Source organism: Phoenix dactylifera, unplaced genomic scaffold (assembly GCF_009389715.1).
Source record: "Phoenix dactylifera cultivar Barhee BC4 unplaced genomic scaffold, palm_55x_up_171113_PBpolish2nd_filt_p 000026F, whole genome shotgun sequence".
Classification (NCBI taxonomy): Eukaryota; Viridiplantae; Streptophyta; class Magnoliopsida; order Arecales; family Arecaceae; genus Phoenix; species Phoenix dactylifera.
In genome coordinates, this window is record NW_024067667.1 from 70,239 (window position 1) to 207,419 (window position 137,181).

The window sequence follows — 137,181 nt, forward strand, 5'->3', positions numbered from 1 at the left end:
TAGAAATTCATCCTTCATTGCATTGGCCATACTTTATTATGAAAACAATCCACATAATTAGATTTGATGTAATATGGATCATATACTTCTAATTAGTTTGGCTGTATATAAATAGGATGTTATAGCGAACTTCACACCTTAATGGTAGGATTGTGACACCAAGCAGGGCCAGACAATAGCCTATAAGAGCAATTAAACTTTCCCTATCATAAGAATAAATTTGTCATTTACACCAACACTAGGAGCAATTAAGGACATTACAATGCAGAAGAAATATAGTTATAAAAATAGAAACGAAATGTCAGATGAAGCAAAAAAGTAAATACAAAAAATGTCAGATAAAGCTCGAGTTGTCGGCTCTTATGAAAACTAAATACCAAAATGCTTCGCATCTCAATTGATCGTGTGTAAGATGAACATGATAGATTTTACCTAGCCTAGCTTTTAAGGATATAAGTCCCTGGTTAGATTACCCCTTACATTTGTTTCTTTCCCTTTTTTGATTTTATTTTTATCTAGTTCTATTTCTTCTTCATCGGGTTTGTATGATGGGCTCCTATCTTTTCTTTTCTTTGAGGCAAGACAAGCTCGGGAGGCAGAGAAAATAGGATGCTTTGATACCAAATTGATGTAAAATAGATGAAGGAGAGAGAAATAAAAGAGGGGGAGGAAAGAAAAGAAAAAGTAAAAGAAGAAAAGATAAAAAAAAAAGAGCAAGAGAGCAAATCAATTGATGCAGCACCAGTGCGGGGAAGAGAAGAAGAAGGAAGAACAAGAGAGGAAGAAGGAAGAAGAGGTTCTAGAGACACAGGAAGAAGAGAAGGGGAGGAGGAGGAGGAAGAATAAGATCTGGGGGAAAAGAAATTCTTAATCATTCATTAAACCCTAATCATGAAAATAGTTCCCTATATATAGGGCCCAAATACACAACTTGCATAAACCCCCTTACACAACAATAAATCCTAATAAGCCCACAAATAACACAAATAAACCACAAATAAGCCCTAAAATGCAAATAAACTCAGAAATAAAATAAACCACAAATAAATCCCTAAATGCAAATAAATGCGTCTGGCTCAATCCGGAGGCTCAGGATCATCTGGATGAAGGGCTCTGATGTCCCCATCAACTCCTCCCGGGTGAGAAAAACTCGACCCCGTCGAGTACAAGTCTGGCCGGCTGTCGTACTGCTCCAGAAGATCGGGGTCAAAGCGCTGCAACTGTGCTCTGGAAATCCACGTCACATCAGACTTTGGTCGACCTTTCCACCGAACAAGGTAACGTTGGTAACTACCATTCCTGGTTGAAATAACCTGCTCATCCAATATATGTTCTATTTGTTCTCTGCGTGCATGAGATTTGGAAGGTGGTGGCTCAACAGCAGGTAAGAGGTCAGGGTGTCCAACATGGGTAGGTATATCAATAAAGGGGTCAGAAGGCATGAATATTAACTTTTTGTATGGGATTAAATCTTCAATATTAAATGTCGCACTAATCCCATAGTCATCAGGAAGATCCACAACATATGCATTCGAACTGGTTTTCTTTAAGATTTTGAACTGTTTTGCACTACAAATTTGCAATTTCTTAAACGTTTCCGAAGAAAGTCGTTCAAACCTAATTCTTATCATGACGTAATCTCTTTCACTTAACTCATTATAACGTCTAGTTAAATCAGCAAGGGATTTATATTTTAAGTTATTAAAGTGACTACAGTTGCTAATTTCTCGATGCAATGAATGTGGATGTGATACAATTGATTGTGCAGACTCAAAGACTCTATACTGATGAGACATGAAAAACAGGTCTATGGGTTGCCTAAGTTTGTAATCATGCACTACTTCGAATGGACTCATACCTATGGACTTGTTAACCGAACTATTACATGCAAACTCAACTGTCGGTAACATTAAATTCCAGGTCCTAGCATATGCATTCGGTCTGAGCCTATGATGTAGAAGGTTGGGCAGAGATGCTCCGAAAACTAGATCGATTGCGCGTTGGATATCATGCATTGGAGAAAGTGCATCCGGAAGATCATCAGGGAGTGCATCATGAAACTCCTCTAGAAGGGAAACTACTACCGGGGAATGTTCAAGGTTGGACTCCGCATGGGTAACTTTAGCTACAAGTGCCAATTCAGATGATTGGCTCTCAATATCTGTCACTACCTCTTCCACAGTTGTGATGTGAAGTGGCTTGGTTGTACTTAGATCACTAGTCTCCCTTTGGGAATCATTTTGGACAAAGTCTAATTCTGTAGGTTCGTCTTCAAAGTCTTCTTCATAGTCTTCTATATTTGGTTCATAGACTTCTTCGACATATTCGGCCTCTTGGTTCCTAACTTCTGGTTCAGTAATCGGGTAGGTCTTAGTGGAACATTGGGGCGCTATATAGCCGAAATGTTGACACCTAGAGTATTGGGTTTGGTGCCTAGGAGAGTAGGGAAGGACTACAGGTGGTGCGACCAAACCGATTTTAGGTTGGGCTGTAACAGGGGTTGGCGATTTAGGGGTCCTAGAATGTTGCACGAGCTCACGGATCTCTTGTCTGAATTCTTTGTATCCAGCCCGTATGGCAACGATCTGTTCTAAGATAGACCTCAAAATGTCAGAATTCATGGTAGCTACAGGGGTTTTAGGTTGATTGAGATAGTACTCCATATCACTACAGGTTGGCATGCAATGATGACACTGGGTGATGATGTGAAATGCAGTGTCACTAATGAAACCCTAATAACTATGATGTAGGACCAAATTTGATGCAGGATAACCTACTAATGCAATCTATTATGATTTCAGAAATCAGCAAGTCTTCACAATAATAGCTTAAATTTAAATGTTGCTGATTTTTACTTCGGTTATTCAGAATTAAGGATTAAGATTATTCAATTTAAGAAATTAGATTGCAATCAAGTAGTACAGTTGTTCTGATCCTAAATCAATATGATCGAATAATGTTGAGAAACGTCCTGTTACTAGGGTGTGCTAATTTAATGTCAAGATTTAAAGGGTAATAGGACGGGTTCGGAAGTGAGAGGTTCAATGTTCTGAATTATAACAGCAATATAAGTTTTCAAAATGTGGCTATCATGCAAGAGAACTAGAACATAATTAAATGAACAAGCCAGAAAAAGTAGAAACCTATCACCTGTGGCGGATGCAGTCAACCAGAATCGTCTGCTCGTGGAGTCTCGGACACGAAGTTGGCGCCGGGCAGAGCTAGCTGGAGTTATGGACCTGCATCTACAGCACAAGGCTTCCGGGGCTGTTGAAATGGGCTGAAGAACAATCTAGTTTGGGCCTGAGATCGGACCTGCAGCCGCTTGGGCTTGGGCCGCGCTCAATTGATGGCGCACGGGCTTGGGCCAGTACAGAAGCAAGAGCGGCTGGGGCCTTGGTTCGTGCGGGAAAGATGGATGGCCAAGGGGGAGAGCAGATGAGGGAGGCGACGGTGATGGCCAAGGGGGAGAGCAGATAAGGGAGGCGACGGTTGGGATGGCGGCCGAAGTCGGGGAGGTGCTGTGGTGGTGCTCGGGGTGGCGGTGGCAAGGATGGCGTGGGTCCGGTGTCGTTCACGGGAGACGTCCTCGGGTCGCAGTGAAGGCGGACACGGCGGCGGCGGCGGACGAGGCTCGGTGGAGACGGAGCCCGGCGGAGGTGGCGCAACAGAGATGGAGCGGCAGAGAGAAGGCTGCCGCGAAAGATGAGCGGCGGCAGACTCGGCGAGGCGGCGGAAATGGGGTTGGCACGACGGCGGCGAGGAGGAAAGGCGGAGCGGCTGGTGGTGGCGCTTCAGGCGGAGCTCGGCGACGGCGGCGAAGGGGTGGCACGACGGCGGCGAGGAGGAAAGGCGGAGCGGCCAGAGGCAGCGCTGCAGGCGGAGCTCGGCGACGGCGGCGAAGGGGACGGTGGAAACCCTAGGGTTTCCTTTTCGGCAGAACAGAGGTTGGTTTTTTTTTTTTTTTTGAGACACGTGAGATCACGTGTGTTGTTATAACCTTGGATCCGGTCGGATTCGGGTTGTCGGGCATGAACCGCTCCGATAACCCGTTAGTTCCTCACGTGCAAGGCACGTGTATTTTTTTTTTTGTTTTTTTTTTTTTTTTTTTGGAATGGATCCGGGCTAGCAGAGAAACGGGTAACGGGTTTGGATCTTACCCGTTAGGTTTGTTTTCTTCAACCTCCCGATGGTTTCGGGAGAAGGCTCCGATCTTCACGGCGATGGCGGTGGCCGGGGCTCTAGGACCTATGGCGGCGGGCGGGGCCGGTCACGGGCTCCGGCCGGCGGCGCTTCCAGTGACGCGTCGGCAGTCACGGCTGCGGCTCCGTGACCTGCAGCGGGGGATGGCTGGTGTTCCCGGGTTTGCCACGGGTCGGCCGTGGGCGGCGCGGGCGAGCTGGTGGCGCTGCTGACGTTGTGCGCGGGGTGAAGGCGGCCGTGGGCGCGACGGGTGGTGGGATTTGGCTCCTCCGACGGTGGGCTCGGGCCTTCACTGGGCAGCGGCGGCGACTGATGGATCAAGTCAGAGAGACGCGAAGGAGAGTCTGGTGCAGGGGCTGTGGCTCTTTCTTCTCTCTCGGCTGCAGAACTTTTTTTTTTTTTTTTGCTCTGGTGAAGACACAGACCGAGAGAGGGGGGGGTCGGATGCGGATGGCTGTCGATCTGGGCCTTCACAGACTCGGCAGTGATCCTTTTTTTTTTTTTCTTTGGTGAGCGGACTGACAGAGGGAAGGGGTCTGTTCTTGTTGTTGATGGTAACCGAGGGAAAGAAAAACTGTTGACGGATCGGGGCTTTGGCAATAGAAGCAAAACCGGTTGCTCTGATACCAAGTTGATGCAGCACCAGTGCGGGGAAGAGAAGAAGAAGGAAGAACAAGAGAGGAAGAAGGAAGAAGAGGTTCTAGAGACACAGGAAGAAGAGAAGGGGAGGAGGAGGAGGAAGAATAAGATCTGGGGGAAAAAAAATTCTTAATCATTCATTAAACCCTAATCATGAAAATAGTTTCCTATATATAGGGCACAAATACACAACTTGCATAAACCCCCTTACACAACAATAAATCCTAATAAGCCCACAAATAACACAAATAAACCACAAATAAGCCCTAAAATGCAAATAAACTCAGAAATAAAATAAACCACAAATAAATCCCTAAATGCAAATAAATGCGTCTGGCTCAATCCGGAGGCTCAGGATCATCTGGATGAAGGGCTCTGATGTCCCCATCATCAACATTCTGTATTTTTAATTCTCAATACTCCAAACTTGTGTTCTCAATTATGTAGCAATGGATTTATATAGATCCAAAACCTTAATAAGTGTTCGCATAAAAATAAAATGCTAGAGTGCTCACAAATTTCTAGTCCTAGAGTCTATAAGAAAATAAAATTTAATAATTTACAAATAAAATAAATTTTTTTAATATTTATATTTGCATCTAACAAAAGTACGCCTGCATTTCTTATTCATTCTTATGCAGAAAAATAGGGTTGTTTTCTATTGTTGCTTGTTTTCTTTCACAGATATATTTTCTATTTCTATATGAATGGAAGAAAGTTTAAATGAATATGTATAGATTAATCTTTTTCACGAATTGGATGCCTAAAAGATTGCATTAGAGATTAGGTCAAGATTCTATTTATGTTTGGCCATTTAAATCTAATGAGACCCACTAAGGTTTCCTTTTCTAGGAAATAACTGTGCTCTAGCCTGACGATATGCACTTTCACGGGTTCAAATGAGTGGAACTATCTACCTTCTTTTTGTTTCTGGGTTTTATCTGATTAACTGATAAGTTTTTTTTTTTAAAGACTTTTTGTTTCTGAAAATTATCACTCTTGATTACCTGATGCTTAATTTCTGAAAAAAAAATGATGCTTAATCAAAATCCCTCAAGCAAAAAATTGTAAACATAAATTTCCAGAATTTTTTTAAAAATAAAAATATAAGAATTCCTTCAGTAAATTTATTAATTAAAAATATAAAAAAAATATTATATATTTTTCATATCAGACTGTGCATTGAGAAAGCGGAAAAGAAACAGGCAAGCAATGAGACCGACATCATTGGCAATTGCAAACATCCCCATAAATTTGTACCTAACAAAGATTTCTGAAAGCCAGTCATGAGTAAAGGAAAGAAAGAAGAAAAGAAGAGAAAAAAAAAAGAAAAGAAAAGAAAAAAAGAAAAAAAATAAATAAATATGTATATAAAGGAACAAATAAATAAATAAATATATTTTAATGAAATAAAATAATAACTAAATAAATAAAAATAAATATTAGTAATTATTTAACCAATTTTTTCACCTAACTAGAAAATTTGTTAGAGAGACAAATGGTCATCAAAAGAGTGAAAAATTAATTTATACTAATAATTATAATATTTTATATATTTATTATTGTATTATACTATAAATATAATATAATATAATATTATGTTACGTTAAATAATTTAATATTATATTAAATTATTGTCCTATAATATACAATGTTATAGTACTATATTATAATAATATTATATTACATTACATTAATATTATACTATATCATATATTTATGTATTAATATGTATTATATTTTATTATGTACTATTGTATAATACTAGTAATGTCCTTTATAGTTATTTTGTTATGCAAAAGTACTTCCTCAATTCGTTTATCAAACAAATGTTAAAGCGCCACAGCACTTTAGAAATATAGTTACCAAACAGCAAACAGCTTTTTATAACAGCTCTACTTCCAACAGCTCTACTTTCAATAGCTCTACTCTACTGCCAACAGCTCTCCCAAACAGGACCTAAATAACAAAGCTGTTGAATACTTCGTGAACATTTCTACAATTACAATTAATATTTAACAATAATTTTGATCTTGAGATAAATAAAAAATAATTTAAAAATTAGACAGCATGGCATCCTATCTGTTAAAACCATATCATTAATTAGGTTCATTAATTGATTAATTATATCAAATTTAATTATTTTTATTAAATTTTATTTTAATTATTTTATGATTAATTGTGCCGAATTTAGCCGTCTTTATTAAACTTCACCAGCCTTATACGCATTTGCGTTTGTAACGGAGAGGAGATAGAAAAAAATACAATTTCTTTCACTTATTCTTCCTATTTCGACACTGTCACAGTCAAATCAGCTTCACTATTAGTACCAGGCTATTCTCTGCACATAAATAGGGCACATAAGCTGAAAGTCCCACTCCCTTCTGTCATGGGGGGGAGAGCAAAGGTTCGTTGAGGGTAGATTTCCACAGCCGATCCCCTTCAGAATTCAAGAAACTGCTTCAAAAGAGGTAAATTATCAAGTTTATTCTCTTTGCTATCAGAAAAGGAAGAAGTTTAGGGAATAATTTTTTTGTGGTTGAGAAAAATTAGGGAGAGGGCTTGAGCTCTGGACATGTTGATCTTGGCATTCAAAAGATAATTTCACTGTTTTATGAATCGATTCTGAACAGGAGGGGAAAAAAAAAGAAACAAAAAGCTTCTTTTGCTCTTCTTTATTATTTTATTTTCCAAAAATGTGCTTGTGAATTATCTACCCAGAAATGGTTTAGATCCGAACTCTTTATAAGGAAAAAAATTGCTTTGCGTTGGATCCAAACAGTTTGTAAGGGTAAAAAATGCTTCATGATAAAAAAAAATAATAGTACTATTTTTCCTTAAAGATCAGCTCAAATGCCTCCCTTTTGGCTTTGGTGAAGTTCTGAAATTTTTTTGGCTCGTAGTGTTCGGAGAAGAAGCTTTTTTCGAGTAGTTTTTAGTTTGGAAAAGTTATAATTAAATATGATGGTTAGGAGGTTGCAGAGAATTGGAAAGAGGAGTAGATCGGGAGAAGAGGAAAAAGATGGCGGTGAATCGGCGGCGAGATCTCTGCCGTCCATGCTCCGTCGTCGCCGTGGGCTTCTGCCTTCTCGCGATCTGGGCCGTCGGATCCGAGTCCCGCGACATACGGCCGTCGGAGCACGGGCTGGAGGACCAGAAGGACCCGGGCCCAACGTCCCCGGCGATGGCGGCTTTCTTCCAGGGACGGCCCACGGTGGCGCTCCCCGAGGCGAGGAACGCCACCGACGAGACCTGGCGGGTGGCGCCGCCCGGGCCGGACCGGTCCGCCGGGAGGAAGCGGGCGAGGGTGGCGCTGCTGGTCGCCGGCGTGGTGTGCGGCGTCGTGGGGACCGCCCTGCTCGCCGCGGCGGCGGTGGCGTACGTGGTCCACGCCCGCCGGTCCAGACCTGGGGGCGGGCCCGGTTCGGGTTTCGGCCTGGGTTGGCGGAGAAGCGGCCTGACGGCCCGGTTGGGAGCCGCGTGAAGGAGAGGTCCGGACTCCGGAGGGAGGAGGGTGCTGCGTGGAGAGCATCACTCGAGAATGATCCGAGCCGCTCGATCATGATCTAGTGGTTAGTGGAGGAACGGTCCGACATTTCTTCAAGGGTTCCAGTTTGCTCTTGATCTTGAATGAGTGTGTATTCTTCTGATGCAATCACATTACATGTTTGGAATAATCTTAGTGTTTGGATGACTTGTTTCATTATGTGATCTTTTTGATTCTTAGGGTGGGAGGTATGGTATTTGGTGATGATCATTGAAACAGTTTCTTCTCACAATTGTGAGGACCATTTGGTGCAAAGGTCGATTGGTCAGATTGGATTTGCTTAATAATCAAGAATTAAGCTAACTAATAATAGGCCATGTAGTTCCTATCAAGAAGTTGCAGCTCGCTATCCTCTTCTTGAGCTCTCAACACAAATAGCTGCCACATTTTGTAGATATTTCGGGCAAGTATTTCTATGTAATCTATTAAAATTTGTAATCTATAAACTTTGAATTTATAATCACCAACGTTTGCACAGACAAAGTTAGAATTTTGTTGAGTACGTCGTGAGTTTATAAATTTTGGAGAGACATAAAGGAACATTTTGTTGGAGGTTTTGCATCATCTCTATCTATGGATATAGATCAATAGACCGAACTATGTAACCATCGTATGTTCTTATTTTTCTTCTGATTTTGCTGTTGTTCCTACTTATTGCCACAGATATATATCAAAATTTTTCGCATGAAACAATTAGCTGGTGTTCGGAATAATCTTTATGCGGGGAGCATTAAGAATCCATAAATTCAACACCACCAAAACTTGAAACTACTCGTTCAACAATATCCTCCTAACACATCAGTTAAGGTAAACTCTGAAGTTTAATCCAGAAATGGTATTTTAGATCAGCAGGACCATTTCAATGTGAAGATTCCAGGGCTCAACATAAAACCACTCTCACCCATGGTTAAAAAAAAAATTCCTCATGGTGCAGTATAAAGACTCTCGAGAAAATTTCCTTGCACCTTCCATCTCCACTGATTGTCAACAGCAAAGCTTCAAATGCTGCTCCAAATGCTATTTAGAGGAAATTTGGAGCACCCCAAACCAGAAGAATGCCTACATTATAGAAACCTTGTACTGATGCTTCAAGTTAGAATTAAGAGCAATGGGGACTTTGAGCTTCTCCAACCCCTATTCTCCACCACGCCTCCAGTTCCGGCTTCATGGAAGGCAAAAGCTCTCTTTATCTGCAAGTGAAGCTGCTACACCCAATCTTTTTGCACCAAAAACATTACTTAGGATTCCTGCAGTACCTTATACCAATGTGATCCACATCCTCGCACCTGAAACAACGAAACCATGAGGAATTTTAGATGCAGAACAAGGATAAAGGAGACTTTTAAATGGAGATGAAGATAAAAGGAGATATTTCCCTTCCAGCCCACGTCAAAATATGCCTTTATTCTGCACTGCCTCCTTTTTTTCATCTTTAAACTAAATTCCAATATCTATCATCATTATAATTGGTATATATACTCTCTTTTGGGGTATATATGGCTGAAGGAACCTAGCAAAAAGTTTCGTCACCTTTGTGATCACGAGGCCTTCCACCTTTTTATATATCCATTAACGTCACGTCTCTGGTGGAACCGGATGCCGAAACGCCAACCGCTTCATCTGCTTACAACTCTCTCTCTCTCTCTCTCTCTCTCTCTTCTTTTCGATCTTTTTGAGTGAATTTAGTGTAATTGGTGGAGTTTGAAGTAGGAGGAAGGGTAAGGAACGCATAAACAGTCTGACGACGGAACAGTGCTCTGGGGATAGTTTCCTGCCGGAGAACTCTCCGTCGGTGTCGACGCCGGCCTAGGCGAAGTGGTCTCCGGCGTCGCGGGAGGCCGGTCGTTCATTCGGGCGGCGGGACTAGCGACGGGACCTGCTAACAGCTCGACGGAACAGGGTCTACTTACCGTCTTCTTCCTTGCAGGGCGCCCTATGGATCGGAGGGGGAAGCAATCGACGGGGACGGCAACGGAGGGAGCGGCGAGAGGCAATGGTAAGAGTTCTGGAGCCTGGACGAGGCCGGGCCCGTGGGTGACTCAATGGCCCACGACCGCGGAGATCGAGCGGCTGAGCCGCTGCTTTCCGGAGGTGTTGCATCCTCCGGAGGAGCCGATCGCGGCGGCCCGGCTCGAGTGGGAAGGGCGGGCAGCGGTGGTCCGGAGCTTCGGCCGCCGTGTCCCAGCCGAGTGGGTGGCGAAGGAAGTCGCCGCCCAGACTAAGCTGACAGAGGTGGTGGCCGTCCCGCTTGCGGACGGCTACCTCGCCCTGAGGTTCCGGTCGACGGAGGACCGGGACCGGGCAATGAGCGAGGGCCCGTGGGTGGTGGCCGGGCAACTACTCGCCATGACCCCCTGGGTGCCGGATTTTGAACCCGATGAGCAGGCCGTGCAGACGGCAACGGTGTGGCTCCGCCTGCCTCGCCTGCCGCCGGAATATTGGTCGACGTCGACCATCTTCTACATAGCTGCTCGGGCGGGCCGGCCGGTTGCTGTGGACAGCTTCACAGAACAGCGGCAGGCGATGGGCTTCGCCCGGGTGAGGGTGGTGGTTGACACCACCAAACCTTTGCTGCCGGGAGTGCTGATCCAGGGGAAGATGAAGGTGCGATGGCAGCCCTTCGTCTTCGAAAATGCCCCGGTGTGCTCCCGGTGTGGGCGTATGGGCCACCAGGTAGCGGCTTGCCGCTCTCCGGCGACCGCTAGCGCCGAGGGGGGCTCGGGTTCGGCTTCGGCCTCGGCGGCGGCGGTGGACCCGGGGGGCGGGTCTGCCCAGCCAGCTCCGGGCGTCGGGGAGAACGCACAGGGACCGATCTACGGTCCCTGGATGGTGGCGACACGGCAACGAGTCCTGCGGGAGAATCGGCCGCCGTGGCCGGGGAAGACGACCGAGGCGCACCCGGGGCCCGGGTTGCCCTCGACTCGGCCGCTGTCTCCGGCAGCTCGACCAACTGCGCCGGTGTCCCCGGCGGACACCGATGGCTGGCAGAAGCCGGCGAAGGTGGCTCGCCGCCGGTCCCCACTAGCCGTTGGGGGGGATGGCCACCCGGATACCTCCCTCGGCCCCTTCCTGGTGGACTCGGCCGATGACCTCCTGGCCGAGTCTGGAGACTCGGGGCTGAGTCGACGACTCGGCAAGGCTCCGATCAGGGCCGATCCTGAGCCTAGCCGGGCTGCCGCGGCCCGGGCCAAAACCCAGAAGCGGCCCAGGCCGCAGGCGGGCCTTGGCCCACCTGGGGGTACCGGGCGGGGGGCCCAGCTGGCCCTTGTACCTGTGGGCCGAGGGAACCCAACCGGGCCCCCCCAGCGCTACCGGGCCCACGAGGCCGGGCGCCGGGGTCGCAGGCCGGTGGGGGCGGGCCGGGGCGTGATCCGCGACGCGGGCGCGGCCCACGCAGTCGGCGCAACACGCGTTGTTGGCGCGCTCTGCGCCAGCAGCGCGCCGGAGTCTGGGGACGCGCCGGGCGCGCTGAAAGCGCCCGGTGCTGAGGTCGTGCGGGCCCAGGATTTGCTGGGCCCGTGCGATGATGCGCGCGGCCAAGGGGCCGCGCGGTCTGCCGAGGAATCGCGGGCGCTGGGCCCTCAGGCCCAGCCCGCGGTTGGTTCTTTGGGCCACGCCTCTTTAGGCCCACAGGCCCACTCATATACGGGCCTGGGGGGTCGGTCTGGACTTGCGTGGCAGGGCCCGAGCGAGGAACTAGCCGGGCCTTTCTGGTTTAGGCGTCCTCATCAGGGAGCAGATTTGGAGCTGGGTCCCCCCGCACACAACGATCATCTCACTTTGGGTGTGACGAGTGGGGCTCAGCCTGGGGACGTGCGGGTGGGCACTGACCATGATGGAGTCTTTCGGTTTGGCCCTTGGCCTCCGGCTGGAGATGAGCAGCGGGAGGATGCACCCAGTGGGAGCGAGGCCAGGGACCACATCGTGCCGCCTTCGCAGGGGGGTCAGGCCGTACCGATGGTGACGGGAGGGGACACGGACCACACGACTGCTGTGCAGCGCATTAGGGCGGCAGTCATGCAGGTCGCATCTGCTGAGCAGCGGGAGGGCCCAGGTAGCACGCTTGAGGCTGGCCCCGCGGCCCAGGGGGAGGATGGGTCAGAGGCCGACTACGTGGACTGTGATCCATGAGGATCCTAGCCTGGAATTGTAGGGGGGCGGCCAAGCCGTCCTTCATGTCATCCTTCAAACGGTTAGTGCAAGTTCATTGTCCGGAGATCTGCTTCATCAGCGAGACCCGGCTATCTGGTGAGGGGCTTGTACGTTTGAGACGGCGCTTGGGGAGGGACTGGGAGTCATACGCAGTCGATTCTCGAGGGCTGTCGGGAGGTATCCTACTACTGTGGAGGCGAGGGGTGGCGACCTTTGATGTCTTCCACAACTGCCCCCAACAGGTAGTTATGGTTGCTTCGGCACCGGATGTTGCCCCATGGGTTTTGTGTGGGGTGTATGCGAGCACGGATTATAGGGTCAGGAGAGTCCTCTGGCAGGAGATCGCCAGCCTTACCGCCCAGGGTGTCCCGACAGTTGTAGTTGGCGACTTTAATTGCATATTGAGTTCGAGCGACAAGAGGGGTGATGCAGCCTTTATGGATAGAGCGGACAGAAGGGAGTTTCGCGATTTTGTGTCGCGTACTGGCCTGGTGGACTTAGGGTTCTCTGGACCTCAGTTTACTTGGTGCAATAATCAGCTCGGCAGTGCTAGGGTTTGGGAGCGTCTAGATAGGGCCTTTGCGTCCCCGGACTGGATCCTCCGTTTTCCTACATGCAGGGTTAGTCACCTACCTCGGATCGCCTCAGTCCATTGCCCCCTGCTGATTTCCACATCATCGGGACCTAGTCATCATAGCCCCTTCCGTTTTGAGAAGGTTTGGCTATCATACCCCCAGTCTTGGGACATTGTCCGTGAGGCATGGCGCATCCCGGTGCGTGGAGATGCTATGCACCGGGTGTCGCGCAAACTAGAACTGGCCAAGAGGCGCCTTCGGCGGTGGAACCGTGAGACTGTGGGTGACATCTTCCGGAGAGTAGAGGGGGTAGAGACTGCGATCTCTGAGTTGCAGCGAAAAGAAGATCTAGAAGGTGAGCTCTCGGTGGATGATATGGGTGATCTCCGGGGGCTTCTAGCGACCCACCACTCACTACTACGGCAGCACGAGATCTTCTGGCGACAGAAATCTCGGGTTCAGTGGGTACATGAGGGTGACCGCAATACTAGTTTCTTCCACCGGTCTACGATTATCCGTAGGCAGCGGAGCACTATCCACTCGCTGCGAGACGGGTCTGGACATCGGGTGGAAGGTGAACCTGCCATTCGCCAGGTTTTGTTGGACTTCTTCCATGACAGATGGACGGCGGATGAGGAGTCCGGCGACAGAGACCATCCCTTGAGGGTGGATGCGAGGATCGAGGATATTGAGAACGCAGCCCTGGTCCGACCAGTGTCCGCACAGGAGGTTCAGGAGGCAGTCTGGGCTTTGGCTCCAGACAAGGCTTCGGGTCCGGACGGATTCCCCCCGTTCTTTTTCCGACAGTATTGGGGTATCATTCGGACAGCAGTGGTAGAGGCTATTCAGTGCTTCTTCTCTCAGGAGAGGATGCCGGATGACTGAAAGGCTACCTTCATCACACTCATTCCGAAGCGTCAGGGGGCGGCGGAGCCTGGCCATTTCAGACCCATTAGTTTGTGCACAACCTTGTATAAGGTTGTGGCCAGAATAATGGTCCGTAGGATGAAGCCCTTACTGCCTGGCATTATCAGTCAGGAGCAGGGGGCTTTTATAGCCGGCAGAAACATCTCCCATAATGTTCTGTTGGCCCAGGAGATGATGTGGAATCTGCAGCGAGCATCGAAGCGACGTAGCTTGATGGCTATTAAGCTGGATATGGAGAGAGCTTACGACAGGATCAGATGGAGATTTCTTCAGCAGGCACTCGAGGCGTACGGCTTCCACAGACAGTGGATCGGTTGGATCATGGGGTGTGTTAGGGGTCCAAGGTTTTCTATCTTGGTCAACGGCACACCTTCCCCTTTCTTCGAGTCCACCATGGGGCTGCGTCAAGGATGTCTTCTATCACCTTATTTGTTTATTCTTTGTGCTGACATTTTGTCTCGTGATTTGCAGAGAGTGTGTGCCCGCAGAGAGCTCGAGACCTATGTTCCCGCCCCGGGGGCTAGTCCTCTTTCCCACTTACTTTTCGCTGATGATTGCCTTCTTTTGGCCAGGGCGCGGGTTTCTGATGCATGGGTCCTTCGAAGGGTAGTGGCGGACTATTGCGCGGCGTCAGGTCAGAGAGTTAACTTCCACAAGTCAGCAGTTCACTTCAGCCCGAGTACGGAGAGCAGGGTCAGACAGGAGATCCGAGGGATTCTACAGATACCTCAGCAGGAGGAGATATTGACCTACCTGGGAGTTCCTATCACAGGTCGCAGACTGCGGGTGGCAGAGTGCTCCTACCTGGTGCAGCGGGTGGAGTGCAGGTTGGAGGGATGGAGAGCGGCCTCCCTGTCTATTATGGGGAGACTGACTTTGATCATATCAGTGTTGGGGTCCATGCCAGTATACCTCATGGCCAACACCGTGGTTCCGAAGACGACCCTGCTGAGGGTCGAGCGACTGCTGCGATGTTTCCTGTGGGGGTCATACGGCGGAGGCCACGGGGTGCACTTGGTGGCCTGGGAGCATGTCTGCCGGCCTACCAGTGAGGGCGGCCTCGGGGTGCAGTCCCTACTGGAGCGGTGCGAGCTTTTCATTGCTCGGCATGCAGCTCGATTTTTGTTAGAGCCACACGGGCTGTGGAGTCAGGTGATGGCGGCCAGATATGGCCGTGGGGGCTCAGAGGCGGCACGGAGAGCGCGACGAGTTTCCTTCATGTGGCGTGAGATTGGGAGGTATTTGCCGACGGTGTCAGCAAATACCAGGTGGCTGATTGGCGATGGGCGGAGTATTGATGTGATTGCGGACCCATGGGTGGATACTGTTCCACTGAGGTGCTGGCCGACCATGATTGATGCCGAGGCAGTGGAGGGGTTGCGGGTCTTCGATCTTCTTGCCCCAGGAGAGTCAGCATGGGATGACGCTAGGTTATGTCAGCTGTTCGGAGGATACCTAGCTGAGAGGATCCGGTCCCTTCCGGTGCCAGGTTGCGGGGGGGCTGATGTCAGGGTTTGGGGCACCTCTTGCCGGTCCAGGGTCAGTCTAAGAGATCTCGCCGATGTTATCCTGCAGGAGCATGAGCCGGGGCAGGACTACACTTGGATCTGGAGGTCTGGGCTCCACCCGAGGGCGGCACTTTTCTTATGGAAGGTGGCATGGGATCGCCTCCCGACGAGAGCAGTGCTGAGCAGGCGAGGTTGGGGGATCCCTGCGGAGTGCAGAACATGTAGTGTCGAGGAGTCGATCGACCACGTGCTCTTCCAGTGTACGTGGGCGAGGTCGGCATGGCTGTGGGCAGGGTTCCCGCAGGAGGTTTGGCGTAGGAGGCCTCAGTTTGTACAGATGATGCAGCAGTGGCTGGCCCGGCCCCGGACAGGTCAGGAGGCTATTCGAGCGACCTGCACAGCACATCAGATCTGGTTGGCGAGGAACGCCCGCACCTTCGGTGAGCGCAGGGTGTCACCGAGGTTCGTTGCGGAGTTCGCGCGAGTCCAGGCATTGGAGATCAGACTTTCTTCAGATGGACCTCTGATAGCTCGGGACACCTGGGGTTCCCTCTCTGCTCCGGCAGCTCCTCAGCAGGTGTTTTTCACCTGGGAACCCCCACCCCCGAGTTTCCTCAAGGTCAACTTCGACGGATCGGTCATGGATGGAGGTGCGCGAGGAGGTGCGGGTTTTGTGATACGGGATCCGCACTCCAGAGTGGTGGCAGCAGGAGGTTGTCAGGTTTTCGGTACGTCGGTGCCCGGGGCAGAGCTACGAGCTGCCTGGGCGGGTCTTTCGTTATGCGAGGCAGGTACTACAGGCTGACGCGATTGTCTTGGAGGGCGACTCAGCCACAGTTATTAGTTGGATCCAGGAGGAGCTGAGGGGTGAGAGCTCAGACCATCCCTTGGTTCGGGATATAGGGACGATGTGTGGGGTTGGGGTGGCCATCCAGGCCAAACATGTATTCAGAGCTAATGGGGCAGCCGACTGGGTGGATGCCTTCGCGGCTCATCATTCAGGGTACACTTTTTGGGTGGGGGAGGGGGAGCTGCCACTGGCTCTTCGTGAGTTAGTCTTTTTTGACTTTATTGGGTGTATTCACACACGTACTGTATGAAAATCCGTTTTTAGCAACAAAAAAAGAAGAAGAAGAAGAAGAAGAAGAAGAAGAAGAAGAAGAAGAAGAAGAAGAAGAAGAAGAAGAAGAAGGAAGGGTTTGCCAAACTTTAACAAGTCCGAAGTTGGTGACGAGATCGGCACAGATTTTGTCATACATACAGGTCGCAGGTGAAGAGAACTTAAGAAGAACAGTACTCTTGTTGTTTATCATTAACTTGAGAAGAAAGGCAGAAAGCAACAAAACAAAGGGCTGAGGAATAGAATCTTACCAAGAGCTACAGTAGCACAATCCTCTTCTTACAAAAAAAGTGCGACCACCCTCTTGATACTTGGGTGGAATTGGATCGTTTTGATTTGTAAACCAATACGAGTATCCCATAATTCCGAAGAGGTTTACTGACTACAAGAATTGGCTGATAGAACAGGGGGCTAATTGTTGTGGTGCTGTCAATGGTTTTCTTCCTTCCTACTAATTGGATCTTGATCCTAAAAGAGCCATTGGTTTCGGTTATTCCCCTTGGTAGAAAGGTAGTGTTTCTCTTATTGTGATCGAGAGACTAATTGTGAAGTCTTCTAATTATAGTGTTAAGACGGTGCCAATTGACCAAATCAGTAAAGTCTGGCTGTTAATACCAGTAGGGTTGTCAAATGAGTAAGGTGGTGGCGGTTGAGGGTTGTGAAATTAAAAACATTAGGGTCTTCTCCGTTATTTTGGGATTTAATGACTGAGATAGAAGCTTAAGATCTTATGATGATATAAAATTGATGTTTATACAATATAACCTTAAAAAAGAGAGAGTGAACTTCGGTGCAACGGTAAGATTGCTTCACTATGATTTGAATTTCAAACATACTCTGAAATATTTCTTTAATATTATTATCATAAAGATATCAATATAAATCTACTTATAATAAACTGATAATAAATAAATAATATTTAATTATTTTTATTTTACGTCCGTATTGAGCTCATTGAAGTCGTACACAAGCAAGCAATACCATGTTTATCTCGGTTGTATTTCGAGCCTAAATTCTTTCTCAAACTTAGTTCATAACTCTCTCTCTCTCTCTCTCTCTCTCTCTCTCATTTACTGCTTCTATGCGGCCTTCCAGTGGATATACGTGTTTAAGCCCTTTCCTTTCAGTTCCATCTTTCTAACTCCATCGAAGCTCCCTTATTCTTCGTCCAACTCTCTGTGGTCGACGGTGGTGACCACCCCATTCTCTTATTCAATCCCCTTCTCATATTCATGCCCAGACCAAGTAAGTATAATCAAGCTTGGGGGTGCAAATGGATTGGGTTGTGAATAACCCTAACCTTGACCTGGCCCAATCTGAACTGGTTTTTTGTTCAAGTTCTAATATTGGACCCAAACTTAACCCAATAGAAGATCGGATCAAGTCAGATTGGATCCAGTCTATGTATAACCTAGTCCCAACCAAAAAAAATTGAATCGGCTTCGGATCAAATCCAGGTCACACATAATATTAAAAGATGGATAACAAAACATGAATACTAATACTAACATGACTTCATCTTTCTTTTTGAGAAATAAGTGCACTCCTCTTTCCTATCATTTACTTTAATAAATGAAAGCTACTCGTTTTTATGAAAGTCTGAAACATGCTCGAATATTTCTTGCATATGCCTGTACAACTTAGATTGTTTCCCCAATGATTCGATTGATACAATCCCAAATTTCTCTTTCCTAATCATTCGTAACCATAATGTCCATAATTTTTTCCAACATTTACTTCAACATAATATTCTCTTTTAAGGCCAATGTTCTAATCCATGTGGCGCTATATTCCTTAGTATGATCCTATTTTTAAGATAGGGGAAATACTAAGAATAAATTATGCATGAAATAGTTAGATGATACAAGTAATAGGCAAAAGTGTTAAAAATTGTTAATCTACAAATTATCATATTTGTAATAAATAAAGTCCAAGACCATACTTTTTAATAGATATATGGTTGTCAAAAAGAAAACAGAGCTGTATTTCATATTCTATAACCATCTAACTCCCGAAAAAGAGAAAACAACAAGACATGTCTAAAAGAATTAGAACCAGATACATAATATTTTACATACATATATCTCATACTTTCGTGAGTCATGTGAGAAGGATCTAAATATCTCTCCTACACAGACAGCAAGAACCATATCTAGTAAGCCTGCTATCAATGCATGGTAAATAGAATATGTGCGAGCACCTGGGTTAACGAGTATACTAGGCTTGGATCGGGTCGGATCGTGTCATAAGTCAAAAGACTCAAATCGGACCCAGAGAACAATTGGGTCAGGTCGGGTCTTAGTAAGCCCAGACTCGATCTAGAATATGGAATGAGTTCAAATTTGGAACCCAATCTGACCCCATAGATCTTTAAATCGGATCCAGATCAAGTCAAGTCAAGTATTTGCAGCCTTAATAAAGCCAAGCTCAAAGTTGCCTGAGTGGGAACGAGCCGACTCAATCTTAGGCTCTCAATCCAACTAGTTCATGACAAGCTTAATCTAGTCTTAGTTCATCAAGCCACACTTGAGCAGTGAATTTTGTTTGAACCACTGATGAAAAAAAGAGGATAAATAGTTAGGAAAATCCTGCCCTCACTCAATTTCGACCAACATCACCCATTCTAGCTAGTTCTCAAGAAAAGTATGGTCCATAATCATCTTCATGATATGAACTTGTAAAATTTGGAGATTTGGTAAAATTTTAAAGTATCCAAGAATCCCATCTTTACAGAGAGGATGACATGGCCTCAAACTTCTTACATGTTTTGTTACAGACTACCAAAGTGATGGAAGCTTGATAGTGGTACCACTAATTTTGTGAAGCGTGTTGAAATTGAATAAACTAGGTTGCATAACTTTGGGTGCACACGGACTAAGTTTTTTGATTCTTTTGTTATTTCTACTACACATTAATTGTTTCCTTGATCGAAATCATGGGAATTTTATGCTCGTTCTTTTATTATTTCCAGTGGACATGTAGCTTTGTTGAACTTGTTGATGGAAGCTCATAGATGCCTTTATATATATATATATATATATATATATATATATATATATATATATATATATATATATATATATATATATATATATATATATATATATATATATATATATATATCACACACACACACACATTTTGACACACACACACACATTTCGTGTGTGTGTGTGTGTGTGTGTGTGTGTGTGTAATAGAAATTCCAATAGAAATAGTCATCTCTTTGCCAATAGAAATTCCAGCGGAAGCATGAGAAAAAGCATAAATGTAATGATATAAAAATTCCACAATGCACTATATTAGTAACTAATGGAGGTACCCAAAAATAAGTTGATATTGTAAAAGAAGTTACAAGATAGGGTACAATGATCCATAAAATTAAAAATTAATTATTTTTAAAAAAGGACAGATATAATTCATGATTTGTCCAAATTCCCAATTAATTACGTGATTTATCCTTGCACCGGAGAGAACAAAAAAATCAATCACAGTTGAGTTTTTAATTGTTATAATCTATAATTCATAGGGTTTTTTTTCAATAAAAGATCAGCAAGTATCCAACATCTAGTGTACTATGAGTTGGGAAAGAAAAAAAAGAAATATCAAATTTGTAATACGTGTCACTACTATTTAATTATTTTGGTTGGCTCCAATGCATCCATTTCTGGATTGGAATGGCTTCAAAAAAAAATATCATCAGAGGAGAAAAAAGAAAAATATTTATACGATGCGGAAAACTCCAGGAGATTAGAAACTCCATGTCCTCTTTATAAATACCAAAAAAAAAGAAAGAAAAAGACATATTATTATACTTATCTGTGTTAATCTTGCATACTACAAATGGTTATATCAAATTACAACTAAAAATGGTGTCCACCGTAAAGAAACCTAACATGATATATAGACCCCTTCCAAATTATTTTGGTGTACATTATAGAGCCTCCAATACTTCTTTATCGGTTAACAAATTTAACATATAAATTATTTATCACTTATCAACTCTTGTGCAATATATAGAATATAGCAAAACAATTATTATATAGAAATTATTTTGGCTTCCTCCAATACATTAATTTTACATATAGAATATTTTCAAAAAAAATATTATAAAAGTTATTTACTAAAAAATAGAGAAAAAAATATTAATATGATATCTAAAACTCCATTTACTCTATATAACATATTGATGTACATGTTTTATTAATTATAAATTAGAAAACCACTTGTAAAATACAACAATGACATGGTTATAGCAAATTGCAACCAAAAACATTAAGACAGCAATGGTCTAGTATTAATATGCTAAGATGTTGCAAATTGCAATCAAACATAGCAACATTAAATACTTAATAATCTTAATACGGATTAACAAATGTAACATATTAGAATCCTGCATCCAAAAAGTTAATTTAAAAAAAAATAAAAAATATTACAAAATTTGCTTAATTTCTAAGACTTGCTGTTTAATTATTTTGGCTTCCTCCAATACATCGTTGCAGGCCAGCTTCATTGGGCGACTCAGCTACTATAATAGGGTGAATCCAAAAGGGTTTGAGGGTGTTGGGATGGAACCATTTCCTACTCCGAGATTTTTGGGCCATATGCAGGGATGGAAAGGCCTTCCTGACCAAGCATATTTACAGAAAGACCAACGAAGCCGTGAATTGGATGGCCTTTTATGTGGCTAGTCACTCAGGTGGTACTCTGTGGATGCAGAGTGAGAGCTGCCAAGGGCTCTCCGCGATGTTTTGTTTTTCGATTTTATTGAGTATGTCCGTACTCGTGTACTATGAGATGCCCGCCTAAAACAAATAAAAACATCAATTTCATATATAGAATAACCTTCCAAAAAATATCATAAGAGCTCTATAATATCTAAAACCTCACATCCTCCTCTATATAGATGCCAGAAAATAAGACATGACATATTTATATGTATTTTTTATTAATCATGCATTAGGCATCCACCTGGAAAATATAACAAAATAATAGGTATAGCAAATTACAACCAAAAGCACCAAGATAGCAGCATTAATTACCAGATAAAACCTATGAGTCCGAGTTTACACGCATGCATAGACTTTGAATTTATAATTATTTTTGAGTTAGACTTTTGAGTTAGGTGGAGCAATGATCTACCCAATTTAAAAGGTGTCATCTATTGTATACAACAGAAAAGCCTCTAGCTTTTTCATCAATTATCAAATTTAAAGAATAAATTAATTTAGAAATATAATTAGTCCAAACTTTTCATTAATTAATATAGTCACATTTTAATCATTTATCCAAATCTTATAAAAAAAAAAATAATTACGAAAATCTTCTTAAAAAATAATTAGTCAATAATTCTTACTACTTGATGAGTCAAAGCTAGAGCTGATTGTGGGCAAAGAATATGTCAAAATTTAAATAGACATGTAGGCTTTTGCTATCTTTGCCGCCAGCTTCCGAGATGAACCTCCTACTGCTATGTGCAAGCATGCAAATAACTCAGCTTCCAGAAATGATAAAAAATATATAATAAGACCAATTACACAATAAAAAAATTTAATATATAAAGCTCAGTAATGTAATAGCCCGCTACAGTGATACTTTGCTGCCGCACCTGTCCAACATCACATTTTATAAAAGCCACACTGCAATAAAATCTTTCAATCTATGGAATCATTGGATGCCAAGAATATAAATTTCAATTTCATAACACGTCGCCAATCTAAAATCCGTGAAACTTTGTTTTGAAAATGAATTTTTAAAAGCCTATTTACAGTGCCCAAGAGACTAAGAGCCAGAATCCAGACCCAATTGATAGAAGGATCCTCCGTCTCTGAATGCCTCAGTGCACGAAAAAAAAGACACCACAAAGAACATAGAAAGGATTTTACTAACCAAATACCATAAACATATCATTTAAGAACAAAAGTATAACGCATGATATAGCAATCTAAAAGTGACAGGACATAAAGAAGCAAGCAACTACCATCCAAAACTTCTGATCAAAACCAGTCTACTGAAGCAAAACAACATTATAAAGTGATCATTTTTTTTTCTAAATATTCCTAGTCGAACAATGAAAACCCCATGTCATCATCCGATTCCTCTTCAGGCTCCGCTTTCTTCTCTTCTTCCTTGGCTGCTGCAGCAGGTGTGGAAGCAGCTTCAGCAGCTGCAACAGGAGCTGCGACAGCAAACTTGCTAGGATCCTGCATCCAATAGATTTGATATTATAACCAACAAATTTGATACAAATAACAGCGATAGATTTGGTATTATAACCAACAAATTTGATACAAGTAACAGCTTATTAGCTTATTAACTTTCATCTGGCAGAAGAATACACAACCTACCTCCAAAAACTCCTTCACCTTCTCGGCCTGTGGGAAAGTATACTCAGTTGCGATTGCAACTGCCAGAACATTCTTGTAGGCATTGATGAACATGTGGGGTGCTGCTGCTAAAGTAGGGTAGGAAAGGGCCAAGGACAGCGAGGTGACCATAGAAAGACCAGCTGCGAACTTCTCTATCAAATCATCCTCAGTGAGGTCCAGGACCTCAGGACTGAAGACTGACCCATTCTCATACACTGACTGGATGACGAGACCGTAGGAGAATGGTCTTATGCCAAGCTTGGCAAGAAGGGCAGCCTCAGAAGAGCCGACCTTTTCCCCTTTCCTGATCAGCTCAACAGGGGTAATAATTTCAACAGTACCCTTGTTGATCTTGGTTGGGATATTGAGCACCTGAAAAATAGAGTTGCAAGAGATTAGCATCATAGGCCTCACTGAAACTAAAAGAACAAGGATAATGTTTCTATGGACCTGAAAGAAGGAGGTCTGTGATGGATCTAATCCAGTGTTGCCAGGGGGAACCACAACGTCGATCGGAGCAACAAGTCCAACACGGGCAGGAGCTCCAACCTGATTTACATAAAGAAAATAAGAAACCATACACAATCAACCAATGGCGAATCAACAGAAAGGTGGTTAGAGCTTAATATAAAAAATGACAAGATATGCAATTGTTACATATCTATATGCATGCATCTGCATATAGATTGTCATAGTTCTGATAAAAAAATCCTGCAGTTATTCAACTATAAGCACAAAATTTCATAATCCGAAAGCATTTACTGCAGTTATACTATTAAAACCACTTCACAGCAATGTTCTTTCTGAGACATAACCAAATTCCTCCGCTGCCTTTTTTTTTTCTTTGACAAAAGTCAAAGAAACCACCTTCCTTTGAGAAGGAACACAGAACCTCCACTTAGCACATGCACTGCAGAAAAGGAGCCAACTGGGACCAATTGGCCCAAGGGTTGCAAGTTCAAATTTATCTATGCTTTGGTTGGGTCCCCAGAGAGTTCGGGGGAGCGGTAGAATATCTTGGTTAAATAAGAATCTGTCACCAGTTCAAAAATCCAAGCAAAATTCCTGTTTGCTTGTTAATGTTTTCATCCAGCATCATATGTAAAAGTTAAAGGTCGGAGTGTTTTTTATATCAAGCTCATGATTTAACCAAGCACCTGGAATGCTAGATTAAGGGTTTTAACCAGCAAGAAAAGATAACAACATTTCACAAATTTCTGAATTATAATTAGGTATTTTTAATTCATATATTTGTGATAAAATTACTAATTTGGATTTGTCATAAGATTAACTCTTCTTTGTGCCAATAGGTTCAATTGGTAAAAACCTTGTCTTAAAAACCAATGCATAAAAAGAGAGAAGGCAGTGTCAGCAACAAACCTTGTATTTCGCCACTTCCTCCCTGACCTCCTTCAGATCTCCCTTTGTGAAAATTAATCCCACATTTCCCTTCATTAAATAACGGACATCACCGGATTAGATCATATCAAGGAGGAGAGGCAAAATAAAGCAACTAATACCAGCAGATCAAAAAACCTGCTCTAAACCTGATACAGGAACTCACACTTTGAACAAAACAATTAAACAACCCATGTAATGACCAATCTCCATAACCCTAAAAATATAAGGCCTGCCATTCTGCTATAAAAAAACCCTCCAGCCCATTAAAATAATAACAAAATACACCAAAATTACATCTAAATCTTAGTAAATAGCCGACCAGAATATCATAAAAACATGAATTTTAATATGATCCCAATCTGCTGAACCTTTCAAACTCCTCAATCTCACAATTATTGCTCCAAAATTACTGAAATTTAAAAATCATTAAAAAAGGAAGGATATATTAAAAAAATAATCTTGAACTAAGGAATCCTTGAATCTTACTAATCTAACAACAAAACGATCTAAAAATAGCAGTAGGGCCAAAATACAATCAAAAATCAAAACTCTTCTACCAAAATTTTAAGATTAAAGCCACCACAAGATGCGACAAGAATCCATACCACGAGCAAGGGAAGGAGATTGAGGTACTCCTTGTTGCCGGTCTTCTCTGCGTGCACCTTGATGCAGCGCCGGATCAGCGTGTTCTTGCCCATGAGGATCACCGACTCCCCCCGGAGCCCCTGCCGGATATTTTGAAGCTGATTCGACCCCACGTTGTCCGCCGCTGCTATCAGCACCTGGCTGTACTCGTCCAGGAGGCGGCATAGCTTCTTGTCGTACTCCAGCTTCCTCTCGGCCTTCGTGAGCTTGACCGTCATGTCTGATTCGTGCTAAGAAACCCTGCGAACGGAAGGAAAAAAACCCAACCCCTAACCCTAGATGAGAGGAAGAGAGCGGAGATAAACCTGTCGCCGTAATCCCTTAAAACTCCTCTTTCGCGTTTGCTTTTATACCTAGGTTTTCATCATATACCCGACAAGCCCGTATCCGGTTGAGGTATGATACGTGGAGATTGGATATCGATGGGCTTGTGTACACTTTGGATCCAGGTTTGGGTTGGATGGATACTGATCAAGTTCAGGTCTGGTTGGGTAGATCCAGATTCGTATAAATCAAATTCACACCCTAATGTTAATGGATTCGGGTTGTGTCTTTCGGATGATGTTAATCATTGGATCATGCCTCCAGATCTGAAAGCACTCTGAACTCCTTCATTCATCTATTTGCCCAGTTTTCGAAGCAACCATTATGCGATCCAATGGTGGATTCGTGCGAAGAAAGATGAATCCTTTTGTGCGAAACATAATACCCCAGTCCAACATTAATATATGATCAAGTCAGGTTGGATAAACTTTAAAAACTCATATCTGGATTGGAAAAAAAGGGTCAATATATACACCTATACCTAACCCCCAAGTCACCGAGTCTAGATCAAATTGGGTCGGGCACAAAAATATGGATAGCAAGGCTGGCTCAACCTTTAGGCGACTCGGCCCAAAGAAGGCCCACCACAAGAACAAAACGGAAAGAAAAAGGGTGGAGTTCGCCTTAGGCCGCCCACTGCAATAAAGGCCTCAAACGTAAAGCAGCCTTAGGCCTCCAAATACATTGGACCATTCCTGATGAATAGTTTGGATTGTCACTCAACAATATAAGCTTGATGACCAAAATTTTACTTCCCAAATCATTGTTTTGATGATCATTCATCTCTTGTTCTCTAGCTTTTAAAAATTGGACGGGACATTGAACTAGTTTACTGCCGGTCCCTTCACAAAATGCCAACATCAACATGATGTCATAATTTAAAATTTTATTATTCAAAATTTATATAAAAAAAAATCTTAATTAGAGGCTCATTCTAACAACATTGGCTACATCTATAGCTTCTTTAAACAAGATATGTATAAAATAAAAATTTAGAACATCTTTCGTCTTTGTATCTTCACAAACTTGAGCATATCTTAATGTGACACTTTGGATCACTTTCATTTTTTTTATTTTAAAATAAAAAATATAAAATTTTACTTTGAAAAGTTAATTTATAGAAAAATAAAAAAATGTTACAAAATTATAGATTTGCTGTTTAATTATTTTGGCTTCCTCCAATACATCAATTTCACATATAGAAAAACTTTCCAAAAAATATCATGATAGCTGGCTACTACGATATCTAAAACCCCATATCCACCTCTATATAGATGCCCGAAAATAAGAAAGATATGACATATTGATATGTATTTTATATTAATCAAGCATTAGGTGTCCACTTCGAAAGTATAGCAAAACAATAGTTATAGCAAATTACAACCAAAAGCACCAAGCTAACAGCATTAATTACTTGGTAAAACCAATGAGTCCGAGTTTACACATATATAGACTTTGAGTTTATAATTATTTTTTAGTTAGACTTTGACTTAGGTTGAGCAATGACATACCCAGTTTAAAAGGTCTGATCTATTGTATACAACATGAAAGCCTCTAGTTTTTTCATCAATTATCAAATTTAAAGAATAAATTAATTTGGAAATATAATTAGTCCAAACTTTTCATTAATTAATATAGTCACATTTTAATCATTTATCAAAATCTTATACAAAAAGAAAAATTAATTACGAAAATCTTCTTACAAAATAATTAGTCAATAATTCTTCCTACTTGATAAGTCAAAGTTATAGCTGATTATGGGTCAAACTTAGGCAAAGAAAATGTCAAAATTTAAATAAACCTGTAAGCTTGCTATCTTTGCCACCTCCTTCCCAAATAAACCTCCTGCTGATATGAGCAAGCAGGCAAATATCTCGCTTCGAGAAATGATAAAAATATATAATAAGACCAATTGCACAATAAAAAACTTTAATATATAAAGCTCCATAATGTCTTGGGCCATTGTTCGGGAGGCCGAGGGGGTGCCGATGCGAGATGATGTTATGCAGAGGGTGTTGCATAGGTTAGAGCTCACCAAGTAATAGCTTCGGGGATGTCCCGAGGGTGTTACAGAAGACTAGATGGGAGATCGGGAATGGTCAGACAGTCAGAATTCTGGAGGATAGGTGGTTAGCTAAGGGCACACTACATGATTGGCCTACCATGGTTGATCACAGATGGCTGGAGGGTCGGAGGGTATGCGAGCTCATCGTTAGAGGAGAGCGGAGGTGGGACACGGATCTCGTTGGGCGCATGTTCAAGGAGCAGCTAGCTGAGCGGGTTCTAGCTGTGCCCATCCTGAAGAGGGCTACAGCTGACAGGAGAGTGTGGAGCATGTCTGGGTTGCCGATGGTGAGGTCCCGAGACCTCTCAGGGCTGGTCCCGGGTCCCTTGACCCGATAGATGGAAAGTAGATGGATCTGGAGGTTGCGCATTCATCCTCGGGTCGCCTTATTCATCTGGAAGGTGGCCTGGGGATTCTTGCCCACTAAAGCTGTGTTGGGGAGGCGGGTATGAGAGTCCCTGTAGACTGTGTCTTGTCCGGAGGTGGAGGAGACCATTTTCCACGCCCTCATAGACTGCCTGTGGGCCAGACAGATATAGTGCTATGCTTCGGGCTAGCCAGATCAGTGGCAGAGGTGGTTGTCTATCGAGGAGTTTCTACGATTCCTGAAGGACTCGGCACAAAGATCTGTGTTTGAGGAGAGGGGGACACGTGCTGCCTATCTGGCCTACCAGTGTTAGCTGGATAGAAATGCCCGAGTCTTCGAGGGAGTCAGCCCTCACCCGAGGGTAATAGAGGCTAGAGCCCTTATGCAGGCGGCTGAGATCACCGACGTTACAGAGATATCACCTGAGTTGGCTAGGGACATCTGGGGGCCCCATTCTGCTCACACAGCGTCCAGGATAGTACTCGTCTTCTGGGTGCCCCCACTTTCTGATTTTCTTAAGGTGAACTTTGACAGCAGTGTGGATGATGAGGGGAGATGTAGTGGCGTGGGGTTCGCTATTCGAGATCATGATGCCAGATTAGTTGCGGCAGGAGGCCGGCGGACTTTTGACTCGTCAGTGGTGTGTGTTGAGCTCAGAGCAGCCTGGGAGGGTATCTTCTATGCGAGGCGGATACTGGGTGAAAACCGTATTATTCTTGAGGGCGACTCAGCCACAGTGGTTGAGTGGATCCCAAGACGGGGATGCACTGCTGAGGATCGGCCGCTGATCCTTGAGACTCGCAGGTTGATGGAGGAGTGCGACTCCCACCAAGATTCACACGTGTTTAAGGAGGCCAACGGGGCGGCCAATTAGGTGGCCTCCTATGCGGCCCACCACCACTCCAGTGGTTTTGTTTGGGTTGGAAGTGGGTCTGTTCTAAGACCATTATGTAATGTTTTATTTTCTGATTTTGTTAGCCGCATTCACATCTGCTGTGTGTGAGCCGCCGTTGCACCAAAAAAAAAAAGCAGTGGCTTTGCCTATGGAACCGGGAGGTCGTGGGCAACATCTATAGAAGATTGGAGGAGGTGGAGGCTTCAATTGTTGATCTTCAAGGGAGAGAAGACCAGGAAGAAGAGCTCTCAGAGTCCGACAAGGTGGACCTACGACAACTACTTGCCACACATCACTCCTTATTGCAGCCGCAGGTGGTCTTCTGAAAACAGAAATCTAGGATCTAGTGGGTCAAAGAGGGAGACCAGAACACTAGATCTTCCACTGGATGACCATCATCAAGAGGCAGAGAAATGTGATCCGCTCCATGAGAGTTGGAGCGGGCCAGCGGGTGGAGTCTGCAATTAGACAGGTATTATTCGATTTCTTCAGATCCAGGTGAACGGAGAGCAGTAGGCCCTGGTAGAGGACAATGCCCCAGGACCAGACGGGCTTTCCCCTTTTTTCTTTCGGAGATACTGGTGCATTATCCGAAGAGCAGTGGTGGAGGCAATCCAGTTGTTCTTCAGTAGGGCAGTGATAGCATATCATTGGAAGGTCACCTATATCACTCTAATACCGAAGAGTCAGGATGCGATGGAGCCGAGCTATTTTAGGCCCATTAACTTGTGTACCACACTGTACAAGGTCGTGGTGAAGATCGTGGTGAGTAGGATAAAGCCTCTGCTTTCAGGTATTATCTGCCAAGAGCAGGAGGTGTTCGCAGGGGCAGAAATATCTCTGACAATGTCATGCTAGCTTAGAAAATGATGTGAGATCTACAGTGGGCCCCGAAGAGGCGGAGTCTAATGGCAGTCAAGCTGGACATGGAGAGAGCTTCCTCCGGCGAGCACTGGAGAGCTTCGGCTTCCATGAGACCTGGATAGACTGGGTTCTGGGCTGTGCATAGGGGCTGAGCTTTTCCATTCTGGTCAACGGCACGTCATCACCTTTCTTCCGGCCACCATAAGGCTTCAACAGGGCTGTTCTTTGTCTACGTACTCACTCCATATTTGCTCTGATATGCTTTCCCGTGCTTTGTGGGCAACTTGTGGGAATCGGGAGCTGGAAGCCTATGTTCCAACCCCTGGTGCCTAACCTATCTCTCACCTATTATTTGCAGATGATTATCTCCTACTAGCCATGGCAAGAGCGAAGGATGCAGGAACCCTCAAGGGTGTGCTGGCGAATTATTGCGAGGCTTCGGGAAAAGAGTGAACCTGGCCATCTCCTTTCACCCAAGCACGAAGCTTAGGGTGAGGCGAGAGATCAGGGGAATCCTGGAGATGCAGGGGTAAGAGGGGTTATAGAGCTACCTAGGGGTGCCTATCACATGGAAGAGGCTGCGGGTGTCGGAGTGCTCTGGGCTGATGCAATGGCCCAAAACAAGCTGGAGGGCGTCATCTCTTTTCGTGATGGACAGATTGACGCTGGTCAGGTCGGTTTTATGCTCCATGTCTATTTACCTCATGTCCAACACTATCGTCCCAAAAGCAGTGCTGATAGAGGTTGAGCGGCTTCTTCCGAACTTTCTGTGGGGTTCGCACAGAGACGGCCACGGAATGCATTTGGTGGCCTGGGAGAGAGTCTGCACGTCGATCCGCGAGGGAGGTTTGGGGGTGCAATTCCTCCTGGAGAGGCGAGAGGCGCTCATTGCTCATCATGCGGTGAGATTTATCCTTAAGCCACAAGGCTTCTGAAGTTAGATCATGGCAGCTAAATACGGCCGAGTGGGGATTAATGGGGCAACCCAGAGTAGACGAAGATGCTCCTACATGTGGCAGAAGATTGGGAGGTATTTGCCTACTGCATTGGCGAATACTAAATGACTGATCGGCGATGGACAGAGTGTTGATGTGGTGGAGGACTCGTGGGTGGACTCTCCCTTTGAGACTCTAGCCGACTATGCTTAGTGCCGAGACGGCGGACGGACTCCAGGTTTGTGACCTCTTCAGCCCTGGGGGGGCGGAGTCAGACGGTGTCAAGCTTGGCCGGCTATTTCGAGAGCACCTAGCAGAGCGTGTTTGATCGCTCCCGGTCTGGGGTGTGTGGGCCTGGATGTTAGAGTTCGGAGAACGTCATGCAAAGCCAGTGTCAGAGTGGGAGATGTCTTCTGTGTCCTCCAGCAAGAGCACGAGTCGGGACCGGAGTATGCTTGGAATTGAAGATTCAGGGCTCGTTTGGTTCGCGGGAAGTATTTTTCCTCCTAGGAATATGATTCCTGAAAATCATATTCCTAGGAAGAGGATACCTAGGAAAGTATTTTTAGCATGTTTGGTTAACCATGGGAAAGTGACAAATTTCCAAAGTGCTTATGTTTGGTTGACCATCCACTTTCCTAGGAAAATTATGTATAATTCCTATTATGCCCTTAATAAAAATTAGTTCTTTAATGCCTCTTTAATGCTTCTTTAATGTTGAAGGGTCTTTTTGGGAAAAAATAAAAAAGGAGTGATTCCCACCTCATGGAAAAGTAACTTTCCCATGTTTCTCATGGAAAAGACTTTCCCATGAAATGTGGGAATCATATTCCCATGGGAATATAACTTTCCCATCTCTCTCCTTTGAAAACTCCAACCAAACAAGAGGCATTTCATTACTTTTCCGTTGACCACACTTTCCCCCCTCCTTTTCCTGCGAACCAAACGAGCCCTCAAACTCCACCCAATGGTCGCCTTATTCTTGTAGAAAGTGACTTGAGAGTACCTACCGACGAGATCAGTGCTGAGCAGATAAGAATTGAGCATTCCTCCTTAGTGTTCAAAATATCATATGGACGAGACGGTAGATCATGTGTTGTTTCAATGCACGTAGGCAAGTGAGGTCTGGAGGCTTACTGAGATCGCACAAGATGCTTGGAGTTGAAGGGATTTGTTCCTACAGACGATCCGTCGATGGTCCGGCATCCCTCAAATGCGTCTGGTCGCTATTGAGGTGACTTGCATAGCTCACCAGATTTAGCTGGAAAAGAACTCTCGGACATTTGGCGAGCATAGTCCATCCCTAAGATTCGTTGTGGAGCGTGCCCAAGCACATATGGCAGAGATCCTTCATGCCAATAACGTACAAAAGATGGATAGATAGGTTCAGCAAACTATGCTTTGCTTAACTTAGCAATATCACTGTAGTTTCAGAGAATCCAAAACTGAAAAACATCAAAATGACAAACATTTTAAAATTTCATAAACAGTTCATGTAGGTCAAACATCTTTTCCAGGTAGGTATACAACAACAAACAGGCAGATCAGACTCAAATACATTAGTGTATCAGATCACCAGCCAAAACCAACAATTTATCTTTCCACAAACAAATGCCGGGCTTTTGCAAAACCCAAAAGCCAGAAAATCTATCCCACACAGCACAAAATATTCCCTGGTAGCCCAAACTTCTCTGTACAAATATTAACAACGCGGAAAAAACTAGCTCTCCATATATTGTGTGTGTGAGAGAGAGATTATATCAAAAATAAAAGTTCATAACATTAGCATCACAAAAGGAATGCCTCAAGAAGAAGAGTTACTTGTTTTCTCTAATTAAGACATCAGCCGGATTAAAAACAACATAAACAGATGATGCCCAATCATTTAATTCTTAAAATTTGAAAGATACAGTAAGATAATCTGCTATCTTGTTAATGCATCAGACACAATAACAGCTCGTGTATTTATAGTAGTTCACAAAAGTTAGATTTGAACAGACCTGCATATGCACTCTGTTGATTCAACACACCATAGAATTAACATCTTAATCTGCAACTTCAGTGATCAATATGAACTACTAATGAGAATTGCTGCAACTGTATCCTGGCAAGCCTCACTCTTGTACTGTTTCTAACAAAATGCAATAATTAGTTATAATGGGATCCTCGCACACACATTGGCAAAGGTTCATCACCCAACCAGTTTCAAGGATAACCAGGAATTTCTCCAGGAACGGGTGCCAGCTCATTCTTTCCGAACCTCTCTTCATCATAGAATGTAGCGTGCACCACTCTACCACCAAAGAACCGGCCTTCTAGATCGATTAATGCCTTCGTTGTTTCCTCTGACCTCTCAAACTGCACAAAGATCCTGACAGCTTCATCTGCTGGGAAGTTTGGCTCTGTAATCTCAAATATCAGGACACGCGTCACAGTACCATACTTGGCACATTCTGAAGAAACCTCATCTTCAAGATCATCATCCACCTCTCCTGGCCCAACCTGGAAAATGGGAACAGAGAACAATTTATAGAACCTCTGTAAATTCCAGTCTATTTTTTATTATTTAATATTGGTTTTTTTACAATGTAATCAATCTTTTTTGCTTTTCTCTCTTGTTCGTATAAGTTAGAAAATAGTACCATTACTCATGATTGTTTGTCAGGTCCAAATTTTCTTCAAAGTACTCATAAACAATTGATGCATTAGATGAATGCCCGATGGTAGGCATTTTTTAAACAATAACACTTTAAACATTATAAGAAGTAGCTCTAACCATCAGCTTTAATGTGTTTATGTATGCCCAATCGTCAAACTGGGCAACCAAATGAATTTGACATCACAGAAGAAGCAAACTAGCCCTTCCATGAAATTACAGTATATGTTTCTGGTCTAAAACATTTAAACATGAAGTTACAGGTCCTACAGGCATAATATATCCATATTTATTAGTCTTTCCCCCATCCAGGTCACTGTATGCTCGATATCCTTCACGAAGTTGTTCTGGAAAAAGTGGAGAATGTATTTTAACTTATTTCTATTCATTGACCACATTCATATAAAATTGAATCATTCTGTCTGGCATAGTTTACAAATTGTCTGAGTGTCACCTATATATTGGTCGAATATTTGGGAATGAAGACCAGCAAGCTTAACAATGGATATTTCAATATTTACAAAATAGTCTATGTGATATCGAATGCCTTTGGAGCTGGACTATCACCTAACTATCAGATCAGGTGTTTTGCCTTTTATCAAACCCCTCGTAGAAACAAAAAAACTAGCTTCCTACGTTGTCAAAGCAATGAAGCAGCTTGCGGGCACTTGAACCATTACATATGCAATTAAGGGGAACTAGCCTTCAGCCCAGTGCACAATAGGAATTCTAAAAAAACAAAGAAAAGAAAAGGAAAGAAAAGCCTGATTGTTTCATAGTGAATGGAAACATTGATAGTTTGGCATCACAAGCCCATCAGATACCCTATTTAATAGGTAACTGAAAAGTCAGACAAAATATTGTAATTTGAGAAAAAGAGGTCAAGATGCAAGTTAATTAAGGTACTGGATAAATAAATTTATCAATATATAGAACAACAAAAGATACAAAGTAATTGATTTTTGACCCAAATTCTGTATTTAACTAACTCACGATGCCTAGGTCCCAGTTGCAATTCTCAGCAAACCCTGTTCTCACGTACAAAACACAGCTTGATAAAGTTATTGACCATTTTGCAAGTGCCTGGGTAGCCCAGGAAAAATACTGATGATCAGAATTAAGGCCATCATCTCCCTAGATATGCTAGCTAATTTAGATCGCAACATTCTTAATTGAGGATAAGTCGATAACAAGTTAACAACTGGCAGTGGACAATCCTTGTATGTAGCATTCAACCTCAATTTTATACATAATCTATTAATACTTTCAGCATCACATACAAACCCTTATTGTTGCATTCAGCATCAATTCGTTACAAGAGAAAAGTTTGCACATATAACCTCATACTTAAAATTCCTGAAAAATCCTCAAGTTTTAAAGTCTCCAAATAAATGTGCAGCGCGAACGGATTTCATTTTCTTGGTCATAAAGCTTAAGGATCTGAATCCCAAGGCTGCAAACAAGACGAGCGGAGCTTTGGTCTGCTTTGGCTGCTCAGGCTCAGCTCTCAGGCATTTGAGCTTGAGCTAAGCTTGCAAACAGATGTTGAAGCTTGGCTCGTTTGCTAGCTTAATGAGCTTGAACAATCTGTTTCACAAGTCAAGTGTGAACTTCTATTAGATTTTCTAAGACCAAAGTGCTCAGGCTTGGCTCATCTTTGAGTCTAGCTTTAAACGAAGTTTGATGTTGGTCTGTTTACTAATTGAACCAACTTGCTATTATCAACCCAAGCCCAAAATGCTCATGAACATCTTGGTTTATTTGCAGCCCCAGTGAAGCCTGCCTAATCCAGAAAGAAAACCATAGTGCCACTTTGATAGCCCCTATCCATACATTACATGAGCAACAACTTGTACTCTAATTGCAGACCAGCATTCCAAATGCCCAAAAGTTAGCTGTCTGCCTATACCTAAATAATTTTTAACCTGCCTCTGTGGTAACAACAATTTAAACTCGTTGTTTCACTAACTCCATTGTGCACATGTAATAACCACACCACAAAAAGGTTACAGACCTGAAGACTATGTGATGAAAATAATGGGCAGCAATTAGGATAAAATTTTGAAAGCATTCACCAAGTTGATGTGTTAAAGAGTCATTATATATAAGTGACAAAGGAGAAGTAATATTTATGACTAAAATCCACTTACATAGTTAAACAATTGGAAGCAGTACATATTAGTCAACTACATCCACATCTAACTCTTGAGAACTAGAAAAAATTTAGTATCATGGACAATAATAAATAACAAGACTGAGGCAAAAGTTACAAAGCTACAGCATGTGATCTCAAACTTAAAATCATAAGCCAGGTGTCAAGCATATGATAATAGGAGTGTGGAGTGACAGAGATTAATGACGAGTGGTTGGAAATTGCATCTCAACAGTACAAGAAACCAAAATATGCATTCTTGTTACAAATAAGACAACATAACAAAATCAAATACTGTTAATAATGAGGTTATCAAAAATTATTGCTTAAAACTTGAGAGTGGTGATTAAGGGCTTCATTTTTAATTTAACATTCCTCCATCCATGTTACCTCAGATCTTCCCCTCCTTTTTTTACCACCTTCAACACAAACCAAAATACCTCTCCTTATTGGAGCAACAGATCTCCATTCTCAATGTCTATATCATCCAGAAAGGCCATATATTAGATTTGCTGGCTAAACTGTGGGTAACATAATGATGGTTGTCTCTTTAGACCCCAATTTATCCACTCAAACATCAAATCAGCTTATTTCAGTGTTGAAAATGCACTTCAAATGGGCTATAATACTCCCGTCTGGAACTAAATTGTATGTATATTCATTTTTCCCAAATATGTCACAATGTTTTGACTTCACCATTGTTTGAGTTGATGCATCATAGGTGCCTAAAAACAAGGAACAGACTTTAATCTCATGGTAAAGCTCAATGTTTGGCTGTATCCTCCCATCGAATTGAATTGCTTCAGCGGACTCAAAGCTGCACGTGTTAATGTGGTTTCTCGCCATTCATAAACATAAAAAAGGTTCTTGTTTTGAACAAATGTCAAGACTTATATATTTCAGCTTTCTGAATCAATATTCCATTTTAATTATGATTCCTAAATCAAGAATTAAAGCATTCAGGCATTGCTAGCCTGGCATTAGCACTTTACATACTGTGACATGCCAGTGCTTAACATGCAATAGCACCAGAACATGCCAAGCAGTGATATGTAGATGATATGCAGCTGTGCCACATGCCAGTAAATCATTGGCAGAATATGTCCTGATCCATGACTATCAGAACATACAGCACTTGAATCTGTCTTAAAGTTATTCTATTATAACTTTCCAAAAGGGCAGAAATTACATGTCCTAGAATGCTTCCATATCTTAATTGTACTGTTCAACTTGTACTCTACTAAAAAGCTGACAAAGAATTTTTCCAATGTGGCTTCATGTATATACTAATTATCATCATCAATCTAGTTCCAATCATAAGAATATTTTTTTATCTCAGTTATTGTTGGAGTAAAAATAACAGAGTCCTCCCCAAAGCTTGTGCAAGATTTTCTTTTGACCAAGATATTGTTCTGCATTTGTTATTGACTATTATTACAGCATGGATCATGGTTCTTGCAGATCATTTATTTTGACTCATAACATGAATCATAAAGATTGAAGCAGTGCCCTGGGAGTGGCTTAGCTTCACGGCAGACAAACCCCAGATATAAGATTATGACTTCAACCATTCAACAGGAGTTCAGCATGACAATGTAAGAGAGTAACTCTTCCGTAAATATGATTAGAACACCAGGAACCTATGTTTCATAATCTGGTTCAGATATTGACTTTAAAATGATATTATTGGAAATGACTATGACATATTCTTTCATAGAGCCTGTGACTTACATTTGGACCTAAGTTCTAAAAATTGTGATTTTTATCGGTCGCTAACAATGAATTGGATTTCTTCAAACTGTTATTTTTCGAATGCTAATACCAAAAGAAGGTTCCGTCTATCATGATTAATATGGCTCAAATTGAGAGTAGATCATACCTAAAAACAAGATATTTCTTTCTAGTCCTTGTAGGGTTTGTGTTACAACATGTGTTACAAAAGGGAGACCCAGTGCACAAGGCTCCCCTCATTGTGGTGCCTGGAGAGGGTCAAATGTGCGTACCCTTACACCTACATGCAGAGAGACTTTCCGTGTTTCGAACCTTTTGACTCTTAAGTCACAATGGAGCAACCTTACTATCGCACCAAGTCTTACCCTCTACTCTTGAGAGCTACACAATCTAGGTTATCAAAACTAGATACAATTTTCATCTTTGATTCTAATTGGTACTTGTTAATGTAGCTCCTAATGTTCTTTTTTTTTGAAAGGCATGTGCAAGAATTTCCTTTTTTGGCCACCAAAACTAAACAGAGAGTTGTTACAGTTGGCTAGGATTATGAAACTAAGATTGTTTTCTTCAAATTATCTATTTTAACCCTCAAATAGAAGTTTGTTTTCTTCAAATTATATATTTTAACCCTCAAATAGATGTTGATTCGAGCAACTAAAATAGCTTAATAACAACAAGCTCAAGTGCAATGAGCATAATAGGATTACCTTGTTAGATGCACTAATATTGATCCTTTATTGAAGTTAACAAAAATCTGCTTAAGTTGAAGGATCTTTTAGTAAGCAGATGTGGAAAAAAAAATCAAATAGAGTTAAAATATCAATACGATGAAAGATAGCAAGAAAGTAGACTTTGTATGAGCTTCAACAGTTGTAATGGAAGAGAGTCAAAAAAAAATGCTTCTTATAAGATTGCAATATTCAGGTTAACTTTTTGGATTTTTAATTGTATAGAGCATCTTAACTTATCTATTGTTCCTGTTGTTTATGACAATCACATGAAGAATGCAGAACCAAAACAATTTTAGGTTATTTCATCCTTGACTCAAAAGGAACTTCTTAAAAAGAAATCAAACAAAAGATTCATAATTAACTGCAACAAGGAATATATTGTAAATAAAGACCAAATATGATTTAAAATAATTGTCCATATATACGGCAAATAAGAGATAAGATCAAATGGTCTAAACTATATTCATTTTCAATGGAAGGAAAGCTCAAGTACCATGTTCCGGAGTAGCAAGACTCGAGTTGGTGGGCTACTGAAATTCACACTCTTTAACTTCTTCTCAGCTTTAGTCTCACTAGCATTCACAATCACCCCAGCTCGTCTATCTGTCTTCTTGGCCATCAGAGGAGTTGTAATTCCCTGCTCTTGTTTCCCAAGCCCCTGGCCTTCTTTCCAGCCCATCTTTGCCATCATCCTTTGGGCAGCAGTCATCTGCCCACCTGCGCCAACACCTAACCCAGTTGAATCAGACTTCCCAATGATGAATCCCTCTCCATTTGGTGGTGAAGGCGACCTTGGGCCAACACCACCCAAATTCCCACTCATGGCAGCACGCCGTTTCCATGCTTCTTCGCCAGAAATATTTAATGAAGAAGACCTAGATTGATGATCTCTCTCCTCTCTCTGTGCAGCCTCCCGTTCCCTTTGTTCCCTCTCCCTTTCCCTTTCCTCCTCTTCCCGCCGCCTCCTCTCAAGTTCCCTCTTCATCTCCACTTCCATAGCCCGCCTCTTCTTCTCCCTCCTATATTCCTCATAATCATTTGGCTTAGCAGGATCATATTCATCGACCACGGTAGATGTGACCCCTACAAGAGCAGGTTGAAAAGATGGGCTTTTGGTACCATTATCAGGCAATGCTGGTGAAGGGGTAAAAGAACTTGATGTTTTTATTTGGGGTGCAGCTGAGCTTTTAGCCTTGCTTTGGGACTGCTGGCTCTTCAACACAGACTGCGGTGGAGCAAACACGGATGACGGCTTCCGCAGTGTAGGTGGTGCCATTTTGGCACTACTTGACCAAACAGCCGAAGTGCTGCTTTTCTCTTCATCAGCTGAAGGTGTTGAAGAAGGAGGAGGGAGATCCCCATAAAGACCACCCAACATTTCTTTGCTTCTCTCTCTATCCAAGAATTACTTTGTGGTTGATTTTCGAGATTGCAACTCCAAGAACTTGTCTATTCTTTCTGATTCTATGCATAGGAAATCAAGTAAATAGACGAATCGCATATATTCGTATCTTTTATTATAAAATTTAAAAAAAAAAAACCTCGCTCCAAACTTTGTTCTCCTATTTGCAAAATCTAATATTGTCAATAAAAATAGCAACCAGGTTTCCATAAGAACAACAGGAAAATGGTTTTCTTGAACTAGGGTTCGCAAAGATTGATGAAAACCAAGAAACCGAGGATCTAGCTATCAAATAGATCAGTTCCTGGTTTAGGATTTAAATAAAAACATTGATCTTTTAAAAAGAAGTGAAAGATCACAAAAAATTGAACAGCTGAAGTCTAGGACCTTAGAAGCCCAAATTATTTTTCCACGAATAGGAAATAAATCCGAACAAAACGGCAAAAAAAACCCCATAATTCCCAAAGAAAAAGAAAATTGAAAGGCAGAGAGCATGCGAGAGGCGATTTGTAGAAAATTTGGAGAACCTACCAAATCTCACCGCAACGGAGGAAAAGCGAGGAGAAATCTCCGTGTCCTCTAAAACCGCTCCCCGAGACTCACAGTGCGGAGCGTTTGAGAGGAACCGAGGGGACCCGGGTTTTAACCGAGAGGTTTGCGTCGCGGAAAGGGTATATAGCCTTGCGGTGACCGATCCACGCTTGGCACGCCCTCGACTCGCAGCCATATACGGATGGAAATAGGTCTGCAAATCGGTCCGGTCGAGCCCTGCATGATCCCGATTCGGTCCAGTTTCTTGTCCGGATTTTAATTTTGGATCCGAACCCAATTTTCATATCTATAAATTTTGACCCGACGAGTCATTCGGATCGGATCCAGAGTCGGGTCGGAATCTATACATTTTTATATTCAAAGTTTCACTATATAATAGTAAAAAACTGACAAAAAAATGGGCCGGATCGGATCTCAATCTGGGTCAAAATTGGATGGACCCGATCCGACCCGAAAAATAAAACGGATCCAAATTTAGAATCCGACCCGACCTCCAGATCCTAAAATTCGGGTCGGGTCGACCCTAAATGGGAATGGCCTGGGCCATGCCGCCTTCGAATCAAGTTTGAACCTTTCGGTTCGACAAGAACTAGATCACGCCAGGACTCGAAATTCAAGCCGAGAAAATTTTGAGCCACGTCTCTTCCATGTCTCGCTCCACATCCCCTACACGGTTCCTCATCCTAGTCATCTCAATCTCACGACAGCAAATCATAGCCGAATGCAACCTCTAAATTCTTCAACCCTGACCCAATCCGAGATTTTTCCTAATCCAACCTAACTCAACCTCATTTTAAGCTAAATTCAGGTTGGGTTGGGTTATTGCGCTTGAGGCCACCCTAACCCAATCCTGCTTTAAATCAGGTTTAAAATTTTTAGCCCAAGCCTAATCTAAATCTATAAAACCTCAAATCAATTCTACCAAATAGATGAGTTAGGCAAGTGGAATTCGGTTAGGTCCAATCCAAGTTGCATCCCTATGAAATTATGAGTACCTCATTCTAGTTCCGCAAGGATGAGGCTTCCTTCTATGAGTTCAATGCCGACCTCCACAACCACAGCGACCGTCTCCTCTATGACTTCAGCTCGTGAACATACCAAGCATCAAAGGCTCTTGTTCTCGGGACACAATTCCTTGCTGCAAAGGCTATTCTCCTTTCAAATTTTGTAAAATTCAAATAGTCACTCATATTTTAGGATTTCTAGGTTTTCACTTTGGGTGCAATTGGCATGCATTTCTATGGTTTAAACTTTGACTGTTTCTATCAGTATCGTTCTCAAGGAAAGTGCAAGATTTCAATATCCACTATTTTGCTATTAAAAAGCGAAAAAACAAAGGAATGCAGGCTTTAGATCTAGGAAGTATTTAACTTGAGATTCATCTGTAGTATGGAAATCATCATTAATCTCTTACGAGTCAATGAATCTCTTGAAGGACTGCAATAATGCTAGCAGATTATGCTTTTTTGTTGAATTTTAGATTTCTCACACTTTTGACTTTCCTCATACCTTGCAACAATACTTTGTTGTCTTTTGTCTAAACACAAATTATTGATTCCTAAATGTAAATTGTCTGTCTCAAGGAAATTGGATTTCTTTCTCCATTCATTTAGGGACTTCTTTAGTTCATTTTCTATAAATATATTTGTCGCATATCTTGATTTCTCCACAAATTCAGGGATTAAATACTTCTACGTAATATTTTACATCTGACAATTTATATTACACAAATTAATCAGTATTGCTACATTAAAGTGAGTTAGATTGGATTTTGATTGATACTATCGATCTTGATTAATTTAATTGAGTTATTTTAAGTGAGGTATTGGTTGTTACAAACGTTTTTTAGATCGATAGCATAAGAATGTGGCAAAGGGTTAATCATTACTTAACATAGTACCAAAGCTCAGGTTTGTTGGAGATGAATAGTTCCCCTACATATACCTGATTCAGCTGTATGTGAAGATGGATGTCAAGCCTGATATACATTTCTCGAGCCCCCTCCCTCTCTCTCTCACTCTTTCTCTCTCTCTCTCTCTAATGAAAACCTGATGGCCCGTATCTTCTTTTCTGAAATTAGGATGGAGGTCACTGTCAAAATTGGGAAAGGGGGAATCAACCACAGGTCACTGGTATGCTGCACCCAGTGATTAATTACCTATTCTGGCAAAGTCATATGCACGGCCTTCTTTGCAAGAAATGTAAACAACAAAAGGCATAGCTGATAATGGGTGGACTATATATTACAAAGCTATTAAGATCAAGCGCTTCATGAATATGGATATAGATATGGTAATTAATCAGATGCTTAATTCATATTCAAATTTGCTTTAAATAGATACAGATACAAATTGAGATATAATTGAATTTTTATTCTATATTTTGAGCCAAAATGGAAATTAAGTTAAAGACAACTGCATATTGCCATTTTATTTTAGAATTCATCAAAGCTATATAAAATTAGATAAAATTACAAATAGAACGGATGGTGTGATATGTATCTGCTTTTCTTTGATGGATGTGAATCTAGATACAGACTAAATTTGTATCCAAATCTAGATGGGAATAAGAAAACAGATGCAGACAGATACTACGTGATCTCTTCCACCCCCATTATTCTCCGATCAGTGGCAAATAGATAACAGCTTCTTAGCAAATAACGTACCACTGGAGAAATGTCCTCTCAGAGTCAGAAGTTACCACTAGTCAATACTTGAGGCATCAAAACAATGTTATAAAAGATAATTACGTAAGGTAACCATGCATCTCTTATGCTGTACAGAATTAAATACAAGACAAGAAAAGCCTACAAAAGGCCAAAAAATAAATTAGGATCTTTAGAAAGTAGTCGTACAGTTAATCCAACAGCAACTCCATAATTGAAACCTTCAACTTGTACTGCACTCAGACACTACATGGAGCAACAGGAACTAAATGGTGTTTACTAGACTGCAATGACTCGAGACAACAAATTCACATGCAAAATAAACGATACCACGGTAACATCAGAGACCAAAATTGATTTGTCCGAATTTGAGAACATAAAAAATACAAATGCCCTGCCTGAGAGAAACCAAGAAGCTGTCTATTTCAATAACCGAACAGGCAATTAACCATTTATGCATCACAGCGTAACAAAGACAAGAAACAGCAAAATAAGACTTAACTAGCTGCCAACGTGATTGGCACCAATCAATTTCAAAAATTTCAAAGAACAGAACATATAGAAGCAGCTTCACGAGATCTTGCCAGAACTTTTCCGAGGTTAGAGAGGGCTGTCATTTTGTACAGTGCTAGTAACGATGGATGGCAAATTAGTATATCAGCCCTTATACAACAAGCCTTTTCCCAAGATGTACAAGGCTCTAGAGTTACAGCGAGCAACCTTCGGGTCACCAACGTCCGACAGGGCCATCCACTGCCAGATTGGTCCAGAATAACATATGGCAGATACCCAGCTAAATTTTAGTTCCCCATATTCTCAACAGCTTTCTTCTCATGTTCTGCATCCTCAACTGCATCTCGACTGGTTGATAACTCTGAACTTGTATCACCATTAACAGATTTAGACGATTCAGATGAATTGGCACATAGACCAGCGTTCCCAGATTCTGGCAAACTTTCGGTGACCGCACCAGTTGACCCAGGTGATCCACCTGCATCGTCACCATGCCTTTCTACTTCTGCATCCCCTGATGATGACAAACATTTCCCTCCATCTGAGGTAACCTCGTAAATAGTGTGCTCATCTTCATCTTTTTCAAGCTCACCATTTGGAACGCCTGAAGTTCGATTGATATCAGGCAGGGTACCTGATTCCAATGTCTCTCTCCATTCAACCCACTCAGGTGGCTTGTCGCCTTCATTTAAACTCGACTTTCCAGAGTCTTCTTTGGACTCCTTGATGGGACCATTTCCCAAAAGCATACTTTCAGGCTCCCCTGGAGTGGTACATAACTCGGACACTTGTAAAGATGTTTTGTCGTCAATTATATCTTCATTTTCACCAACGACGACCTCATCAGCCTCATCTATATTACGTGCTGTCTCATCTGAATTGGGTGATGGTGAAGCAAGGGAACCAGTTGAACGCTCATGAACTGCTTTGCCGTCTTCAAAAGCAAACCAGTTTGAGTTTGTGAAGAGAGAACTGGGCCAGACATTATATTTGGTCAGCCTAGTGAAGTGTTGAATAATGATATCAGAGTTGCATACAGATAGCAAATTACCTGTCCTGGTCATCCCCCAAACGAAGAGATGAAATAACAACTTCTGCCGATTCATCATCAAAATAAACATCCTGCAGAACACCATTCTTCAGTATCGTAGTAATTTTCTCTATCGTACACAAAGTAACACTTGACAGAAGATGTGGATGTAAAGTTTAATCTTTTTGGCGAGATTTTTGTGCTGTCTAATATCCTTAGATAATACACAACAAGGCTGAATTGCTCATGCAATTAGCAAGCCAAAGAAGAAATCAGTGAATGAAAACTCATTAAAAACAATAAAATTCTGTATGACTTCTATACCGCAGAACCCAAAAGCTGTAACCAAGACACGTCTTTTGACCAAATTGATTATTGGATGGATTTCCAACAATAAATCACAAAGCAAATTGGAAGGGAATAACAGCCTTGACCATACCTCATCATCTCGTTCAAGTGTGCCTTGAGCCTGCATCCATTAAGCAAGACGCTAATTAAAAATTCGTTTTCTTTAGTAAGCATAAAAGTCTAAAAAAATAATCAGTCCAGCCAGTGAACTCTGTGGGCATGTATGATTTGAGTAAATTTAAATTTGATGTGTTTGAAAAACCTATTGAGTATTGATTTAATTCATGATGATAATGGTGAGAAAATATTTATTGGAACCAATATAAAGATTGTAACAACAGATAATCACTATACAACTCAGAGAAAATACCAACAGTTGTAGTCATTCCACTGGGGGGCAAAAGAAATCAAGTGTGTGGTACAGACCACCTGACCATCCCCCAACCCAAAAAAAACCACACATACACACAAAAAAAAGCCCAAATGCACACAAAAAGGGAAAAATGATCATGTTTACACAAGTGCATACCTAACAAAAATAAGTTCAAGTACATAATCTTTCCAAAAGAATAATTAAAAAAAACAAACAACTACATGATCTGGTAGATAATTTCTAACTGCTGAAATCCAAAGAAAAATTAATGAAGCCTCATAAGGAATCGATTTAATTTGAAAAAAAAAAAAATTGGGCAATGCACAAATAGATGAGTAGTTGTGGGTAGAAAAGTATGCAGGAATGCTTGTTTTCAAACTCGTTTACTAAAAAGAAAAAAAAATCAGTCCTCTGACTAAATTTGCCAGATACAAGTAAAAGAGCAACTACAAGGTTACTAGTAAGATCTGCAATACCATGTTGATATTACACATTGCATGCTACGACACTGTGCTATTTTAGGCTCATGTACTGATCACCCCTTATGAATTTCCAACATCACATTTAGTGCATTCACTAAATGCTAGCATAAAAGATGATCCTGGCCTTCATTTACAAGTGAAAAAAAAGTAAAATGTAAAATAACACAGAGGCTTACATTAAAGGTAAGAACCACCAAAGTTAGCATAAGGTCGCTTTTTTAACAAAAGGCAAATCCCTTACATAATTTCTCCCAAGACAACTGAATTATTTTAAAACAGCTTCTTAGGAGAAGCTGTTTTTAGTGCTTTTGCAACAGATCAGAAGAAAGAACCAATCATTTCTATGCTTTCTCAAAGCCAAAATTAAGGTAAGTTCCTCAACCATGGCATTAAGAAGCAAGCAGTGATGATTAGCATTCCTTTAAGTTATTGTTCACACTGATTTTCCAGGGATTTCAACTAATTTCACCCCATGTCAAACTTATCTTTTAAAAGCCAAGTTTGACAAAACATCCTTACTGACTCTTCAAATGCAATTCTAGTTCATGCAAAACTTAAGAACATCCAAAGTCTAACCAAAAGCACTGTCATTGATTATTTGCTCCCTAGTTACTAATTTAAATTCAACTGATCTCAGTGTAAACACTAACATCAGAATGAGTGCAAGAGAGTGAAGGTCATTTGTCAACATCCAGGCATTTACCTCTTCAATATCATCATTACTGTAAATTCCATATTTAAAGGCCTGACTCAAGTTACTAGCCAGTGCTGCCACATCATAGTCCCTATCTCGGAAGTCTTCGTCATCACTATCCCTGCCTCGGTCCTGTAGTGAAGTTGGACGCCTGCAACAAATGATGAATAAAGCAAGCTTGCTCACTTTTGAAAGTATCAAAATAAAATTCATGTTCAGAAGCATTGATGTAGCTGTTGACACAATAACCAAAGCTTAAACAAGCCAAATTAGAAAACACAACAGAAAGCATCAGATGTATGGGAAAATCATGCCACAGAGGAAGGCATCTAAACAAGGATTTATAAACATCTAACATGCATGCAAACAAGTATGGTTATAGATATTTATTTCCCAAAGCATACTTTCAGCTTGAAGAATTTTAGGCTAGACCTACATCCCCAACGTATATGACCTGAATTGGTTGTGCTGAGACAGGAACAGACACTTCTCTCCACGATTGATTCTGCTGCCAATAGGCCAAGTTCAATTTACAAAGATGTTTTATAAACATCTGCAAACAAGTCTCATTTCAGAAAGTTGTATTTCCCAATATATACTTTCAGCTTGAAGAATTTTAGGCTAGACATGCTTCCCCAATGTGTATCACTTCAATTGGTTACACTGGGACAGGAAAGGACACTTGCTCTCCATGATTGATTCTGCTGCCAATAGGCCAAGTTCAATCTAGAAACATGATTTGTGAACATCTTAACACATACAAACAAGTATGGTTTTAGAAAGTCATATTTCCTGATGTATACTTCCAGCTTGAAGAATTTTAAGCAAGACATACATCCCCAATGTACATGACTATTGGTTACACTGAGACAGGAATGACACTTGCTCTCCATGATTGATTCTGCTACCAGTAGGCCGAGTTCAGTCTGCTAGCTCTGCCTTTTGAAAACGAGGATGACAAAAAAGATAGATGGGTGGAAAACTCCACTAACAAAAAGTAGCCAGCATGGCCTTTGCTAATAAAAGAGAATACTTATACATGTGTGCCTACATATATGTATCACATGTGTATTACTTATACATGGCACATATATTTATTGCTTAATCTTTTTGCCCTGAAACTATCAAACATTATTTTATAATTGCCAAAAGAATCTTGTATCATATGCTGTTGCATGCCAAACATAATCTGCTAGTTCATATACATAATTTCTTGGCACTATTTGCTAATTTATAAAATCCTATATACTGTACGCCGATAAGCATGCACAGTGTTTGAGTAATATGGTGCAAACATAGGAACAAACCAATAAAATTAATTAAAGTTAAGAAAAAGCTTATTCAAGTGTAAATTGTTTATAGAATCAACTGTTTTACAGCCTATGAATACTAATATCTTTTAGAATTCTATTATATAGATTGTGCTTCTAAAGATACAAAACAACATGATTTAGGCGACGATAAACTACATACAAGAAAAATGCATAATCACAAATATTATGCAGTTTAGCACTTTGTATATTATAACAGAGGAAAATCCTTCAAAATGTTAAAAAAAGTTTGCTTAAATAATTATAGATAAAGGTGCACAAATAAAAGGTTAACAAAAATTAAGGGCCTGGTTGGCATCACTTTTATTTCTTATTTTTATTTTTATAAATAACATTACAAGAATTGAGGCAAAAAATACATGTTTGATACTATTGTTTTTATTTTTTACTTTTAGAAGTCATTTTCATTATTTCTAGAAAACATGTAAGTAAGAAATTCTCACTTTCCTTATTTTCAAAAACAACAAACTCACGTCTTTTACCACCACCAACGATACCACACCATCACTGCTAATGCTACCACCACCTACAGATGTTGTCTCCATTACCACCATCACCACTACTATCGTCTCCACCACCGTCGTCGCCTCTACTACCACTATAATTTGCACCATTGTTGTCACGGCCACCGCTGCCATCATTTGCACCACCATTGTCCTCGCCTCCACCACTATCACCACAACCACTACCACTATCTCTGTCTCGACCACAACATCACTGCTATCACAATATTTGCCACACCACCATCCACCAAGTTATCAATTCCGCCGCCACCACTGCCGATATCACCACATCACCAGCACCCTCATCTTTGCCCCCACTATTAGCATTATAGAATCAACTATCTCTGCCACCACTACTACTACCTCGCCCACCATCATCATGTTTATATTTTTAAAAATAATTATCTATACCAAACATGTTTCTATTTTTAAAAACTTAGAAATGAAATGGAAACCATTTCTATTTTAACTTTCAAAAATAAGAAAAATGAAAGTGATGCCAAACAACACCTCAATTATCAAAAAGACCAACAATAATTCAATTCATTCATATGCCTAAGAAACACAATTTCAAACATACAAAGAGTAGAATTAAAAGAAGATTCTTTAAATTATAATATATGCAATACCACTGCAAATTTATTTTAATCATTTCATATAAAGATTAAAAACATAAGATAATATTTATGCTTTTAAATATGAATTTTGCAATCATATGTCAATATCACCCTCGTCTTATTCCCAATGTTCAGACCAACTCAACAAGACTAAACCCCTATGGTAGTCCAGCCAAAGTTCCCTTTTAAATTGTGGGTAGATAGCGGGTTGAGTGACCAACAACCTCCCCTTTTTTAATTTTTGTCTTCCCACCAAACCCATGTATCTTATCACCCCCCAACCACCAACTTTCTTGTATGGGTGCCTCTCTCTCTCTCTCTCTCTCTCTCTCTCTCTCTGTGGGTGTGTGTGTGTGTGTGTGTCAATCTAGCCCCAAAACAATATTACAGCAGAGAAATAAGGGAAGGAGGGAAAAGCCACATTCAGCCACAAAACCATCCCCCATGAGATCCAGATTGTGTGACCTCCATCCCTAACAGATCCAGCCACAATGCATCCTTTAGATTCGGCCGTATCAGCTCCTTAACCACATCCAACTACGCCATCTCCCTCCCTAACATATCCAACAACCTTGCTTCCCAACCAGATTTGGCTGCACTGCCCTCACCTATGACCACCAAGTTAAGAGGAAGAGGACCTCCCCTCTAAGACTTTGTCACACCTCCACTCCTCAACCATCCCATTGCCTCTCTTTGAATTCACCTCTAACAACCCCACCTAATGCTGGGGACAGGCTTCACCTATTTCCTTCTTCCCAAAAGGAAGACAAGGTAGAGTACATTTTTTCCTCTTCATTCTTTCTTCAATTCAATAGGTAACCTAGACATTTCCAAATGGTTAAACCATTGGGTTCATCAGGTTGAACAGGTTTTTTCTATTTTCAAGTTTTGATCCGGTCCGATCTGCAAAGGTTGACAGGTGAGGTCAACAAGTCGAACCAAGCAGGTTCACCTAGTTTCTAAACAACTTATGCCCTTTAATAAATGAACAATAAATAAAGTCTATTTTTGTCTCTTGCTTCCATTCTTTTCCACTACCTTCATCTTATCCATTAGCAGTCAAGGAGTGTGTAGCTATGCTTAACCCTCTGACTATATCCACCTCGCCCAACAACCACTTGATCCCCTCTAGATATCGTTGCTGTCATCCATCCGACTATGACCCCTACCTCCATACATCAATCATCAGTAGCCAAAATCTTCTACCTGGAAGCACCAACTTCTAAATCTTTCAAAATCTTGAACCCACACCTACTCTCTGAGCACTTCCTCACTAAAAATAAGGTACCTGCTTTCCTGCACCCGCCCCAATTCTGGCAACTAAGCATCAATCCAGCTACCACAATATTGCCAAATCACCCGTCACACTCCGCTCTGGTTAGCATTGATCTAGCTTGTTTGACAACAAATTACCTTGCCCACAAGGTAATCCTTTTGATTTCCTTGGCTATAGCAAGTACTCATTTCTAGAAATTGATTACACAGTGTTATTCAAACAAAAACTATATTTATTCCTCAACATATATAATATTTCTAACTCTCTTTTTTCTATAGTTATCCCACCAAACAAGACTTGAGCCATGGGAGGTATAAAATGGTGTTGAAGTCATAAAGAGCCAAACACACCTCGTTTTCCTTGAAATTCTTGTGAGACCATTCTATTGAGACTATGGTTCACATGCATACTAGAGGGTTCAATTTAATCACATGCATAAGCGGAACGGACTCCAAAAAAAAAACTTCCAAGCACAAAAGCAATCTGCAACTTCCTTTGACCATGCATGATCAAAAAACCTTACCCCATCTACAATGATGTAGGATTTTTGATCATGAATACACAAGGTTTTGGAACTTGGTTTCAATTTCAGCAATTTCACTCAGAATTTTAGAGTTCGGCCAAAAAACAAGGAAAAAAACAAAAAAAATGAAAAATTGAAAAAAAAATCAAAAAATTTGTTTATTTCATATCATTTCATTGTGTTTGGAGTTACTAAGATTCATAGTTCGGGTAATTTCAAGTTGAAATAGAACTATTTTAAAGCTTAATGCATTAAATTTATCATTTTCATTGATTGATGATCATCCTACACTTTCTCTAAATTTCATAATTTCTGTACCTTACTCTTCTATTTATAATTTCCCATATTTGCTCTAATTTTTATAATGAACTATATTTTCCTCTAAGCATCCATTTTATTTTATTTTCATAACATTAGAAGCAAGAAAAAACTCATTGAGCAAATTTCATTATAATCCATTTTAACAATCTCTTTAACCAAGAATAGATCCACTTAAATCCTCAAACTATAAAAAAGTGGCTTTATTTCCCAATTTTTTGATTCCAAAAAGAAAAACCCTCATTAGATTTCTATCTTAGAAAATATAAAATATGCTAGACTTCTACCGAAGAATTGACTCTAAAATTTGTAAAAAGGATATGTGGGTACATATGGACTAACATTTTTCAAGAGAGGAGAAAGATAGATACTTCAGAAACTAGAGAGGAAAGTGAGATACATTAGATTTTAGTTAGTCTTGAACTAATTATTTTAGATATTTTAAAATTTATACTTAGTTAATTACTCAAAAATTTAGATTTAAATAAATTATCCCAAATCTAAGATCCTTAGCAGCCACTGTAGCTACACATGCATTATAACTAATAATCTTTAAAGCAGCTTTACCTCATATTTTTCAATTCCAAAAATAACTTCAATTAGATTCCGCTTTCAAAGGTTTAAAATATGCTAGATTTTGCCAAAACCTGTTATCTCAGCGGATTAATTAGAACCCTTCTCATTAGGAGAAATCCCGGGTATCGATGGTAAATAACCATGACATTTCTCAAAAATAAATGATAGACTCATCTACATATGCATTATAATAGCTCTGGTCATAGCAAAAGAACCATAGATTGAGAACAAATTGTACCAATAAATATTAAACAATTTAATAAGCAAAACATAATAGTTCCTACTCCAAAATATTATTTTTTCACACTATATTTAATATATATATATATATATGAAATCTTTATTAGTAACCAAGTGCATTTGCACATGCATTACAAGTAATCAAAATAAAAACCTCTTCTATTCCACTATTTAATTTTTAACATATAATTTTATTCTCGAAGAACGAACAGTCATTTAGAAAAAGAACCATAGGAACAGTCATTTTAGTAAAGGCACGCATCAAGATTGCATCTCGCACATTATAATAACAAAAGCATAGCCAAAAATAATATAAATTAGATCATTAGAGCCTTCGATGAATGTGATATTGTATAAAACTAAAATTTTAGAAAATATTTGACATATGTACCTGCTAAAAAAAGATCAAAAAATATCAGTTTCGATCAATTTCTTGTAGAACTTAAGGAAACCGAAAATTTCAGTCAGGTTCAGACTGGTCTTGCCTGGCCAAACTGACCTGTTCGGCCAAAACTTCAAACCTTGCATGTGTACCATCAAGTTTTAAGAACCCTATTCCATGAGCTTTAATCTAACACTTGGAGACCTAATACTCAGAAGAAGAAGACCAACTCCAACTGATCATATGATTTAAGATTGAGCAAAAAGGGAGAAACCCATGGGAATACTTACCTAAGCAATTACATGATTTAAACAAATTCAACAAGAAACAACCATCGAAGGACGTTTATCGACATAACAAAGTCTAGATGAACAGAAGATCAGAAATCTGTCTCCGAGGTGTGCTTCATCTGTAAAGCACAAATTATAAGAACAAGGGCCAACTAAAAATCCAAAGGCATGCTAGATTTGTTATAATTCGCAAATATGAAACAATCAATCCAATGTAGTTCAAAGGTTAATAGAAGATTGTATATCAACAAACATAACAAAGACGTATGGTAGTCAGTCTACAATTCCATGCAAAGAAACCCATGACACATCCTCAAAATGCCACAACACTGCTTCTGAAGTGGTACAAATTTCATACATTCTACAGTTTCCCTTCCACATGACACTCAAAGAAGGTTTGAGTGTTTCCTTGGTCTTTCTCTAAATTTTTCGGTTAATAATCTCACTTTCATTAAGATGAAGTTCTAAAATGAAAGGGCAGAAAATTACTGCAAATAGAAAGAAATGTTAATAAGCACAAGCAAAAGAAGCAAAGTGCAAAGAGACCTACCCACAAGCCCACTGATAGACATTTTCCACCGCATTTCGTTTGAGCAAGACACTTGCATGCCATTCAACCCATTCACTATTTTCCTGTAAGCAGATCCCTGGCTACGTAGATTAAATCTTTCCAACAACATATAAACAGCTAAGAAAAATGAGCATTGGATTTTACATTACAAGAACAAACTTCAGAATTATAATGCAACTTAAGGACTTTTAATCGCAGAAACCATACGAAAACACAACAAATAACTGACGGTCACAATGCTTGACAGTTCATCCAACTTACAACATGTCTACAAATATAATATCCATATAATGGAGTTGCTAGAAAGAGTAACGTCGGTATAAAGAGTCTCAATAGAGTATCATCGTAATCCTTCATTGAAAAATAACAGGTGCTTTGAAAATCCTGAAAATAACTCAAAAGTGTTTCTCAGGGAATACTTCTGTGCATCGCCATTTTAAACAAGTAACAACTATCCAAGAGATGGTTAAAATGTGAACTATAAAGCACAACAAAGATAGAAATGCCCATGTGGCGAAAAAAACAAAACTACTGCATAACAATCAGAGCTTCCAATTAGAATGTCAGTCATGAATTTTACCAATATTACTTGCAAAACTAACAATAATCAATTATCATGCAAGATAAAGCACGTTAGTATTTGTTAAAGATGAATAAGTGAGAATGATCAACCTGCAAATACGTCTGGATTAAGCTGTTGTTATTCGCATACTGACAAAGCTTGTTAGCTATGCGTGTCATGTGACCAACATTTCCTATCCTGGGAGGTGATTTTCCCTGCGCAGACACTGTTGGCTGCAAAGATACATTTCAACATACATGATTTACCAAATATCTTCAGCATATATATGTTTTATATTTGTGAAGACACAAAAAGAGAAAGGGAAAGGGGGAGGAGGTGAGGGGTTTGATGAAACATGACACAAATAGCTAAGCATTCTAGTGATATGTAGTTACCTTGCTTGAATCAGCGGACAGTGTAGACTGTTTTTCTGCTGATAGAATTTTACCAACAATGTCACAGTCATGAAGAACATGTTCAATTAGCGGAGTATTCTTGCTCTCTAAGCATGATACTACAATGTTCTCCACATGGTGATGCAAAAAATTATTGTAAGGGTACCTATAATTATCATGAATTTTCAACATTAAGCTTCATGAATTTCAACAAGAAAATTTATATTCTCAAAAACATAGAACTTACTCCAAAAACAAATCTATAACACATTTTATGGCTCCTAGCCGGATCAGTTCCTTTTCAGCAGAGTCACTACCAATTGTCAATAAAACCGAAATGAACTCCACAATCTGGAAAAGAAAACGACCATTTTAAGCTTTAATATCACAGAAAATCTATGCAATACTACAATCATTAGAAATCCTAATGTGTCGGTCAGGCTTTTGATCAGAGAAACAAATGCATCTAATAGTTTTCTGTTTTTGTTATAAGTGCTCTCCAAATATAGACTGATAGCAATGCCAAATGTAAGACAGGTGAGCCATACTCCTGAACACAAGTATTAGGATTGCAAGCAGGTTGGGTTGTATCAGGGATTGGCACAACCCAAGCCCAATCCATATTTGAATTGAGTCAAAAAAATTGAACCCAAATCTATAATACTTCTTTTCGGGGTTGGACCTGATCAGGTTTAATATTATATTTTATCAATCCATCAGATTTTTCGGGTCAAATCGGGTCAAAAATAATCAAAACATAAATCATAACAAACATATATAAATTGATAACCTAATTATATAATAAATATATTATGCAATAAAACAAGAGTAACCAATGTGTACACATTATCAAAGAAATTCTACATCCAATTTGATTGACAATCATGCATGATTATAAACAACAACATAAATTCCTGACAAATTATATCATGAGTAGAAGACTACTTTCCTATATTCAAGGAGGGCTTTGAAATACATAGTATACTAGTTTTCAATCAGATAATGTCAGGTACAGATACAGAACTCAAGGATTCAAATTCAATCTATACACGAAATAGGTCATGTTCTCGAATCTGAGCCTAATCCAAATAACTTCGGATCGAGTTAGACCAGATTAATTACAGATTGTACCTAGATTGGAAACGGCTCAATCTAATCCACTAGAAGCCCTACAAGTAATCCACCATAGTAGTTGAATGCATTACTCCACAGAGGCTGATATCATAAAGCATCTAAGAGAATACTGCTATTGTTTTTCCTAGAACTTTCCCATTTTTAGCAATGAAAATGCATGTGCCAAGAAAGAGAATTATAAAAAACATATCATAGTTGAGTGGTTACTTTATTACACAATTAGTTATGCTTTATGCATCTAAAAATTATTTAACTAATAGGTTCATTATAGACAGTCACAATATCGTGTATCCATGTTGGACATACATGTATATGTCTAACCTGCACATGTTAGAAACAGGGCAGGAACCGGATTGGATATTGATCGGATACTAGTATATCAATATTTATATTTATTTTGTTTGATGAATGTAGATATTGATGTTAGTTGGATACAAAAAAATTAAATTCATATTTGTTTTAAACAGATATACAAACAAATCGAATACTGAAAATATGGATATAACTATGGATATAAGTTTGATAATTAAACTTTATGATCATAGAATCAAAGAAATTAGTAAGTGAAAGGTCAATCAAGGTAATGGCATGTTAATATGGTCATTTATTTCCCTCAAAAGCTCATGAGTGCTATAGAAAATTAAATAGGATTACAAATAGAATCAGATATTCAAATATGGATCCGATAGTTGTCTATCTATATCTTATCCATTTTTCTTTGCCAGATACAGATATTAGTCGAATGCTCAAATTTCTATCTATATCCAGATTGATTCACATACGAAAACAGATATGGATGGATATTATCCGGTCCACTTTCACCCCTAATCAAAGAGGATTACAAAGTTAAATCATATTACCTAACACCATATATTAAGGAAAATAAGAAAATGGAGAGTTATAAATCAATACCTTCAAACGATGCTTTCCAAGGGGAGGCTGTAAGGTTCCGTATGTGGTAGGCAATATGCTTTCAGAAGAAGAAACATCCAACAACTTCAATAAATCACCTGCAATATCATGACAATCACATTTAATATGCCTTAAAATTTAAAAGCAGATATAGAAAACCTACATAACAATCAGCAATTGTCGCTAGACATATTAGCTTACAATGGCAACTCAAAGTGTATAAAAGTAGAATTAATGATATACTTAACAAAAAAAAGTTAATACATGGCAGAGCCTTGAGATAGTGATATAAATATACGTGTCATAACGCAAATTTCTAATTAAAGATAACAATAAGGGAAGAAATATATCTAGAAATATGCAGCATGAATTTTTTACTAGATTATCTATTATCATGGTTATGCATATTGATGTTATTAAAATTACTATGTTAAGTTTCAAACAAGTTTCCAATGACATGAGGTTAAAAAACTAACAAGAAAATTAATATTTATTATAAGTATATAATGTTATGGTTAATAGGTTCACATATTGTAAAGTGGGAAAAATTAAACAATATGGCCACCATAATCGTAAGAAAAGATAAAGTATTATTGGTTTGAAGAGCAACAACATAGAGAATGTTCAAAAGAAAGACAAATACATGTACAAGTCCTTTGGTTGCCTGCAATCGGAATTGCAGCTGTAGAAAGGGGTCTTCCTTGGTGGTCCATAATTAAAAATTGCCAATATAATTACAGCTGTTTGTTTGTTTGATGTGAAAAAAGATATGGCTACCCTGCAATTGGCTGGTGAGATTACCCCTCTAAGAAATAGTGATGTTGTAAGCTTTCTATTATAGTATATAATTTTTATCATATTATTTTTTTAATTGTAATGAAAAAATATTATTGTTATAAATTATCAATGGATGAGTACGAATAATTACTACAGTAAGTAGATGAATATAAAATAATTTGATATTATAATAACTAGACATTATTTATCATATGCATTATAATAACTAATAGTAATTATATATGATTTATTACATGCAATTATTATTATTACGGCATTATATATAGATTACAATATTGTAATGATATTATAAAATTATAATAATAGTAATTAATACTATAATAATAACAATACCATTACTATTGTAATAATAATAATAAAATGTTAATGTATAATTGCAATACAGTATAATATTATAAAATATAGTAATAATAATATTTTATTATAATATTACAATATAATAATGTCATAGTACAATACTAAATATTAATATAATATCATTATAATATAATAATAGTATAACATAATATAACTAATATTAGAAAATATGATAGTACTACTATTATAATACTATAATAATAATATTATGACAATAATCTTATAATAATTATTATATGATAATAATATTATAATATTAATTCAGTAATAATATCATAATATTATTATTTAATTAAAAAAAGACACCATGGAGAATGAGAAGAGGAATGGTTTGGAGCGATTAAGCAACCCTTTCCACAGAGCTTTCTTGATTTAGAGATTCCTTGTAGTTGGAACTACGACCGAAGGCCACAACTCGAATTACAAGTTTAGGTTTTTTTTAGTTTAACTGCAGCCAACTGCCAATTGCAAGTTTCATTATAGTCCAGTTTTTTTTTTTAGTTTAACTGCAGCCAACTGCAACCTGCCAATTGCAGGCAACCAAGCTGCCTCATAAAAAATGTGTTCATAATATTATAAAGCAGGACTATAATGAAACTGGTGTTGTGCTACTCTATTATAAATCTACAGAAATAAAAGCAGGGAAAGCGCCCCAAAAAGAAAATCCTAGAAAACTTGAATGAAGACAATAATGCCATGCCAAAAACTGAGGTTTACCAACAAGAACCACATCCCACCCCTAATGTTTATCAGACTGAATTGCACTAACTTGTGTCGACTATTATCAAAGTAGTTAGCTGTATAGATGAATAATTGGTATTTCCCTATATTTTACAATGTCAAAACTGCAATAAGGTCTGATTCCATGACCTCATTAGAGTTGTGGAACATTGGAAACCTGAAAAAGTCATAATAAGAAACCTGCAAAAGTATTAACAAAGGATAGATAGGCCACAAAAGTCAAAAAATACTGGATGTCAAACTTCGAAAACTTAAAATGGCCACCAAAAGTTGGAACAAGAATTAACAGTTGATGTCACAACGATTCAACTCAAACAACTTGAGATTCTGTAATTTGAAACACAAATTGTTGCTATTTTATCATAATAGAACCAGAATGCTACTGAACAAATGCATATAATTTCAAATTACAGCATTCCACAGAATCAGCCACCTACCTAGGCTCTCCAGCATGCCATCAACTGTCTCAGGACTAGCAGCAACCATTGCCCCATGACTCAGCTGGCTCCTAAATGATTGATAGGAAGATGATAATAGTCTTTTGGGATCTAACAAAGATACACATACAGACAATGAGTGTACTAGAACAGATTTAGGTCTTGAATCTTCCAGTGCATGACGAAATAATCTTCCCACAAAACTGCAATTTAACATCACAGTGTTGTTGTTAATAAAAAATAAAAAAATAATAGGTTAAAACTCATAGATAAGATCTATGAAAAGATAGTGTTAGACAATTAAAAATCCTAAGAAAAGTCACCTTGGACTGCAAATCTTAGCAGCAAGACCTGGGGGGGCATATCGAGTTATGGCACAAAGAATCTCTGATGCATTGGCATGCACTTCAGCAGAGTCCTGTTCAAGTAAGGCAAGACAAAGTATTCCAAAATGAGGTGATTAATGTAGAAATTTTGAGCAATCAAGATAATAAATTTTCTTCCAATTAATGCCAATGGTTAAAACAAAACTGAATATACAACATCAATGGCAACATAAGAAGGCTTTACAATGTCAACAGAACATACCTCAATCACAATTTCTAAGAAATGTATAGTCATGTTCAATGGCGAACACCTATGTCCAAATGTGCAAGTCAATCGATACTCTAAATTTCAACAGAGAAAACATGCGCTAATTAATGGAAAGCTCAATTTTACAATAAGAAATGTGGATCTCTCAATGATCTTTAGTGATGTTTTACTATGATTCAACAATGATGTGGGAGATGTCAACCTCCTTATATTCAAAAACCTAGAGTGAAGTTATGGTAAGATGTTTTCCCCTTTACTGTGATAGGATAACTAGCTTAAGCAAGGTTGGCATGACCTATCAGAGGGTGGACACCAGAATCACAGCAAACTATAAGATCTTGTTCATTTCCCCCATGGTGCTTTCTTTTACAGTTGTATGACAAGACTGAACTCATTTCAATGGGATAAGCTTGCTATTGCTATCACATGTCGTTATCAAAGTAGTATCATAGTAAATTATGATATGAAAACTAATCTGGAAACAACCAGTTCATCATAGTTGCACAATGACACTATACATGCACAAAATAACATTTAGCATATCATACACACACACATAAATATATACATATATACATATACATACACAGTATCATAGTGAATTATGATAATGAAAACTAATTTGGAAGCAACTAATCCATTGTAGTTGCGCGATGACACTATACATGCACAAAATAACATTTAACATATTATATACACATACTTATACATATACATACATGTAACTAGAGTTAGACTGGATGCTTCTGAGAGCATTTGGCTCCTAATGCTTTCTAGTCAAAAAACAATGGAGGACCTCTCAAGGTGAAACCACTGATTATGATCGAAAATATATAAAATGAAAACTAAGTTTTTCTATTTTGAGGTCTCTTGCCTATGCATCCAGCCCACAAAAAAAGGAGCAATGAAATTATAGCTAGTAAGCTAAAATATAGCATATACCATGTAATTTACAATTCTAAACTGTTGAACTTGATCGAAACATTTTAAAACATATACAAATCAAATCTTTGCTATTTTGGATGTCTCTAAATTATAGATCAAAATGAAACACGATATTGTACCCTTGAAATGGTCAATTTTGTTTTCGATTGATGCATGGGTAAAAGACCTCAAAAGTGTGACTTTTAGTTTCTAAACAAATTGAATTTTGTAAATCACGATCGCCAGTATTGATTTTCATTTTGGGAAGTCCATTATTTCTGACTAGGAAGCATTTGAAGCCAAATGCTCTCAAAAGCATTCTAGCCTAACTCGATATTAATACATACTACTTACATAAACACATACATATATGTATGTTTATGTGTGTATGTATCTACATATGTTTATGTACGTATGTATATGTATGTATATGTATGTATATATATGTATATATATATATATATAAAATATAGCACATACATTCATGTTCATGCATGCATGTATATATGAAGTACTCATATCCCTAGCCAAATTTGAAGACGTAAGGTCCAATGCCTCGAGAATCTTCAGCATAAGATAAACATGACCATGCCTCAATTTCATAGGAACAAAAGGTTCCCAGAATTTATATTAGAGGTACAAGAATATCTGTAAAGCATAAATAGTAAGAAGCAGACAGATGTAAACGGACAAGGAGAAGAAAAACTTGAGAGTTAAACTCGTATCGAGAAGACAAAATACACTTATGTCTGGCATGCATGGTCTAAAGAAACTGTAACCCATGCTATATACAGTGTTCTAACACACAAAACATATTCTGACGAGAAATACAGCTAGAAGCACGCAAGGAGAACTAGTGTAAATTAGTTCTTCTAAAGAATCTGATGACTAAATGGTGAAATTGCTTTATCAGTTCCCACCTATGATAAATGGCATGCTCACCCAAAAATTTGAAAAAAAAAAGTCCATGTCCCCTTAATTATTCATACATTTGCCCAACATAAAGAAATCACATCCTAAAAGACAAACTTTGACATTTTCCTCCATTATTAAGACATGAAATTTACCCATAGATGACTAAATAGCAAAAAAAAAAAAGCAATAAACCCTGAGTTTTCTCAGCATAGAATTTTAATATTCTGGATGGATTCTTGAAAGAATAAAACTATTTGCCAGCGTTTGAATGGACCACATATAACAAAATTTAATGAATATCCACAAATTCTAAAACCCTGTTTCTTTTATCTCACAAAATCAGACAGTTTGTGCCTCTGTCTGATCTATTAGACATGCTATCATAATACAACTTTTAATGTTTGACTAAGGAACATGAAGTCTCTATGTTCCTGTCCACAGCTTTATCATTTTTCTCTTCTTTCAGGTCTAAGTAACATTTCCAGATTGCTTCATAACAAACCTCATATATACAACTTGTTAGCAAAAGCACATGAACAGATTCCTTTTCAAGGAGTAAATGGTACAAGGCTGAATGTATAATATGACACCACCAAGAAACCTACCGATAAGCTGAACTTATCCACAATCATCTCAAGAACATTTGTATCTTCCAACCATCGCATTGTATCTGTGCAGTTGGAATACATAGTTTCATCAGCTCCAATCAACCGAATCAGTACCTGCTTGAAAAGGCGATAGAAGAAGTGAGTTCTTGATTATTTGGATATAAAACTGAGGAATAATTGGAGGATAATGAGAATAACTTTAAGTCTTTTACTAATTAGAATGGGCTCAGTCAGCTAAACAGATATTCACAACTTTTGAATGGCTGACCTCCATGATAGATGTGATGCCAATGAGATCAACAAGTTGGCGGATTATCTCCGGATGGCCCTAGACAAACATCAAGACAAGATGTCATGACAATGCAATGCATATTTATATGAAATGTTAGGAGAAAATAACTAACATAAAACCGTATTTTTTTTTCAAAAAAAGAAAGCTTAGTGGTTAATGAAGATAAGATAATAAAACTAAAAAAATAAAAGAAAAAAATGCTGGATAAAGGGCTCCACAAAAATTTTGCTGTTGCTGTTGCTTTGCCCTAATACAAGGCTATCATCAACGGTAGTTATTTCTCATAACTTCCTACAGGAGAGTAACACTCTACAGACAATGAAGAGATTGATGTTTCGCAATATTACGTTCCCCCAACAAATGATGGTGACCACTGCACCAAGACGTCCACTGGTTTCAACACATGAAACACCAATTTGCAAAGGCCCCTTGAAAATTATTATCAAGAACAAGCAAGAAATGAAGAAATATTATTGCTCCCTCATCCCTTTCAGGCCCCTTCTGTTTCATTATTCCTGCACAACCCATTTAACTGCATGTCTGCTTAATCCCACCTGATTATACAGTCATAATATTACAAGTACATAGTTATTACTCTACCTCGCTTATCCATAGCATGGAGAAATTAATAGTGAAAACTTGGATGCAAAGCAATAACTTGATACCAGAATGTCAGAAAAGTAAGACAATGGCTTGCCTTTAACAAGGCAAGGTATCTTCATGTCTTCTATTTATACTTCTAGAACAAGAATTTGAAAAGGTTCTATAAAAGAAAAAAGAATGACGAAGTAGAACCCAGAGTTAAAAATATAAGGGCTAAAACAGCAAGAGATAAACAAGGTGAAAGGCCAACAAATAACCTACAATTTTAATCCTAGTGCCATATAAAGAGGTTCTGTTAAAAGAAAAAAGAATGCAGAGTAGAACTCAGAATTAAACATAAAAGGGCTAAAAACAAAAGCTAAACGAGATGAAAGGCCAAGAAAGAACCTATGATTTTAATCCTACCACCAGTGTGCATGCCAGCCACCCACTGGCATGGCACATGCTGTGTGCCATGTCGTACAGGCAAACATGCTGTTCTATGCTGAAAAAGAGAATTAAAAAAGACTTACTACCCTTTCCTAAGTAGAATTGATAGATGTGTCGATGCCAATGGCATAGCATGGCCCATGCCAGTAGGCAAACGCCAGCAGTTGAAACCTCAGAAATTACCAAAAAAATCATCAATTAGCTAAGCTGGTAAAGTCCCTTTGTAGTTGCAACAAGATACTTGAGTCCAAATCCTGCTTTCACCAAGGGTTTTGGAGGTTACAGGTATTTGGACGAGGGCTAGCCACACTGTGTAGGCCCATTGAATATGAGTCCCTTCTACTGAAAATAAATAAATTATGCTGAAACCAAAGGAAATTCATCGCAAACTATATATTTCTGGAACTACTGAAGCTAGGGAAAATATCAGACCATCACACCACCAACAGCAATTCCCTTTCTAGTTTGCTCTCTATTTTCCCCTTCTTAAAGCAAGTCAGGTTACACATGCGGAAAAAATAATAATAAATCACGATTTGGTAATAGCAAAATGGGTCGACAAGTTTCATATAGTTTGAGCTCATGAACCTAGAAGACCTATATGCCCAATGTTTCTTATCGAATATAACCATACAGAGATTATATATAAAAATAAACCGCAATTTATCATGTCCTAAGGAATCTTAACTAATGGGGGAAAAAACTCCTTATAAAATTGCACCAAGAAATTCCTAACCAAGCTCAAATTAACATGGAAGAATCCAATCAAAACAATATACTGTAGCAAATGTGCTACACATATATTCCAGATCTGACATGGTCAGTCCAGTCATCTGAAATCAAAGTAATCACTAACCAAAGCAACTATGTCTAATGAGATGACAACAGACAGCATCAATAAAGTACCTACACAAGTACCCAGACACCCATAGCCACCTTAATTTACCATGCTTTGAAAGAGATCACAATAATCAAAATTCATTTCAGAACCAACAAAAAGGGTTCGTTTCCACCCTCTAGGTTTTCCTTCTCTTATACAGCCAAGCTTGGCGACATGTTTCAAAGAGCTCTGTCCTTCCATCAAAAGTCAAAACAACTCATGCACCAAAGCAAGAAATATTTCCAAGTGTACTGTAAGACCATCTAAGTATACCACATCCAGCATTTGCCTCTAGTCCCCCCTTTGTTTTTTGTTGACAAGAACAATGTCAAGTATATTCAGATTTGCTAATCACATTTCTGACTTTTCAATCAATAAATCCTTGATATAACTGCCCACATCATCAAACAATCGGGAGATGTCCATGATACTTTCAGAGACTACTAGATCACAAAAAAAAAAAGAACAAGTACTTTATCATAACATCTTTCCCCACACAGAAAAGGCCACGTTTCTCTTAAGCCCCATTACCCCCTCATAACAATCCAATCAGATTATCAGTTCATTAGTTCATATGAACATCATGACATACCATTAGCACATATGAGCATAGGGTTTTCCACACCATGGCAATTCAAAAAACCATGAAAGAGAATCTTAGGAAGCTCGTTCCATCAATCAATGTTTTCCCTCAAAAGTGAGCTCCTGCCAAATTTTTCATGTCATTAAGTATCAAAGCAAGATTCGCCATACCATAGTGAACCGGGCAGTATAAAGCATACAGCACCATACCATATCGGTACCAGCATATGGTACGGGAGGGCATACCGATACTCGGTATGCCGAACCAGCCCCGTATCGTACCGACAGTGATAGTGTGGCACCGATACAAGGCCCGATACCGAGACAGCATACCTTGTATCTCAAAATCTCCAAGAATATGAACCATGAAAAGACACCTTCATTGAGATTAGATTAGCAGAGAAAATGATATCCACATAAATGTCCCCTTTTCAGCAATAGCATCCAAAATATAAGCAGAGAGACCTAGCTAAAGAAGGTAAACAAAAGGCAACAACAAATTGATTGGCACAACAAAGTCAAGTAGTTCGAATCCTGCCCATGCTAAGTTATGATGTACTGCTTTGCTTATCAAAGCATGTGTTGGACAACCAGATCCTTGAACTTATCTCTTTTTTTATGGGCATAATTTTGATTAATGACTGAAATTCTACCGCAGGTGGGTTGTCTATTGATACAGTCTTCACAAGCATCATTTCTGCAAAATTACATGGTCATTTAAATCCCATGATGGGCGTCGTACTATGTGAGTCCAATATTATATACAAACACCACCAGAATAAGCACCATCATTTTATCAATTCGCCAGCAAAAAGGAATAATGCAACTATTGAATAACATAATCCAAGCTAATCTTTAGACATCATCAGCAGGATAAGACAGCGCATTGGATAATATATTTCCACATAACCTTTTGAGCTGCAGTACAACTTCTTGGAAATTCACAAGTGGAGACACCCCAAGCAAGTTGTAATGTCAAGAAAAATGGCTTATGATGACAACAAAAAGGCATTCCCTATGATCACAATATAAAGACATCCCCCCCTGCAAAGGTCTTTATGCCAGAAAGGAAGAAATTCTTTACAGCCTATGCCAGAGTGCCGAATCAAGAAAGAGAGAAGGAAGAAAGCAACCCTGCCCTTGAGTTCTAGAAAAGTAAGTGCATGCACATGTTTATTTTTCACAGGAGTACTTCTCTTTAGCAATTGCAGATGAACTCAGTTGCAATGTGATGGAGGTCCATATTACAGCAAAATGACAAATGCAGTTTGTCACTGCTCTTGCAAGTTTTATAACAATTTCTGGTATCAATTTATTTTCAGGATTTTGGTTTTGATAAAATCAAGTTAAAACTTTTTATTCACAAGTCTAATAACTAAAAATCCTTAGTTATTGATAAAGAGAATTAAAAGATAGAACTATCTAAATCAACAGTCAAAGTATTCTTTAGTTCTAAAATATAAAAGAATCACCTGAACATAACTCATAAGAGTAGATGTCTTCCGTAGCATCAGGCATATGACAACCTAGCATAAGCAACATAGCAGGTGTGAAGGGAAAGTTGTTTACTTAAAATAGTTTACGACTTCTCATATTTCCATTTTTTTTTCCTTCTTAATGTACTTAATCCATGCCTCAAGCAAGATAGAAGAATACCTTACTGAAGTAACCAGCCAATAACGTACTATGCGGGTGATCCGGTTTCAGGAAGGAGAACAACAAATTCATTAGCTGCATGACAACAAAAAATACAAAGGCAAAAGAGTAAATTAAAAAGAAAAACAAGTAATGCTTAAAACAAACTGAAATTGTGCAAACTGATTTTTAACAACGAAGAAAAATATAGGTATGAGGTATATGTGTAGCTGTATATGTATACGTACACAAACTGAAGAGTTCATGTTAAATGAACTTACCTCCTCATCTTCTACTAAGGTTCTCAGAATGATGTCAACCTCGCAAGTAAATATCTCACATGCAATAAAAGGAAACCTATAAAACAGCATGGAAAAAAAATCAAACAAATAAACAACAGTAGGAAGGTATACATAATAACAAATTCATATGCCAGTGTATGACAATTTACTTGAAAGCCCGTTTCTTTTCAGCATCCTCAGGAGCTTCTTCTACGATATAGTGAAGCAATTGTTCCACTTGAGTCCTATCTCGCAAACTACATTAAAAAAATAATAGAAAGATAAATAAAATTACACCAAAGCAGATATTCAATTTAAACAAATCGATTTAGTGGTCGCAAAGTTCCTTGAAATATTCAAAATATCTATTACATCGTTTGCATAGCTTTACTTATCCGTCTTAAATAAAAATTAAACCTCGCTGAATATTTGAACTTGCTAACACACTCATCAACCATTTGATTAACTCTTCTTGAAAGAATCTTAAGCTTACCCTGCTTAAACTTTCTATCTATTTTCCTAAATTTTGGTGCAATCTTCCAAAGAGAGTGGCCTAAATCACATGTGAACGAAAATGTAGTTTCGATGGCAATGTTCGCTTCTTTCAATGCAGAGTCAGAAATGTCCAGACTTTAAGTCCGTATTATCCTTTTTTTCCCTCATTCTTCTCCTTTCATCCTTTTTTTTAATTTCAGATGGGAAGGGGGGCTAGGGTGTACTTTCTCCTACAACATTCCTAACATTCAATAATTCCATTTTCGGTATATTTTCTTGAATTTAACATATTAAAAGCTCCACAAAGTATTTCAAAGAGTGTTAAAAGGATAAGTCAGATAGGATAAGAAAATAAAAGTTCATTAGATTAGCAAGCACTACTTCAATAATTAGAAAATTTATGTCAATGATTCAACATATCTTATATCAATGATGTATTTATCATCTCAGATACTGCCTCCAGGCATGATAAAAAAATCAAAAAAAGGGAAAATCAATTGGTTTTAGGTAGGAATATTTAATTAAGACCTCCACCAAGACTATATCTACCTGCTTCCAATCTTTATCTCATGCAAATTTTATAATGTACTATACTATTCCTAGTTTCCTACTGTATTGCACTATTTCTAATATTTGATAAACACTAGATTCTCACTATCATTATCTAAATATCATAAATAATGAAAGTTTATTAGGTTTCCATATTTTCTCCAGAATAATATTATTTTCCTCACTGAAGCAATTTGACCCATGGATCATGCTGAAGTATAACTATTTTGATGAAGAAACAATAATTAACATAAAGGAATTATTGCCTTATAATTCCTTTTAAAACAAGAAGGTATGGTGAAATAAATTTTGAAAAACAACAACATCAGATTGATCAATAATAGGACAAGATGAAGACATGGTATAAAAGACGAGAAGAAGAACAAGAAGGGAAAAGACAAATGAGTAAAGAAAGAGGTCAGGCCCCATTACTTATTTGCTGACCGTAAATGACCAAAGCAGAAATTTTACTTTCTTTTAAAAGGAGGAGCTCCTTGGGAAACTGGAAGTGGGTATATTGGCCCTCCCAATTTTTTCGATAGAGGGTCATTCATCTCTAACAAATACACATCAGTTATTTTGAAAATGATATTTCTTGGTCTATCCCCATGGTGCAAGTCCTGAATCCTCTTGGACCATCAATCCTAAAATCACCAAATGCGATCATCACCTTAACACATTTACTCTTCAATGTAATCCGCAAACTAATCTTTTTTATACTGCAACAGATTCCAGCAAAGATCAAGATCCACCTTTCTCCCACCTCTCAATTTGAATGCTTTGTATGACAGAAGCTCCTTAAACCCTAGACAATCTTGTACTTCCATGATCCTATTTTCCTTGAAATCGAACTCTAACTAGAGAATTTGGGCCCATTTCAGATGTGACTTGCAATTTTAAGCAAGAATAAGAGGGTGGCCAGCGCATAGGACTCCCGCCGTTGTGGGATCTAGGAAGGATCAGAGATACGCAGTCTTACACCTGACTGCGAAGAGGTGGTTTCCGTGTTTCAAAACCGTGACCTTCAGGTCACAATGGAGCAAACTTACTGTTGAACCAATGCTTTAGTTCAATTAAGCAAGAACTACTCAAACTATAATTATCCAATGAAGTAACTACTTACAAATATAATTTTAAGCAAGAACTACTTACAAATATAATTTTAAGCAAGAACTACTTACAAATATTTAAGCCATACCAAACATGATTCGCCCCACTCAGTTACCTGTTGCTGAACCAAATATCTACTGAATAACTCAATTACAAGCTAATAATCATGCCATCCCAAAATATATTTATGTCCTTCAAGAATCCTCACATGCTAGAAGTAAAAATTTACAACTGGGTAATCATTACGGTAAATTTCTCCATTGTTATGACCGAGAGACATATCTCCGATAACATAAACTTGTGCACTATGCAGATCAAGTCATATGAATTGCTTTAGAAAACACTAGCGTGCGGGCATCACTAAGGTAAATTTCTCCACTGTTATGACCAAGAGATAAAACTCTAAAAAACATAAACTTATGTACTTGGCCAGGGCATTATATTTAGATTTTTTTTCTATCAGATCTTCACTGAGAATTAGGAACGAATACCGAAAAGTACTGATATTTTGAGATATTCTTTTCATGATGCCATCATAATGTCTTCTATAAAAGCTATTAATTAAGAAGCCTTGAGAAGCCTAGTAAGCTTCTAGCTGCTCAAAACAAAAACCAATTGGTTGTTCAGTTTAAAAATGATAGTTCAGAGTGTCTAAGTTCTGTTAGAGCTAAATAGATTGTTAATTAAAAAGGAAAGAAAAAAAGGCATAAAAATAATTTTTACTAAACATATAGCCCTATGCTTTAAGCAGCATACTAACTCCTGCCAAGTTCCTTATAAAAGTGGAAAAACATTGAAAAAAATAGATATAGAGTGAAAGAACTATTCTTTGCTCTGCATAACTCTAGATTGAAAAAAAAATTATTTCCACCACATGGATACTTTTTTGCAAGGTCACATCAAATCTATCTTCTCATTTTCTAACTGAATACCAGATCTAATGAGATTGATAATGGCATCCTTAAGTTGTGGCTAAGGATGTCGGAGAACTTGTATTTGAGCATCAATTTCACATCAGCAGTCATATCTCACATCATGATAAATCCCAAGCAACAAGCTGTCACAGCTAAAGTTTAACTAATAGAACTTCAAATTTAGAATGCTCAGATATGTCGATCTTCATATCTTTGGATAGTCAATATATAACTTTTTGGACTTCAATTATACATCATCATGGTTTACCATTCATCTTTGTAAAGGCCATAAATACATTGAATATCAATAGAAAATCCATCCATTTCGCAAGTCAGAAACATTGTGGAAAAGATATTCCAATTTATCATCATATTGTCAAAGCATGTGATCGCATTCTACATTCATAATGATGGTAATCTAAAGATTAATCTAATTCTTACCTCAATGATCTTCACTGCCAACACCAATTAAGGTAAAACAGATATAAAGATTAAAATCTTACAATTACACATCCAATTTTGTATCATACACAAAGAGAAGAAGCAAAGGAGGTTAAATGTTTGATTATGTCAACCATCAAGAAAGATGATGAGTAAATGAAACCAGCTTCCTTTTAGAAGGAAAAGGACTTCAAACATCATATCTGAAAATAACATATAACAATTTCCTTGTAAAGGCACATAACTAACCAACATGCATGTGTGTAATTACTTGTATTTCTAAAAATTATTTAATTATAATCAGTGATAGAAACTAAAAAAGAAATAGAAAAAGAATACAATATTGTCAAAAGAAATGATATTGCATGCTTAATAAACTTGTAAATTTTACAAACTCTCAATAATTATACTTTATCTTAAAATGAGTACTATGTATAAGCTAAATATGACTACGAAGCACGATTATTGTACTTTAAATTTCCCAAGTATCCCAATTAGGTAAACAGACATCTTTGCAAATTCAAGTGCCACATCATTAACCCTTTCTATAGTTCAGATATTGTCAATCAATGAAACAATGTTCACAAAGTATAGGACCTTTTCCTGTTTTCTTAACATTTCAGGATTCATATCTAAAGCTACCTTAAAGATGGTTGCCCCCTACTTAACAAAGAGGAGATACAACTAAAAAAATTATCTCAAGTAGACATCCGTGGTCAGTGTGGAAAAGAAGAAAAGATTCTGAACAGTTACATGGAGAAGAAAAGTATCCTTATCAAGCCTAAATGTATACTTTGGTGGTATTTGGCTTTTCAATTTAACCTCTGCAAGATGCTTGGGATATATAGCATCAAGATTTTGCTATATCTTTTCATGCTATAGACAAGTTTGCCTCCTGTTTTGCATTTTTGAAGAAAGCTTTGTATTGTTGACCTGCAATGCCTTCAAGATGAGCATGCATAATCTCCATACCTAATATGCCACTAAGAAAGCTTTATAATTTGTTGGATTCTCAGAGTCAAGGAAATATCGATTCATTTAATTCTTGCATTTCTCTTTTATTTTTTACTTTCCCTTTGAGCTGGGGTACACATCAATATCGTCATCACCTTGAATGAAGAACATTCAAAATAGTTTTCGTGCAGCAGTTTCTATTGTATCCAGTAACCTAATGATGCTAGTAACAGAGCAGAAGTACCATTAGTAAAGTTGTTGCTTGATCATTCTTTCATAGGATATATGGATAAGTTGCTTCCTTCTAATATTAAAATAAATTATCTTTGTTCACATGGCAAAAAGGATGAACAAGAAGTGACAAAAATGTCAAAAGTAAAAATCCAATAAACCTAAATTAGTAAGGTGTCACTTAAAAAATGGAAGTAAATGAAGCAACAAACTCTCAGAAAGTAAGTCAAGAAAGGAAAATCTCATTACAAATTGATAAGACGGGTATTCAGTGCTTTGCATTCTTGAATTATTTCATCTTCATCAAGAAGCTCTTCCAAAGTAAAGTTTTCCTTGTCCAAAATGGTATCCACCTGAATATAAAGTTAAACTAAATCAAAAAAAAATTGCACCTGCATCACTAATAGATTACTGAAACTAATAGCATCACAACAATAAAAAAGTGAGGATTTTCACTGTGACACCAGAAAAGATAAAAATCTTTGCATCAACAAAACGATTTGATGGGACTTAGTTTGAACATCAGGATTAAGGTAGTGATTGGTAATGTGCAAAGAAGTTTATACAATGGAAAAAGGCATATCGCCTGATAGATATATGTGGTAAAGATGCTTGAAAAAAAAAAGCAGTAGATTTATGTGAGAAACATATAAGCTATAAATATGAATATTGAACTCAAAGAAATAATGGAAGTTAACACAAGTACATGCTCATCACATATCCACCCCCCCACCAACAAAAAAAAAGGCCATGGAAAAGAAGGCTACACACACACACACACACAGAGAGAGAGAGAGAGAGATGCACAACACACAACAAGCACTTAAAGACCTAAATCATGATGTAACTGACATCCGCAAGAATAGCTCCAAAATTACAAACTTATCCAGCATTAGCTAACCTTCAGGTTTGAAGATAATTTTAATATATGGTGGAAGTCAGCTTACATGTGCCTCGATAATTGAATAGACATGAAACCCATGTGAATATTATTTATAAATTTGTGGAAAAAAAACTGATGCATTGACATAGGATGAAATGTACATAGACAGTAGGCTGATTGTATGAACAAAGAAGCCCAAAAACGAAAACAACTACAAATTGTAAATATCAGAACCAATAATGCTTTCAAAAAATTAGCAACTTGAACTATATGGGCTGCTGTTTCCAAGATTAACACAGAGCATCCATAAACTTTGTTTCCATTTTCTGCCATCACAAAAATGCAATATAATCATTTCCACAGAATAATCAAGAGATAAAAAAATACAAATAGTGCTTAAGAAAGAAGCAAGCAGAGTAACAAAAAGACTAAGACAAGAAGTGCTGGTACAGCAAAGTGATGAAAACAAAAGCAACCATCAAATGAGAATCTCTGAGATCCACTCATTCACCGCAATAGAAGAATGGGCAATTTTATATTCATTGAATCATTTATCACTACTGTCATCATGGCCACAACTTCCAACTGGAACTCAAAGAAGAGCAACAAATACACAAATTGGAGGAATAAAAGATTGGTGCCAAGAAATGGGTATATCGAAGCCAAACGGATTACATCTATACAGCAAAGGACAGATAGCGCGCTGCCAAGACAGCATTATAGAACAACCTAACCAGCAGAAAGATCAGCCATGCAGAAACATTCAGTAGCATATTTTCATGGGAAGAGGTACAAGCAATCAGGACAGAACCAATTCTCAGAATTGCTAATAACATTACTGAGATTGATTTGCTTTACCCATCCTTTTATACAAATCAAGCCTGACAGACAAAGATTTTTAACTTATTTATCAATCCTCACTTTATCCTAAATAAATTACCCCGAATCATTCTATAATTCCTCTGTAGCGTTTGTCTAAAATAGCGAGCTACAGGACTCCATCCAAGATAGCTTCCCTTGTTTTGGTTGCCTTTCTAAAATTCAAATTGTTCAATGTGAAGAGAAAGAAAGACGAAAATTCCCAAGCTTTAAAATCATAAAGTAGTTAACTCAGTTTACATGCGTATCATATAATTCACAGAAAAAGAATTTAAGGAGATGTTATTTTTGACACTAATGGAAATATAAACGCCTTCAAAAGAAAAATTTCCAGGCCGGAACCCTGTATCCATAAAATCACACAAAATAGCATAACCCAATACAATACCCATCTCTCTAAATTCGGAGGATTCATAAATAAAGGAAAAATCCAAATTTCGCATTGGATTCCCCAAGTACGCCATGACAACCAAACCCCAGCAACCAGAATCTACAGGGTACGAAACTAAAAAAAAAAACACATGGGGAGCTTTCAAACTTACGGGAGAAGCCGTGGACAATCCGGTCATGCGCCAGAACATCTTGACGGAGGCCGAAAGAAGGAGATCCCAATTGCTTTCTCGATTTCCTAAACCTCAGATCTAGGGTTCCAAGCGCCGGAAACCGGATCCCAGAATGCCAATAGAATGCCCTAAAACTCCTGGAAACCTGAACAAAACCCTAAATTTCCGCTTCCAGTAACTCTAATCTCCTTCTTCCCGAAGATCAAATTAAGAATTGGATCGACAGGCGGCACAACAACCCCCCGGAGAAGCGAAGAAAGGAGAGCGATAAAACAGAGAAACGATGAGGGACACAGGATCGAAGGCTTCGATCGAGAGGGTTTGGGAGAGAGGGGAAGAAGAAGGGGAGAGGGGAGGAGGCCGCGGGGGGAGGCGAGCGAACCCTTGAATCGCGCGATGGAGTTTTTTCGGAGGAAAAAGGGGGGTTTTTTTCACTCGTGATATGAATCCATGGCTTCTAGGCGTTAGGTTCTTGATTTTTATTTGTTTATTGGATTCTAAATGGGTTGGGTGGGTGCGGCGGTGTGGTTGGCTTGACGAGCCAATGTGCTCTGGATTTAGATTGGAGTTGCCTTTAAGGATTTAAGTTTGCCTACTGCAAGAAAACTTCATATAATAGTAATTTTTGATTTGTCTAAAACTGAAATTATTTTGAGATTTTTTTTGCATGAGATATTCTTTTTAAATATCAAATTAATATTTTTTTAAATTTATATTTATATATATATCCTCGTAAAACTCTATTATTGTACAAATGCCTTTAATATAATGATTGTTCTAATGATGTTAAGAAAAATCATATTTATATTAATTTAAAATAAAATAAAATTTTAAAATTATGCTACTATCTTTATGTTCTTTTTCTGCTATCAGAATCGTGATTTATTTGCATGTTTTCATTAAAAGTATTTTAGTCATTTTAATTTGAAACCGTTAATTTTTTAACGTCATTAGATAGCATGGGTTCATATGCAAAAACAAATTTTTTTAAAAAAAAATAGAATGGCAAAACAAGTGTTTTACGAGCGTATACATGCAAATATCAATTTTGGAAGGGTATTCATGCAAAATTCGATGTGTAGGAGGATATTCATGTGAAAAAACTAATATTTTTATATATTTGTCTTTAGTTAAATTTGTTGCGTCTTTTAAAAATAAAAAATTGTCAAACATGTGCTTGTAAAAACTACTCGTATTTTCTTTATATAATCTCCAAAAATATTGTGAAGTGTTAATAGCGTCGCATTTAGGGTGTACATATTTCACCTTGCTGTAATAATCTAAATCAACATGCTTACTTTATGACCCCTATCTAATTTATTTGATGATACGTGCATGTAAAGTTGATTTATTAGAAATTATTTTGTAGTGAGAAATAATCAATAAAGCTAATATTTGATTGTTTAGAACGATAGAGTCACCTTATGCTAGGGCAGCAAGTGGGACTGAGTTTTAATGATCATCCTATCTTTTCTTCAAGCAAAGTATTATGCGCATCTTAAAAAGTTGAATCTATATTTACCATAGCTTTACTAGAATTGATATGCTACTTGGCTAATAACACTATACATATATATACACTTAACTATCATCTAGAATAAAGAATGTCAATATTCATTCTAGCCCAATCAAGAAAGAGGCAGAGGTGAAGAGCTTGAAACATATCTAACTATGGTATGGTCCTTTAATGTCTAGCCCAAATTTACTTGGCTACCTAGTTATTTTAGACCCTTTATACAATCAAAAACAAATATGTTGCACAATTTCCATATAAGCTAGATATTAATAGTAAAATATTTCAACCCCTATAAAAGATAGGGTATTTTATTAATCTTTGCTTTGAGTTTTATTCCGATTAGCTTGCTACGAGGCCATCTTCTTAGAAAAAAAGTTTCCCACGTATAAAAGAATCTCCAACGGTGTATAGTTTTATCCAATTTAATTTCATATTTATCTTTAATCAAATAGTTAAATAATTAATAGAGGCACAGTCATTGAGTCACATCTATATATAAAAAAGCGTAATCATAGTGTAGAAACTTTAAAAACCCAGTTGATGGTAAAGGATTCAAAATTCAGAAAGAATAAATATGCTATAAATGCATGCATGACTTTTCATATAATGGTTGTCATATATCATATTTTTCACTAGAAAATGCCAAACTAGAACTGATCAAGTAAAAATATATTTATTTATTTTTTGACAGAAGGGAGGAGAGTCCCATCCACATCATAATTATTCATGTTATTTTTGAGATATGCTAAGGATCAATTAAGAACCTCTAATCACTAAAACAAGATGACCACTAGAGCAACCCCTTGTTCACAAAATATATGTCTAGTTAAATTCTTACACTATCAATGTCTTTCCATTACAAAATTATTAAAATCAAAAAGCCACTCACTCCAATTCCATTTCTTTGTGCCTAAATTTGACTTTTTAGTTGGATGATACACAAAAATAAATTGTGTTATCTTAAAAGGTAACTATCAAAAGACAATAACATAATAGTCTGATTTAATATGAAGAGTTGGAAACGGAGTGCATGAGTTCGGAAGTAGTGAAGTTTAACTTGATTTAGATATAATGGGATTGAAATATTCAGGTTCGTGAATTAGACATTCTTTTCAGAACCAAGAGTTAGGTATGATCCTAGTTTAGTTAGGTTCGATCAATTAAGATGGGATATAATCATAATCCAACTCAGGAAGAAAATTAAATAGATTAGAGCTGGATTTTTTTATTTTTTTTTTTTTTTGGGGGGGGGGGGGGGGGCGAGGAAATCATATATCTCATATATAGAAAGTACAAATAAATTAGCGAAGAAGGACATTGATAAATCTTTATGATATAATATATAGAAGTTACTCATTTCGGTAGAAGTTGCATATAATGTTGCTAAGTGTACATAAAGGTTGCATATAACATTGCTAAATGTACATAGTAAGGCCGCATATTAAATGATGGTCCTTTTAGCAAGAATTGTATACAATGTTACGAAGTATACATAGGGGGTGCATATAATGTTGTCAAGTATACATAGTAGGACCAATTATTAAAGGGTAATAATTCCTACTTCTAACCTCTTCATCTTTCTTAGCTTTTATAATATTATAAAGGCATGTTTGGATAGTTGGGACCAAAAATCTTATGGCATTCATAAATTGGGCCAGTAAAATCAGCAAAATCCTACAGAATTTGTGGATTATATTCATATTTATAAATATAGGCTTAACTCAGCCTATAATCCTATTTTTTTAATGGCTGGTTCAATTTTGAAATTTCGTAGGATTTTTAGCCCAATCATCCAACATTTATTTTAAATGATGATAAATTTCATTTGATCGAATTTATATAAGATTAATGAATGCCATCTCTAACCTTGAAGCTATTCATCTTTCTCAACTTTTAGAAGATAATAAATTCCATCTCCAAACCGTATAATATTATAAATGACAATAAATTTTATTTGATTAGGTTTATATATGACACGTTATATTTATAATATTATATATAATAATAAGTTTTATTTAATCAATTTTATATAAAACTAATGAGCGATGATAAATTATCAAATTAATACGATCTCAAGTCCTATTTGAAACACAAGACTTAATATCCTAATTTCTAATAGTTCGTTTTGAAAAATTATAGAATAACTAGTATAAAAGATCGGAATAAATAAAAATATAGTAAAATGAAAAGCAAAATCACAGCCATCAACTCTGAATCTAAGACCAAAAAAAATTTATCTTTAGTGCAAATATGTAATATCAAATTATCAAAATTTTATTACACTACTTATTATTTATAATAAAAAATATTATTTTATATCCCAATAAAAAGAAAAAGGAGAATATTTATTTTATTTTATATAATGGAAAATGGGAGCAAATTTAATACGTCCCAGGACAAATTAAAGACGTATTTTATTTCTCCTCCGAGTCTCCAACAACTTCATACTCCTCCCACCCTCCTCTCTCGCCTATCGCTTTGCGAAAAAAAAGCCCTTCTACGAAGACTTTGTTCTCAGAAACACTAACCCCAACCCTAACCCGTAAACCTGAGCTCCACCCAAAACCCTAGCTAGGTTTTGTCCTTCTCGCCTTCGAGGGCAAATGGACGACGCCGACGGAGCCCTCAGCTTCGACTTCGAGGGCGGCCTCGACGCCGGCGCCCCCGCCCCCGCCTCCTCGGCGCCGACATCCCTGATGGCGTCCGACCCCACTGTTGCCGCGGCGAATGCGGGGGCGGCGGCGGGCCCCGGCCCAAGCGATCTGGCGGGCGGCGGCGGCGGCGGCGGCCCCGGCAGGCGGACCTTCCGGCAGACGGTGTGCCGCCACTGGCTCCGCAGCCTCTGCATGAAGGGCGACGCCTGCGGTTTCCTCCACCAGTACGACAAGTCTCGGATGCCGGTCTGCCGATTCTTCCGCCTCTACGGCGAGTGCCGCGAGCAGGATTGTGTCTATAAGCACACCAATGAGGACATCAAGGAGTGCAACATGTATGAATGCCTAGATCTCACCGTCTTCCGATTCCTTTATATCTGATCAATTTTCCGATTTTCGTTTATTTCTGAAAAAATTAGTGTTAGGGGTTTTTATTCGAAGCTGATTAGATGCAAAACAGTATATGCAGGTGCTAGGGTTTTGAGTTCTGTTTTAGAATTTTTGTGCCTTAAGTCTATTTCTCTGATTTTCATTTTTCTGAGAAATTAGAATTAGGGGTTTTGATTTGAAGTTTATTAAATGCAAAGCAATATATGCAGTTGTTAGGGTTTTGAGCTCTTTTTTGGAATTTTTGGGCTTTGTGTTGAATTCATACATTATTGATTGAGAATATGCGGACTTTTTATTCCTGATTGCTATTTGGAAACTGGTGCTGAGTTTGGGGAAATTTTGGGGATATGAGACGTGGTTTTTGATTCCTTTCAAATGCATGAATCATCTTTACGAGCGTTTAAGGCCAAAATTCTATCAACACGATTTTTAGTGGTGATGCCATAACATATCTCTGGATTGATTGTCTTTTTGTTGCTGTGGTAGCAGTTATGCAGACAGTCTTCTTAGATGCGTTGTTAAAGAGTAAAGAGTGACATAAACAATAACGCTAAATGTAAAGATAAAAAGAGGCACCATAAAATCATTTAGACTTTAGAGGTATATTTTTGTAAATCGCTAACTTCTCCTCATAAAAAAAGGTCATTTCTTATTTTTTTTTATTTTTTAAAGCATGGGTATGAAACACAAGATTTGATTGCGATTGTTTATGAAATGGAAGTAGATGGAAAGTTCTGACAAGGATTACTATTGAGCTGCTTGGACGAGCATATATAAGATTTAAATTGTAAGGAAACTTGGTAGTGGATACTAATATCCACATTAACTAGAAACAAATATTAAAAAGCATAAAATACCAAAAAAATATTGAATGAAGCAAGCAAATTAATTCTTCAACATTATGAATGTATAATTGGACATAAAGGTCTAGTCCTAAATTGTTTGTACCATACAACCTTGAGTTAGTTGCAGAAGTTGGAAAATTGAAAAATATAATGATACAAATGTTTTATTTGCGAGGTACATAAGCTATCAATTAATGATGTTAGCATGAAGGAAAAGTGTCAAGAAATTGCTTTCATGTTGATCTGTTCTTAACTTCTTATGTAGCTGCCACTGTTTATTTGAGTGGGCGCAAGAAAAAATAATGTAGCTGTAAATGCAGCTGTCTATCATCCACAGATTGTTGTCTCCTTATAGCTCTTCTTGTTTGAGAGTATAATTTTTGACATTTATCTAAAACATTAGCACGAACTTTGTCGAATGAATTGCTTTAGGAAAGCTTTTGGAATTGTTATCTTCATAAAGGAGAAACTTTGTCAAAATTTCAAGGAAAAAGGGTCCTTTTACAACTGACCATTAGTATAAAAAATGACAGCTGTCATTTACAGTTGACATGCAAGAAGAAGAGCTAATATAATTAAAATATGAACTACAAAACTACTTGGTAAGGTATAATTGTGTTATTCAAGAGGGCATTGAGCATGCTATATGGTATGTAATGCTTTTGTCAATATAAATGCATTATATCTGATCATATATATGGTGACAAACATTAAACATGCCCCTTGTATCCTGAGACTTGTGATCTGACTTTCTGGTGTTATTTCTGCTGCAGGTACAAATTGGGTTTCTGCCCAAATGGCCCTGATTGTCGGTATAGGCATGCAAAGCTGCCTGGACCTCCACCCCCTGTTGAAGAGGTCCTTCAGAAGATTCAACATCTGAGTTCTTTCAATTATGGCTCTTCAAATAGATTTTATCAGCATAGGAACACTGGTTATAACCAACAAGCAGAAAAGCCTCAATTCTCACAAGGTTCTGCAGGAGCTAATCAGAATGCAGCAGTGAAACCACCGATATCAGTTGAACCACCCAATGTACAGCCGCCACAATCTCAAATCCAGCAGTCACAACAACAACCACCACAGCCAACTACTGAGAACCCAGTGCAGAATATTTCAAATGGCTTGTTGAACCAAGCTACTAGAACTGCTTCTCCACTCCCTCAAGGGCAATCTAGGTTTGTCTGGAGTTTCTAGATTCAGTCAGGTTTTGTTAAAAAAAAAACTTCTTGTAGCACTTTATTGTGAACTGGTTTCTGAAGGCTCAACTGAAGTTGTATTTAGCTTCCAAGAAGCCTATATTTATTAAAACTTATGATGATATTGAGTATTTAATAATGCAATGGACAATCAACTCTGCTTCGAGGATATTTTTTTTTTTGCTGCTCTCCTTTAATAGTAAGCAAGAGAGCATAGTGCTTGTATATCCGGCTTAGAATGATTATTATTATTATTAAATTTAGCTAGCATCAAAACGAGATAGATGCATCTAGGTAGCAAAGAGTAGCAAAGTAATTAGACCTACTGATTTTATTGTCATACATACTAATTATGTCTGTTTAATTATTTGTGTACTTAATGCTGTCTGTCACCGCATGACCAGGTGGTTTAGTAGAATAATTAGATGCTATATGATGTGATTATACATAACGAGGAACATCAATCTAAAATCTATAGTTATCATTCTGATTTAGAATTAGGGCTGCAATCATGTTGGTTTGGACCTGGTCATTGTTGACCCCAACCTGACTTTGGTTTCACACTTGAATCTTGATTTTGGATCCCCTACCCATTAGTTTATTGGGTTGGGCGGAGTCTAGTTGGGTTGGGTCGAGTCAAGGTCAAGGTTGACTTGGACGCAATCCCAAAATGTTTGGGTTCAAATCGGGACCGGATCGGTTAAGATATTTAGTTCAGGTCAAGCATTTAGCTATTTTTTATAGCTAAAATATAACAATTGATAATTAAATATAAAACACTGAAATTTTTTAAACAAAACTAAAAAACTCAACTTTAAACATAAATTTTCATTCAAAGTTTATCAAATAAATTGATTATTCTTAAGTTTACAAACAATAAGTTTTAAAAGTATATATTGATGTACTTGAGGATATAATAAATAAAAATCCACCAAAAGAAATAGAGAATATTTAAAGATATTTGAGTGAAAATAGGTGAGAGAAGCTTGGTTGTTGACATGAAAGAGAGGAATTAGTTTATATAAGGGTGCATTTAATGAATTGGGAAAGATATTTTGAGTGAAGGAGAAGTGAATGTATATGATCTGGGTTTTCAGGTCGGATCAGGTCAGAGTCGGTGCAGGTTTATTTTTTGTTGACCCAAATTAGACCCGGATGATATATGGGCCAAGTTAGTTGAAAAATACAAAATCTAGGCCCAAACAGGTTTTTAGATCGGTACCTAATTGTCGAGTCTTTAAATATAAATCCGGTCGGATCTAATCTGGTTGGGTCATAGGTTGACTTGACCCATTTGCAGCCCTATTTAGAATTTCCAGGTTCTATTGGTGTTGTTTTATTATAATGCTTAAGTGGAAGGCATAATGTGCACAAACTAAAGTTAAAAGTTTCTCATATCATGCCTATTTATGTAAGAGATTGGCATGAGCCACATTCTATGTCTAATTGTCTTGCCACTTGTCACCCTTCGATGTTTAGGAACATGATTCCACTACCGGGCACTTTAAGACATAAAGATACACCTGGAGAACTTATTTTTTGGAGAACTACTCTTGGCAGCTTTACAATAGTTCTTTGACTTGTTTTTAATCTTTAAAAATATGTTTCATTCTCATAAACATGACAAAGATTGTGAATCTCATGGACATGATTTGTTGGCTTCCCAGAACATTTTTCAAACTAGACATGTTGCACCATATTTCAAGCTTTTGACAACATGAACATTGAATAACATTATTTAGGGAAATTGATACTTTAAGAAATAGATATAAGATAAATTTTTAGTTTAACAAGTGTATTAATTCATATTGCTAGAAAATGTTATATATTGTTCTTCTTGGTAAAGAAACTAGACTGTTTATCTCAAGGTTTGTAAACTTTGAGCCTCTTATGATTTTGGCTATAACAAAATGAGTTTCGGCTTTTACAATTTGAATGTCAGGGTTTCAACCAAAAATAAGAATAATTAGAAAATAATCAAAATTATAAAAATTAAAGGCTTGAAAGACTATAACATCCTAGCCTACAACCGTAGTATATAACCAAGTCTTCCGCTGCCTGATTGTGTGTGCAGCTCTAGGCTTGCGATTTGTGGCATAAGTGAGTATGGGTTTTCAAATAGTTGTTAAGGTTAACTCAACCAGGGCATCTTTGACCGGATGACCGAATGGGCTCACTGCTCTTAGTTCAGCTGACGATATCTTTCTCCAACCTTGCCCTTCCTTACGGCTTTGCATCTTTCAGTGCTTTCTTTTGTCTCTTTTCTCCGATGATGCTGATACTGCCCCGATATTCATTGATACCATTTAAGATTATGTTGTACTTTTGGAACCCTTGAATGAATAATGTATACTTTTGGCGGTGGACATTTTTTAAAGCTATTTAGAATTGTTGAAAATAAACTATAATTCTAAAATTAGAACAAATAGAAAATGGTTAGACATTATTTTACATTATAATATTTTATGTGGTGAGGAATGGCAACAACTCTATACAACCATGTTATAATAATGAATTTTTAATAATATAAAATTATATTCCCATTCTTGAGTTCTAATTATCGAGTGATGCTTCATGAAATGTTAGTGAAAATAATGCATATCATATTTTTAACGAAAATTCTACCAATTATCTTGTAACCAAACGCTTACGTGCTTTTGATTGCACTCCAAATTCACAAATTTCTAGTTTAATCCTCATCGATATTACTCTTTATAGGCTTGTTATATCAACCAAGATTTAAAATTTTGGTTTTGGTTTTTTCTTAGTCATGTTAGTTTGAGTTTTGACATTTCGACAGTATCAATAGTTCCAGTCTAAAATTTCAATAATAAAAAAATAAAAAAAGCCAAGAAAATTATTTCAAAAACATTTTTTAGGATATTGTATGTGCCTAGTGGTTGAGCAAAGACGGATTGGTGTTAACTCTCCTTTGTGTTGGGTCAAGAAACCCTCAGCCTTTATTCAATCCATTTGTACTTGAGTTTAGGGAAAGCAAACTCATACCCAAACCATTTATTTAATATGGACCAATACCCAACTTGCTAATCCATTTATAGGTCTACATTGGTTAGTCATATACCTTAAGAAAACCGAGTGGAGCCAGAAAGATGGGATCTAGGGTTGGGTATCTAAATAAAGCGCGCGAGAGAGAGAAAGAGGGGGGGGGAAGAGAGGGGAAATTAAGGTGAATGAGAAATATGATAAATCCTAAACACAATATGCACTTAATTCTTTCCTCCAAAACTTCATTTTTTCTTAATCATTAATTGCGTAATGTTCCTAATCACTTGAACGAAGTCCAGATCGGTCTATGGTCAGCTGACTATCACCAATAATATAGGGACCCAGGACTAGGTTTTATGAGTCTGTCCAACCCATGGTGACCCTGTAGGTTGGGGGGGGGGGCAAAGTTGAACCGAACCCAGTTATAATTGGGTTGATCTTGGTTGACCCAAACCTAACCTGCTTATAAGAATCCTCATCCAAACTCAGTTATTTCAAACATGTTCTGGCAGATTGGTGGTTCCAACTTAGAAGTTGCCCCTCCTATATATCAGGTTGATCAGGACCTTCAGGCGTATTGCTTTAGTAGCTTTGTCTTAAATAGTCAGTTATGATTTTTCTAAATAAAAATTTAATCCATATATTGGATTACATTATAATACAATATACCAGTTATAGTTTGATGTGAGTTAATCTTGCGACTATCTACATTATTGTGATTTGAGCAGTAGAATAGCCAGATCTATGCCAGCATTTTTCTTCTTTTGAGTTTCCTTGAGACCCAGCAATAAGCTGCTTTCTCATCTTACCAGGACTTACAAAATCTAACTTTAGTCTTGGCATAGTGCTTCTTGGAATTCCCAAATCAAGGAAGGAAATTTTAAAAATAAGCACAACGTGCGACCTATTTCACCCATATAAATGAGTTTTTGGCTGAAACAATGAAACTAACACTGGTTTTGGATCAGTTATAACTGAAACTAAAATGTTTCAGTTTCAATTTTAGAGTTCTGGTTAAAACTAAAAACAATATTATTAACAAAGTGCCAATTGAACTGCAAAAGTAATGAGAGAAAACATTAAGAATAGCCCCTTCTCATATTTTTTGGAAGTTTGGAACTATTGTAATTGGACAGAAAGGTTTTAAGTTTGGAACTACTGAAATTGGACAGAAAAGTTCAGCTTCTGCTTAAACTATGAAAATTCTGGTAGTCTCAACTTGGTTTTGTGACTTCTATCTGAAAGCTGTCAATCATGGTTGAAGGTTTCAACCTTGGATTGCAGTTGATATGGAAGTGTAGTTATTGTTGCAGTAAAGCCTTGTCATAGACTAAACATGGTGCACTGCTTTAATTGACATTAGCAATGGCTCTATGTTTTCTTATACAAACTAATTGCTATTGATTGTTCTTGATTGCTACAGGTTGCTTCCACCATGTATTAAAATTTAATAGATAACCACATCCCATCTGCATCCTACATATTAGTCTACAACATTTTCATATGCTTCTCCCCATTTTTGTATTTTCTTTTGGATGGTTTTATTGCATGCAGTCATTGTCTTCTGATTAAATTTTCCATTCTGAAATATGAATAACTAGGTATTTTATTGTTAAAAGTTGCAACCGGGAAAATCTGGAAATTTCCGTTCAGCAGGGTGTTTGGGCAACTCAAAAGAGTAATGAGGCAAAACTTAACGAAGCTTTTGAATCCTCAGAGAATGTTATTTTGATATTCTCAATCAACAGAACTCGGCATTTCCAGGTAGGATGGACTCGTTACATTATGCTTTGTCAAACACATGCCTAATATAGATCTTTCAAAAAATATCATTAAAAGAACTTTAGTTAAATTGGTTTCTCAGCGCATCTTGCATGCTAATTAATTTGTGGCTGAAGCAAATAATGTTTATTTGTTATCTATAAGGGTTGCGCAAAGATGACGTCTAAGATAGGTGGATATATTGGTGGAGGAAATTGGAAATATGCTCATGGAACTGCACATTATGGGCGAAACTTTTCAGTCAAATGGTTAAAGGTATGTTTATTTTGATATCCTTTGCTAGGTTTATTTGGCTAAAAGTGTATATTATGATGAATAAATTCTTGTATGTTTAGTTGGCTAAAGGCATTTTCGTTTCAGGAAGCTATGTTTATTTATTAGTCATTGATAGTTATCCTAGTAGATTCATGTAGCATGCTTTTTTCTTAAAAGAACAAACTATCTATGGATCTCATAAAGTTATCCAGATTTGTTTGTATCATTAATAAAAAACTACTGTCATATCTGCAAATAAATAGGCTTTTCATTGACCTAGATGTTTATCTTTCCATGTAGGTTCTTGCCAATTTACGGCAGAGAAGTGTTTTTTTTAACAGATAATACATGTACTTGAACCTTGACTTTCATGTTGATTCATGTATAAAAGAATTACTAATTAGTGCCAAAGTTTAGAGGATATCATAATGCTCTGAAATATGACCGTAGCCTGTAGGATATAGATCGAAGCAAACTACAATTTTTGAGAACTGTATGGTAACTAAGAGATGTAAAGTTAGAAGAAGGTGCATTAGTTGAAATCGAAGTTGCACTGCAGAGGATAGAGTTGATAAGAAACCTGTAGAATTGGTAAGATCATGTGCATTGAAAGCCAAAGGTTGCCTAGTATGGAGAGTGGCCATGATCTTTTAGATCCCAAGGCAAGATGTTCTAATAACATAGGTTTGATCAAAAATTTCATTTTGTAGATTCAGTTTGAGAGGCTATCATTCTAGCTAGATTGGATGTGATACCCCTGGGTCTGACAGGTGTTTAGGGAAAAATTAGATGAGACTCAAAATTATATACATGTATTCAGTACTTCCAAAGTAAAGGAGAATTGTCCATGGTTGATTCTGTAATAGATAAATAGGAATTTCTAGTTATACAATGTGAACAAACATTCTTTGTGGGATTAGCCATTCCATTTCTTTTAGAGAGAGATTCTCTTTCAGCAAGCAAATGTAGCATGGTTACTGGGGTCTTTCTATTGCATTTTGCATATGTACTTCAAAGGACATCATGGCATAACTATAGAGGTTAGTTGCATGATCAAATAGTCCAATATGCGCGGATTTTACCTTCTCCCTTTATTTGAATATACGTGGCTCATAGTGAAAGTCAAACGACTATTAAGATCCCAAAGAATGAGGACTACTAATGAGTTGTAAGGGGCCCATGGAAAAACTCCAAGGAGCCCTTGTCACTCTTTGGCGCAAGTTGCTAGCGGCATGTGGATAAAATCAGAACTAATACATTCCCATGAAGTCTAGTCTGTGCTGGGTTTTTGTTTGCTGCATGGGCCATGGATGGGCTTCATCCTTTGTTTGTTGAATGGGACCAATGATTAAAACAAAGTGATTTTTAACTAAAAAATGTGGCCTCACCATGTTTTAGATCAAATGTTTATATCCCCATATATGGCCCTTGTCCCAGGTTAGGGTCAAGTCAGTACAATATTGGGACGGACCAGAACAACTATTAAAAAACAAGAACAAAGAGAAAAAATGAAAAAAAAAAAAAGGGTCGTAAGATGATGCCAACTCATCCCAAGTGTCTGGATGCAACGATCCTGGTCCCTCTCTTTGACTGGTACGGTATCATCAGGATGAATTGGGTCATTAATCCTTGGGTTAGAATGTTGTGGTTTTTCTGTGAGTTTCGTGCATTCTAGGGTTCTTTAGGAATACATATGATCCAAAGGTAGGATTTTAGCTCAAATTTTATCAGTGAATTTATATGATGAACTATTTAATCCACAATATTGACTATAACTTGAAGTATTATGATTCCCCAAAACCCAGAAAAACAAAATGTTCTGGAACTTCTTTGCTATCAAAAGTTTGTGCTATAATCTCCTCCAATATATATATATATATATATATATATATTCCTGTGAAGTACTTGGTGTATGCATACATGGCAGTCTTCTTGCAAGCATGTGTCAAATATGAGTTGCTTTAGCCACACCAGTGTTTCCTTATTAGTGATCAATTACATACAATTTCATAATGATTTCTAACCCTGATACATTTCCTTTGAAAGATCAAAGATGGATAGCAGAAAGAAGCTTGCTTCTGTCAGTGATGCATAATATCATTTTCTTTTGTCATCATGTTCTCAATATTGAAGCTCTTCCTGAGGTTACACCATGTTAGGGATGTTGTAGGCACAAAACTTTGGTGTTTCCTGTATTTATGCATGTACATGCATGCATAGATGCATACACGCATGCATACATATATACATGCACGAACGCACGCATGCATGGTTGCATATATACATGCACGGATGCACGCACGCATATATACGTGCACGCACACACGCATGCAGATATTCATGCATGCACACATGCATCAATGCATACATGCATGCGTAGATACATGTACACATGCATACATGCACGCGTAGATACGTACACATCAAAAACCACCATCTCGCTCTTTCCTTTCTTCGGTGCTACACATGCATGCATACACGCGTGCACGCATGTATCCATCCACACATGCGTGCATGCATCTGCATGCATGGCACAAACATCTACATCCACATCTACCTATGCACATGTATGTGTGAATAGTTCGTGAATGGAAATAAGAACTAATGTAATTCTTTCTTGAGTTTTACTAATATATGTACTTTCTGATGCATGCACGGCACAAACATCTACATCCACATCTACCTATGCACATGTATGTGTGAATAGTTCGTGAATGGAAATAAGAACTAATGTAATTCTTTCTTGAGTTTTACTAATATATGTACTTTCACTTTGGATAAAGCCAAGAAATTTGACCTAATTGTAAGTCCAAATCTGTTTGATTCATGGTATGACTGGAAATGGATTTGTGAGGACTGGATATACTTGAAGAAGTATAAAGGCACTCTGTCCAAACAATCAGCTGACATGTTATTGGCAAGTGGAAAGAAGATATAGGGAGAGCTTTGGTATGAATGGGGGCTTGGAATGCGTTGAGGGTGAGAGAGAGAGAAGGCTAGGACCTAAAGATAATATGGATGGATGTCGAGACAAGAATACAGAAAAGCTTGCATTGACAATGGATGCTGGCCTTTCTTGATTACAGTGGGTGCTGCCCTTTGCTGGAGTAGTTGCTGACAAATATCCATGAAGAGACCTTAGTGAGAATGAGGGCTGGATCTATGTTGAGGGGTCAAGAAAGAGAAAGTTAGGAGCTAACATGATGGTTCGGATCTATGTTGAGGGATCGGATGAAGAAGGTTCTTAACATTGAACACACTAGCTTTATTGTACAAAGCGGAACTTGCAGTGTAGAATACTCATGTTTCAAAAATAAGTATGAATATGATCAAATACATGTTAGAAGATTATGCTGATGGTTGGGTATTGGTTTGACTGTCATCTTCTCTACAACAGTTATTGTTCATTTATGAATAATTTAATGGGCATATAGTTCAGAGATCTAAAACATCTTCAAGTGATCCTAGATATTTATGCTGCTGCTGCCTTTGATTGATAGACTGTTGCTCAAATATTTAAATCTTTATTTCGGTCTCATTTATAGCATCCTCCATTTCTTTGTTCACTGTCTACACCACTAGAAACTTCTCTTTCAATTAATAATGGAATTTATGAGCTTATTCTTCTGGCTTCTCAACTTCAATTTATATGCGACGTGTCTTAAATTGCAGCTATGTGAGTTGTCCTTCAATAAAACTCATCATCTCAGGAATCCTTACAATGACAACTTACCAGTGAAGGTATGTCTAGTGTCTTGTAATTTTTAACTTGACCAATGGCTTTTTATAATATCTCTTATTGTTTTGTCGATACATCCTATTTTTGCCATTACATGACATGGACATGGTCATGTTAGATATGTAAGGATAAGTAGTTATGCGGTCATCTGGTTTGAGATTTTTTCATAGTTTCCTTTTTGGAAATATTTGCTTGGAATCCTTGTATATACAGAATGCTGGTTAAGTGCTGAACATCGTACAAATTTCTTACTTGTCTCTTGTTAGTCATGTAATTTTTCCGAATGCAACACGATCAATCTGAAATATTCAAAAAATCATCCAATTTCATGTGCCATGTGAACTAACTCATGGAAGTTTTTAAGCAGAGTAATCTCAAATCTTTTACATGAAGTTGAAATTGACAATTACATTACTGGAGTCAGCTTCTTATTAATTTGTTAATTACTAGAAGTGACATCTTTAAGAGATTATGTCTATACTACAAACCATCCAAGCATAATGTGTAATTTACTTCTCTCAGGACTGAAGTACTCTTCTGCAGGTTATGTATGATAAGATACCTAAGCTACTTCCACATTTTTTTTTGTGGTTTTTGTATCAAGGGGCTTGTGGACATGATATTTCCTTTAAAAAATATCAATGTGAATACATGTTTTAGAACTCATCTGATATTCTTTGGAAATGGTTGGCATCACCACTGCTATCTCATATGTGCACCTCTGTTAGCGGTCATCCAGTCTGCTGTACATGTTTTCTATCTCCAGGGAGCTGAACATGCCTTTGGCTGGTTGATTGTTTTATTTTATTTTATTTTATTTTGGACTGGCAACATTTAAGAAGGGTATATGCGAATATCTAGCTCAAGCGTTGCTTTGTTTTCTTCTTCTTTAACAAGTAACAATATGAAAATAAAAATTTATTTCAAGGTCATTTTATTATTTGATCACATGCTGAAAATTGATAATACAACTATGATAGTAGTATGATAATCTAATGAATGACAATTCAACTCGTACCATTTTTACATAGCAACGAGTGATGCGGATTAATAGTTAATTTGAAGACTAGCTTGTAAATAACCAGTTTAAAGAATTGATGGCAAAAATTAATTTGAATCTCAAAGTTAGTGCATGAGTTACCTTGTATTTGAGCAGTTCAGTAAAAAAATATGATCTTTTCATGAAGAATGCTAGACATATAAAGCAATTCACGTTTCTTTAAGAAATCCACTAATTAAGCTTTTAATTTGACTATAAGAGGATTCACCAAAGTGAACATTTGCATAACATAATTAGAGCTGCTGTGAATTTTTAATTGAAAGAAGTTGCATTTATAGTGACGATGCCACCAGTCTATCCCTTCACTAAGAAATCCACTAATAAAGCTTTTAAATTGACTATGAGTGGACTCACCAAAGTGAACATTTGCATGACATAATTAGAGCTGCTGTGAATTCTTAACTGAAAGAAATTGCATTTATAGTAACGATGTCACCAGTCTATCCCTTCACACAATTACTTCTTAGTTCCATCACATTCTTTATATCAAAAAATACAAAATATACATGATGAGCAGCGTTGGCGGAACCGGTACCGGGCACCATACCGGTTGCTCGGCGGGACGAGTCGGTACGCGCCCTGCTAGGCGTGCCGGTCCCGTACCGATGCAATAGAAGAGACGGGGGAGAGGGAGAACGAGAGAAAAAGAGAGAGAAGGCAGAGAGAGGGAGGGAGGCTGGTGGAGGGTGGCAGAGGGCCAACGAAAGTTGTAGGAGGCTGGCGCTGGTCCGGGTGGCGGAGGCCGCGGCCGAACCCTGCTGAACTCCTGTTTCGTTCGAAACAGGTGTCCGGCTGTAAAAAGATTCGCAATTTTTAAGTGAAGTCGGCAAATCGTGAAATTTTTTACGGCTGGACCCCTGTTTTGAGGGAAACAGAGGTTCTACCGCGGCCTCCGCCATCCGCACCAGCGCCAGCCTCCGCCAGCCTTTCTCCCTCTCCCTCCCTCCTCCGCTCGCTCTCTATTTTCTTCTCTTTTCTTCTCCTCTGGTGCGGCGTTTTGGATTCTTTACCGGAATCATCCCGAAAGTAGTTGGTACAGCTCGGGACGGCCCCAAATTGGGCGGTTCGAGACGGTTCCGCCAATCTTGTCATAGTGTCCTTTTGGACTACAATCATCCACCAGGTTTGGAACTTTGGTATGCTACATTATTTAGCCAACAAAGAGAAAAGAAAAAGGTTAAATAGCACGAAAGATCTTGTCTTCTGCTATGGAATTTGACATCGTGTTGCCTATGCAATACTATAATGCGCTCATTGCACATGGACCAAAAACAAAGTTCGCTTAGTGTTGCACGGTGGCATACGAGACCTAGTTAGTATTGTACAGCCACATATGTGAGATCGCTTTGTATTTTGGAGCTAAATATGTTCTTATGTGCTAATGTAGGTGAAATGAGTTCAAGCTGATGGTTAGGTTTGAATGGGTTTCAGGTGGGTCTGATACGGATATTAATAGTGTTAAATTGATTATATTATAACTGTTGCTATTAGGTCTTAGATACTAAGCAATAAGTATTAGTTGTTATTGTTATTGATATTGCAATTATCCATCTATAAAATTATTTATTATTAAAGTTGTTTCTATTGGACTTAATTTATTAGATTTATTTTTAAATAGTTAAAAAATGTAATCGCATATGCACCTGCATGTCACATATCCACCATGCAGTCCCTTGATTGCCTGCATACCACAATGGGAAAAGCTTATTTTCTAATTTCATTTACCCCTTAGCTCATTTAAGCTAAGCCACCCAAGTGGTTGCATTAAGAAATGTCTTCATCTTTTGAACTGGTAGTTCGACATATGTGGCTGCCTATTGTAATAAAGAAATCTCAAGGTTTCTCAATGTTTAACTTTAATTATTCAAAATATAAAGAATAGAAATGTGGGGAAATTAATAAAAGCAGATTAGGATAGTAAGACATTTGGTTAGCCCTTTTATTAGTCAAATTGTGGTGCAGGAACAAGGCCTTTTTATTATAATTAAGCTTTTGAACAAGTTCTTTAATATGATTATGGTGATTGTGACTGGATCTTGGTGGGTTAAAAGACATGTCTGCCCTCTCAACATACTGAAGTTTGCTCATATGTGCTTGCATATGAGCAGGGTTGGAACCATGTTGGGTGGAGCCAGGCTTCCATGTAGCCTGTTGCCTGACTTAGAAGGATTTTTTGAGCTTCTCTTCAGGCCTAAGCCCAAACAAATTTTCAAGGCTCTAGCCCGAACCCAACTTGAGCCCGAACCTCAACCAGGCCCGAAGCCCAATTGGACGACCAGACTCGATTAGGTTGGAAGGCTTAGCGATGACTTGATTGACCCGAATTGCTTGGCCCAACCAAATAAAACTTTTGTTTTGGGTCAAACAAGTTGTCTTTGAGATGTTCCATTCAGAGAAAAACAACTAATTCATCAAATAAACTACATTTAGATTCGATCTGGCATTCAAATAGACAAAAACAACTATACATCATGATATAAAACTAGAGTAATTCATACAAATCATGCAAAAATCAATAGAAATAGCCAAGTCAGGCTTAGTTCGGGTTGTGTTTTAAACTCAGGCTTTGTGCCTAGAATTAGGCTTGGGTTCAATCTGAGTGCGGAGTGTTTTACCCATTGACCTGAAGCCGGCCTGATATTGAATCTAGCCCTGATTTTAGCTCCAAGCTCAATCCAAATATTCTCGGCTGGCTCGAGCCACGTCTGGCCCTATGCATGTGGCATTTTTGGATTAGGCAATCCTCTCAAAGTTAGCAATCTTGAGTACACAAGCTATTTGTTAAATTATTTTCTTTAATATATTTATTGTTATATTGTTTATCATTAGACTAAAGGACCATACATGCTATTAAAAGGATGGAAAATATTATTTTCATACCATTTAAATAGGTCGAGATTGCATAATTGTTTAAGAGTCAATGCAATATTAGTTTTCTCTTACAGCTGTTTTCTTTTAAATAAAAAATATCATAGTTAATGATTTATGCTGTTCAAAATGTTACAATTATTTATATGTATTCTTTATGGATATTCTACCAGGATTTGTCAAAGATCTAGCACAAAGAAAGGAAGAAAATTATTAATAAACATGTCAATAACAAATGATTCATTTGCATTGATCTTTTTTACCTCTTTTAACATCCATATGCAAGTGAACAAATGAGCATCCTCCATATAAAATTCATTTAATTGTCGAACTTAAGGGTCTAAGATTAGGATTTCTGACCCATAAAAGCATAGAACCAAAGCATAGTTTATGCAATGCTGGTAGTTTAATCCAGTCTACGACTTGCTGTTCTGTTTTTTGTGCTATGCAATATTATTGCTTTTGAAAGAGCTCTGGATCTTGCATGCTGGAAGGAATTAACAAATTGGATGGAGGGAAGCGAAGAAATTTAGCATTCCCCATATAAAGTTCCTACATTTAAATGTCTATCTCTAAGGGATTAACATTAGCACAGTTCTATCTTCAAAGATTTCTTGAGATCTTCTTACGAAGTGGAGAAGAGAACAAGAACGCAAACTCAGAGATGTGGAGGAACAAGTAATTTTATTTCTCCAACGGTCTGAAAGGTTCTGCCTCACAACTGAGAGAGCATCGCCTTAAATAGACCAAGTTACAAAGTTGGATTCCAATTTGAATTGAAATTCGAAAGTCAGGCTGCCGCTCATGGCTGACAGAGAAACAAATGACTTGACAAAAGAAAAGGAAAGACATGACCGAAAAGACTCAAAGTTGGAAAATACAGCAAAACATTCTTTGCTTTTACAAAAGTGCTTTTCGAAAAGCGTCCTTTTTCCGCCGAAAGTTGATTCTTTCGTCCTTTCTTCTGCCGAAAATAATTCCTTCGCTGTGAAGAAAGCATCTTTTCCTTTGGTTGGTGGAGATTCCTTCCTTTAGAGAGGACTGATGGGACCCTTGGTCGGTGGCATCTTTTGCCGAAAGTGGTTCCTTCCATGTGAAGAAAGCATCTTTTCTTGGTCGGGAGTAATTTCTTCCGCCTGAAGAAGAGTGAGATGTGACATAAAGCTCCTTTTGTCAGGGCTTCGTCAGAAAGTAGATTCTTTCTGTTGGAAGGAGAAGACATTTTCTTCGTCCTTCATGATGTGCTGGCATGATGTGCTGGCACTACTGGTCTGAATTCAGACTTCTTCGTACAAAGTGGATTCTTTGTGCTGGTTGGAAATGATGTTTTCCACCGAAAGTCTTGTTGATGGAGACACAAGGCTGGTATCATCTGCCGAAAGGTGGATTCCTTCGGGATAAGTTTGGTGATTCACCATTGATGTAGACACGAAACTATTTGCTCGTGCTTTTGCCATAATTCTGGCCTTCTGTTTAGTCAGAGTGATGAGCAGGTTCTTTGCCTTTGCTTTGATGAAGCTTAATAGGGCTGAACCTGATTTGTTGGGACTTAATTGCTCCCTTTCTTGGCCTTGTGATTAAGACCTTTTGTCACATAGCTTCTGTAGCTGCAGCTGCACGGGTTTTGTGCATAAGAATGAACCGTTCTTCTTCCTCAGGAGATAAAGTATCCTCTGCATAGGGATCTTGAGACTCTCCTGCAAGACACTTGTATTTATTATTGTCCTCAGGTGTGGAGTTTGATGAACTTCTAGATGCAGTGCTCTTCATGGAGACTGTCTTCTTGGGCTCTGCGTTGAATGTAGAGCATAACTGTTGCTTCATATGGTCCATACATTTGGACATAATTTCTTCAGGAGTACATTGGGAATATTTTCTGAAGAATTTGTTCTTAAGACTGGCAAAATAGCTGTCAGTACTTTCTTCAGTATGCTGTGATTCAGCATGATCATTTTTAAATGAAATCAAATTTGATTTTATGGTGGTAATAATCTCATCAAACTCTCTGGGCATTTTTAGCCACCATTTATAAAGGAATTTTCTTTTAAGAACAGGAATATTTACCTCTTCTTCTACCTCTGCGGATATGACCCATTTCCATATCCAAGGGATCTTGTTCTCAATTACGAACATCATAGGACAGAGCTCCGAAGAGATGAAGTCATCTGCCAACTTGTTGATGGTGGGATGATGATCCACCCATTCTTCAAAATAATTAAGAATTTTTTTGGGTAATATTTTCAGATCTGGCCCAAAGTATGTCCACCATTTGTGAAACCATCCTGGTAAGGATTTGTGCAGGACTTCAGGATTTACCTGCAAGAACCATGAATGCCTCCTCTTTGGATTGTCATAGTAGAAGACATTGGTGAAGGCTTGGACGTAGTCCCAGTAATTGACTAAGACTATCTGCCCATTTATTGTGATCTGCTTGGCCTGATTCGGGTCAAGTCCCCATTCATTTGGTCTAATCACCTTGTGTATTACACATTTGCTGAAGTTTATAATTCCACTCCTGATAGAACCATTTTGGAAATTATGATTAATTTTCACAGAATTAGTACGGAGCAGGAGCGCCTCCATAACTACTCTGTTTTTTCCTTCCAAGGAAGGATAACCCCGTTCGTCAAAGTATTTTTGACGGATGAACCATGCATCATTCAAATTTTGAACTTCATTATGATCCAGGTACATGATAATCTCCTCGGATTTCTTCTCCGAGTAAGTATTGTCCTGGAGATTTTTCTGTAGTACTTCCTTCATTGTTGGGCTTAACAATGAAGTTGATTGCAAAGAAATTCCTTACACAGCATCAACATGTTGATCTTGGTCAACTTTCTCTTTCCCTTTGCCGAGATAAGTTGCCAAGTCCACCATTTGTGGAGTCCTGGGAAGTGCATTTGCACTGCGTTCCTTGCCATAGTAAGTCAGGGCATTCCCCGTACTTTCGGGAAGTGCATTAGCACTGCGTTCTCTGATACAATGAGGCCATGTGTTCCCTGTAATTTCGGAAAGTGCATTAGCACTGCGTCCCCTGATATATCGGGCAGAAGATTGTCTGTCGTGATCATAAGATCCTCGTCGTGGAATCATCCCTGCAAAAACTCGCGAGTCAAGAAGTCAGGAAGAGAATTATCTTCGGACTTAAGAAAATCAATTTGAAATTCAAAAGCACTTAATTATGCTTGCCATCTAGCAAATATTTGGTTGGATACAAGATTTTTCACATCTTTTTCTATGATCCGTTTGACTGCAGTGCAGTTGACCCGCAGCAAGAATGGCTGGTTCAACAGATCACTTTGAAACTTAGAAATGCTTTTAACAATTGCAAACATTTCTTTTTTAATTGTTGAATATTTGCTCTGAGTGGCATTTCACTTTCCAGAGACAAAGTTAACCAAAATTTCTTTACCAACAGTTGGATCCAATTGCTTTAAGATTTTCCCAAAACCAATGTTAGATGCATCGGTCTCTACAATCTTAAACCAATTCGGATTTGGTAAAGATAGGCAAGGTAGATTCCTTACCTTGGCTTTAATTAGCCTTACCTTGTCAGTATGATTCTGACTCCAGGGAGCAGGTTCCTTTTTTAACCTGTCATACAGGATTGTAGTATCTTGTGCCAAAATTTTATAATAATTAGACACATAATTCAAACTTTCCAAAAATCGTTGAAGTTGTTTGGTGTCTAGGATTTCATCCGGAAATTTGGATGCAAACTCAATACTTCTTTCAATAGGGACTATTTTCCCATGACTGATGTAATGACCCAGAAACCTTATTCTGGTTTGGAAAAGACTCCTCTTCTTAGCAAATACTGCTAAACCATTTTTAATGGTGATCATTTTGAAAGTCTTTAAATCTTTAAAGTGTTGTTCTATTGATTCAGAAAACACCAAAACATCATCAATATAAGTAATGATGGAATGAGAGAATGGATTATAAATCTCATTCATGATGCTCTGCAATTCAGAGGGTGCATTTTTCAAACCAAATAGCATCACATTCCATTCATAATGTCCAAATGATACTGTGATTGCAGTTTTGTATCTGTCAGATTCCTCTATTTGGATCTGCCAGTATCCAGATTTCAAGTCAAATTTGGAAAAGATTAATGCCTCACTTAGTCTATCTAAGAGGTCTTTCTTGTTAGGGATTGGATATCTTATCCATTTTAACACCTTATTTAAGGGTTTGTAATTGATTACCAATCTTGGTATTTCTCTTTCTTTTTCTGCGTTTTTATCAACGTAGAAAGCTGTGCAACTCCAAGATGATTGAGATTTCCTAATCAACCCTCTATTAAGGAGTGTGTCAATTTCTTTTTTACACAGATCAAGAAATTTTCTTTTCATCTGTGCTGGTCTAGCCTTGGTTGGGATGTTCTTCTCATTGAAGAAACTTTCATAAGGAAGAAAAACCATGTGTTTCTTCCTAGACCAAAATGCATAGGGTAACTTGTTACAGACTTCTTTTGTGAACTGCCCCTCTAAATCCTTAATTTTTTGGATTATGTAAGGATCTCGCAATTTTCTTTCTATGCTAAACATGTTAGCTTCTTGTTTAAGGAAAATCAATTGTTTTTCCTTACTGACCAAGAGATTCCTAGTCTCATTAATAACCTTTAACTGAGGTTCTGAAATAAAAGAAAATATTATTTCTTTTCTTTGCCTCTTGATTGTAGGCATGATTTCATTTTGTGATTCTAACAAAGTTATCTCTGTTTTTAACTGATTAATTTCATGTCTCAATTCATTTATTGAAACTGATTTCTCTTGACTATTAGTCAAAGCATTGATTTGGAAAAGATTAGAAGAAACGCCATTCATTTCTTCTTCTGATGTATCCAAATTTGATACATCTGATGTAGAGCTATATCTACATCTTTCCTTCTTCTTTCTTCTCTCTTCGGAGAAGAATCCTCTAATAGTTTTATTAACTGTTTTTCTTTTATCATTGATTTTCAATAGTGCACAGATAAACAGTATTGTCTATCTGTACTTGAACCCAACTCAAAATTCAAGATTACTTCTAGAAGAACATTTTCTTCCATCTGTCTAGATTCAAGTTTATTCTTGATCTTTCTTGGATAAGACTTATATTCAGTCTTCATATCTTCTGAGTTACTGAGAGTTATTAACTCAATTCCAGATACAAGGTTTTCTTGTTCTGACTCGGTTCTAGGTTTAACAATTACTTGACCTAGTTCAGTTTTAGATTCATTATCTGACTCTTTTTCAATAATTTGAAAAGGATCACTATCTGACATAAGGATGTCAGTGAACTCTATTGGATCCGGAAGACTTATTTCTTCTTTCCTAGACTCATTCTCTAGGTTATCTTCGAAACTTATTAAGTCTGGAAGTTTTATGTTTTCTACCCTAGATGTTTCATCAGGGTTAGTCCTAGAATCTTCTAAGACTTTCTCTTCTATTATAAGAGCGTCGAGCATTAATTTTGCTTTCTGTTGTTCTGCATAGAACCTACCAAACCATGGAACAAAATATTCTATGTTTCCATTGGTTTCTAAGCTTTCATAATACTGAGCCTTATAATATGCTAACTTAGTTAGATTAAACTCATTAAAATACCATATTCTGAAGATTTTATTATCTTCCGACAAAAATTCTTGATTTAGGATATTTCTTAACATGCTTCCTGATTGAAGACATGTATGATGCCCTATATGATTTAAATGATTAAAAAATTAAATTCCTTTAAAAATTGTTCATTATTGGAACTTGGGCTTATGGAATTATTTTCCATATTTCTGGGCTTGCTGGCCAGTGCTCTGTGCAGTGAAGTTATGATGTTCTATACCTCAACCCTCTGTCATGAAGAACAATAGTTAATGATTCAAAGACTATAAAACACTACCACATGAATGATATGGCATCTGTTAAATCTGTGTTGAAAAATAAATCAATTATCCTTTCATCACCTGAACAACTACTAATCTGGTCTCTTTCTCCCATCAATCTAAATTCTGCACCCTACCAGAGGACAATCACTATGGGACTTGGCCGGAACTGCCCTAACTCAACGCCCTAACTCGCCATCTCGGCATCAAACGGGCGGACAACAAACGGGCCACAACCTCCCACCCTCGGTCTCAACTCATCCAGGTACAGTAATACCAGAGACGGGTACCAAGCAACCATCCTTGTGACTTCCGGGTAAAAGGATATATGATTCAATAGCAGATAAACAAACTACCAATTCATGCTTTAAGTCAAAGAATCATAAAATATTCCAACTAACCTTCGAATGCCCATGGAATAGGCTCTGAAGATTACTCTGTAAGGAGCCCCAAAAGAGGTTTAACCCTCAGGGATTGGGAAGTTCAAAATCTGAATGATTCATGGTTTGAGCCCCAAAAGAGGTTTAACCCTCAGGGATTGGAACCTATCAGAGGTATCTTGAGGTTAAGGTTTGAACATTACATACACCCGAATCAGGCCAAGCAGATCACAGTAAATGGGTAGATAGTCTTAGTCAATTATTGGGACTACGTCCAAGCCTTCACCAGTAGTGCCAACACATCATGAAGGACGAAGAAATGTCTTCTCCATCCAACAAAAGGAATCTGCCTGCTGACGAAGCTCTGACAAAAGGAGCTTTATGTCACATCTCACTTTTCTTCAGGCGGAAGAAATTACTCCCGACCAAGAAAAGATGCTTTCTTCACATGGAAGGAACCACTTTCGGCAAAAGATGCCACCGACCAAGGGTCCCATCAGTCCTCTCTGAAGGAAGGAATCTCCACCAACCAGAGGGAAAGATGCTCTCCTGCAAGACACCTGTATTTATTATTGTCCTAAGGTGTGGAGTTTGATGAACTCCTAGATGCAGTGCTCTTCATGGAGACTGTCTTCTTTGGCTCTGCTTTGAAGGCAGAGCATAACTGTTGCTTCATATGGTCCATACATTTGGACATAATTTCTTCAGAAGTACATTGGGGATATTTTCTGAAGAATTTGTTCTTAAGACTGGCAAAATAGCTGTCAGTACTTTCTTCAGTATGCTGTGATTCAGCATGATCATTTTTAAATGAAATCAAATTTGATTTTATGGTGGTGATAATCTCATCAAACTTCTCTCTGGGCATTTCCAGCCACCATTTATAAAGGAATTTCCTTTAAAGAACAGTTTGCTCGTGCTTCTGCCATGATTCTGGCCTTCTGTTTAGTCAGAGTGATGAGCAGGTTCTTTGCTTTTGCTTTGATGAAGCTTAACAGGGCTGAACCTAATTTGTTGGTTTTAATTGCTCTCTTTCTTGGCCTTGTGATTAAGACCTTTTGCCACATAGCTTCTGTAGCTTCAGCTGCACGAGTTTTGTGCATAAGAATCCCCCAAAACCAATGTCAGATGCATTGGTCTCTACAATCTTAAACCAATTCGGATTTGGTAAAGATAGGCAAGGTGGATTCCTTACCTTGGCTTTAATTAGCCTTACCTTGTCAGTATGATTCTGACTCCAGGGAGCAGGTTCCTTTTTTAACCTGTCATAGAGGATTGTAGTATCCTGTGCCAAATTTTTATAATAATTAGACACATAATTCAAATTTCCCAAAAATCGTTGAAGTTGTTTGGCGTCTAAGATTTCATCAGGAAATTTGGATGCAAACTCAATACTTCTTTCAATAGGGACTATTTTTCCTTGACTGATGTAATGACCCAAAAACCTTTTTCTGGTTTGGAAAAGACTCATCTTCTTAGCTGATACTGCTAAACCATTTTTAATGGTGATCATTTTGAAAGTCTTTAAATCTTCAAAAGTATTGTTTTATTGATTTAGAAAACACCAAAACATCATCAGTATAAGTAATGATGGAATGAGAGAATGGATTGTAAATCTCATTCATGATGCTCTGAAATTCAGAGGGTGCATTTTTCAAACCAAATAGCATCACGTTCCATTCATAATGTCCAAATGGTACTGTGAATGCAGTTTTGTATCTGTCAGATTCTTCTATTTGGATCTGCCAGTATCCTGATTTCAAGTCAAATTTGGAAAAGATTAATGCCTCACTTAGTCTATCTAAGAAGTCTTTCTTGTTAGGGATTGGATATCTTATCCATTTTAACACCTTATTTAAGGGTTTGTAATTGATTACCAATCTTGGTATTCCTCTTTCTATTTCTGTGTTTTTATTATCGTAGTTGTTCAGGTGATGAAAGGATAATTGATTTATTTTTCAACAAGATTTAACAGATGCCATATCCTTCATGTGGTAGTGTTTTATTGTCTTTGAATCATTAACTATTGTTCTTCATGACAAAGAGTTAAGGTATAGAACATCATAACTTCACTGCACAGAGCACTGGCCAGCAAGCCCAGAAGCATGGAAAATAGTTCCATGAGCCCAAGTTCCAATAATGAACAATTTTTAAAGGACTTTAATTTTCTTTTTAATCATTTAAATCATATAGAGCGTCATACATGTCTTCAATCAGGAAGCATGTTAAGAAATATCCTAAATCAGGAATTTCTGTCGGAAGATAATAAAATCTTCAGAATATGGTATTTTAATGAGTTTAATCTAACTGAGCTAGCATATTATAAGGCTCAGTATTATGAAAGCTTAGAAATCTATGGAAACATAAAATATTTTGTTCCATAGTTTGGTAGGTTCTATGCAGAACAACAGAAAGCAAAATTAATGCTTCACTCTCTTACAATAGAAGAGAAAGTCTTAGAAGATTCTAGGACTAACCCTGATGAAACATCTAGGGTAGAAAACATAGATCTTCCAAACTTAATAAGTTTCGAAGATAATCTAGAGAATGAGTCTAGGAAAGAAGAAATAAGTCTTCCGGATCTAATAGAGTTCACTGACATCCCTATGTCAGATAGTGATCCTTTTCAAATTTTTGAAAAAGAGTCAGATAATGAATCTGAAACTGAACTAGGTCAAGTAATTGTTGAACCTAGAGTTGAGTCAGAAGAAGCCTACCTTCTCCCTCGAGCCGAGGAGGATCACCCGTTCTTCGGTGCAGTTCCGACCTCTTCTTTGCTCGCGGGAGAAGGGGGGAAAGAGAGGAGAAGAGAGGAGAGAGGGGAAGAAAGGAGAGGAGGAGAGAGTTCGGAAAGGAGAGGAGAAGGGTCGGGAAGAAGAAGAGAAGGGGAAAAAAGAGAAGGAAAAAAAAGGAGAGAGGCCGGGGTGCGGGCACGAGTGGGGAAATGCTTCCCCGACTCGTGCCAGCGCGCGTTCCACGCGTCCACACTCACGAAATCGCGCGCGGTTCTCCACGCGGGGCAGCGAGCCCATGCGGGCTGCCCCACGTGGGCTTTTAATGCCACAGAGTGGGTTTTTTTTTCTTTTCGAACCGGTTCGGTACGGGTTTCTGTGGGTTTTTTTTCTTTTCGAACCGGTTCGGTACCGGTTGAAACAGGTACCGAACCGGTACCGGTCTTTACCGATATGTCGGTTTAGTCGGTTCCGTATACCTTGCCGACAATTGTGATGAATGCAGATGTGAATGTTGATATCCGATAGCTGGTAATGGTGCTGTTGAGATAAACCTTTTACTGATAATAGATGTAATTTCAGTAGCATGTTGGAGATTATTTTCTGCACATAGCAAGAGGCTTTGAAGTTGCTGGGGCTGGTAAGTACTTGTTGTTAAGACATGGAGTATGTTTGCTTTTGTTGTTGCGACAAATCCTATGAAGTTGCAATAAATGGTATTTAATGAAAAAGACGGCCTCTGGTATTTATTATGCTAATAGGAATATGATATTCCTGAAATTTGCATTTTTGTCTCTTAGAAGCTCAACAGTTGAATCTCTATTGCGACTAAAGTTTTTTAATTCTTTCAAATTTGTACATGATTGCAGATAAGCCGAGACTGCCAAGAGTTGGAGCCTTTTATTGGCGAACAGTTGGCGTCTTTGCTTTATCTTGAGCCAGATGGTGAACTCATGGTATGCTGCTTCACATTTTCATAACTTTTGTAACCTGTATGCTGTACATTGTTAGTGGCGCCAATAAGTATGAATTATCCTATGTCACACATCAGATTTACCTTTGCTGTACATGATCTATGGCTGCACATCAACAACTCCATATCCCAGAAAAAAAATTGAAGAAATTAGAGAAATTCAGGGTGAATGGAAGATATACAATGACTAAACACTAGGCTTGCACATATAATATGAAATTAAGATTCTCAGTTTTGAATATCAGCCCTTGTTGGCATTTTTCTCTAACAGTTAAGTTAAAGTGGCTTATACACTAGTTTCCCATTTATGTTCTATATTTAAATCTAGCTTTTCAATTCAAATATTCTTCTACTAATTCCATGTCACTAAATCCACTCCGGTGGAAAAGTCTACCTATCATTTCTTCTTGAGCCATATGTCATCTCCATTGAAACACTTCAAACTATTATAACGCATCTTCCTATATCTTTTTCTACCTTTAACATTTCTATTTTTATTTATTCCATTTTCTCAAATCTTCAATTTCTTTTAGAGTCCTGCTTTGTGTACCCCAGCACGTACATGGAATGAGTGCCAAACCAGGTTATGTGCACCATACACGAGGGTAAACTGTTTAAGTGGGGTTTTAATGTCCAATTTACCCCCACTGGTCTGGCAAAAGCCTGGTAGCGGTATGCGTCATGGTACATGCTGGGGCACAGCGAAACATTTTTTTTTCTTTTATAGGCCTCGAAGGTTGTTTGGCAATTAATTGCATGCTGTTTCCACATTTAGCTCTTGCCCATGGTTACAATGTCTGTCAACATCACACCTTCTTTCTGATATGTACTGTCTCAATAGGTTATCAACAGCGTAGGGTGTGTCCTTGTGCAGTTTGTGGTCTCTCCCACTGCTGTGTTTCTGTTCATATGGTTGCGTGGCATAGTTTGCTGAATTATAACTGTTGGGTTGCATCCTTCTCTTATTCAAGAAAGGCATGCCACTCTTCTCCACTGTTTATTATTGTCTTTGTTATTGTTATTATTGTGATTACTTTTTGTCCAAGGATTTGAAGGCCTATGTGCAGATTGAACATGGTAACCAAAAATTGTTGCTTTATATTGCAACAAAAGATAGAGATTAAGGGGTTATAGAATGCAAAACTCTTTCCATAGTATGACTAATTTACAAGCATACCAAATAACCTGCCAGGACATCTACAACATTTATAATGTGATAACAAAGTGTGAATGTTGTACATATAGTTATATTTTTGTTTATCATTTTTTACCATAAATTGTTGACATGTTATATATATATATATATATATATATATATATATATATGTACGTACACAGAGTTCTGTATTTTTAATAATGTATAATAAGTTGCTTAAAACTATTCAATGCATGTATGAACTGTAATCAACATGCATATGCAGTATGCTTTATGATCCTAGTTTTTTTATAGATTAGAATCATTAGATAATAACTAGGGCTGGCAAACAAGCAAGCTGGTTACGAGCCAGTGCTAGTTCAGGTCGAAATTTGGCTCGACTATATTTTGCTTGGTTAGGATTTTAGCTAAGCTAGAGATATAAATATTTAAATAATTTATATATTATTATGTTTCTTTAATTGTTATTATCTATATAAATAATATAGGTTAATATAGAATATAGATTAATATAGGTTATAAAATAATTATTTTTAATAGATTAATATAGGTTTAGAATAGTATGTATTTCAACTATAATATTAAAATATAATAGGGATTATTACTCAAAACTATACATTTGAAGGCTTCGACTGATCTTAGACTCTCATTGGATCTCTTGAACAAGTTGTTCATGAGCAGCTCGAGCTTAGTTTTGAAATTAATTTTAGGTAGCTCATGCTTGGCTCAATTATGAATGAGCCGAGCTTGAGCTAGGCCTTGCTTGGCTCATGTTCATCTCGTTTCCGCCCCTACTAATAACTATGTTCACTTGTGTAAAACATGTGTACAACTTCAATACAGAACAATTAGAAATGGTTTACGTTAAAAATACTGAATAAAGAAGCATATTTTTAGCTTGTCAATTGCAGATCTTGTGTATCTTTCCATGCCAGTTTCCTGATTGCCAATAAATCATGGAATGATAAATATGCCATGCCTTCTCACAATTGGCATAGGCATTGCACATGACAATCAAATTCCTGGCCCTTATGCCATTTGCATCCCTACATGAAGTGACAAATTCTTCCCCGTTGACTAGGCCATTATTATTACATTCTTATCTTTGCTATTTCCACTTGCGAATCAGCATTTTGAGATTAGTTACCTGAAGCAGGAGCAGATTGGGATTTGGGTCTGGGGAAGAGAATTTCTTAAAAAAGACTTCGATAAAGAAGTGCTTAGCAAGGATGTGAGACCAAATTTCTGGAGAGATTCCATAGTGGGTCGGCACCTTAGATAGAAGTTTCTGGCTGCTAAGAATATAAGTATCTTAGGCTTGATGTCCCGCTCATGAGATAATGGTTGTTAACATTTAAATGCTTCCAGTTATTTCTTCGTTGTCTTAATATTTGAATTCATACATGTACAAAGGATGGTGTTATTACAAGCTGTAGGATATACAAAATCTGCGAAGCTTTCCAGTTACAATTTATATCCTTGACAATTGTCCTTATTTTAATGCTTACTAAACTAATGAAATTTAAGGTTCAAAAGTGCCCTATACTATTTTATCAAAATTCCATGTGTTTTTCCATTCAAAAAAAGAGAGCAGGTGTTTCTTTTAGTTTTTGATTTCGAAATAGTTATACCATCATCATCCCAAAATTGAATGTGGGGAGCATTCTTTGCTTACCCACTCCCATACCTTTAACTTAGAGGAACATTCTTTTGGTTCGCCATACAATTCTAACAACAACAGATTCTTTTGGCTTTTCATAGATTCTAGTTAGGTTTGCTTGAGAAACCTATTTACGAGAAATCCCCTTAAATACCATTTCAATTAAATCTATGTAACTTGATTCATCCTCTTGGCCGTAACAAAATATTTCATCAACTTTAACCTTCATCATAATGTATGCTTATCTCATCATTTACTAAAAGTTTTCTTCCACAATTTCGGCTTGACAACATTTGGGATTATAAAACTTGTACCACAAGGTTTGGTTCAGAGAAATTTGTTACTTGCTTATCAATGATTGCTACATGTATCATGTGCTTTACTATGGCTTTGTTAAATATTTTTCAACTGAATTTGTGTTTCTCTGGGACTATTTATATTGGCCTACAAGTTAATGACCACCATTGTCATCAATCCTGTTTGGTTGCAGAATTAGTGGATGGATATCCCTCCAAATCCCCCCCATTTGGAGGGATATCCTTGCCAAATGCCAAAAATGGGCTGTGGAAAGGGACTTATGCCATGTGGGGTTATGAGTGGGTCCACACGTTATAATTCTATTCTACCATTTTGGTAGAATAGAAATACCATAGAATAGGCTTGCCCCTATTTCCTTCAATTACTGTTTTGCCCTTTTCCACTTTGTAAACACATAAATATGCAGAAGAGCAATTTTTGTCTTTGTGATAAAATCCAAAACATCTTGAAATCTGATGCACATTAATGCTCCCTATTCCCACCACTTATTCCCTGCATTATTGCTATAACCAAATGCCAAAACCCTTCTATTCTGCGGAATAAGCCTATCCCTCCAGTAGTACAAAGCATATCCCTTCAAAAATCTATTCTGCACCAAACGCTACCTATGAGTTAACAAATTATTTGTTTGTCTTTTTTCTATAAAATATGTAAAAAGAAATTCTTAAAAGAAAATTCAATTAATTTTTCTTTTAATATCTGTGATTGTTAAAGGAAGTTTAGCAAAGAACTGCTGATTTTCTGTACTCGTAATGTATGGAATACCCGCTTTAACCAAAAAAAAAAAAAGAACTACTGATTTCCCTTTAATCTGTTTTATGAGTGATTTGGTCAATTAATTTTTCTCTTAATATCTATGTAAGCTGAAGGTTGGTTAGGCAAGTAACTGCTGATGACCCTTTATCATGAGGGTGAGCCTTGGTGCAAAGATAAAGTTGCCCTATTATGACCCGAAGGTCATGGGTTTGAAACACGAAAACAATCTCTCTGTATACAAGGGTAAGGCTGCATATATCTCACCCTCCTTGGATCCTGCATTGGCAGGAGCTTCGTGCACTGCACTGCCCTTTTTTGGCCCATTTTTTTTTTTGTTATACATATTTTTTTCCAAGTTTATTTATTTGTTCATGTAATTATATCCTCATGCTTGGATGTTACTGTCTCTTGCTCTATTTCCTTCCAAAATATGTGCATATATGTGTGTGCGCGTGTGCATGCGCACTGAAAGAGTGGGTTATATTGCAGGCAATGCTCATAGCTGCAGAGTCTAAACGTGAGGAGGAAAAAGCAAAGGGGGTTAGTACAGATGATGCAACTGATAATCCAGATATTGTCTTGTTTGAGGACAATGAAGAAGAGGAGGAAGAGGAAAGTGAGGAAGAGGATGAGAGCAGTGGCCAGGGTGCCCAAGGAAGAGGTAGGGGAAGAGGAATGATGTGGCAGCCGCACATGCCACTTGGTCGTGGAGGGAGGCCGATGCATGGGGTCCGGGGTTTCCCTCCTGTCATGATGGGTGCTGATGGATTTGGTTATGGCGATTGCTTTGCTGCACCTGATCCTTTTGCCATTCCTCCTCGGGTTTTTGCACCGTTCGGGGGTCCAAGATTTTCTGGTGACTTCTCAGGGACAGGCCCCATGTCTGGGTTGGTTTTCCCTGGTAGGCCACCCCAGCCTGGCGCTGTTTTTCCAATGGGTGGCCTTGGGATGATGATGGGCCCATGTCGGGCACCATTCATGGGTGGCATGCCCATGGGAGGTGCTGGCCGGCCCAATCGTCCTATGGGAGTATCGCCTTTCCTCCATCCGCCTCCACCCCCACCCAACAGCAGGGCTGTGAAGAGGGATCAAAGGAGACCGGCAAGTGATAGGAGTGACAGACATGATCCGGGATCAGATCAGGGCAGCAAGGGTCAGGAAATGACAGGACCTAGCAATGGAATAGATGGTGATATGGCGTACCATCATGGTGCTAAGGTCCAACCTGAGGATAAATTTGTTGCTGGAGACAGTTTCCAGAATGATGACAGTGAGAGTGAAGATGAGGCAGCACCAAGACGGTCAAGGCATGGTGAGGGAAAGAGGAAGCGCCGGGTGTCTGAGGGGGAACCAGCCCCAGACCGCTAAGAGATGCCTGTGACTGAATGTCAGAATCACTGAGTTTTACTAACGTTTTTGCTTATATTTGTGATCTGGTGAGTGGTACAGGGTTATTTTTTGAATTATACCTGAATTAACCACCCTCTTTTAATACTTTGTTCTCAAGCTCTGGAGCCTCCTGTTAAGAAAGATGGGGGGTCGTGGAAGTAGGCTCGCGAGGATAATGCATCAGATGAATGGGAAGCGTTCGGAAGAGTTTGATGGTTGTGTAATATTATCAATCAGAAGATTGTAGGCTCAGAGATGATTGAAATGATTGTGTTATTGGACTATGTACAGCATGATGGTATATGAATGTGTACAACAATCTGAAAATTCTTTTCTTGTGTTGAGATCTTGCCAGCTACAACCAGTGGCTGTAAGTTTATGGTGTAAAGCTTCCATTATCTGAAGCATGGTTGAGCAGATTCTGTTTTCATTTTTCATTATGAGAGTGCCATAGAAATTAATTATGAATAATGCCTTCCCTTGTTTCTATAATATAATTCTTGGAGTCCTTTTCTTGTTCTGATGACCATGAATGTATTCTGAAGGATAGGAGTTCCAAGGATTCAGAACTAAAATAAATAATACCCCATAACATTCCATCTATGCCGATATAAACTGCGAAGGATTGTGTTTGGCAATGCTGTTGGATGTTTTACATGATTTATTGTCGAAGCATCCCCGACCTTCGAACAGGAGGCATATCCTTTGTATCTTCTCAGGTTCCCTCCAGGCAAATCAAAGCTTTGGGAGATGTAGGTGTGGAGGGATTGAACGTGGCAATCTCTTCGATTTTAAAGTTATCAGAGTCTTTGTGAGGGATGCTTTTTGGTATCTGCATTTCTCCCATTCCTCTTGCTTCTGATCTCTTCTCGGTCGTGAGGAATATATCGTAGATAGCGAGAGGGGCGTCCAAATTGGCATGGAAGTAATAAATCCCCGAGTTCTGCAACTGGGAGGGCTTTGGATTATATGTGAACTCGGGGGATTGTTTCACGCACCTCTCCTCCTAAAATGAGGAGGTTCTCATTTTGAGATGAGAAGAGGGGTTTGAAATCACAGCGGGAACTCATCATTCATTGTCTGAGATATTACGTTTGATGCTCTAAGTTCAAATCAATCCTGACTTCATTTTGGCTCGAAGGAGTGGCTCGTTTGCATAGAGATGCTCTGGAGCTCAAACTTCTGAGAGCTGCTCTCTTAATTTTTCTCTTTTTACCATCTAATTTTAAAATTTTTCCAGGCGACCTATTTGGGTTCCACCTGTTGTCTTATTTAATGAAATGGTGGTGACCATTCCCCATTTTCCTGAAAAATTGTAACTGGGGTCATCCTTGGACATTTGATCATGGCTGAGAAGCTTGAGGTATGACTTATGAGAAGTTTGGATAGCTCCTGTTTTCATACAAGGATTCTGTGCTGCATTTTAGTAATGTCAAGACGAGAAGAGTAATCAAGAGAAGATAGAGAGATGGGATGGGCCAAAGTTCGAATACGCTGCATCCTTTATTTATTTATTTATTTTTTGATACAAAACGTGCCTAAGCCAAAATTAAAAAGAGTAACGCACACGTTATATGTACATATCTTTCTACAAGAGATACTAAAGACTGCTGCCCTGTAATGCAGAAAGCATCCTTGAGTCCACCAGCTGCCGCCCAATCAGCTACCAGAGTTACCTGCCTTTTTTATATATGTAGCTATTAAAATATTTACCAAAAAAAAAAGAAAAAAAATAATTTGATTTTTCTATTTCATCACATTCGGTATATTTCAGGGATTATATATATTCGTGTATAGACTCTGCATAAGAAAAATAATATAGGCTGATATAAGATCACGGTAATAAAAAAAATATAATTGGTGATACAGGTTGTTACGCGATTCTCAAAATCACTCTAACAAAATTATGCTAATAGAAAAAAATAATATAAGTCGATACAAGATATTCTAATAAAAGAAAATAATGGGTGATGCAGGTTGTTACATACTTTCTAAAATTATGCTTAGAACAGCTGTAAAAGTGAATAGGGTACGCCTCCAAGCAAGAATGTCCTGCAATAATGGGTTAGAGAGAGATTTGTGCTTATTGGTGAGTTCAGCATTAAGAATCCATGTATTCTCATTTCATGAAGCTCGAGAATCAATTTTCCAAACTTGAATTCATAATAGTTTCATATTATGGGGCATCTCCATTTATTATAATATCTGCGTAAAAATGACATGCTGATCACCACTGGGACGGTTATAAAAAGAACAGGCAAGAGTAAGGTGCAAAAAAGAAAACAAAACAGAGATGAAGATTATACAACCCTTGGTTCTAATATGATTAATTGTGACTTTACTTTTATCTACTAAGGCTATATCATCCATAAATATTATACACTAAGGAATATCATGCCATGCCCAGCTAGTTCATTTATAACTAGTGCAAAAAGGATTATCATAAACATTGTAAAGTAGCTCATTATGATCTGTGATTGAATTACTTTTGCCTGGATTCGATCCGATCCTATCCATCCCAAAGAAGCTTTGATTTGATTTTTGACCTGATTCAAATATAGATTGAATTGGTTGTTCCCATCCCTGATCCAATCCAACCTGCTTGCAATCCTAGGTAGGACTTGGGAAATCTGGCCCCAAAAATATGAATTTGGCATGAAGGCTGGTCCATTGCAACCCTCAAGGCCTCAACGATGGTCCAGATCCATCCTCAAACCGGGTTAGTCTTTACGGGTCCAAGCTAACCCAAAGCGGACCCTAGACAAATTTTATATTGGATCCGATTCATCTGAACTCGAACCAGGTCACGGCCAACCTATATAACGACCGCCCTCTCCATCCGAACCCTAGCTCAAAAACCTGGAGAGAGATAGAGGTGAGGCGCTCCTCCTTCCCCACCTTCCCCTTTTGAACCCCTTTTTTCTCGATTTTTTTTCTGTTTCTAATTCTCTGTTTTTATTCTCTCCTCAGATCCCATTCGATCGTAAGAAAATGGCTGCGTACGTAATCCGATCTGCTCCTTTTGCTGTTCCTTTGGTCGATTTTATTTTCTGGAAAAAGTCTTCTTTTATACGTTTTGTTCTTGATCGTATAATGTTTTTTTAATGATATTTTTGTATTTTGATATGAGAAAGTTGTGATCTTTATGCTTAGAGTATATCCAGATATTTTGTTTAGAAATCACAGTTTCACTTAATGTGAGAAACCAGCTTTAGAGAATTTTGTTGCATGAAGTTGGTTGAAGGCAAACTCATGATAACTTCAATCTAGTTAAATATGACTTAAGCTTATTGTGCATTTAAGATGGTGTTTCCGGTCTTCATGTCAAATTGAAGTTTATTAGCTTGATCACTGATATGGTGATTCGAAAAAGTACTTATCAGAATAAGAAATGGATTTGGGAAGATAGGAGAAGCAGAACCTGGGAACATTTGGCTCAATTGAGTTCTGGATTTATCTCAGTCATTTAAGTGAGTAATGGATGTAAAAATCAACAGCTATATGATATTATTTTATTGGAGAAGAAGTAAGTTTACTGGTAATTATGATCTAGTTAGTTCATCGACTGTGTTGGTTTCGCTAGACTTGACTGTCGCCTGCTTGTTGTCAAAATGAAATTACGGATAGCAATGATCCTTATGTGATATGATTTGTTTGTTAGTTTGCATATATTTTCTAGTTGAGTATTTTCTTTATTGTATTTCATAACTGAATGGTCTAATGAATAGTTGCTTGTTGTCCTCAATTATCCAAAGCCTTGAATACTTAACAATCTGGAACTGGAGTTAGGAAAACATCAATTGATATAAAACATCTGTTTATTGTGCTGTTTCGTTTGAGACCTTATAAACTTATATATTGTTTTCTGATTTAGAAATAGACTAGCTTGAAGAAGAATCTGTCTTGGATATAATATAGATGAATTGGTATTTTAGATAAGGTTTTACCAAACAATGCATAATTTGTCATTTTTTTTTTCAAAATGGTTTTGTTGTTAAAGAATTCCCTGTAAGCAACATGATTGATTGGAATGATTGTACATATCAATGTTTTAAAAAGCGACTGCATTATGCAGCCAGTTAAGGGACCAATAGTGCATTTGTTATGCTGATATATATGTAGTTAGTATTTTAAATATTTAAATAAAATATATTAAAAATAATAAGAGTGATATTTTTATAGATCTTAGATTCATTAAATGATATATCTACTCTTTAGTACTTAGTACTTGATTTTTAGTAGCAATTGTTGTATCATAATTAACAAATATGTGTCTGGCTCATTTGAAGCCTACATCCAACCAAGGTTAGTCGAACCGATATCGAGATTTGTACCGATCTGCGACTGGTACGGTTCGATAGCGATTCGAACCGAATCGAACTAGAACAATAATTGCCACAGCCCCACAGCGAGCCCTGGATCCGGTGCGACTCGACCGGTTCACACTGAATCCGAGTCGAACTGGATGGAACTGTCCGATTTCGGCCGGTTCCGGGCACATCCAATTAGGCTGGAACCATTTTCCATTAGAGAACCGACGTGGTCGGAGATTGGGTCGGCTCGGTTCGGCAATCCTTGCATCCAACCCAACCATTAGTTTTGAACCTGCCTTATTTGTATGGTTGCGCATAACAGTGGTCATATCTATGGTTGCATAATGCTGAAAGGGTCAAGAAAGCTGCATAAGTGAATATATAACCTACGGAAAAGTGGGCTAATCCAACCAATCTTGCTTGCACAATGGAAAGAGCCACTGGCTTATCTCTCCATCGAATTAAATTAGCCAAAGGTGTGCGTTCATGAGCCCATGCTAAAGTTTCAATCAATTCCTGCCAATATCCACGCCAGGAAATTAAGAACATAAATCCAATAGCCCAAACAAGATGTCCAAATAAGAACATCCATGCCCATACCGATAAACTATTCATACCAAAAGGGTTATATCCATTGATAAGTTGTGAAGAGTTTAACCATAGATAATCTCTTAACCATCCCATCAAATAAGTGGAGGATTCATTAAATTGTGAAACGTTACCCTGCCATAATGTGATGTGTTTCCAATGCCAATAAAAAGTAACCCATCCAATGGTATTTAACATCCAGAAAACTGCCAAATAAAATGCGTCCCAAGCAGAAATATCACAAGTACCGCCGCGCCCTGGGCCGTCGCAAGGAAAACTATAACCGAAATCCTTTTTATCTGGCATTAACTTGGAACCACGTGCATCTAAAGCACCTTTTACTAAAATCAACGTAGTTGTATGCAAACCTAGAGCAATAGTTCTATATGTTGCCACGCAATGCAACCCCTACAATATGTGTCAACAGAGTGCTAAGAAAATTCTCTTTTTAGTGCAGTCAGGGAACTGCATATGCATATGCAGCCTATGCACTACATCTTGAAATAGTGGTACATACATAAGCTGTAATTAACAAATTTTAAGAAATGATTGGATTTGATGCATTGTCTCTTTGCAAAGGGATTTGGAATCACAATGACTTTGATCATGAGTTATGATAGTGTCCCGAACATTATTGCTAACAATACCATGGGCACTTTAGTTCTATATTGCCTTCACCTTCAAATATTGCTGATGGAAAATTCTGTTACAAGGGCTTGGTTCATCTTTGTAATTTTTAATGAAGTTCTACATGATCCATTAGAACATGTTGAAGTATAGGGACCACGACATATTTTCACAAGACTCTGATTTTATTTAACAGCATGACCCAAGGAATTGAATTTTCATTTCTTATGTAAGTGCTGTGAAGTGCCTGTTCATCATTCATTATGTTCCATGCTCATGAGGATCCTTATTTAAGAAATGGTCATTTGATTCAAACTTATGTTCGTCTTTCACTTAATTTGCCCCATCATGTGCCCTTATTTAAGAAATGGTCATTAGGTTCAAAATTACAAATCTCATTGCACAAGGTAATTAAATAAGCAAGTCGAGCAACAGATCTACTTTAAAGGAAGTAAGAATGAATCTTTTATCTGTTTGTTGTATTTTCAGTACGACTGACACAGGCATGTTTCATTAAAGGATGTTTATTATCTGGCAATGTAGTTATATGTTCAAAAGATTTTATAATTACCTCTGAGACAAGTTGAAAAACAAATTATGTTAGGATGCTCTCCAGCTTGCATTATTTGATCTGTATCTGCACCAATTGTAACCTTGCCGTGAAGAGCATAATAATTGTCCAACTTGTGGCATGAAAATATTACATACTTATTCTGTGTTACAATTCTCTCAATAAAACAACTGACAATGAGATAGTTAAAATCTTTAACATAATGATTCAAGGGTTCTCCTGGAGTTGCTTAAATTATTAAGAGAGTAGCTAGTCAGACTTTTTTATACAGTCGGTACCCATCTGACCTATTCTCATATTCTGTTATGATAGCGAAGATGGTATTGCTGTCGAAACTGCTGCTCCAGCTCTTGGAGAGCCCATGGACCTGATGACAGCACTTCAACTTGTGATGAAGAAATCATTGGCCCATGATGGGCTTGTTCGTGGGCTCCATGAAGCTGCCAAGGCGATTGAAAAGCATGCTGCACAGCTTTGTATTCTAGCTGAGGATTGTGACCAGCCTGACTATGTCAAGTTGGTCAAAGCACTTTGTGCTGATCACAATGTGCATTTAGTAACAGTACCAAGTGCAAAAACCCTTGGCGAGTGGGCAGGGGTAAGTAACTAGTCAAATATGTCTATTATTATATCATCATAATCATTATTATTTCTTTTTTAGTTTTGCTTTTCATGCTTAACAGCAGATTATCTGAAAGAGAGAAAATATTTCCTGAGCATGTCAGTTATGTCATTACATGGCAGCTGTTTGATCAAATTTGAGAGTTTCAAGGCACTAATTAAAACTACCATCCCATGCTGGAGTTTGCTTTCATGTTCTTTGTCTTAATATGCGACACTTGACCTCTGTTCTGTTAATGTTTCTGAGGCTTTTGAATCAACAGGAGATATCAGTTGAAATGCCTGTAAAAAAATGATTTGTTTACCCATTTTTCATGAAGTAGGCCGATGAATTTTGATTGTTCTATATTTCTGTATTTTAAGGTTGTGTATTAGAATATATTATCTATTTTGGGTTTGGAGCAAAAAACTGTCTAAATGCTCAGGCCAGTACTTGCATATTCATGCATTATATGAGTAGAATTTTTGGCCCATGAAATGCACACGCTGAGTTTCAAAGATGAGTGCAAGTATATATTTTAGTAAATAACTGAATGATGATCAGAGCAAGATAAAGAAAACATCATGATAAAAACAAGATGGATGGACATGATCTCTCAAGAAAATAAAATCAGATGAGAATTGAGGAGAAAAATATTTTTTAAAAAAATTCGAATGCTCTAGCCTTCTTAGACTACTCTATATTCTAGATAAAAAGAGAAATTGGTCTGTTCAAGATAAAGAGTAAATAAAAAATTTAGAGATGTGGGGAACTACTAAAATCTTGTGTTTTCTCTCTTGAATTTCTTCCTCACATTCCTACATGTGGCTTCTTTATGTCTCCCTACCTCGAAGGTAGATGAGGTGGCAAAAAAATGTGGAGTACCTTTTTTTGTTCCCCCCTTCCTGTTCTTTATTGGGGCTCTAAATATGCACTTCCAGTAGAAGAAAAAGCCCAGCTACAAGAAGTGAGTTTAGTCGTTGGAAGGCTCTCCTGTTAGATATAGAGATGTGCCTGCGAATGTATTTTAAGCTTTTCATTCTAATCTTAAAGTTTTCATTGTTAAAACATGCTGCCATGTAACTGTTAACCCCCCTCCTGTTGCTTATATTTCTTGTTCTTTTTAATCCTGCTTCATCATCCTAATTCATCTTTTTTTTCTTCCTCTTTTAATCTACAGCTATGCAAGATTGACTCTGAGGGAAAGGCAAGAAAAGTTGTAGGCTGTTCATGTGTGGTTATCAAGGTAGAGATTGAATTATATCAATTATTAATGTTTCTAGCAATGTTCTTTAGTGGGCATGTTTTTCACCCCCCAACCAGGGCATGCGTCGAGAAAATAGTGGCCATCAAATTTGTAACCATTGATGTTCTATTTTACAGGATTATGGCGAAGAATCAGAGGGTCTACATATAGTTCAGGAATATGTGAAGTCACACTGAACAATGGAAACTGATTGGTAGCGGGCCAAATTTGATTCTGGGTTATGAGAGCTTGTTGGAAACATTCACCATCGATGCTTTGTGTGGAATTTTGCAGCTATTAGGTTTTAAGACTTCTATGTAGAAACCATTTGTGTATTTTCTTAACAAAGTCTTAATTTTGCTTGCAAAGTCTGCATTTTAGGGGTTTGTCCCCACCTTTTTCTTCTCTAAATTAAGAAGTACCAGGTCAAATTTAATGAGCCTTTAATGGGGAAACGGTTTTTGTTTGTTTATATTTTTGGCTTCTCGCTTGGTATAAACTAGTGTTGATTAAAATCATCAATTGCCTTTTGGTTGGGAAGCATTGCTTGTTTGATACAGACGAATTGTGTTTTATGTTCGTGATCAATCTTTTGACTCGTGTGCTTGACGTAGTGTATCTGCCTTCACCCAAAGTTGTAGCCAAACCTAGGTTTAATTAGCTGTCTGGTATTGGACAAACAGCATTTTGTCAAACTTTTTTAGCAGTCGTCTCAAAAATTTAGTTAAGAAAACCTTTTATCTGAGCTGCTGTATGGCATCTGCAAGTGTCCAACTTGACTCCTGAAGTGCGTCCTTTTTATCTCATGAAAAATAATAACATTTATAATTAAATAAGAAGATTGCAGCTATCTGTATCATCCTCTGACGTGCATAACATATGCTTCACTGTAGGGAAATTATATACATATTTTTGGGGTTGGATGATGTAGAGTTCTATTCAGCCTATGGCCGTCATGCTGTAATTATGTTATTCACCAGTTTTATTTTACTAGAAACAAGGTCCCTTCCATGGCCGGAATCTTCACTTGAAGCTCTTTTCTTTTCCCTTAATGCTAAATTTTTGGGGCACCTTTTCATGTGAATCTTAAGTCTCTTTGGTGAAAATATCGGTCATTTAATGATTTCTATCATGCCTATTGGACATTCTAGTACTCAGTTTAAAAGGACTGAAAATGGATGCAGATCATATATTGGTATATCCATATCCCTCTGTGTTTTTGTTTACCGAATTTAGATTCAAATATAAATATTAGTCGGATGCAGAAATTCATAACTATATTTGTTTTAAACAGACAAATATTGGAAGTGGAGATACAATTAGATAGTCAACTTTGTGACCATTAAATCAATGATATCATTATGTGGAAGGTAAAATTAATTAATGCTACATAAGTTTAAATATGACTATATATGATGTTTGGATAAGGATTTTGTCTATTCATGTCTATCCATGTCTTTGAATAGATTCAAACATGAAAATATATCCAGATGGATATTAACCTATCCTCCTTCACCCCTATTTGGTAATAATGCAAAGGTCTGTTTATGGAACCAAGAGATGAGAAGCAAGAAAGCTTTTCATGCCGGAGTGGAATCCATATATGAAATGATAAGGGTAAAGGCTGTGCTTCAATTATGACGATATATGGGAGGAATATCGCCAACTTGTATCAATGATTAATTCAAAATTGAAGTTTCCACAAGATTTAATCTCCTAAATAGTGATGTCAAGCATCAGAATAATCAAATCTGAACAACAACAACAATGATGAAAACAGTATGGAAAATTTTACAATAAATATATCTTATATATGGTGCTGTTACAAGCTAAATAGAATTACCGATCTAACAACTCACACACCAAAAACATACATAAGTGGTAAATAAGCAAGTCAGTCCTCACCAACGCACAAACATATAGAAAAAATCAAGAATAAAACTAAGGTCGTCCATCCACCACCACTCTTTCTTCTTGCTCCATATAACACAGATACATGAGGACCACTGGAAATGGGTAGCAACACCAAGGGAAGCAGCTTTCCAACAAAGAAGGTTCTTTATATCGTAGGAACCCTAAATGATGAGCACCAAATCCCTCAGGCCTCCAGCAGCAGCACTCAACCACAGCAAAACCACTTTTTCTGCTTGCGAGTTCATATAATTGTCAGTGGAATAAAAACTCACTGCAGAACTTTTTGCAAATTAAAAAGCAGCAAAATTTTGTGCTGATCGATATGCATAAAGCTTATCTATATATTGTGCTATAGGATTAAATGAATCAATTGAGTAATTATGCTTAAATGAGTTATGATTAAACATAGAAACAAGATAGGATCATACACTCTTTCTTGGGTATTGGTAAGTCTCATCTGGTTTTAAACCACCCATATTGTTTCTCCGTGGAGAGTTTGCGACCCCTGGATTACCGGCACTCGTCTTCCTTTCATCTCGAGCTTTGTTGAATATAATGCTGAACCCTTCAGCGGTGGCAGGATTGTTCACATCCCAATCACCAAATTTGGGCAGTGGCCAGCTCTTCTCCTGCCACATTCAGAGGGAGAGAAATTATACATATCAAGGCTGCAAGCTAGTTATACAATCTGATGCAAAACAGGAGCTGCAACTATGAGAACAGAATATAGATGAAGCAGCTACAATGACTGGAAGGAAGCAAGGCCACAGAAATTACTTTCTACAATGAAATTTTACGAGAAATGATAGGAGCAAAGTAAATTTTCCCCATGATGAATACATGCTAAAGTAGAAGAATAACTAATGAATCTGCTTCTGGTTTTATGCAACATACAGACTTTCATAGTTCATATACATGCAAGACTCACCCACACACCAAATGATGGTCAGGGTGAGCTTGAGATGTTGTATCAACTGTTTTTCCGCTTCGACAGCTATAGGAAAAATCCCGTAAACTAAATAGGCATAGAAGCTGGAATCTTACATGCATGGAATGGGCAAATTTTCAATGTAAAAGGGAGTTATCAACAATCTTGTTTACAATCTCAAAGAAGGCAGTGGACCAGCAGATTATGAGAAAATTTTGCAAACTATGTTCATTAACTTTGTTCACGTTCAACAACTTTTTTTTTTTTTTTGACAGATGTTATCATAGTAAACACAAACCTCAACTACAAAAAAGAAAAGAAAAGAAAAGAAAAGACAGACAAACTTTGCTTTCTAAGAACCTAAGAACTATATGAATTGACCTCTAGATTTCTCATCTAAAAGTTCTGTTGCTATTCCCCTGTAATATTTACCCATCTACCTTCAAAAAGCTACATGATTCCCTTTTCAAGATACTCATCCTTATTTGTTTCTCTAGAATCTTCCTTCCTATCAGTTATCTCTAAACCACCGATATAACTATGCAATGCTAATCAACATATCTCTATGCATCACTCATGTCTCAAGCCCATATTTGTCTAGATGCTTAGGTGGATTGATAAACCAACAAAGAAAACCGAAATGTAGACAAAATATATAATTCATGTTCATGCATGGAATGAAGTTCTAGATGAATATGAAAACAAACTTGGCCATATGCACTGAGAAAAAGGCATATGAGAATATAAATAAAAGTATACAATTGGTCTAATCTTTATTATGCATTGGCTCAGGTTGGTTTTATATCAATGATACTACTACAGTGCATATTAACTGTATGAAACAATTTTTTAAACCAAAAGCACCTTGGCTCTTATACTTAAAGGTAGAAATCAAACATATCACATATTTTCCAAGATAAATGGTATTACGATACATGCATGATTAAATTTCAAGAGCATCCTTTCTAATTGCCTAAGGTGAAAAGATGTTCAATTAACTGGTGTCTAGAAGATGCTTAAACGAACAGGCAGCAATCTGAGGTGGTATTAAACACTATCCAGTTTTGGCTTAAAAATGTGATGTTGATCATATAGATTTGTGCCTTAAATAAAAGAAGGGATATTTGGACAACAATTTTGAAACTTTTTCTCCGTTTCTGACTTGATTAAAAAAATTTAGAACTAAGAGTTCCATAATAAATCTTGTGAGAAGTCATGGTTATGAAATGATTTAACAATGATTCAATTGTTCCAATAAGCAATTCCGGTTGAAACATTTAAACCTCCGATTCTGTCTGAAGGCACTATAGTATTCTCCCTACCCCTATACTTTAAGGCCTTGACATAAACATAAAAACTTTACACAAAAAATTTGTACACATTGTAAAGCATGGATGGAAAACCTATGTTACAAACTATAATATTTAAATAATTATATATGTTATTTAACAGAAGATTACGACACAGATGAGAATTAACAAAAGACTTGAATGTTTTGGAAACTGACAAATGATGTTCGATCGACCTAAACCTATCTGACTTCAAAACATAAGCAATAACATCAAATTCCAAAAGAACAAATCAAGATTAATTTTTTGCTCAAAAAATATAAATAAAAACATACAGAGCCTTCAGAAACCAATATTTTTCTATCTCTTCCCACATTCTCCCAACCCTATATAAAATCCATACACGAGAATACATCCAAAGTTCCCATAATTATCCAAACCAAGGAGCATTTTCCCAGAAACTCCACAAATCCGATCTCCGTATATCCCAAATCTCCCATCATTTCAAACACCTACAAAAAGATCCCATGCCCATTCCCCCCATAATGATCCCTCTACTCTCCATTCCACCCGCTCGGAAGGAAATTCCGAGAAGAATAAACAAATAAAGAAATCCAAATCCCCAAATTTCCCAATAAATCCATCTCTTTACCCCATCCCCTGCTTCAACAGTGGGGGATTCCCCCATTCCTGATTCCAACCGGAAAACGGGAACTTTAACCGACTTCAAGCATCATTCCAAGAAGAAACACAAAGAAAATACGCAATGGAGATCAATTTCTGATGACAAAAAAGAAGGCCCTACCGACGACATGATCGACGACAAGAGACGCTCAGAGGCCAGAGATAGAAAAGCAGGCGCCGGGGGGCGGTCTCGCGAAGACGGGGAGGAGGAGGAGGAGAGGGAGGGCAGGGGGACAACAAAACGACAAACGTCGTCGGCTTTGATGGCCGCGTCGCCGCAGCGGAAAAACCGCCGTTTTGTTGCGAATCTTGCATGAGCAGTGCTGGAAAAAAAAAAAAAACTAATTTTGTTTTTTTTGGTAAAGATCCGACAGCCAACAAGGATTCGGTTTCCCACATGTTCAGTTTAAAAAAAACAGAAAAAGGTTGTCATCCACCGGTACTCACGGAAGCCCACCCGGGAAAAAAATCTGGTTATAAGGTCGCTCCCACTAAACCCGAGCCACCATCTCGGTAGACCCGGCTCCGCGGGACGGTCGGGGGCCGTGAGCCGGTGACTCGCCATGCGTTGCATCGCAATTAGGGCAGAAATCATATCATTTATCAATTAGATACTAATATATTTATGTTGCTGGTGGTCCAAACCGAGAACGATTGGCACAGCGGTGTGAACGGGATTCCGTCTGAGCTGCCTTGGTCGATGTTGATTGTGCTCCACCTTCCACCGGAAAACCTGCAAGCAAGCCTCGCACCACCACTGGGGTAGTGGGGGCCCTCCGACGATCAAGTCAGAGGAGATTGGAGGAGGAGGAGAGATGATAATAGCAAGCAAGAGAGTGCTCTGAAAGATATTGCTTACCCCCCCTTCTCCCCCCAGCCGCATATATACCTGGCTGGGGGGTCTCTCAGGGGGGTTTGTCATCGTGGGGCGCGATGGAGTGGCCACTGACATGGCCGTTACAGGGCGTCGTGGAGCAGCGCTGGGTACGGCCATGACAGGGCGTAGTGGAGTTCCGCTTTGTACGGCTGATACAGGAGATCGTGGAACAGCATCGGATACAGCCGTTGCAGGGAGTAGTGGAGCAGGAGGCCTCGGCGTGCCTCTGGGAAGCAGCCTGTCGTTATCAAGAGATCTCCGACTCGGGGTCGGAGTGCTGGATCAGGGGGCAGCTGACTCGGGGTCGGGCTGCGTTGCTGAGGATATCCGACTTGGGGTCGGATTGCTAGATTAAGGGGCAGCCGACTCGGGGTCGGGCTGCGTTGCTGAGGATATCCGACTTGGGGTCGGATTGCTAGATTAAGGGGCAGCCGACTCAGGGTCGGGCTGCGAAGCCGAAGATGTCCGACTCGGGGCCGGACTGCTGGATCGAAGGGCAGCCGACTCGAGGTCGGGCTGTGGAGCCGAAGATGTCCGACTCGGGGTCGGATTGCTGGATCAAAGGACAGCCGTAGTCTTCATGGGCGCGCGTGCCGGTCACGTGGAGCATGGCGGCTTAGTTCCCCCGTAACAGTAGCCCCCCACTTCCGAGCCTGGAACCAGAAGGGGAACGGGTAAAGGGAGTGATGCTTCGAGATTGCCGCCATCCCTCGGAGAGGCGCGCGCGCTTCGAGCTCCCCGCCTTCTTTATGGCGTATGGCGGTTGTTGCTGATCTGGCAGTCTGAGGATTTCGGCGGATATCCTTCCTTAATGGTGTCGATTCGCCTTTGGGGCGCGAGCGACCCTTCGGCGGCCAGGCGTCCTCTGGCATCATCGAGGCATCACCCGCCTTTCCGCCTATTTAACCGGGGGCCCTCCCCCGTCCGTCTTCCTCTTTACAGACATTTTCGAGTTTCCCCTTTGCGCTGCCGTTGTTGCCGTCGGACTGTTCGCTTGCTTCTCCTTTGACGCTCTCGGGGCCGTTCTTCCTTCTCTTCCGATGAGTTACCCCATTTTTCTACTTAGGGCTCTCCATACTTTCTCCTTTTGTACTAGTGTACCCCAGTTGTCCCGGAAGGTCGCGGACTATCGAGAGAGGTGGGAGAAGGCTCAGCGGTCTGCCGACAGCGCCCGCAACCGAACCCGGTCTCTTGAAGCCAAACTGGGCGAATTGGAGTCAGCCTTGGAGAGGTCCCGCGCGAACGACCAAGAGCTCCGTTCGCGCCTGAAGGAAGCTGAGGCCGCTCGCACTGCTGCCGAGGCGAAGCATAAGGAGGCTCAGGCTAATCTGCTGAGGGTCTCCTCCGAGGCTGAAGACCGGATTGTGGCGAAGGTCTTGGAGGCTAAGGCTCAGATTACGGAGCGAGCAGAGGCGGCGCTGGCCGAGAAGAGAGCGGAGATCGGGCGCCAGGCGGTACAGGCTTATCGTCAGTCCGCCGAGTTCACCCGTGATATGTCGGAGGCGGTACGGGCCTATCGTCAATCTGACGAGTTCGTCCGTGACGCGTCGGACGCGGGGTCCGAATCCTTCATCTTAGGCTTCGAGGAGGGCCTGGCAAGGGTGTCGGCTAAGTACCCCGAAGTTGACCTGAGTGGGATTTCCCTTCTCGACTCCTCTCCGGCGCCATCGCCTGCTGATTCTCCTACCGCCTCCCTACCCCCTGTGGACGAGCCTGACGCTCCCGACCCGGGGGTTCCTCCAAGCTGACCTCTTGTACTTTTCGTTGTCCTCTTTTTTTTGTATGTCGGCGTTTTGCCAAATTCTATGGGCCTTGGCCCTGAAACAATGAAAATTAATACAAGTCGAATGTTTCTTCATCTCGCTTTCGTCCTCCTCTTTTTTTCTTTCTTTTTAACTCTTGGCAGCGTCTTGCCGACTCCTGACTCTCGAAGTTCTTCCGGCCCTAAGCCAGGCATCCGAGGGTTAGGCCTCAGAAAATTCTTCCGGCACTAAGCCAGGCGTCCGAGGGTTAGGCCTCAGGAAATTCTTCCGGCGCTAAGCCAAGCATCCGAGGGTTAGGCCTCGGGAAATTCTTCCGGCACTAGGCCAGGCATCCGAGGGTTAGGCCTCAGAAAATTCTTCCGGCGCTAAGCCAGGCATCCGAGGGTTAGGCCTCAGGAAATTCTTCCGGCACTAAGCCAGGCGTCCGAGGGTTAGGCATCAGGAAATTCTTCCGGCACTAAGCCAGGCGTCCGAGGGTTAGGCCTCAGGAAATTCTTCCGGCGCTAAGCCAAGCATCCGAGGGTTAGGCCTCAGGAAATTCTTCCGGCACTAAGCCAGGCATCCGAGGGTTAGGCCTCAGGAAATTCTTCCGGCACTAGGCCAGGCATCCGAGGGTTAGGCCTCAGGAAATTCTTCCGGCACTAGGCCAGGCATCCGAGGGTTAGGCCTCAGGAAATTCTTCCGGCACTAAGCCAGGCATCCGAGGGTTAGGCCTCAGGAAATTCTTCCGGCACTAAGCCAGGCATCCGAGGGTTAGGCCTCAGGAAATTCTTCCGGCGCTAAGCCAGGCATCCGAGGGTTAGGCCTCAGGAAATTCCGCTCGTTGGTCGGCTAAGGCTGGCGCAAGCCAAGGCGACCGGTCGGAGCTTCAGGCTAGTCTGCTCCCGGGATGATCATCGGGTTAGCCTGGCATCCGAGGGCCGGGCCTCGGGAGATTTCGCTCGTTGGTCGGCCAAGGCTGGCGCAAGCCAAGGCGACCGGTCGGGGCTTCAGGCTAGTCTGCTCCCGGGATGATCATCGGGTTAGCCTGGCATCCGAGGGCCGGGCCTCGGGAGATTTCGCTCGTTGGTCGGCCAAGGCTGGCGCACGCCAAGGCGACCGGTCGGGGCTTCAGGCTAGTCTGCTCCCGGGATGATCATCGGGTTAGCCTGGCATCCGAGGGCCGGGCCTCGGGAGATTCCGCTCGTTGGTCGGCCAAGGCTGGCGCAAGCCAAGGCGACCGGTCGGGGCTTCAGGCTAATCTGCTCCCGGGATGATCATCGGGTTAGCCTGGCATCCGAGGGCCGGGCCTCGGGAGATTCCGCTCGTTGGTCGGCCAAGGCTGGCGCACGCCAAGGCGACCGGTCGGGGCTTCAGGCTAGTCTGCTCCTGGGATGATCATCGGGTTAGCCTGGCATCCGAGGGCCGGGCCTCGGGAGATTCCGCTCGTTGGTCGGCCAAGGCTGGCGCAAGCCAAGGCGACCGGTCGGGGCTTCAGGCTAGTCTGCTCCCGGGATGATCATCGGGTTAGCCTGGCATCCGAGGGCCGTGCCTCGGAAAATTCCGCTCGTTGGCCATGCGCCTGTCGCTTGCAGCCCGACGGGGTTTCTCCGTGGCCAGCTGCGATCGTGTTTCTCCTCTTCTCCAAGCATTGCCTGGGGAACACCAGAAGGGCATTAAACGCTAATTGATGCGTTACCTGGGAAATCGGATCGCCAGTTGCTGCTTGCGAGGAGTGTCAGTTAAGCGGCCGTGATGCGCGCGTTCTTCGAGGCGGATGCGGCCTGGGCGCGAGCGGAGATATGCGGACCCAGGGGTACGTGCCACCCGGAGTGTCCTGCACAAAGAATGCGATTAAGGAGAATGACGCTTAGGAAATCGTGGGAAGATACGCCTCGAGAGCCAGAACGGCTCCGGATTCAATGCGTCCGCATTTATGGGAGCCACCCGCATCGGAACGACCGGGGGGCTGCAGTTTGGCTATAAATACAGGTGCAGGTGCGATGGAGTTTGCCAAGCCGGAGCTGTTCAAGTTGCCATGGATCGTGGACCTTCTCTCTGGCGCATGGCTGAGAGACTCCTGCCGAAGGAACGGGAGGCGCGCCCCTCGCGACTTCAGCCAACTAGCCGTTTCATCTGGGATCAGCAAGGAGGGTCTCCCCGGCGGAACTCCGCTCTAGGCGTTTCATCCGGGATCACATCTCCCCTCCTTGAAGTTTAGCCTCCCGATTGAGCTCTGCACCAGACGCCTGATCCGGGACCGCGCCTCCATATGCTCTTCCCCCTTGTACTCCTTCTCTCCCCTAACACTGGGGAGGACCGGAATATCCCTTGGAGGTGGCGTTCCTCTGGAGGCAGCGGGAGCTTCGTCGGCGGCGGCTCCTCATCCTCTTCGTGGGGCGTGGATGGCGCCTTCGGTTGGAGGTAGTGTGGACTTCTCCTTCGTCCACTTCTTCTTCATCCGCGCCGGCTCTTCGTCTCTTTCGTGAGACGCCGATGGCGCCTCCGGTTGGAAGCACCCACTTCCGACGGGATTGCAACCGCTTCAGATGGAGGTTTCGGGATCCCAGATCTTCAGCTCCTCGGAGTCTCCACCTCTTCTTTACTTTCTTTACACCCTAATTCCCCTCTGGGAATTCCTTGTAATCACACGAGCACGCCGTTGTAACCAGAAATTATTGAAATGCAAAGTGTTATACATTTTTGAACTGTCTTTCTGGCATCGTCGTTCTACTGGTAATACATCCGCAGGTTAGCGGAATTCCAGCTCCTTAGAATTTCTCGACCATCTAGGGCCTCCAACTGGTAGGAGCCAGGTCGGTTTACCCAGCGAACCTTATATGGGCCTTCCCAATTTGGCGCTAGCTTCCCACCTTCCGCAGGTCGAGATGCTTTAGCTCGCCTTAGCACCAGATCTCCGATTCTGAAAAGCTTCGGTCGGACTTTGGAGTTGTAATATCGGGCCACCCTCCGCTGATACATCGCCATCCGAACCTGCGCCATTTCCCTCGCTTCTTCCAAGAGATCCAGGTTCCCTCGGAGTTGTTCCGAATTGGCCTCGGGTCGGTGCGCGGCCACCCGAGGTGAGGGGAGTCCGAGCTCCACGGGGACAACGGCTTCCGTGCCATAGGTTAGGCTGAAAGGCGTCTCCCCGGTAGGGGTCCGATGCGTGGTCCGATACGCCCAAAGGACATTCTCCTTCATGGGGGGTCTGAACCCCCTTTACATCTTCATCATAAAAAGTGATTACATTACCGACCCTCTGCCTCTTTGCGACGGCTGCCCTTGATGCTTCAGTCGAGCCCCCCGCGTTCCTCTCGGGCCGGGGGCAGCCCCCAGTGATAGTATGGATCACGCCCGCGACGGGTCGATTCTGCTCCCGAGGCTCCGGAGGGGCCGGGTCGGCCGGACGCGAGTCTGCGGGGGGACGTCGGTCGTTCACGTACCGACCGAGACGCCCTCGGCGGATGAGAGCCTCGATCTCGTCCCGAAGCTGGAAGCAGTCTTCGGTGTCGTGGCCGTGGTCCCGGTGGTACTCACAGTACGCCCGAGAGGGCCTCCTCCCAGGGATCTTCTTCATCTGTCTCGGGACCGGGAGGTCCTCTCGCCCCTTGATTTCCATGAGGATCTGGGCCCGGGGGGTCAGGAGAGGAGTGTACCGGTTGAAACGTCGGGGCGGAGAACGAGGGCGTAGGGCGCCGTGGTTCCTCGCCGGCGACGGGCTTCTGCGCCGACGTTGAGGCGTCGGGCTCCTCCCCTGGCGTGCCTCTTTTCGCCTTTTCTTTCCGAGCTTTGGAGGGATCTCGGCGGCCTCCTTGCTCCGGTGGGCGGCCGCCTCCTCGGCGTCCGCATACTGGTTCGCCCGGGACAACAGCTCCGGGAAGCTCCGCGGCAGGCGTTTGTCCAGGGAGAAGGTGAGTCTGCCTTTTCGGAAGCCACGCTTCAGGGCTGAAAGAGCCACCTCCTAGCTCAGGTTCCGGACTTCCAACGTAGCCTTGTTGAAGCGGGTAAGATAATCCCGCAAGCTTTCTCCCTCGTTTTGCCGGACATCAAAGAGGGAGTCGGAGACCAGTCGCCGCCGGCTACTGACGGCGAGATGGGTGATGAAGAGGCGGGTAAACTGATCAAAGGATTGGATCGAGTTAGCCTCCAGGCCGGCGAACCACGCCCTTGCCGGGCCACGGAGGGTCGCCGGGAAAGCCTTGCAGAGGAGAGGACCTGATGCTCCGTGGAGGAGCATAAGGGTCCTGAAACTCTCGACGTGATCCCGCGGGTCCGCCGCCCCGTCATAGGGCTCGATCGCCGGCATTTTAAACCCCGGCAGATTCGGGGTCCGCAGGATCCTCGAGGCGAGCGCCGGTTGGGAGGAGATCTCCAAGTCGGCGAAGGGATCTTTAGAGTGGCCCTTCAGGACCTGGAGTTGTCGGTGGAGATCGTCCACCCGCCGGTCCAGGGAGCGCGACCGATGGGTGGGAGACAAGGAGCACCGAGAGGGGGACCGACTGGAGCGCGGGTTCCTTGAGGACTGGGGGGTCTGGGAATGCGCCCGGGCCCGCCTCTTGTACCCCGCGCAGCTTCGATGGGACGGTCCCGGCAGAATGGACCGTGCTCGAGAATCTTCCTCGCGCCGGCGCTCCTCCCCATGGGAGAGGAAGGAGCGCGGGTTAAGGAGGACAGGTGAGCGCTCAGGGAGCAGCGGCTCCTGGGCCCGCTGCGGCGCCCGAGACATCACACCCTGCAGGTTCTGCACCGCCTCCGCGAGGGTGCGGACCTGCTGGGCTAACTGGTCGAACTGAGCGGCTTCGACCATCTGAATCGGGGGTGGAACGGTAGAGTGTTGCTGAGAATGTGTTGGAGACGCAGCGGCCTCCCGGCCGGAGGCGCGAGAGGCCCCGCGACCGGAGGCATTGGAAGCTCCACGACCACCTCGCCGTGCCATTACGATCGCTCTAAGATTCGGCCCTTCCTCTAGCGCCAACTGTTGCTGGTGGTCCAAACCGAGAACGATTGGCACAGCGGTGTGAACGGGATTCCGTCTGAGCTGCCTTGGTCGATGTTGATTGTGCTCCACCTTCCACCGGGAAACCTGCAAGCAAGCCTCGCACCACCACTGGGGTAGTGGGGGCCCTCCGACGATCAAGTCAGAGGAAATTGGAGGAGGAGGAGAGATGATAATAGCAAGTAAGAGAGTGCTCTGGAAGATATTGCTTACCCCCCCTTCTCCCCCCAGCCGCATATATACCTGGCTGGGGGGTCTCTCAGGGGGGTTTGTCATCGTGGGGCGCGATGGAGTGGCCACTGACATGGCCGTTACAGGGCGTCGTGGAGCAGCGCTGGGTACGGCCATGACAGGGCGTAGTGGAGTTCCGCTTTGTACCGCTGATACAGGAGATCGTGGAACAGCATCGGATACAGCCGTTGCAGGGAGTAGTGGAGCAGGAGGCCTCGGCGTGCCTCTGGGAAGCAGCCTGTCGTTATCAAGAGATCTCCGACTCGGGGTCGGAGTGCTGGATCAGGGGGCAGCTGACTCGGGGTCGGGCTGCGTTGCTGAGGATATCCGACTTGGGGTCGGATTGCTAGATTAAGGGGCAGCCGACTCGGGGTCGGGCTGCGTTGCTGAGGATATCCGACTTGGGGTCGGATTGCTAGATTAAGGGGCAGCCGACTCAGGGTCGGGCTGCGAAGCCGAAGATGTCCGACTCGGGGCCGGACTGCTGGATCGAAGGGCAGCCGACTCGAGGTCGGGCTGTGGAGCCGAAGATGTCCGACTCGGGGTCGGATTGCTGGATCAAAGGACAGCCGTAGTCTTCATGGGCGCGCGTGCCGGTCACGTGGAGCATGGCGGCTTAGTTCCCCCTATATTTATATTTATTTTTTAATCCTTTATCTATATTCGTTTAGAGTAAATAGATATAAATATAAATATAAATAATATAGATATAAGCTACATAATTAAATTTTATGACCATAAAATTAAAATATTATTTAAAATAATATAAATCAAATTAATAGTATGATGATTTATTTTTTTTAAAAAATATATGAATGCTGCTTCATATTAAATAAAATTATAAATATATCTGAATATTCAAATATGAATCGAATAGTTATCTATTCATATCCATATCCATATTAATACTAGAAGTGGTAGCAAAACCAAAAGCAACTTGACGACATATGCATCAATGGAGGAGGTAGCCAACCCATCAGTTTAAACAGCAGGGGTTGAGGCAAGAGAACCGTCTGATGATAATAATCTTCTTTCTTTTTTTTTTTTTTTTTTTTTGCGCCGCTGTGAGGAAGTCTCACTTGGTGCCTAATAGTTTTTTATATTTCTAAATATTAGGGCTTCACCATCCAAAAAGAGGAGGGCAAATTACTGCAGCATCAAGTTACAAGATACAAAATTTTAATTACAAGAGAGCTCCCAATTTCAATGTTGGACTCTATCAAATCAGACATTATATTTCATTTTGACATTTCATCTCAACTTATACCATTTTGAAGCACAAAATATTCACAATCAACAAACTTGACTTGATATGATTTCAGCACCTCATCTTTCATTTTAATTCAAAAGTCAACAGCTGCTTGACTTCACATATGATGCAATATGCCTAACCCTTGCTGCTACCATCAATGAAAGCACCATTGAAATTATTTGACATATAGCACATACTTCAGGCCACTGACCACTAAAAAACTACTCCCTGCAAACATTTTCACCAAAATCACAGGAGACCCACAGAACAAAACAACAAGGCAGAGGTCAAGGACCTCCTGTACAGATCATGCAAAGCATTAAAATAAAAATACATCCTCGCAAGGTTCAGACTCTTGTTTCTTACGCACATATGGTGATTAGAAATAACAAAATATTCAAGTAAAGACGCTTAAGTAGCTCAATATATTACAGGAAACAGCAGCATCTAAATTATTCATGGTGTTATATTTGTCGGTGAACTCATCACTTCTTCCGAGTCACCGCAGCAGCAATGCCCCCAACCAATAGGCCCACAGCGGTTGCAGCAATCCCTATGCCTATCACACCATCTGTTCCAATGACATAAGCAATTAACCTCTTTAGTAATTGAGATAGAAAGAAGCCAACGGATATAGGATCCATGGGGTTTTTCTCACCTTTGGCAATTCGATCTTCCACCACTTTTTTAAGACTCAGGGCCTGCCTCCAATCTGGTGCGATCTACAAAACCCATCATTATATAAGGGTAAATAAGATTCTAATAGAATCTAAAAACCTTAATGCTCTAATAAGTTCATGATTGAATCATGTTTAAGAAATAAAATTAAAACATTTGTTTCTCAACTTAAAATTTTAATTGGATTTCCTTGTAAGATGGTAATATATTTTTTTGAGAAGAAAAAACAAAGATCAACAATAAGAAAAATATTACCATACATCATTGAATAGAAGGTCATTAGTTCTACCTGTAAAAGAAGAAAAAATGAAAGGCATTCTGAGACCTGACCCTGACATTCAGATCAAGTCCTAGACGGATCACACTCAGACTACCTATATTTGTTTTTGATCTTCTGGACCAAAAACAAACATATAAAGAAAATTATTTTGATAATCTTGGTCCTAGATGGAGGCACAATTAGTCTGCCTATATTTGTGTTTAATCTTCTGGATCAAAAGTAATTGTACAAAATAATTATTTTGTTAACCTTGGTGACAGCACTATATAATACAACTTCAAGAATGTGCGCCCATATACATCTCTCTATGTGTGTGTGTCCCATATTGACGATCCGAGTTATTAGATACTATATAATACAACTTCGAGAATGTTAGTGTACCTTTTATAGAGTAACATCTTTGGTTGAATTGGACGAGGGTGGTCCTATATTGATGATCCAAGTTATTAGATACTATATAATACAACCTCGAGAATGTTAGTGTACCTCTTATAGAGTAACATCTTTGGTTGAATTGGACAAGGGTAGTCCCATATTGATGATCCGAGTTGTCTACTTCTTTTATTCATTCCACGGACATTCCAGATAACACACTTCATTAAGAATTCGGAAGTGATCTACTATCTCTGAAATATACAAAAAATCATTTGATTTGAAGACTCCAAGCCTATGCATTAAGTGGTAAAAAATCGGACAAAGTTTAAATAACATGCATTATTCCGTATTATTTAAACTATTCGGATCACTTGATGCATAGGCTAGAGATCTCCAAATCATATGATTTTTGATGTGCAAGTAGTTTAGAACAAATAGATCACATCGAGTAACTCAAATTATTAATGTTGGATCCATCATCTAATTCAAGAAAGGAGCAATTCTATAAGAGTTACAATAGATGTATGTTGAACTTGACCATATATATATATTGACCACTTGGTGCATAGGCTTGGAGTCTCCAAATCGTATGATTTTTAGTGCGTACGTAGTTTACAGATAGTAGATCATATCCAATATCCAATTGCTTGGATTATCGACGTGGAACTCCCATGTCCGATCTCGACCTGATCAGATCTGAGTAGAGATCCACTCGTATAACCAATTCTATCCCTCCCTCTCTCTCTCTCCATATATATATATATATATATACATATATATGAGAGAGAGGGAGAAATCCAAAAGAACTAGATGCCACAAACAAAATTCAAATCAATGAATATTTAATTGCTTTAGAGCAGTATTCAACAGAATCAAAGTTAGCACCAAAACTAAAAGCCTGTACAACACATCAAACATTTACTGAGATTCCAATAGTTCTTATTATTTAAATTGTTTGCTACCTCATGTATAACCTTGGTTTTAAGATGGTAAACCATACAACCTTTTAAGAAATGAACTTCAATTTCTGACAAGTTGTTAAACAAAGAAAAATATAAGAATAAGCATAATATTTACATTCATGACATGAGCATGAACATAATATTTACATTCATTGCATGTGTACAGATCATATTAAACCTATAGTCCAAGACTATATTCCCCAACTCTCAATCTGTTAAACTATACTTTTAAATTTTGGAATATGTGTTTGCCTAGTACATACTAAGAGAAACAAAGTAATCCATACATGAAATATAGTGATCACTAGCCAATAAGATATGTGGAAGTTATTTAGATATTTGGATAGAAGAGGTGAAAGTTGAGGTTGACTTAATATGTTAATATACGCTTGTGAAAGAATGGGCACAATGAATTATTGGCAATTAGAAAGCACACTGAATTCACATGAGCGTGAATTGTTAACTGTCATACTCACATCAGAAGTAAGGCTTTCAAGCTATAAACCATTAGTGTGATACAAGCCATCACATAATACCTAGCTTTACGGATAAAATGTGAGTTGTTTTCTTGCGTATTGGCACAGGTGCTATTCCAATATGAGGTGTCAATATCTTAAATTCTGAAAACATTGAACCAATGGCATTGGTATGGCTTGACCTTGGGCTTATAACGTTCAAAGTTTTTTTTTTTTTTTGGCGATGCGTCTCTAGGAAAAACCAAAGACCAAGAGACACATGACACAAAATAAACAAAGTTAAGCCAGCCTACAAATGAAACATTTCTTACAGAAGTGAATTCATTTATCAAAATTATGCATGGAGACAAGTGTCATATATGCATTATGCCATCGGAATAATGGTAGCATGGGCCCCCTTCTCTATCTGTCTCACTCTGGGGAAGCTCTTAGGTTAGCCTAAAATCTATACTAAACTAGGCATGGAATGACTTCTATCCAAGACTAGTTAGACCTTAAAGAATGGATCTAGGATAGAGATAGGACCAAGACAGTCTATTCAAGGGTGAACGGTAAATAAGTCAGTGTAAAGAAACCAAGGGTATACAGCGAGTGATTGCAATGGGAACATAAAGGTAGATAAGTCTATTTAAATCTATCCTTTGTTTGGATAAGAAAATGGAGAACCCAGTTTTCTCCCATGACCAGCTGGCACTAGCCAATGGGAGGGTGTTGTAGTACTGGCATGGGAAGCTAGTCATCCCTACCAAGTATCCCTCCAGAACAATTATGATATTCAAGGACGATACATAAAAGTTCAGGGGAAAAGAGGTAAGAGTTATAATGTTAAGTAGGCAATGAAATTTTAAGATGTAGAAAGAAGACATATTTCATCAAAGCAATTTAAAAATAAAAAAAATAAATAGCTAATAAAATCTTTGTGGAAGAAATAAAAACAAGAGACAAATAGCATCGTGTAACTCATTAATCAAACATGAAGCATGTATCATTCACTAGAAAAAAAAGAGCAGAAAATAGGACTCGAGTGATATAATATGAAGGCGAACATAATGAGATCACACCTCCAAACAGTGCTCCAGGAGCTGCCGACTTTTTGAATAGTCTCCATTTCTGTAATATCCAACAGCTAACAAATATAGCTTCTCTCTAGTTTGCAGTGGGCTGCTTGAACTGCCCAAGGAAGCTGCCAACACCAGGTTGTTCAGACTTCTCGGACATACCAGGATTAACAGGTTACCAATAATAATTGAACAGAAAGAAAAAAAATCAAGCAAGTGCAGACCATAAGAGAAAAATATTATAAGGAAAGATATTGAAAATTAGGAAAGAGACGATAGAAATGACGTTAGAATAAAATATTCCACCTTCAAGCATGGCTATTCCTCGATTCACATCCTCAGCTTGTCTTGAATGAACAAGAGCCCAAGATAACCTCATAAGACTTTCACTCTTTTGTTCTTGGCTCCCACTCTCAGCAACCTCTCTCTCACAACCCTGTGCACATGGGAAACAAACATTTTTGTACACGGATGAAGGATAAATACCAAAACATACTGAAAGTGATCAGATGAAAAATAATACTGCTGAGTGTTGATTAATGAGAAATGAAATGATTAATATATATGAGAAAGGGAAAAAAGTCATAAATAAACACTAACATAATACCTATTTTATATTAAACTTTCCAATGGTACCATTTAAAGAGATCTTTAAATAGACTGTGGGTGCATTTAGAGTATGCTGTGGTATATTTCACGAAACTACTAATATCCTAATTTCAAAATAAGAAAGACAGAAAAAGAGATCTAACTTATCACACATAGAAGGTAGTGGTGTCATAAGATCCATGCAGACATCATATTTTGAATGGTAATAATGTGATATGCCCATATATAATGATGACATCTTTAATCGCACCCCTCATTTTTTTTCCTTAGTAGAACAAGATGACAGACCCCCCAAACCCCCTTTTTCCTTCTGAAGACACACTTAGGTGCAGAGACACCTAACTAGTTTTCATTAAGTTAGTGAAAACGAACGTGCCAAAGTGACATAAACCAACAACTTGACCAGTATCAAACTAATTGATACTCTCTAACTTTACCATGGGCCTGTACCTATGCTAAATCAAATCAACATGGATACCTCAAGGTAGTAGATTTACAAGAATCATGGACATTTCTTAAAAAGCTTCTAGTGGTATCAGGTGGCCGTGGCTATTCAAAACTGGGTTCTGAAAAATACCAAGACTAGCTTGAGATGAATTATTCATAATAGCATCTGTTGTTATTGCATTTCTTGAGCATTATGATAATGATCTTCTAATTTCTGCATGTCGAAGAACATTGTTTATTAGTAGAAGACTGTAAAGTTATGTTAGGTTAACCAAGTTGATCTAAAAGAGTTAAATAACTTTGTATAGCATATAACGAGAATTTTCATATGACAATCTCCACCAAACCTAATTTATTTTAGATATGTAACGATTTAAAAGTCTCGATACCAATAGCGAATATGCTGAATTTCATATGCTGTACCATATGAGTTACATAAGCACAAACTTCTCATCTCAAGCGGCCGCATATGCTGAATCTGGTACAGGCTGCAACGATTCACGAATAGGAAACAATCCGATGGCTTCAGGCAAAGTCTTTTTATTTTTTTATGAAGAGGATGGCTTCAGGCAAAGTCAAGATCATTTATCAGCGCATTCTCATACGAAGAATAAACTGACACTACAATCACCACTTTTCCCGTTAAACGAAATTTCAGATTCGTAGATATTTCAAACTAATCACATCCATTAATCATGATATGGATGCGAAAGATGACTGCAGAAAAGATGCCCTAACTGCATCTAAGGACGAGGAATTTAACAATATCATAAAAGCTCCAAAATTAACAATAAATAAAAGAAATCAGAGTGCGAGAGGAGGTGAAATTAGGGTTTTGAGAGCGGCAAGCCAGGGATCTTACGGCGATGATGTCGCGATCGCACCAGGGGATGTTATCGCCGCCGCTGAAGAAGGAGCCGACGGACTCGAAGAACTTGCCGATCTTGGCGTCCATGGCTGACCTGCTCTTCTCTCGGATCAAAAGCTAGGGTGCTTATGGGGTTCAGAGATCGGAGTGGGGTGGGATCTGGAGAGGAATGGACAAGGGAGAGACTTTGGGGCCAAGGAAACACCTGGGGGAAGGAGGATGGAAAGAGAGATGGGCCCCCCTGGGTCTGGGATCTTCTCTTCTCGTTCGGCTGTCATCGTTTGGACGCGTGGAGGATGGCCCGCTTGGATTATGTCTCGGGCCGAAAATGGGTTGGGTTGACCCGTGCCCGAATCCAACCTATTTTGATTCGACTCGATTCATTTTAAAGTGTTGCTGGAATTTGGACCCGGGGACGACCGTCGGCTGAGGAAGGAGGAACTCCGGCAAGAATCGACGAACGGCGGTCCGGCTGGCGTGCGACGTCATCCGGGAAACCTGCAAGAAGCCGGTGGCCGGGGTTTCCCGCGCCGGCCCTCTGATGCTTAAGTTAGAGGGGGCAAGTGTATGAATGAGAGTATCGTCAATATTCCGAGTTTTTATCCCCCAGCCCTCCTTTAAAATGGAGAAGTTCCCCTTTTATAAAGGGGGCTGGTTTACCTGTGATGTGACGGGGCAAACGGTCTGTAGTACGATTGGGCATGCAGTAGAAATTAATGCTCGATCGTGTGAATCAATGCCGTTACTGTAGGAGGTTAGGCCGGAGCTCTCAAGTCATCATGGAGTCATACCATCATTCGTAGCCAAACAGGTTTGCCGTAAGAGGCTTGATGTCCGTAGACAACAGAAGCCATACGTTTTAGTTGTTGAGTAAGCTGAGTGCCTGCAGGAGCCATACGCTTTGATTGTTGAGTAAACTGGACGTTTGCAGGAACCATACGCTTTGATTGTTGACGAAAGCAATGCGTAGTCTTTCGGTCGTGCTGCGGGGATGTGACCACAGCGCGAGTCGGGCGTTTTTGGGTCGGAGGGTCTGCTCGGCGCCTCCAGGTCAGAGGGTCACGCAGTCGTGACGACTTATATTTTTCCCCCCAACATAAAGAATCCGTGGAGTTGGATCGAATTCTAAAATTAGGCTCATTCTATTTTTTCAGGCTTTGACCTGATGGATCTATTATTTTTTAGGTTAATTTTGGATCGTTTACCCAACAATCAAATTCGGATTATCTATTTAGACCCGCAGGCCGCAAGGGATTATCCAATCGCTCAATCATTTCGTCACTTCGACTGCGTGAGGAAGGACGGCCTGAGGCCCAATCGTTCTTCACTCTACGGTCTTCACTGCTTCTAGCTTTCAGGCTTAGGCGGGACTGAGGCGCTGCTCGGTGAGGGGGGTCAAGTACATGATCCAGATGTGAGGCATTTTGTGTATGGTGACGAGGGCGTGCTCGAAGGTGTTGTTGAGGGATTCGTAGGCCAGGTCGGAGATGGGGAGGGAGCGGATGAGGTCGAGACGCTCGCGGAGGTAGGCGTGCCAGAGCTTGTAGGACCCCCGGAAGGGCCTTGAGGGTGCGCTTGTAAATCACTGATCGTTTATTGAAGGGGACATCGGCGCAGGCCACTGGGTATCGCCACCACAGCTTCAAGCCGAAGGGGTTGCGGAGGATCTCCTCCTCGTAGATGAGGTCGTCCTCGTAGAGGTCCGGTGAGATCCCCACCCCCAACGTCGGCATCGTCGTCCCCGTCGCCATCGATGAGAAAACATAGGGGATAAGATGGTGGGGATGGGATGAAGAGAAAGAAGAAAATAGATTAGGGGAAAGACAGAGAGGAGGACAAACGGATCACCGTGTCGGAGAACCGCCGGCGATGGATGGGATCGAAAAGGGATGGACACATATGGGCTGAGAGGAGGCTGGTGGCAGAGAGATAAGTGACGAAGATATAATAGGACGAGTGATGAACTGCATCAAGTGTTTTTTAAAGCACTGATAAATTGTGAAATGACCGCTTGGATTTTCGCGTCTCTTCAGCAATTAGCATGTGATAATACAAGGCTAGATCCAAACTGCACCCAACCCAGATCTGGACTCGAATCAGACCGAATATTTTGGATCGGATCCAGATTATACATAGATACGACCCAACCTGAATGATCTATTGGGTCAAAAATTGTAGCTGTGGACCCGACCATACCTGATTTTTGATTGGATTGGATCTGGGTTTAAAATTAGAATCTGAACAATAAACCAGGTTGGGTCGGAGTCACTCAAGACTCGACCCGACCCGAACCATTTGTACCTATTGATGTCACAGGTAGCCGCTCGGTTGAACAGTGGATCGTTGGGTTACAAATGGATCGGATCGGCCACGACCTAACTCGGTCCTCACTTGGTTAGATACTTAGATCCTAACCAATTCGTATGGAATATAAGTTAA

General features: G+C 39.5%; 8 protein-coding genes across 11 annotated transcripts; 4 read left to right on the forward strand and 4 right to left on the reverse strand.

Annotated features, from left to right (window-relative positions):
- Positions 1–7,159: 7,159 nt before the first annotated feature.
- LOC103713832 lies at positions 7,160–8,568 on the forward strand. 2 transcript variants are annotated; one of them, XM_039115858.1, is made up of 2 exons: positions 7,160–7,313; positions 7,825–8,568. In XM_039115858.1, exon 2 carries the CDS (start codon positions 7,865–7,867, stop codon positions 8,324–8,326), a length of 462 nt encoding a protein of 153 aa, XP_038971786.1. In that variant the 5' UTR covers positions 7,160–7,313; positions 7,825–7,864; the 3' UTR covers positions 8,327–8,568. The 2 variants fall into 2 exon arrangements, with proteins under 2 accessions (XP_038971786.1, XP_008799092.2); XM_008800870.4 differs by having other exon boundaries at positions 7,189–7,313; positions 7,815–8,568.
- A 3,948-nt stretch (positions 8,569–12,516) lies between these two features.
- Positions 12,517–14,001, forward strand: LOC120104570. Its single transcript, XM_039115908.1, has one exon. It carries the CDS (start codon positions 12,517–12,519, stop codon positions 13,999–14,001), a length of 1,485 nt encoding a protein of 494 aa, XP_038971836.1.
- Positions 14,002–22,537: 8,536 nt separating this feature from the next.
- LOC103713833 (60S acidic ribosomal protein P0) lies at positions 22,538–25,422 on the reverse strand. The gene is made up of 5 exons (XM_008800871.4): positions 25,046–25,422; positions 24,420–24,488; positions 23,490–23,588; positions 23,019–23,411; positions 22,538–22,874 (listed from the first exon to the last, which is right to left on the reverse strand). Exons 1-5 carry the CDS (start codon positions 25,301–25,303, stop codon positions 22,731–22,733), a joined length of 963 nt encoding a protein of 320 aa, XP_008799093.1. The 5' UTR covers positions 25,304–25,422; the 3' UTR covers positions 22,538–22,730.
- A 6,913-nt stretch (positions 25,423–32,335) lies between these two features.
- On the reverse strand, positions 32,336–39,869 carry LOC103713834 (DNA-damage-repair/toleration protein DRT111, chloroplastic-like). 2 transcript variants are annotated; one of them, XM_008800872.4, is made up of 3 exons: positions 39,739–39,869; positions 38,299–39,269; positions 32,336–33,037 (listed from the first exon to the last, which is right to left on the reverse strand). In XM_008800872.4, the coding sequence occupies exons 2-3, from the start codon at positions 39,181–39,183 to the stop codon at positions 32,741–32,743; spliced, it is 1,182 nt and encodes a 393-aa protein (XP_008799094.2). In that variant the 5' UTR covers positions 39,184–39,269; positions 39,739–39,869; the 3' UTR covers positions 32,336–32,740. The 2 variants fall into 2 exon arrangements, with proteins under 2 accessions (XP_008799094.2, XP_008799095.2); XM_008800873.4 differs by having other exon boundaries at positions 38,299–39,263; positions 39,739–39,862.
- A 2,862-nt stretch (positions 39,870–42,731) lies between these two features.
- LOC103713835 (serine/threonine-protein phosphatase 6 regulatory subunit 3-like) lies at positions 42,732–73,045 on the reverse strand. Of its 2 annotated transcripts, XM_008800874.4 has the most exons (19): positions 72,569–73,045; positions 70,514–70,617; positions 65,741–65,827; positions 65,571–65,646; positions 65,311–65,385; positions 65,127–65,180; positions 61,137–61,196; positions 60,866–60,982; positions 58,151–58,245; positions 57,828–58,030; positions 55,495–55,592; positions 53,696–53,799; positions 53,449–53,614; positions 53,164–53,286; positions 52,471–52,553; positions 45,874–46,015; positions 44,407–44,436; positions 43,989–44,059; positions 42,732–43,909 (listed from the first exon to the last, which is right to left on the reverse strand). In XM_008800874.4, the coding sequence occupies exons 1-19, from the start codon at positions 72,605–72,607 to the stop codon at positions 43,225–43,227; spliced, it is 2,412 nt and encodes an 803-aa protein (XP_008799096.2). In that variant the 5' UTR covers positions 72,608–73,045; the 3' UTR covers positions 42,732–43,224. The 2 variants fall into 2 exon arrangements, with proteins under 2 accessions (XP_008799096.2, XP_008799097.2); XM_008800875.4 differs by lacking the exon at positions 70,514–70,617 and having other exon boundaries at positions 72,569–73,043.
- Positions 73,046–76,540: 3,495 nt separating this feature from the next.
- On the forward strand, positions 76,541–107,599 carry LOC103713836 (zinc finger CCCH domain-containing protein 45-like). Its single transcript, XM_008800876.3, has 7 exons — positions 76,541–77,094; positions 78,768–79,172; positions 83,801–83,963; positions 84,126–84,236; positions 87,909–87,977; positions 101,745–101,831; positions 106,228–107,599. The coding sequence occupies exons 1-7, from the start codon at positions 76,709–76,711 to the stop codon at positions 107,104–107,106; spliced, it is 2,100 nt and encodes a 699-aa protein (XP_008799098.2). The 5' UTR covers positions 76,541–76,708; the 3' UTR covers positions 107,107–107,599.
- A 2,287-nt stretch (positions 107,600–109,886) lies between these two features.
- On the forward strand, positions 109,887–115,613 carry LOC103713837 (40S ribosomal protein S12). Its single transcript, XM_008800877.4, has 5 exons — positions 109,887–110,002; positions 110,098–110,126; positions 113,539–113,824; positions 115,008–115,073; positions 115,211–115,613. Exons 2-5 carry the CDS (start codon positions 110,119–110,121, stop codon positions 115,268–115,270), a joined length of 420 nt encoding a protein of 139 aa, XP_008799099.2. The 5' UTR covers positions 109,887–110,002; positions 110,098–110,118; the 3' UTR covers positions 115,271–115,613.
- A 13,641-nt stretch (positions 115,614–129,254) lies between these two features.
- LOC103713839 (mitochondrial fission 1 protein A) lies at positions 129,255–134,969 on the reverse strand. The gene is made up of 5 exons (XM_008800879.3): positions 134,737–134,969; positions 133,125–133,254; positions 132,822–132,943; positions 129,648–129,711; positions 129,255–129,560 (listed from the first exon to the last, which is right to left on the reverse strand). Exons 1-5 carry the CDS (start codon positions 134,827–134,829, stop codon positions 129,475–129,477), a joined length of 495 nt encoding a protein of 164 aa, XP_008799101.1. The 5' UTR covers positions 134,830–134,969; the 3' UTR covers positions 129,255–129,474.
- Positions 134,970–137,181: the final 2,212 nt, after the last annotated feature.

Bases quoted from the DNA above. Each gene is read 5' to 3' on its own strand.
- LOC103713832 (XM_039115858.1), top strand. From the start codon at position 7,865: ATGGCGGTGAATCGGCGGCGAGATCTCTGCCGTCCATGCTCCGTCGTC.
- LOC120104570 (XM_039115908.1), top strand. From the start codon at position 12,517: ATGAGGATCCTAGCCTGGAATTGTAGGGGGGCGGCCAAGCCGTCCTTC.
- LOC103713833 (XM_008800871.4), bottom strand. From the start codon at position 25,303: ATGACGGTCAAGCTCACGAAGGCCGAGAGGAAGCTGGAGTACGACAAG. The intron at 23,589-24,419 runs GTTTGTTGCTGA...TATGTAAATCAG, and splicing joins AGGAAGTGGCGAAATACAAG to GTTGGAGCTCCTGCCCGTGT. The intron at 23,412-23,489 runs GTCCATAGAAAC...TCTATTTTTCAG, and splicing joins CACAGACCTCCTTCTTTCAG to GTGCTCAATATCCCAACCAA.
- LOC103713834 (XM_008800872.4), bottom strand. From the start codon at position 39,183: ATGTTGGGTGGTCTTTATGGGGATCTCCCTCCTCCTTCTTCAACACCT. The intron at 33,038-38,298 runs GTACTTGAGCTT...CCCATTTTCCAG, and splicing joins TCTTGCTACTCCGGAACATG to GTTGGGCCAGGAGAGGTGGA.
- LOC103713835 (XM_008800874.4), bottom strand. From the start codon at position 72,607: ATGTTCTGGCGCATGACCGGATTGTCCACGGCTTCTCCC. The intron at 46,016-52,470 runs GTAGGTCTCTTT...CATTTGTTGCAG, and splicing joins GTCTATCAGTGGGCTTGTGG to GCGTCCAACTTCACTACAGG. The intron at 44,437-45,873 runs GTAAATGCCTGG...TAATGGATGCAG, and splicing joins GTAATGATGATATTGAAGAG to GCTCAAGGCACACTTGAACG.
- LOC103713836 (XM_008800876.3), top strand. From the start codon at position 76,709: ATGGACGACGCCGACGGAGCCCTCAGCTTCGACTTCGAGGGCGGCCTC. The intron at 77,095-78,767 runs GTATGAATGCCT...TTTCTGCTGCAG, and splicing joins GACATCAAGGAGTGCAACAT to GTACAAATTGGGTTTCTGCC. The intron at 87,978-101,744 runs GTATGTCTAGTG...ACATGATTGCAG, and splicing joins ATGACAACTTACCAGTGAAG to ATAAGCCGAGACTGCCAAGA.
- LOC103713837 (XM_008800877.4), top strand. The intron at 113,825-115,007 runs GTAAGTAACTAG...TTTAATCTACAG, and splicing joins CCCTTGGCGAGTGGGCAGGG to CTATGCAAGATTGACTCTGA. The intron at 115,074-115,210 runs GTAGAGATTGAA...TCTATTTTACAG, and splicing joins GTTCATGTGTGGTTATCAAG to GATTATGGCGAAGAATCAGA.
- LOC103713839 (XM_008800879.3), bottom strand. From the start codon at position 134,829: ATGGACGCCAAGATCGGCAAGTTCTTCGAGTCCGTCGGCTCCTTCTTC. The intron at 129,712-132,821 runs GTGTGATCTCAT...TGGGTTTTGTAG, and splicing joins TCCTGGAGCACTGTTTGGAG to ATCGCACCAGATTGGAGGCA. The intron at 129,561-129,647 runs GTGAGAAAAACC...TCATTGGAACAG, and splicing joins GGAAGATCGAATTGCCAAAG to ATGGTGTGATAGGCATAGGG.